At 40.4% G+C, this 144,179-nt stretch overlaps 2 protein-coding genes and 2 pseudogenes across 3 annotated transcripts; 1 reads left to right on the top strand and 3 right to left on the bottom strand.

Moving 5' to 3' along the window:
- Nucleotides 1-22,825: 22,825 nt before the first annotated feature.
- On the bottom strand, nucleotides 22,826-23,410 carry LOC149121518 (protein LSM12 pseudogene; annotated as a pseudogene). Its single transcript, XR_016222952.1, has one exon. The product of XR_016222952.1 is annotated as a protein LSM12 pseudogene (transcript).
- Nucleotides 23,411-30,753: 7,343 nt separating this feature from the next.
- Nucleotides 30,754-59,057, bottom strand: LOC138847819 (vomeronasal type-2 receptor 116-like). Its single transcript, XM_089315556.1, has 4 exons — nucleotides 58,898-59,057; nucleotides 53,971-54,134; nucleotides 34,584-34,707; nucleotides 30,754-31,637 (listed from the first exon to the last, which is right to left on the bottom strand). The coding sequence occupies exons 1-4, from the start codon at nucleotides 59,055-59,057 to the stop codon at nucleotides 30,754-30,756; spliced, it is 1,332 nt and encodes a 443-aa protein (XP_089171682.1).
- Nucleotides 59,056-115,083, top strand: LOC149121519 (vomeronasal type-2 receptor 116-like; annotated as a pseudogene).
- An 18,938-nt stretch (nucleotides 115,084-134,021) lies between these two features.
- LOC108176111 (vomeronasal type-2 receptor 116-like) lies at nucleotides 134,022-143,409 on the bottom strand. The gene is made up of 4 exons (XM_070067750.2): nucleotides 142,798-143,409; nucleotides 138,882-139,109; nucleotides 137,561-137,684; nucleotides 134,022-134,935 (listed from the first exon to the last, which is right to left on the bottom strand). Exons 1-4 carry the CDS (start codon nucleotides 143,407-143,409, stop codon nucleotides 134,022-134,024), a joined length of 1,878 nt encoding a protein of 625 aa, XP_069923851.2.
- Between the last annotated feature and the right edge of the window lie 770 nt (nucleotides 143,410-144,179).

Consider the following 144,179-nt stretch of genomic DNA (forward strand, 5'->3'; position numbering starts at 1 on the left):
AGTTGCCCCCCTTCCAGGCCAGCTCTCTGCTGTGGCCCGGGAGTGCAGTGGAGGATGGCCCAAGTGCTTGGGCCGTGCACCCCATTGGAGACCAGGATAAGCACCTGGCTCCTTCCTTCGGATCAGCGTTGTGCACCACCCGCGGCAGACATTGGAGGGTGCACCAATGGCAAAGGAAGACCTTTCTCTCTGTCTCTCTCTCTCTCTAACTGTCCACTCTACCTGTAAAAAAAATTAAAAAATAAATCAAATCATATTATTGACAATATGTTCCTCTTTCACACATTAAAAAAATTAAGTGGTTGCTACTGAGGACTCTTGCAGTACGAGTAATGCTATGTTATTAATATGGGTGTTGGTTGTAGTATGATAAGATGACAAAAAACTCTTTTATCTGTAGACTTATGTGCATTTCTTAGCATATAGACCATTTTAAAATTATTTTTAACATGTTGCATAGCAGAAAATATATTTAAAATGTTCCATAGCAGATAACAAATTCTCCACACATAGATAACAATTACAGATGTATCTATGCCCAGTCTGTTGTGAAAGAACCCACTTTCCATTATACCTGATCATGGCAATCTCAACATGAAAACATGGTCATGTGGTACTGCAATAAAAATACCTGAGAATGCCATCAGGTGTTCAATAAATGTCCTGTTCTGGGAGATGTTTACCTGCCATGGAAAAATCCTTGGTTGAGTTGCATCTCCTGGAGATCCCTTTTCTATTTGCTCTGAAAGCATCTTATGGAGGGCATGGGCCACTGCATACACAGCATTGTAGATGAAATAGCTGGAGTCAGATATGGTCAGCATGTCAATGCGTCCTGGGAAAAACTCAAAGGAAGCATTTGGTGGGCAGACTCCAATTGTTCCACAAAGTGACCCAGGAGGTAAGCAGTGAAAAGCATGAAGCCATAGTTGACTGAGGAAGAAATCTTCTGGGTAGTGGGAAGGGTCCACTGTCTTGACAAAATGGTTGAGGCCAGGGATTTCTTCCTTGTGGTGTGAAAATGAGAAGCCTCCATGAAAAGAGTGCAGCATGTGGTCTGTCTCCTTCACAACTATCTCCCACTTTGCAGCCATGATCCACACCTTCCCCAGGGTTAAATAGTATTTGCTTAGAAATTCCATGATATACACACTCCTTACATCACCATATAGAATGTGCACATTTGCTGATGAAATTCGAAGCCCTGCTAGGAAGGATATTTCAGTTTTTTCATATCTTGACTTAGTGTCTGGGAGCTTTATTATATTGGCCAAGCAGAGACCTTTCTTTACCATCTCAGTTTGAATATCCTGTAGGAACTTCTCTCCTTTCATATCATTAGATACAAAGATCACCACCCAAATCCAGCCAAAATGTAGTAGCAAGGAGAGCATTCCACAGGCCAGAGAGCTGTCACTAGTGGCCATCTGATAGAGTGATGGAAACTTGTCTCTCTCACTTAGCATGGGATCAAAAGGGCCATATGTGATCTGAATGGAAAGAAAACCGGTGTGATTTGACTTTTGTGGGTTTTGAGTTTTCTGTCTTGGGAAGTGATTTAAAAAAAGTCCTATGAAGAAATATCATGTGTAGGCATAAGAAAATTCTATCACCTGGGATCAGAGTAACTGTGCTTCAGTGCCTGTTGCTTTTAGGAGAAGAAATGTACATCTTCATTCATAGCATGAAAGATAATGTGTAAGATACCCACGTTCTTCATGTATATTTGGGAAGAAGAAGGCATGTATTTTGGATTCAGAATCACCAGGACATTGGTCTTTCCCACCTCTCACCTCATGAGACATGTGGAGAACAGCTCCCACTGCAACTGGTGTTGTGTGTTTCCTCAGAGACAAATATTTTGTGTGGGTTGATCTCCTGATACTTTGAATTTCATTTGTTTTCAAGCATATCCTAAATTGTCTTGAAAAATATATTCACCTATCATCTCTGAGTATACATAAAATTGCTTTTCAGACCACAATCCTCCTAAGCTATTGCAGTCTGAGCTTGATGGTAATGTGTGCAGATTGCTACCTCTTTGTAGTGGGTCTCCATTCAGAATCCTGGAAATGTGAATACAGGCCCTGGGAAGCAGCTTGATTGGTTATGTGATTGGTTTCCTAACACCTACTTGTAAGATTTGGATTGATTACTTTCACCATGGTCAGTGAGCACCAGCACTATGGTGGCTATTTTGTGATTATACTGTGAATGGGTGCACACTGTCTGCCTGTATTTGTTTCTTATTCTGTCAAACACTAAGATCTAAATCTCTTAGTTGCACATGGAAGTGAACTGGGAGTCCTGTGAAGGAATCTGTTGAATGTGAGGAAGTCAGGATTTGGCCTAGGGAGAGGGTAAAATCTCATCTAAGTGTAACTCAGCCCCAAACACTCCTTGATGATCTTTGGGACTGTCATGGACCTCAGTGGGTTCCAAATGGGAAGTCTGGGCCCAGGTCTTGATATACCCATGTCTAACATTGAGTCATCCTAGGATATCTCTGCGCTGTGGGTATTTCCTGTCAATAGTCAGCAGTCAACTTTCTCAGCAGGTGGGGATGGATACATTGGGCCTAGACAGTGATCTCTCTCACAATCTAAGGAATTCCCCAGAATCTGTTTCAAATTGTGGTGCTATATGTGCAGTTGTGTTCCACATGATCTTTGCTTCAAATTGGACATGTCTGGTGGGAGATGGCAGAATTCCTCACCAGAATTCACACCATATTTACCTGTGGGGTTTTGTACAGCTCCAACATTGTTCCAATTTCAGCTGAAAATGCTGACATGGTTCCAGCAATTATGGCAACCGTCTTGCCTTGTGTCTGGCAGGTGTAGTTAGGGATGAAATGAATGTTTCCAGTCAGCCAGTGCAGAGTGCTCCTCAGGGTGAACTGACCACTGGTAACAGAATTGTAGAGCTGGAAACCCAGGGTCAGGTTGGGGAGGAGCTGGGGGTCCTTATTGATCTCCTGGATAGCAAAGCAGAAGGCCAGCACGTATTGGTAGTTCTTCCACAGCCACCTAAAGATAGGAGCAACATCAGGGAGAAGGGTGAGACTATGGAATTCAGAGCAACAACACAGCCATGCCCTGAGGCAGCAATGGTCATACTCAGGCTTCCACTCAGTGGTGCCTCAGTTCTGGCACATGGAGGAGGTGTGAGTGAGGTTCCAAGGGCTCTAGAAGATTTTGGAATGACCCTCAGATTCCTCTGAAGCAAACTGTGTCCATGATCACACTCACCTTCCCTAGTCCTTCAGGAAAGCCTTGATGTGTCCCAACATGGGATTTCACTTCTACTTAGGGATGGAACCCAAGAGGAAGCATCTCTGTTTTCAGTACCCTCTGAAATAGTTGAACACCATCTGACTTGTCAGTCATTTTAGCGTTTGGAAGCATCTCTAATCTATTCACCATAGGGATTTTCATGAGCCCTTTCTGTAATTTTCTGTTATAATATACAAATACTAACAGAAGTATTTTCATTCAGTTATGTTTGCCTTGAAAATGAGCATTTCATTCAGAATTTCAAATTGCAGAATACTTACAATGTTTATTTTAATTCACTCTTTTCCTCATGCACGAAGTTCCATTTTATCTATTTCTCTATCTATATGCTACTGAAGTCTGTTTAGTTCTTAGATTTACTTATTTGAATGGCAAATTAATAGCATTAATTGAAATGTTTCTTGCTTTTAATCATTCTGCTTAAATGCAATTATTTATTTCATGAAGGGCTTTATTTTTCAGTGCTTGGTTACTTGTAGCTCTTGCTGTCAGTTGAAAGCTGAGAAGTTTGCTTCTTTTTCCCCCAAATACATGCCTGCCCGGTATTAAGTTCTGGACCGTGTACAAAGTTGATAAAAATCCTGCAGAGATCATAAGCACTAGTGCTAGATATGTGTATTCATGACTGACATCTCACTCAAAACCCAATTTTTTTCAGTGTTCTTAACTCATCTTTCAAGTGTATGCAATAAGCTGCAGTGATAATAAAATAGAGATCTCTCCAAACTATTTCTGTGATTCCTATAACCTTGAAACAAATTTAAAATATAAGAAATGTTTTTAATTAGATTCCACTTAGTGATCTCGATGATATTATTTCACAAAACATGGAACTTAAAGCAGTTTAGAATGGTGATTTGACACAGGATCCATGTTTTGAAATATGGCCTTGTTTCATAAAAAATGTGCAAAAGTACTTGTGTGTGAAATATTTTTTAAACTTGGAAGATTTTTAAAAATTTGATGATAAAGCAAGATTGATTTTAGAATAGGATGTCTAGAGGCAGAACAAGTCTATGATTGCTTCATTGATCAATTTTGCCAAATATTCAGTTTATAGATAACACCAATGGTAAAGTTTATATATCAGAAGATTGAAAAACATATATTCTTAGTAAATACATTTAAAGTAATTACATTTCATCTACAAAGATGCTGGACACTTGCTGGTGGGGGAACAAGCATTTTATAAACCTTTAACTTTATCATAATAAGAATTTTGTTTTGTAGTAGTAATATCCTTAATTAGCAGATGAAGAACATAAGGCTTGATGTCATCAACAGAGAGAAGGCACAGTCAGAACTTTATCTCCTGTCTGTAAACAGTTCTCATACTCCTTCCAGTATCTACAGTGACCATGTAAATGACCTTCCAAACTGGTACACTTTTAATAATAAGATAGGGTGATATTAATGAATACACAAGGATTATTGGCATAAATAGGCTGTAGGAAGCAAACCAGGATGTGTGATCATTCTAGATAAAATAAGTCTGTCTCACATGTAGACATCCACTGATTTCATGATGCATACTGCAACCATGCATAGCGTGTTTAGTTTGTCACATGAAAGGTACTTGGTAAATTATTTGATGAATAACCAATATTTTGTTCAGTATATCCTAACATTCATAAGGTTTAGGTTTTCCAAGTTGTGAGATATAAATCATATGAAATAAGTTATATAAAAAAGACTGAATAGAATTTTGATAAAAAAGAAAAACATGTATTCTTAATAGTTACATCAATAATTTACATCAATATTTTACATCAATAATAAGTAAGCACAAGTATCTTGATACCAAATGTAGACCTAGCTATTAAGATATTATGAGAAGGGGGCCGGCAGTGTGGCATACCCCATAAAGCTGCCGCCTGCAATGCTGGCATCCCATATGGTTGCCAGTTCAGGTCCTGGCTGCTCCACTTCCAATCCAGGTCTCTGTTATGGCCTGGGAAAGCAGTAGATAGCCCAAGTGCTTGGGCCTCTGCACCAGTGTAGGAGACTCCAAGGAGGCTGCTGGCTCCTGGCTTCAGATTGGCACAGCTCTGGCCATTGCAGCCAACTGGGGAATGAACCAATAGATGGAAGACCTCTCTCTGCCTCTCCTCTCTCTGTGTAACTCTGACTTTCAAATAAATAAATAAATCTTTAAAAAATAGTATGAGAAAAGTATGCTACAGGTTGATAAAAGCTACAAAATGGATAAAACATGGAAACATTGTGCAGTGAAAGGTGCCAGTCAATGGATGATAACAAATCAATTTCTATGCAGTCTCCACAACAGGCATCTATGCTTGTGGCATGGGCTCCTCCTGAGCAAAAGAGATTCTCAAAGTTCCCATACAGAATACCATAGATTAAAGAGTAAAGATTTATTTTCAGGAGCAGGTTCCCAAAAGACTTCTATTGAGTAGATTGCAAGTGTTGATGTATGGGAGGCAGTGTGTATGTCAGGTGGTGGATCTCAGACACAAACAGCTTCTCTACCAGGCACATTTGTTAGCAATGACACCTAGAGTGAGTGCCTTAGATCGAACACTGTCCTCAGGCCATTCTCTGTTCCATGGGTTTTGGATGGGGCAGGCAGGGGTGGGGATGGTGATATGGGCTGGAGTTCCATTTGTCTCATTAATTTCAAGATTCTAGGAGTCTGTTCAGGATATCAGATGAATACAAAATATATCCATCTCTCTCTCTCCTCCCATGAAGGAGTAGAGAAAAAAAATAAAATGGAAAGGGAAGGAACACCAGCCTTCATTGATCTGCATTCCTGAAACTTCTGTGTACATTTTTTAGAATTCTTAAGCAGATTAACCAATACAAACACGCACAAACTTGCAATCTGAACCACAGTTAACACATAACTCAATGTTGGACTTACCAGTTTACTGTCATTTTATCCTTTGGCCTGGATAAAAAAGATAACTGGACCATGTCTGATTCTGGTTCCAGGAAGTAAAGGGGGAAAAACCCACCCAGTACCAGGTCTCCATCTCTGTAGACACTTGACCTCATGGAATTATCACAGTTCCAGGGAGGTATGTCCTGTGAACTGTATAAAGGATTCAGGAGTAGGTTGAGAAAAATCACAGTAAAGAACATGTCAACTCAACCCAACATAAAGTTAAAGTCTCTGTTGATATTAGGAAAAAATTCTTTTGGATTATATCTTCTGTCTCAGCCCCCTGCAGGGAGAATAGATCTCTATGTAGGCACAGCTGGTCCCAGTATTGCTGTATGCCCTCAACCTATAAACAGTGTGTGCTAGTCTACTGAGTCACACAGGGACACAGCTAGAATCACAAGGAAGACATTTCAAAGGGAGTCACAGGGCTGAGGCCTTGCCTTAATGTTCCTAAGATCAGATGAGCTCTGACTTCTATATATTTTCATTGCTAAACTTCTGTCCCATCCCAGAACTCATGGCATCACCTGAGGCTATGCACCTGCCGCTCTCCTTTATGGGAAAAACAGCTTTGGAAAAACATGCTTTGGACTCTATTTTGTCCCTGGAGCATTGTGGGATATAGCTCTGTAAACCTGTGTGCATAGGGGCCAAGCATTGTTAGGTCAGTCGCCTGTTTTTGGGATTTGGTAATTGTAGAAAAATTAGTGTTGGAATTAAAAAAAAAACACAATCAGTTTCACTATTTCACATGATTCTTCATAGAGAAGACCAAAGGTCACATTCACCACTGATGACCCTACGTGTATCATAGAAAGTCTCTTCATGGCTGTGTCTAATGTCTCTCCCAGGCCTGCAGTATTCAAATGGAGAAATGGGCTTCATGATTTGCCATTGAGTATGCATATCCAGAGAAGGGCAGAAGTTCATCCCCACACCGACTCCTCCACAAAACTGATCCACTTACACATCTTCTTGTGTATTCTGCTTGAGTCCATAGTGCATCAAAATACAGTAATGATTCTCACCATATATGATTAAGCATTTCAGAATGTGTACAGGAAAATATGTAGCATCTATGTGTTTGTGTGTGTGCCTCTGTCTGCTTAATTTGCTTTTTTCTTCATGTTCCTATCATTCTCTCCACTGCTGATACCAACTTCCACGTCTAATAGACACTGGCTGAGGACATGTGTGAGAAACTTCATATTTTATGCATACATGTGAAGTGAGAATTAAATGCATATTTCAAAGTTTCACACTTCAACTCCTCTCACCTCCCTCTGTTTCTAATTCATCTCATGAAGCCACACTTTCTTGAATGCAGTAGGCCGTTCTATCATCTCTTCATTGGTGACCAAGGCTTGGTCATGTGCACTCTTTCAGGGAAACTCTCCAATTTTAGCCAACAACCCAAGACCCAGAGGAAAATCCACACACTGTGGATATCATCGTGTTCCAAATGGTGCCTTGGTCATGGAATGATATGTCATCCCAAGCACTGTTTGCAAATTGGATTTCCATTGGAAGTCACTGAAGCTGTAGGACAGGCATAATTGGAAAGAGAGAGCAGTGCAATGAGTGGTGAGAGGTGCATGTGTACTCAAAAGTCCTTATTTTTCCTCAACCTCCCTATTCTCAAGGTTTCTTTTTGGTTGAAGTGTAGTTTTTTTTGTTTGTTTGTTTTTTTTTTTTTTTGTATATTTGAGGCCACCATTTCATGAGTTTAAATTGTGAGAAATTGATTGTTCATGCACCCTTGCAACAAACTGGGAATTGTTTTAACTCAATCAAGAAAAGTGTATGGGCCAGCGCTGCGGCTCAATAGGCTAATCCTCTGCCTGCGGTGCCAGCACCCCGGGTTCTAGTCCCAGTCAGGGTGTGGGATTCTGTGCTGGTTGCTCCTCTTCCAGTCCAGCTCTCTGTTGTGGCCTGGGAGGGAAGTGGAGGATGGCCCAGGTCCTTGGGCCCTGCACCTGCATGGGAGACCAGGGAAAGCACCTGGCTCCTGGCTTCGGATCAGTGCAGTGCGCAGGCCTCAGCAGCCATTGCGGGGTGAACCAACGGAAAAGGAAGACCTTTCTCTCTGTCTCTCTTTCTCTCTCACTGTCTACTCTGCCTGTCCAAAGAAAAAAGTGTATGAAGTAATTTCAAGGGTGGTTAGGGTATGAGCTGTTGTAGAGTCCATTCCACAAAGCTTTGGTTGCAACTTTATGGAAGCTAATTTAGTACTTCAATAACATAAGCAAAACATGGATGGAGATATTAATATTAATTTGTGTAGCTCACACAAGTGTGAACATACAGGATTAGGTTTTTTAAAATAATTTCATTTTAGTTCAGAATTGAAATTCAAGATGTTTTTTGTTCAACAATTACAAATAAATCCAGGGATTTTTTTCAGATTTCACAATTTCTGTTTATAGACACCTTGTATTACCTCGTAGGCTCAAACTTACAAAAATGTAAAAATGCAATCTTATGTATACATATCATATTATATAGATTATTTTCTGTCTCTATCATTGGATTATTTATTGAGTGTGATTTTCTTTGATATTATGGGAATCTGGGTATGACCAGAAAGAAAACTTCCAAATCTTCTGACTATATTGAAATTATCTATACTGTGAATTAACCCTTTTCTTCTGGATCACATGATGCCTGATGTAGGATATATTAGGAATATATCATTGGAATCCTTTGACAAATTCACTTCTTTTCTAAGGACTAAATAAGAACACAGAGTATTTGAAATAATATTATTATAAGTGCAAATAGAAATTAGATAGTGAAATAAACTTTCTGAGGTTAAATTTTACATCTGGGTATTTGCATTTTCCTTAGACTTTAATTCATTTAATTAATTATATAATAATTATATAATAATATGTATATTATATATTATATTATAATGTATATATATTATATAGTATATATATATATTATATTAGTTATATAATATATATAATATATATTATATTAATTCAATAGAAGCATATATAATCTATAGAAGCATTGAGCTTCTATAGAATTTTCTGTAAGATATTATGATATAAATATATTTATTATTTATTATTTATACAATATATAAATACATAAATATTATTATATAATTATTATATATTATATTAATATCAATGTATTAATTAATACATTATATAATTAATGTAATATTAATATAATATATAATGATTATATGATTATATATTATTATATTATATAAATATGTAAATAATTATATAAATATATAAATATAATAATAAATTAATTATATATAAAGAAAATTAAATATATTTCTTAAATATATTCTACACATAAGCGATGGATTCAAATAATAAAGGTATAAATTTCATAAAAATCCATCTATAACTCCTGGAAAAAAAGGCATCCAGATATTGTAGTGATATTGCTTTCAAGATGAGCATGAGCATGTCTTCTACAAATATGCACAGACTACATGGTGATGTGAAGAGTCTTGTCATTGTACACATTGTGGAAAAGTGCTTCTGCACATTGGGAAGATGTAGATCGTGGCAGCACCGTGGGGCATTGTTGTGGGTGAGGCAGTCCCCATGCTGTTCTACATCATTGTGAGCACAGATAAGATCACATTTCACATGCCCAGTGCTTTAGGAAGAGTGACTCCCCACTCATAGCATGAAAGAAAAAATGCACCATCACCGAGGCTGTGTATGCTTTACAATTCCGACTGAGGAAGACATGAACATTGCATGTAGCATCATCAGGACAGTGGTCTTTCCCTTATTTTCTCCTCTTGTTTTTGGGGAGCACAACCCCCTCTCTCAGCAACTACTGTTATATGTTCACTCCGTGACTAATGTAAATCTTTACTGCATTAATGTCTTACAACTTTGGGGTTCATGTGTCACCACAGCATAACCTGAGTTACCTTTTGAAAAACAATCAATTTCTAGCCCAGAACCCTCCAAAGCTACTGTATTCTGTGTTTGGCAGTTATATCTCCTGACTGTGGCATGTTTGAAATGGTTCTTCCATTAAGAATCTCTGAGATGCTAATGCAGACCATTGGAGTCAGCAGAAATGGCCCATGTAGTTGGATTCCTAACACCTATATTGGAGACTTCTATTGAGTGCCTGGCTCTTGGTTTCTTACCAGAGCCAGATGGGCTTCTGCCATTGATATGTGCTTTTAGAAAACAGCAGATAGGAGCTCTCTGTCTTTCTCTCCCTGTTTCTCTGCCTCTCAAACAAAACAGTAAGAGGTTGTAATGGGAATGTTCACTGGGTGTGCTTTGATGAAATCTGCTTTTGTGGAAGAGATTGTGGCAGGCTTGGGCTTGAGCAGATGAGTGTGTGAATTCCAGTGTAACTGTAACTGAGACTTAAATGCTCTTTGGGGAATCTTCAGGACTAGCATGGCCCTCAGCTTCATCTGAAGTGGAAACCAGATGTCCAGGTCTTTACCTCTACACATCGAACAACCCTTGGTCCCTGGATGCCTTCTAAGAGAGTCTTGTCTTAGGACAAGACATTTTTGTGTGCTGTAAATATTGCTTATGAACCACAGTTCTGTGATTAGTCAATAGCCAATATTCACAGAAGGTGCAAATAGGTATATTATCCCCAGACAGGAATAAGAATGGGGTCTCTCAGGTTGCACTGCTTCCTACCTGTATTACTTCTCCCACTTGTCAATATTCTCAGAATCCAGCCAACTCTCTGGGATATGTTTTATGCCATGGTAGGATACCTATCCTTGGCTTCTACATTTCCCTTTCATCAGATGCAAGAGAATGGTGTGGGTGGAGCTTCACATATGGCTCTTTAGAATTAGGAATCCATTTGCCGTTGGGGTTTTTAGAGTTCCAACGTGTTCTGGTCTAGGCAGAAAATGCTGACAGGGTTCCAGCAACGACAGCAAGTGCTTTGTATTGTGTATGGCAGTTATAGTTAGGGGGAGTAAATGCTCTTTGTAAAGAAAATGCAAAACATTCCTAAGGATGAATTGGTCCATGACAAAGGTATTGAGATTTGGAATCACATGGATAGATTGGGGCGGTATTGGCGCTCCTTATTGATCTCCTGGATGGCAAAATAAAAGGCCAACATGTTTGGGCAGTTCTTCCCTAACCACCTAAATGAAGTAGCAGATTTAGAGAGAAGGGTGATAGCCTGTCTTTCAGTGCAGTTTCACAGCCAAACCCTGAGGTAGCCAAGTCTGGATTCAGGGTGTTAGTGATGCTTCAGGGTCCCTGGAGGATTGTGGAATGTCCCTCTGACTTCTCGGAGGCAAACTGTGTCCGTGCACCACTTCATCTTCATGAGCCCTTTGGGGAAGCTTTGGTAGACTCCCATGTGATAGGTCATTTTTGCATAAGAACAGAAACCAAGGTTCATCTCTGTTTCCTGTAAGTTCTGGAATAGTTTGAATAGAACCTTGTTTGCCACTTGTTCATATATGTGAGAGTATTATCATCTCTGACCATATTCACCAGTGTGCTTTTCCCAGCCTTTTTGATAATTTTCTACTCTTGTATATCAGCTCTTGTCAAACAGGTTTATTAAGTTAGATTTTCAGTGAAACAAATGCATCCAATTCAGGACTTCTGGTATCAGAGAATTTACAGTGTTTACTTTGCTTCTATTGATTTATTTCCTGGATACTGAATTTACCTTTGTCTTTTCACATTTGGCAATTGAACGTTCTCTGTATTTTCCCATATTCCCTGCCTGAAAATATGAGTTCTTGGAATTTAAGATGGGTTTATGTTATTGTGAATAAGAAAACAGATGTTCCGTTTTCTCACTATGAGTTGTTTTGCTCATCTTTCCTTGGAATTCTGGACTTTACCTTATTTCCTACATTTTATCCGAATTTGAATGTCAGGAAAATCATTACTTGTTAATTATATGGGAATAAATATATTTATCCAATCATTTCTTCAGTTGGAATACATTATTTTTTAGTTTTCATTGTTGAATTAACTAATAAAGTGCCATTTCAGTTTTGTTCCTTCATATGAAGTATTTTCACAGTTTCAAGTTTTCAGTGTTTCATTTTTAGTATAAAGGTACTTTTCTATTTTTCACACTGTGTTGTATGTATTATCTTTACACATGAATTTAAAATTTTCTCCTGTGGTCTAAAAGGTGTTGCTTTCCCATACACTCCTGACTAAAATTGGATTTCTGATCACAGAGAGTATTCACCTGTGGGACACTAATGGATCTGGCACAAAAATTACTTAGCGGATGTCTTCTATTGAGTCATTTTATGTATTTTTAGACAAGTTTAATTTAATAAATATAAATTTCCAAAGTACAACTTTTGGATTATAGTGGTTTTTCCACCATAACCACCCTCCCACTCACAAACCATCCCGTCTCCTACTCCCTCTCCCATCACATTCTTCATTAAGATTCATTTTATTTTATTTTATTGACAGGGAGAGTTAATGAGACAGAGGTCCTCGTTTTCCATTGGTTCACCCCCCAAACGGCTGATTCAGCTGGCGTGCTGCGCCAATCCGAAGCCAGGAGCCAGGTGCTTCCTGCAGGTTTCCCATGCGGGTGCAAGGCCCGAGCACTTGGGCCATCTTCCACTGCCTTCCTGGGCCACAGCAGACAGCTGGACTGGGAAAGAAGGAATCGGGACAGAACCGCTGCCCCAACCAGGACTAGACCCTGGGGTGCCAGTGCCACAGGTGGAGGATAAGCCCAGTGAGTCACTGCACTAGCCCAGATTCATTTTAAATTATCTTTATATACAGAAGATCAGCTTAGTATATACTAAATAAAGATTTCAACAGTTTGAACCCACACAGGCACACAAAATACAAAGTACTATTTTAGTACTAGTTTTACCATTAATTCTCATAGTACAACACATTAAGGACAGAAATTCTACATGGGGAGCAAGTGCACAGTGACTCCTGTTGTTGATTTAGCAATTGGCACTCTTATTTATGATGTGAGTGATCACCCAAGACTCTTGTCGTGAGGTGCCAAGGCAATGGAAGCCTCTTGAGTTCAAAAACCCTGACCTTGTTTAGACAAGGCCATAATCAAAGTGGAAGTTCTCTCCTCCCTTCAGAGAAAGGTACCTTCTTCTTTGATGGCTCGTTTTTTTCACTGGAATGTCACTCACAGAGATCTTTCATTTAGGTCATTTTTTGACAAGGTGTCTTGGCTTTCCATGCCTGAGAAACTCTCCTGGGCTTTTTAGCCAGATCTGAATGAGTTGAGGGCTGATTCTGAGGCCAGAGTGCTGTTTAGGGCATTTGCCATTCTATGAGTTTGCTGTGTATCCTGTTTCCCATGTTGGATCATATCTATTAAGTTCTGTACTATGACAAAGTTAGTAGAAAACTTGAAGACTGAAGAACATATACTTGTAAAATTCCCATCTTATTATAAGCAACTGGCAATATACTAATGCAAAAAGTCTGAGTAAATGTTATGAGAAAAGTGTATTTCACACTAATACAGGGCATAACCTGGGTAAAACATGAACATATTGGGCAGGGAAAGAAGCTCATCACAAAGGATGACAAAGTGAAATAGAGATTCTTGTCTTCCCATAAGAACTGAATGTCAGACATAAGATGGAACTGTGATAAGCAAGGCAGCAACATTGAATGAGGTAGTGCATGCATCAGAATAGATAGGCACCTCTCCAGACAGATCTGGACACTGGAAGTCATGGTCCTGTGTTCCAACAGTCTCTTCCAGGCCAAGGCCCCCAGAGCTGTATCAGGGGATGTGCTTATGGGGTAGGTACAAAAATCTTGGTGCCTATCCTCTGCCTCTGAAAGGCCTGGGAACAAATGGAAAAGTCTATGGAAAGCAAAACAAGGGTGAGAACTTCAGATTTCATGATCTTCTTTCCTTCTATACATTTCAGAATTGCCAATATGGACAGAACATGCACAGACACAAACATACACTGACATGCAGTCACAGTGGTACCTAACACATACACACAACCTTGAGCTTACAAGATTTCTGGCTGGAACGTAAGAGTCTGGTTGTGTCTCTTTCTGTAGACTTTCTCTGTGGACATTTATCTTCAGATAAGTTTGGCAGCTACTGACATATTTTTCCAGTGAAGTGTGCAAGGGAAGCAGAAGTAGGCAGAGAAAAATCAGAAATGATGGCATGTCAAAATCTCCCCAACATAGAGTCAGAGACCAGAGTCTCAGCTGAAATGGGGAGAACATGGGGTAGATGCTGCCTGCAGTCCACCCTCTACAGGGAGAACTGATCTCTGTGTAGGGGACAGCCAAATCCCAGGATTGCTGTGTCCTCAGCCTATAGAATATGCATGACAGTCTAGTGAACCAGCCAAAAACACAGCTAAAAGACAAAGAGAGACATTTCTAAGTCACAGTACTGAGACCTTGCCTTTTTGTCACTGTGGTCAGAACAGGTCTGACCTCTTGGTCATTTTATTGCTTTCTCCCTCTCTGTCCCAGGAACTCATGGAAGCACCCTGCCCTGATGCTCTGCACCTATCACCTACATTTTGTTGAAAAAACTGTTTGGAAAAAATATATATTTTGACTGGCTCTCCTCCCTGGCCTCTATAATTTCATCATGATTCAATAAGTGTTTAGGGACCACAGAACCCTCAGAAAGAAGCAAGCAGCTCTGCAAACTATGTGCACAGAGCTCCTAGGGCTGTTGCTTCAGTAGAATGTTCATGGTATTTGCACAGTTTGAAAGAATTGATAATGTAATCAACAAATACCCAATTATAGCATTCATCAAGAAGATGAAGTGAGAACATCAAGGTGCACCCCAGGAACTCTATCCACTATTGTCTCCTTTCACTTCCAGGTTTACAAAACCCTGCTGGATTTATAAATGGCAGAACACATTCCAGATAAAGGTGCACTTTCATCTTTCTCACCTACCCCTGCACAGAATTAATCCACTCACTCATTATCCTGATTCTTTATTGATGGTCATTATTCTTCACTGCAAAATTTAGCAGGTTATCTTAAATTTTAAGCAAACTAGAAATTTCTAATGTTTTAACTGGGACAAAGTGCATCTCCTTAATGTTTTGAATGCTCACTTGAGTGTCATTTTTAAGAATAGCTGTAGTTTTTCTGATTATTGTAGTAGCTGTGTAAATGTGAAGAGTTTGGGATGAGTATACTCATCGGCAAAGCGCTTAAACTGCTTGAGTATTTTTTCACCATTTACTACTATTAACAACATCATAACCAAGTTTCAGAAAACATGTATTTTTAAAAATTGATATAAATAATTAAATGAATATGAAATAGATGTTTAAGAAAATAGTCATTAAAAAGCAACATAAGGAAAAAGTCATATGTTAAACATACTTTACTGGCTATAGCTTTGTAAGTTATATGTGCCCAGAAATTTAACTCCACATATTTACATTTAAGTATTTTGTTATTTGTATAGTAGGGTCTTCCTTCTTCAGTATCTCCACTATTTTCAAAAACTTTTCCTTTGATTGTCACTTATTTTGGGGAGTGTCTTTTTTCCCTAAGTTTCAGAAAGTTGACTAAACATGAGTAAATAAAGGCTAAAAATTTTTACTAAAATAAACATATATATTCACTACAGTTTCCTAAGAACCACTCTGCACTCAGAAGAGCTGAAGGTACCTACCCAAACATATATTTTTACAAGAATGCTCAGAACAATCTGTTCATAACACTGAAAGTGTGGAGACAACAGAAATAGACATTTGTGAATGAATAAATTGAGTGTGGGAAATCCGTAAGAATGAATGTTATACAGCTATAAAAATAACGAAGGATACCTGCTATAAATTGGATGAATTGAAAATGCAATGCCATCTAAAAGAATTTAGATCTAAGAGGTCATATGTTATCTCATTCCATTGCTAGGAACTGTCCAGAATAGGTAAACCCATAGCAACTAAAAGAGATGAACGGTTGCATGAACCACATTCATGGAAGCTTCCAAGAGGCTGCTTGGTGGAGAAATGCTTTGAAAATGGGTGATGTAAAGGGCTTCAATCTACACAGACATGAAAATTGCAAAAACTTGTGAAAATATTTTATGCAAAATCATTGTAGAATGTGATTGTGGAAGTATTATAATACCACTTTCTTGTACAATACTTCATTGATTCATATTGGGTATATGAATTTCAGCAAAATAGAAACATCATTCTTTTTTTGTTAATAAACTTCATACTTTATTGATATTTCCTCAGTTCTAACCAAGTATCATGTTCTTTTTCTTTTTTTTTTTTTGGTGATTATTGGGTTTTTTTTTTTTAACTTTTACTCAATGCATATAGATTTCCAAAGTACAGCTTATGGATTACATTGGCTTCCCCCGCCAATGACTTCCCTCCCACCCGCAATCCTCCCCTTTCCTGCTCTTTCTCCCCTTCCATTCATATCAAAATTCATTTTCAATTTTCTATATATACAGAAGATGAGTTCAGTATACATTAAGTAAAGATTTCAACAGTTTGCACCCACACAGAAACATAAAGTGAAAAATACTGTTTGAGTACTCGTTATAGCATTAAATCTCAATGTACAGCACACTAAGGACAGAGATCCTACATGAGGAGTAAGTGCACAGTGACTCCTGTTGTTGACTTCACAAATTGACACTCTTGTTTATGGCCTCAGTAATCACCCTAGGCTCTTGTCATGAGCTGCCAACGCTATGGAAGCCCCCTGAGTTCACTGACTCTGATCACATTTAGAGAAGGCCATGGTCAAAGTGGAAGTTCTCTCCTCCCTTCAGAGAAAGGTACCTCCTTCTTTGATGACCTGTTCTTTCCACTGGGATCTCACTCACAGAGATCTTTCATTTCGGTCCTTTTTTTCCAGAGTGTCTTGGCTTTCCATGCCTGAAATACTCTCATGGGCCTTTCAGCTGGATCCGCAAGCCGTAAGGGCTGATTCTGATGCCAGAGTGCTGTTTAGGACATCTGCCATTCTATGGGTCTGCTGTGTATCTCACTTCCCATGTTGGATTGTTCTCTCCCTTTTTTATTCTATCAGTTAGTATTAGCAGGCACCAGACTTGTTTATGTGATCCCTTTGACTCTTAGTCCTTTCATTATGATCAATTGTGAACTGAAATTGATCACTTGGACTAGTGAGATGGCATTGGTACATGCCACCTTGATGGGATTGAATTGGAATCCCCTGGTATGTTTCTAACTACCATTTGGGGCAAGTCAGCTTGAGCATATCCCAAATTGTACATCTATTCCCTCTCTTATTCCCACTCTTATATTTCACAGGGATCACATTTCAGTTAAATTTCAACACTTAAGAATAATTGTGTATTAATTGCAGAATTAAACCAGTCATATTAAGTAGAACAGACAAAAAATACTAAGAAGGATAACTTATTAAGTTGTTCATTAACAGTCAGAGCTATGCTGACTAAGTCACCGTTTCTCATAGTGTCCATTTCACAACAGGTTTCCTTTTTGGTGTTCAGTCAGTTGCCACGGATCAGGGAGAACATATGATATTTGTCCCTTTGGGACTGGCTTATTTCACTCAGCATGATGATTTCCAGATTCCTCCATTTTGTTGCAAATTACTGGATTTCATTGTTTTTTTTTTTTACTGCAGAATAGTATTCTAACTAGTACATATCCCATAATTTCTTTATCCAGTCTACCATTGATGGGCATTTAGGTTGGTTCCAGGTCTTGTCTATTGTGAATTGTGCTGCAATAAACATTAGGGTGCAGACCGCTTTTTTGTTTGTCAATTTAAATTCCTTTGGGTAAATTCCAAGGAGTGGGATGGCTAGGTAGAACAGTAGGGTAATCTTCAGGTTTTTGAGGAATCTCCAGACTGACTTCCAAAGTGACTTGACCAGTTTGCATTCCCACCAACAGTGGGTTAGTGGCCCTTTTTCCCCACATCCTCGCCAGCATCTGTTGTTGGTAGATTTCTGTATGTGAGCCATTCTCACCGGGGTGAGGTGAAACCTCATTGTGGTTTTGATTTGCATTTCCCTGATTGCTAGTGACCTTGAACATTTTTTCATGTGCCTGTTGGCCATTTGGATTTCCTCTTTTGAAAAATGTCTATTGAGGTCCTTGGCCCATCTCTTAAGTGGGTTGTTTGTTTTGATGTTGTGGAATTTCGCGATTTCTTTGTAGATTCTGGTTATTAACCCTTTATCTGTTGCATAGTTTGCAAATAGTTTTTCCCATTCCGTCAGTTGTCTCTTCACTCTCCTGACTGTTTCTTTTGCAATACAGAAACTTCTCAATTTGATGCAATCCCAATAGTTGATTTTGGCTTTGACTGCCTGTGCCTCCCGGGTTTTTCCAGAAACTCTTTGCCTGTGCCAATATCTTGAAGGATTTCTCCAATGTTCTCTAATAATTTGATGGTGTCAGGCTGTAGATTTAGGTCTTAATCCATGTTGAGTGGCTTTTTGTGTAAGGTGTAAGGTAGGGGTCTTGCTTCATGCTTCTGCACGTGGAAATCCAGTTTTCCCAGCACCATTTATTGAAAAGACTGTCCTTGCTCCAGGAATTGGTTTTAGATCCTTGATCAAATATGAGTTGGCTGTAGGTGTTTGGGATGATTTCTGGTGTTTCAATTCTGTTCCATTGGTCTATCCATCTGTTTCTGTACCAGTACCATGCTGTTTTGATTACAACTGCCCTATAGTATGTCCTGAAATCTGGTATTGTGATGCCTCCGGCTTCCTTTTAGTTGTACAAGATTGCTTTAGGTATTCTAGGTCTCATGTGTCTCCATATGAATTTCAGCATCATTTTTTCTAGATCTGAGAAGAATGTCTTTAGTATCTTGATTGGGATTGCATTGAATCTATAGATAGAATCATCATTCTTTCCTGTGTGAAACTGGAATAAGAACTCTAAGCAATGGCCAAACAGAAAGTGGTTAAATGATAGGGGACACAATTATAGAATCATTCCTATGTAACCATGAAAACTACCTAGATATGTGATAAAGATACCATTTCAAAATACTTAGGCTGTAATTATTTAATAAGAGGTTCATGAACAATACAGTGTCCAAAGAGAAGACTGCTCAAGGACAAGTTGATTCTTCTATTTGGGAAAGAAATTCTACTTAAATTTTGTTTTAACTTTTATTTAATGAATATAAATTTCCAAAGTACAGCTTATGGATTACAATGGCTTCCCCCCCATAACTCCCCTCCCACCCACAACCCTTCCCTTTCCCGCTCCCTCTCCTCTTCCATCCATATCAAGATTTATTTTCAATTCACTTTATATACAGAAGATCAGTTTAGCATATATTAAGTAAAGATTTCAACAGTTTGTACCCACATAGAAACACAAAGTGAAAAATATTGTTTGAGTACTAGTTATAGCATTGAATTGCAATTACAGCACATTAAGGACAGAGATCCTACATGAGGAGTAAGTGCACAGTGACTCCTGTTGTTGACTTAACAAATTGACACTCTTGTTTATGGCATCAGTAATCACCCTAGGCTCTTGTCATGAGTTGCCAAGGCTATGGAAGCCTTTTGAGTCACCGACTCTTATCATATTTAGACAAGGTCATAGTCAAAGTGGAAGTTCTCTCCTCCCTTCAGAGAAAGGTACCTCCTTCTTTGATGACCTGTTCTCTTTTTTTGACAGAGTGGACAGGGAGAGAGAGAGACAGAAAGAAAGGTCTTCCTTTGCCGTTGGTTCACCCTCCAATGACCGCCACGGCTGGTGTGCTGTGGCCGGTGCACCGTGCTAATCCGAAGGCAGGAGCCAGGTGCTTCTGGTCTCCCAAGGGGTGCAGGGCCCAAGCACTTGGGCCATCCTCCACTGCACTCCCGGGCCACAGCAGAGAGCTGGCCGGAAGAGGGGCAATGGGGACAGAATCCAGCATACCAGCTTGGGACTAGCACCTGGATGCTGGTGCTGCTAGGTTGAGGATTAGCCTGTTGAGCCTCATCACTGGCCAACCTGTTTTTTCCACTGGGATCTCACTCGTGGAGTTCTTTCATTTAGGTCATTTTTTTTTTTTTGCCATAGTGTCTTGGCTTTACATGCCTAAAATACTCTCATGGGCTTTTCAGCAGGATCCGCATGCCGTAAGGGCTGATTCTGAGGCCAGAGTGCTGTTTCTACTTCTGCCACTCTATGAGTCTGCTGTGTATCTCGCTTCCCATGTTGGATCGTCCTCTCCCTTTTTTATTCTATCAGTTAGTATTCGCAGACACTAGTCTTGTTTATGTGATCCCTTTGGCTCTTAGTCCTATCATTATGGTCAATTGTGAACAGAAATTCATCTCTGGGTCTAGTGAGGTGGCATTGGTACATGCCACCTTGATGGGATTGAATTGGAATCCCCTGGTATGTTTCTAACTCTACCGGTTGGGGCAAGTCAGCTTGAGCATGTCCCAAATTGCACATCTCTTCCCTCTCTTATTCCTGCTCTTATATTTAACAGTGATCACTTTTCACTTAAGTTTAAACACTTAAGAATAACTGTGTATTGATTACATTATTCAACCAAAAGTATTAAGTAGAACAAACCAAAAATATACTAAGAGGGATAAAGTATTACGTTGTTCATTAACAGTCAGGGCAAAGACTGATTAAGTCACCCATTCTCATAGTGTTCATTTCACTTTAACAGGTTTCCTTTTTCGTGCTCAGTTAGTTGTCACCTATCAGGGAGAACATATGGTATTTGTCCCTTTGGGACTGGCTTATTTCACTCAGCATAATGTTTTACAAATTCCTAACAGGGATCACTTTTCAGTTAAAATTTAAACACCGAAGAATAATTGTGTGTTAATTACAGAGTTCACCAATAGTGCTTGAACCAAAAAATACTAAAATGGATAATGTATTACATTGTACATCAACAGTCGGGAATATGGCTGATCAAGTCACCATTTCTCACAGAGTCCATTTCACTTCAACATGTTTCCTGTTTGGTGCTCAGTTAGTTGTCACCGATCAGGGAGAACATATGATATTTGTCCCTCTGCTTCTGGCTTAATTTACTGAGCATAATGTTTTCCATATTCCTCCATTTTGTTGCAAATGACCGGATTTCATTGTTTTTGACTGCTGTGTAGTATTCTATGGAGTACGTGTCCCATTATTTCTTTATCCATTTTACTGTTGATGGGCATTTAGGCTGATTCCAGGTCTTAGCTATTGTGAATTGAGCTGCAATAAACATTAAGGTGCAGACGGCTTTTTTGTTTGCCAATTTGATTTCCTTTGGTTAAATTTCAAGGTGTGGAAAGGCTGGGTTGTATGCTAGGGTTTTATTCATGTTTCTGAAGAATCCCCTGTGTGACTTGCATAGTGGCTTGACCAGTTTGCATTCCCACCAACAGTGGGTTAGTGTCCCTTTTTCCCCACATCCTCGCCTGCATGTGTTGTTGGTAGATTTCTGTATGTGATCCATTCTAACCGGAGTGTTGTGAAATCTCATTGTGGTTTTGTTTTGCTTTTCCCTGTTTGCTAGTGATCTTGAACATTTTTTCATGTGCCTGCTGGCCATTTGGATTTCCTCTTTTGAAAAATGTCTGTTGAGGTCCTTGGCCCATCTCTCAAGTGACCTGTAGTAGCACCTTGACAGTAGGGACTCCATTTTGTAGTACTTGAGACTCCATTCTGGGAAAGCACCCCCCCCCCCACTGTGAGACTCTGGTCTGAAACTATGATCTCAAATATTCAGACAATAGCAGTACACTACGTCACCCCTGGCAGAGCACAAAAACCCCCTAGCATGATTGCTCAAGCTTGAAAGTAGAAAGGTTGCACCTGGGTTAATGATAAATATGTGATTTGTCTATGCCTTACCTATAATTTGGATTAATGTCAAGATCATAATTGATAATTGTACGATTGTAACTGGTATTGTCAAGATTATAATGGACATTAATTTCACTTAGGACTTTTGTTATGTTGACCCCAGTAACTATGTACTCTCTTTTGATTTTTTTTTTTTGACAGGCAGAGTGGACAGTGAGAGAGAGAGAGACAGAGAGAAAGGTCTTCCTTTGCCATTGGTTCACCCTCCAATGGCCACCGCGGCCAGCGCGCTGTGGCCAGCGCACCGCGCTGATCCGACGGCAGGAGCCAGGTGCTTTTCCTGGTCTCCCATGGGGTGCAGGGCCCAAGCACTTGGGCCATCCTCCACTGCACTCCCTGGCCACAGCAGAGAGCTGGCCTGGAAGAGGGGTAACCAGGACAGAATCTGGCGCCCCAACTGGGACTAGAACCCGGTGTGCCGGCGCCGCAAGGCGGAGGATTAGCCTAGTGAGCCACGGCGCCGGCCTTCTCTTTTGATTTTTAGCAAACGTGCATCCCCCCTCCTGATTCTGTGGTTTTTGCCTTTATAAACCCTATGCTTTAGTTCCTCGGGGCTCCTCTGTTCTTGCACATTCAGAGAGCCCCAGCATGCTGGATTAATAAACCCTTAACCCTTTGCTTATTGCATGAGAGAGTCTCTTGGAGTCATTCTTGGGGGTGGAAGACATTTTTTTTAAACTCTAACAGACCCTCTGTTAACAAGAGCCAACAGGAAATACAGGATCCCTTCCCTCCCGGCCTGCCTTGGCCGAAGCCACCACCCTGCGGGGCTGGATGCTGGAAGAGTCCTGAGTGTGTGTGGACTCAGGACACGGCAGCCTCCTTCTGTGGTTGCTGGGCTTGTGAACACTGCAGGATCTTTTGGCTTTCCACGTCTCTAAAATGCTTTTCAACTATTTTGCGTACATGGCTCAGTGCAGTCCCCTCTTTGCCTTTACAGTTTTCCACTTGATATGGGGGTGTAATAACAACTTCTTCCATAACTACAATGTTTTTTTCTTGCCATTTACAGTCGTTAATGGTCTTGTGGATGGTCTGGAAGAGCTGCTGGCCCTCTAGGGAGACACCAGCACTGATTGCATAGGCCTGGCTCAGCTTCTCTTCCTTCTCCATCCGCGCTTTGCTGGCAAGCTTACTGACATTGAGTGAAGCTAAGGGAGGAGGGGTTTCTGTGCAGTCGTTCATAATTTCCACTTCTGAAACATACTGTAAGTTTATGAGCAAGATGTCTGTGTGGTTGGGCTTTCCGCTGGAAGAGGGACATTTTAAAGCCAGCATTTTGGACTGGTAGTCGAAGGCTACCACCTAGCCCTGCAACCGCTGCTCCTGGCACATCTGGCACGACACCTGGCTCCCATCGCTGAAGTACTCGCCCCAAGGAGCCACCATCTTGGGAGAGCAGCCGCAGCCAGCCTGAAGTAAGCATTCTAAACATTAAGGAAATGTATTTCCCCTGTTGAATCATAGAAACTTTGGATTTGTTTAAAATCTATTAAGAAAACCTGCTTATCTAAAGAATATTTAGATGTCAATTTATAGAAAGAGGGACTGCAATACTCAGGTAAGTTTAATTGGAGAGAAAGAATACCCTTGGACCTGGGATGCAGTCAGGTCCTCACACATCCTGGGGAAGAAAAGTCAGAATCATGCACAAGGATGATTCAAATCCTGGCATCAGGTGAGACAAGTCACAGATGTCCATCTCCACACATCCTTTATAATCTATTTCCCAGTCACAGGTACAGAGCATCAGGGCAGGGTGCTTTCTTGATTTCCTGGGATGGAAAGGGATAAAGCAATAAAATGACCAGAGGTCTCACCTTTCCTGACAACAGAGACACAAAGGCGAGTTCTTGGCAAAGTGACTGACTTAGAAATGTCTCAATTTGGCTACTAGCTGTGTCTTTGAATCACTTGACTGTCACACACATTAAATAGGCTGAGGACACAGCTATCCTGGGACTTGGTTGTGCCCTACACAGAGACCAGTTCTCCCTGCAGAGGGCTGACCCTGCAGACAGTATCTACCCCATATTCTCCCTATTTCAACTGACACTCTGGTCTCTGACTTAACGCTGGAGATATCTTGACATGTCATCATCTCTGATTTAGCTAAAGCAATCTTGTACAATAAAAACAAAGCCGGAGGCATCACAATACCAGATTTCAGGACATACTACAGGGCAGTTGTAATCAAAACAGCATGGTACTGGTACAGAAACAGATGGATAGACCAATGGAACAGAATTGAAACACCAGAAATCAACCCAAACATCTACAACCAACTTATATTTGATCAAGGATCTAAAACTAATTCCTGGAGCAAGGACAGTCTATTCAATAAATGGTGCTGGGAAAATTGGATTTCCATATGCAGAAGCATGAAGCAAGACCCCTACCTTACACCTTACACAAAAATCCACTCAACATGGATTAAAGACCTAAATCTACGACCTGACACCATCAAGTTACTAGAGAACATTGGAGAAACCCTTCAAGATATTGGCACAGGCAAAGAGTTTCTGGAAAAACCCGGGAGGCACAGGCAGTCAAAGCCAAAATCAACTATTGGGATTGCATCAAATTGAGAAGTTTCTGTACTGCAAAAGAAACAGTCAGGAGAGTGAAGAGACAACCGACAGAATGGGAAAAAATATTTGCAAACTATGCAACAGATAAAGGGTTAATAACCAGAATCTACAAAGAGATCAAGAAACTCCACAAAAACAAAACCAACAACCCACTTAAGAGATGGGCCAAGGACCTCAATAGACATTTTTCAAAAGAGGAAATCCAAATGGCCAGCAGGCACATGAAAAAATGTTCAAGATCACTAGCAATCAGGGAAATGCAAATCAAAACCACAATGAGGTTTCACCTCACCCCGGTTAGAATGGCTCACATGATTTTTCTCTACCTACAGCTGTACCACTTGCACAATTCAGTGGATCTGAAGGTCAGCAGCTGCCAAAATTCTCTGAAGATAAATGTCTACAAAGATGGCCTGCAGAAAGAGGCAGAACTCGACACTTATATTCAAGCCAGAAAATACAGTGTCAGCATTTTGGCAAATTGAAGATCGTGTGTATGTGTTAGGTATCATTGTGACTGCATGTGAGTATATTTTTGTGCCTGTGTGTTCTGTCCCTATTGGTATTTCTGAAAAATGTATTGGAGGAAGGCAGACCAATGAAATCAGAGGTCCTCACCCTTGTGCTTCCATAGAATTTTTCATTTGCTCTCCAGCCTTTTAGAAGCAGAGGGCAGGGCCGGCGCCGCGGCTCACTGGGCTAATCCTCCGCCTAGCGGCGCCGGCACACCGGGTTCTAGTCCCGGTTGGGGCGCCGGATTCTGTCCCGGTTGCCCCTCTTCCAGGCCAGCTATCTGCTGTGGCCAGGGAGTGCAGTGGAGGATGGCCCAAGTGCTTGGGCCCTGCACCCCATGGGAGACCAGGAAAAGCACCAGGCTCCTGGCTCCTGCCATCGGATCAGCGCAGTGCGCCGGCCGCAGCGCGCCGGCCGCGGCGGCCATTGGAGGGTGAACCAACGGCAAAGGAAGACCTTTCTCTCTGTCTCTCTCTCTCACTGTCCACTCTGCCTGTCAAAAATAAAAAAAAAAAAGAAGCAGAGGGCAGGTATCAAGATTTTTGTGTCCACCCCATGAGCACATCCCTTTGATCCAACTCTTGGGGTCTTGGCATTGGTGAGACTGTTGGGACCCAGAACCACTACTGCCACTGTCCAGATCTGCCTGGAGAGGTGCCTATCTACTCTGATATATGCACTACCTCATTAAATGTTGTTGCCTTTCTCATCATTGTTCCATCTAATGCCTGAAAATCTAGAACCTCTGTTTCACTTTGTTACCCCTTGGAATGAGCTTCTTTCACTGCCCAATATTTCCCTGTTTACCAAGGTTGTAGCTTGTATCATTGTGTTGATGTTTTCCTCATAACACTTAGGCCTACTTTTTGTATTAGTATATTTCTGTTTGCTCTTATTAAGGCATGAATTTAATGAGTGTATGTTCTTCAGTCTTCAGGTTTTCTACTAACTTTATGCATGGTATAGAATAGCTGACAACTTCCCATTTGGGGAAAGCAGATTAAGTTATTCAATATTCAGCTGATAGCAAAAGCTAAAAGTAACCCTGGGGTGAACAAATATATCCTTCATAATAAAAAAGTGTATCATTAAGGTAAAATGATTAAAGAAAAATTTAATTCATCACTCCTATCATTAAAATAAATATAATGACACATTGGAAGACTCCATAGCATAATTATTTTTTTTTTGACAGGCAGAGTTAGACAGTCTTTTTCCACTGGTTCATCCCCCAAGCGGCCGCAATGGTCAGCACGTTGTGGCCAGTGTGCTGCACCAATCAGAAGCCAGGAGCCAGGTGCTTCACCCTGGTCTCCCACATGGTTGCAGGGCCCAAGGACCTGGGCCATCCTCCACTGCACTCCTGGGCCACAGCAGAGAGCTGGACTGGAAAAGGAGCAACTGGGAGAGAATCCGGCACCCCAACCGGGACTAGAACCTGGGGTGCTGGCACCGCAGGCAGAGGATTAGCCTAGTGAGCCGTGGCACCAGCCCATAGTATAATTTTGGTACCACATTTATTTAGTGTCCAAAAAGTAATTGCTCCTTGTGAACAGAACACCAATTTTGGTTCAGGTGTGTATGGGAAAGCAATATTTGTTTAGAACACAGAAAAAAATTTTAATAGATATGTAATGATACTATGTGCAACATAATATGACAAAATAGGAAAGTATCTTTATGCTAAAAAGGAAACACTGTCATCTTCATACTGTAAAAATTTTCATATGACGGAGCAAAAGTGCTATGGCACTTTTTTATTTAATTCAACACTGAAAACTAAGAATCAATGTGCTCCAACTGAAAAATGATTGGATAAATATATTTCTTACTGCATAGTGAACAAGTAACCGTTTACTTGACATTCAAATTATGGATGAAATGTAGGAAATTAGAAAAGTCCAGATTTCCAAGAAAAGGGGAGCAAAGAAATTCATAGAGAGAAAACAGAACATCTGTTCTCTTCTTCACAATAACATAAACACATTTTAAATTGCAAAAGTTCATATTTTTGCCTAAGAAATATGGCAATCTATAGTGAAGGTTCCTTTGTAAAATGTGAAAAGACATAGATAAATTCAGTACCCAGGAAATCAATAAATGAAGATGAAGTGAACATTGTGAATTATCTGACTGCTTGAAGCCCTGAATTGGATGCATTAATTTCACTGAAAATCTAAATTTGGGGCTGGCACTGTGGCATAGCGGGTAAAGCCAATGCCTGCAGTGCTGGCATCCCAAAAGATTGCTGGTTCAAGTCCCAGTTGCTCCACTTCTGATCCAGCTCTCTGCTATGGCCTGGCAAAGCAATAGAAGAAGGTCCAAGTCCTTGGGCCCCTGCACCTGCATGGGAGATCTGGAAGAAGCTCCTGACTACTGGCTTCTGATAGGTGTAGCTCTGGCTGTTGTGGCTAATAGAGGAGTGGACCAGTGGATTGAAGACCTTTCTCTCTCTCTCTCTCTCTCTCTCTGTCCTTCATTCTCTGTGTAACTCTTTCAAATTAATAAATAGGTCTTAAAAAAAGAAAATCTAACTTAAGAATCCTAATTTGACAAGAGTTGATTTATTTGAGTATAAAATCTTCAAAGAGCCTACAAAAAAGAACATAATTAGCTAGTTTTAGAAAATATTTCCTTTTTAAAAAATTAATATAAAATAAATAAATGAATTATGAAATGGATATTTAAGAAATATTCATTAAAAAGCAAGCCATTAAGAAATGTCATGAAGAAGTCATATGATAGAAAATACTACTATACTGACTATACTTTTATAAGTTATATTAGTCTAAAATTTTAACACTCAACATATTTATATCTAAGTGTTTCATATATTTGGATAATAGAAAGTTTTGTTTCTTCAGTATCTTCATTACTTTCTAAAACTTTTCACTTGTAAGTCAATTATTTTGGGGTGTGTGTTTTTAATTGCTTTCAGTTTTAGATACTTGTCTAAAACATGAATAAATAAAAACTAAAAGTTTTTACTGAAATAAACATATATATTCACTGCATTTTTCTCAGAACCATTGGAAATACCCTGTGCACTCAGAAGAGCTGAAGGTGCGTACCAAATATATATATTTTACAAGAATGCTCAGAACAATCTGTTCATAACATGAAAGTTTGCAGACAATCCAAATCATCATCTTTGAATGATTGAATACGTTGAATGTGGAAAAGCCATAAGATTGAATCTTATACAGCTATAAAAATAATGAAGGGTACCTGCTATAATTGGGTGAATCAAAAATGTAATGCCATGTGAAAGAAGCTAGATCTAAGAGGTCTCATATTATCTCACTCCATTGCCAGCAACTGTCCAGAGTAGGTAAACACATAGCAAATAAAGGAGATGAATGGTTGCATAAACAACATTCATGGAAACTTGCAAGTGGCTGCTTAATGCAGAAAGGCTTTGATTACAGGGTGATGCAAAAGGCTCAATCTACAGACATGATTATTGCTCAAACTTTTGAACATACTTTATAGAAAATCAATGTAGAATTTGAATGTGAAAGTACTGTAATACCACATCCTTGTCAAATACTACAGTGGTTCTTATTGGGTATGTGAATTTCACCTCAATAATAGCATCATTGTCTCCTGGAATAAGAACTCTAAGCAAATGACAAAATGATAGCAGTCAAATGGTAGATGAGACAGTTATAGAATCACTCCTATGTAATTGTAAAAAGCACCTCCAGATGTGATAAAAATAAAAATGCCATTTCCAAATAGCTAGAAAATAATTAGTTACTAAGATGTTTGTGAACAATACAGTGTTCAAAGAGAAAAATGCGCATGGACTAGTTGACTCTAGTATTTGGAAAGAAATTCCACTTCAATTATAACCACAAAATGACAAATTCTCCATGACATTTAGAGAAACAATATAAAGCAGGTATAACTGAGACATGTTTTCAAATATGAACATAAAAAACTTAATATTTTATCCCTTTTAGTTTTTTTGTTCTACTTAATGCTATTGGTTGAACTCTTTAATTAACACAAAATTATTCTTAGGTGTTTAAATTTAACTGAAAAGTGATCCCTGTGAAATATAAGAGTGGGAATAAGAGAGGCAGGAGATGTACAATTGGGACATGCTCAAGCTGACTTGCCCTAAATGGTAGAGTTAGATATGTGCCAGGGAATTCCAATTCAATCCCATCAAGGTGGCATGTACCAATGCCATCTCACTAGTCCAAGTGGTCAGTTTCCGTTCACAATGGATCAAATTGAAAGGATTAAGAGTCAAAGGGATCACATAAACAAGACTAGTGTCTGCTAATATTCACTGATATAATCAAAAAGAGAGAGAACGATCCAATATGGGAACCAGGATACACAGCAGACTCATAGAATGGCAGATGTCCTAAACAGCACTCTGGCCTCAGAATCAGCCCTTAAGGCATTTGGTTCTGGCTGAAGAGCCCATGAGAGCATTTTAGGCATGGAAAGCCAAGACACTCTGGCAAAAAAATGACCTAAATGAAAGATCTCTGTGAATGAGATCTCAGTGGAAAGAATGGGCCATCAAAGAAGGAGGTACCTTTCTCTGAATGGAGGAGAGAACTTCCACTTTGACTATGATCTTGTCTAAATAAGATTGAATTGGCGAACTCAAAAGGCTTCCATAGCCTTGGCAGCTCATGACAAGTGCCTAGGGTGAATACTGACGCCATAAATAAGAGTGTGAATTGTTAACACAACAACAAGTCACTGTGCACTGACTCCTCATGTAGGATCTCTGTCCTTAATGTGTTGTTCAATGTGAATTAATGTTATAACTGGTACTCAAACAGTACTTTATACTTTGTGTTTCTGTGTGGGTGCAAACTGTTGCAATCTTTACTTATTATATACTAAACTGATCTTCTGTATATAAAGATAACTGAAAATGAATCTTGATGTGAATGGAATGGGAGAGGGTGCTGGAGATTGGAGGGTTGCAGATGTGAAGGAAGTTATTGGGGGAAAAGCCACTGTAATCCAAAAGCTGTACTTTGGAAATTTCTATTAATTAAAGAAAAGTTAAAACAACAAATAAGAACATATATGGTATCTAAAGTAATAAACAAAGATGAAATTAATTACTCTGCATATTTTCAGGGATAGCCCTATCATATGAAATGTAATTGCTATTTATATGTTGATGCTCAGCTTTGTTTCGGTTTTAAACAGTGATTCCTTTTAGTTTATAAGAAAATATTTCTAGCCTGCTTTGCATTTTTGAGAGGCAGAGAGAGAAGCAGAGAGAAAGAGAGAGATGGTTGAGAGTCCAACCTTTCACTACTTCACGTCTCATTTCCCATAGTGGTGTATCTTGGATTGAGTCCAGAAGCCAGGAGCCAGGGAAAAAAATTGACAGGGACACAAAGTGTTTAATATCCTAGCAATCTGATATCAGGGGTCAGAACCAAATTGCAAACCTAGCTACTGTCATGTGGGGCAAGATTAATTAATTGCTAGGCCAAATACCTAAACAAAAATGTTTTTTTTAGTTTTGCTTATTTTCTAATGTTGGAAATTTACTACCAATTTGGTTTTTGTTTACAAAATTTGAAAATGTAGAGAAACTAGTGAGAAAAATATTTTAGGGTCTCCTACAACTGCATTGATTCCTTAAGCTTTCAAAGAATTTTTATCAGGTTTTATGAGAATAACATAGCACTTGGGGGCAAAGATGCAGCCCAGGAGCCCTGCACTGGAGGCCAAGATGGAGAAGACTTCCACGGCCACCATGACCTTCCCCTTGGTGCTGTGGCAGACAGGCAGGAAGGTCACCCAGACACTGCAGAACACCAGCATGCTGAACGTCAGAAACTTGGCTTCATTGAATGTGTCAGGCAGGTTCCTGGCTAGGAAAGCCACAGTGAAGCTCGCCAGGGCCAAGGAACCCAGGTATCCCAGGACACAGTAGAAGGCAGTGACCGAGCCCTTATTGCACACCAGGATGATGTAGTCGTGCTCAGAATGTTTATCTACCTCAATAAAGGGAGGAGAGGTTCCCAACCAGATGCCACAGAGAACCAGTTGGATCATGGAGCAGATGGGAATGATGAAGTTAGAAGTGCCTGATACCAATAACCACCTTATCGTTCTTCCAGGTTTCAGAGCTTTGAAGGCCAGAATCACAGTGATGGTCTTGGCCAGCACGGTGGAAACAGCCACTGTGAACACAAGGCAAAATGCTATTTGCTGGAGGAGGCAGGTGGCTGTGTTGGGACGGCCAAGGAAGAGTAAGGAGCAGAGGAAGCACAGGAGGAGGGCGATGAGCAGGATGTAGCTGAGGGTCCTGTTATTGGCCTTGACGATGGGAGTGTCTCGGTGCTTCACAAAGACCCAGAGGACGGCAGCTGTTAGGACAGAGAAACACAGAGCCATGCAGGCCAGGGCCATCCTCAGGAATTCCTCAAAGGCTAAGAAGGTCACCAGCTTGGGGAGGCAGCGGTTTCTCTCCATGTTTGGGTACTCGTGATCTGCACATGGGATGCACTGCTCTGCATCTGTGGGAAAAAGGAACTCTGTGTTTCCATTTCACAATTTGCTCCTTTTTTCCTGTTAGGGAAAAAGCTCACCTTCGCAATTTCATGGTGAGTTCAGCCTGGGGTGATGTATACCAAGAAACACTAAAGTATTTCTGCGCACCTAATCAAGGCAGAATGCTCATCTGCAGGTGGAGGAAACACATTCAAACTAGCTCATTAGCACATGGGGCTCTGTGTTCTCATCCTATCTGTCAGAGATTTTTTTCAGTGTTTAATTTCTAAACAATGAGGAATTTTCTATATTTCATATGGGCTTGGATTCTTCCCAGCCCTCCTCTCTACAGTCCTCAGTGTCATTTCTGGAGAAATCCTTTATTCACGTGGGTTAGAATATTTATCTGGGATCATCAGGTTTAAGGATTTTCTTCCTTATCCTCAAATGTAAATGACCTATATAAACGGTCTTTCATTCCTGGGACCTCCATTCCTAATTTCCTACATGGATTCATCTTGTCCATGTTTCCATATAAATGTTGTGATACTGAGGTTGAATAGATGGGAACTGTAGCTGATTGTCATTCTGTGGTTCTATGGAAATAAGTGGTATTTTCATCATGTTACTCAAAGACAACTAGGCATTCTTGTTAACTTAAAATTATGGCTTGTTCACCATTATAGCTCATGTGAACAGCATATTGGACACCACATTGTCTCACTTGAAATAATGCACTTCTATGGCTACAGCATTAAAAAAGTCATTAAGAACAGGTCAGTTGGAAAATATGTATCTCTTTCAATCAAATTTCAATTGTACAAACCAAAATAGGGTCAGTGTTGTGGCACGGTAGGTAAAGCCACCAACTGCAATGCCAGATCCCTTATGGACATTGTTTTGTGTTTAAGTTGATGAATTTCCAATCCAGCTCCCTGCTAATCACCTAGAAAGAGCAGCAGAAAATTCCACAAGCACTTGTGACCCCAACACCCATGTGGGAGACCCAAAAGGAAGCTCCTGGCTCCCAGTACCTGCTGGCCCATCCCAGGCCATTGTTCCATCTGAGGAGTGAACAATTAGATTCTCTCTCTCTCTCTCTCTCTCTCTCTCATTCACTGATTCTCTGATTTTCAAATAAAATAAATCTTTTTTAAAAAGAAAGAAAATGGTGGGCCGGCGCCGTGGCTCACTAGGCTAACCCTCCACCTAACGGCACTGGCACACCGGGTTCTAGTCCCAGTCAGGGCGCCAGATTCTGTCCTGGTTGCCCCTCTTCCAGGCCAGCTCTCTGCTATGGCCCGGGAGTGCAGTGGAGGATGGCCCAGGTGCTTGGGCCCTGCATCTGCATGGGAGACCAGGAGAAGCACCTGGCTCCTACCTTTGGATCAGCGTGGTGTGCCGGCCACAGTGTGCCAGCTGCGGTGGCCATTGGAGGGTGAACCAATGGCAAAAGGAAGACCTTTCTCTCTGTCTCTCTCTCACTGTCCACTTTGCCTGAAAAAAAAGAAAGAAAGAAAGAAAGAAAGAAAGAAAGAAAGAAAGAAAGAAAGAAAGAAAGAAAGAAAGAAAGAAAATGATATTAGTTGGGCTACACTTGCAGTAAGAGTCCTACCCTGTTTTTATCCTTGGTACTCATGCAAGAGTACAAGCTTCAGGGAGTGGAGTTGTGATGTAGTGGTTAAAGCCACTGCCTGCAATGATGGCATCTGAACAGGTGCCTGTTCATGTCTTGACTGCTGCACTTCTAAATGATCTCCATGCCAATGTGCCTAGGAAACCAGCAGAGGAAGGCCCAAATGCTTGGGCCTCTGCAAGACCTGGAAGAAGCTCCTGGTTTCTGACTTTGGCCTGGCCCAGTCTAGGCCATTGGAGCTATCTGGGGAGTGAATCTACCTGATGGAAGATCCTCACTGTATCCTCTCTCCCTCTCTGTTATGCTCTCCCCCTCTCTTCAACTCTGACTTTCAAACAAATAAATAATTTTGTAAAAAAATAGAATATAAACATTTGCAAAAATTTAGAGGAATTTTCTCCTCCAATTCTTTTCAATGTGTTCCCTTTCCTTTTCATAGAATCTGTAGGTACATCTGGCAACTATCTTGGAGATACACCAGGAATATATAGGCAAGTGTATATTGTACAATGGGTCAGTGCATGATACTTTAGTTTTCTTTCTTTCACTAAATTACTGAATGTTGAATATTTTCACTGAAACTTGAAGTCATTTTTCTGTTTTCTTCGTACTGGAAATTCTGCATAGAATGTTTGAAGATACTGAAATCAAAATATTTCTAGAGCTAAGATGATGTGAATTGAAACATCATTTTGGAAGAATTCAAATTATTATAAACATATTTATTATACATTGAACAGTGGAACTATTTACCAATGAGTCTTAGTACATTTTTACATTTCTCAAACATTTGGCTTTGATATATAATTTGATATTTGTGTCTATATTTCAGCTTATTTTTCTCATCTTCTTGCATATCCATAAAGGACAAGTGGTGTCATTCATTCTGTGTACTGAACAGCATGCACCATGTCAAAGATGTAGCACAGAAAGTAATACAATATTCCCATCACAATTCATGTGGATTAGCTCCCTGTTTTTCAGTTGTCTATGAAAAAGTTTTGAATTCAAGACTTCTAGATAACCATACAGAGCCTTAACAAATACAAATACAAATATTATATTTCTTGTTTAGATCTCAGATTGAGAGAATCTCATTCAGTGCTGGATCGAAAAAAAGGATACCAGATCGAATCAGTGTCACAGTTGAGCTTGAGACAATTAGCACATCCAGAAAACAGCTTACACATAATGAGATGGCAATACTGAGCATAGAGCAAGGGTATGGAAATAATGAGTGAAGACTCTTATTTCATCGCAAATATTCTTGGTTTCCTTTTTTATCAAGAAATAGTTAAGATGGTAGAGTTCTCAAGGTAAGTTATATGTATTCTACCTGTATGATTGGAAATGTCTCTCTCTGGACAAACAACGCAAGTATAGCAGCAGACATGTTTTCCTTCCTGTGGTATTTTCCTGAATCCTGGACCACACCTCTGGCTACACAAAGACTGAGGAGTCTGATGGGGAAAGAGAAGTGATGGTCATTGCTTTGCATGACATTAGGCACTGTGATAGGATGTCTCTAATTGCCTTTTCACCCCAAGGTCATAACTATGTCTTCCTCAGGCTGTATCTTATTGATTTTATTTAGACATCCAATTGGAGTTTCTAAAATGCTCATTCCAGGTTTGTCAAGTGCCTACCAAATATTATGAGGCCACCTGATGGGTTTAATTTTGCTCATCATTGGATCTATGCTTCTGGGCATTTGTTTCTTTATTGAATTGCTTCCTCTGAAATCTTTTCAGTTTAGCTTTTTATGTGGTAATTCTTCTAGAATGTGTATGTCTGAGACTATTTTACATGCCTCTTTCTTTGATTGAGTAGAAGATTTTACATGCCAGAAAAATATCCAAAAAGCCTGATGACTAGATACACTTCTGATAGTAACTACTAAGAAAAAGACAAGCCTGCAAAGAAAAGGAGAACAAATGTAATAACCCATTGATTGTGCATCTATCTACTTCTGGACTTCTATACCCAGGGAGGGCATCAATTCCTGATACTGCCAATGCATTTGTTATATAACACACAATAGTTATAAAAATTACCCGCAAAACTGTCTGGGGTATTTCAACAGCACAATGATGATAAACTTTTGGATCACAGCTGTGAGGTGGTATTCAGAAAAAAAAAAAACTGAACTGATTAGCAACCACAATGACAAAGGAAAATTGGAAATTTTTCTACAAATGCTCAATTCATAATTTACTTGTGTTCATACTGCATCAAAACATAATAATGACTCACCAAATGATGAAAATATCACTATCTTTATAAATATACATGTAATACATGAAGTTTTTCACATTATATAAATACAAAGTTGAAATAAAATTTTAGAATTTGTAGTGACATACATTTAGTAATTTTATGTCTAAGTATTGATCTCTATCTCTATTTCTTAACATTCTTTCTAGTCACTCAACCTAGGAATGCATTAACATGCCCAGAGAAAAACAATAATATCTAATCCAAACGTGCACTTCTAATACACACTGGCTCATATATGTGTAAGGAACACCATATCTTTTGAAGCCAATATGTGAATTGAGAATTGAATGCTTATGTAAAGTCTCACACATAATATCCTCCCATACTTTCATCAAACCCTCTGTATGTATCCAATATTTCCATGGATCCACACCTCCTTGAATGCAACTGGCCATTCTATCATCTCTTCATTGAGGACCAAGTCTTCACCACGTGCACACTCAGGGGAAAACTCCCCGATTTTAATCAGAAAACAAAATCCAGCAGGAAAATTCACAATGTTGTGGATATCGTAGTGTGCCATATGGTGTCTTGTTTCATGGAAGGAAACATCCTCCCCAGCACTGTTGGTAAATTGGATTTTCCTCAGGAGTGGATGAAGCTGGAGGGGAGGCACAATTGGAAAGAGGGAGAACATTCAGATTAGAGGTGGGAGGTGCACACAACTTAGAAATCCTTCTTTTCCCTCCTGTCTATCCTCAGGGTTTCTCTTGGGCAGAGGCTGTTTTTTCTGACTGATCAAAATATCATGGGTTTGGGGCTGGTGCCATGGCCCACTTGATTAATCCTCCGCCTGTGGTGTCAGCATCCAATATGGGCACCAGGTTCTAGTGCTAGTTGCTCCTCTTCCAGTCCAGCTCTCTGCTGTGGCCCGGGAAGGCAGTGGAGGAGGCCCGAGTGCTTGGGCTTCTGCATCCTCATGGGAGACCAGGAAGAATCACCTGGCTCCTGGCTTTGGATCTGTGCAGTGCCAGTTTAGTGGCATTTTGGGGAGTGAACCAATGGAAGGAAGAGCTTTCTCTCTGTCTCTCTCACTGTCTATAACTCTACCTGTGAAATACATTAAAAAATCATGGGTTCAAGTGTGGAGAATTCTGCTTCCCCCTATTAAAGTGATGGGGAGTATCTGATTCTAAACAGAGAAATCACAGGATGAGTCCCACAGGATTGCTGACCATGAAACATTGGTTATTGGTTTAGGAAAGCTCATCTTAGTTCTTCCACATGAGAATAGCATGACTTTTTTTTATAGCATGACTTTATATGCAAAATATCTTGATTATTGTGAGTGCACTTGTGTGCACTTTTAAAATTTTGACCCTGCCTCCCCACCAAAAAGTGAAATTCTCTCTTTAGCAAAAAAAAAAAAAAAAAATAGATTCACATTCACATTACGCATAGTGAAATATACCAGTTCCTTAAATAGAATATATAAATGTTTTGGTGATGGGTACTACATAATATAGAATAGAAGAAAAAAAACAAAATATAATAAAATGAAACTGACATCTCAGGCTTTGATTTGTGTTTATTGCCCTTGTGTAAATTCCTTGGAGGAGTTATCTTTCTACTTTTCATTTGAGGAACATTATGATTAGTGAGGCATTAACTCTGTGATTTAAAGTAAATTGAAATTATGTTGTTGCAAAAATTAAAAGGAAAAAAGGAATGGAAGAAGGGGGGACTGAGAAGGGAAAGGAAGAAAGGATGGTTATCTTCTTAAAATTGTATCAATGAAATACATGAAATCTGTTCTTTTATATCAGTAAATTTTGTTTTAATTTAACAGCATTTGGGCTGATCTTGTGGTGCAGCAGGTCAAGCCACTTTCCACAATTCCCAGCACCCCTGTGAGTGCCGATGGAAACCCCAACTGCTCTACTCCTGATTCAGCTTTCTGCTAATGTGCCTGGGAAAGCAGCACTTGAGGTTCCAAGTGCTTGGGCCCCTGCACTCATGTAGGAGAGCAATTGATGCTCCTGCATCCTGGCTTGACCTGGCCTAATCCTGGTACATGCAGCCATTGTGGAGTGAATCAGGAGATGCTAGATCTGTCTCCTCTTTTCTCTGCCTCTCTCTTTCTCATAGTAATTCTGATTTTGAAATAATTTTTTAAAAGTTTAAGAAAACTGAAAATAATATCAGTGGAATCAAATTCAATGAATTAGAAATCCAAGCATAATTTTTCTAAATAAACATTTCCCCAAATCTGCTTGTACATCTCTGGTTGCCGCTGGTAGTTCTTAACTTACAAAAATGTGTATGCTGTGTATGTGTAGTTTATTTGTATAACATTTTTTACCTCAGTAGAGTTTATTGTTCCATGGCTTTTCTTTCTCTCTTTGCACTTTGACTATTTTTTGTTGAGAATACAGCTACCTTTTGAGATTATAGGGAATATTTTATAACCAAATAGATTTTTAGCTGCTGTGGAATACACGATAGTCCATATTTCCTAGCTTTGCAATCCTTCCAAACAAAAGAGTAGTTTTAATCATTTCCTTCTTCCAAGTCTTTGTAATGACCTTTATTAAGGTATTTTATAGCATTTCATTCTACATTAAATAACATTATTCTTCTATGATCTGTCATTATTGAGTCTGAATTGAAAATATTACATGGAGCTAAATTGATTCCCAAGAAAAAGACAGTTCTTCAACAAGTGGTGTTGGGAAATTTGGATTTCCACATCTAGAGATATGAAATCAGACTGCTACCTTACACCCTATACAAATATCAATTTAAAATTTATCAAGGATTTAAGCTTTAAACCAAAACCATCAAATTACAAGAGGAAAACATTGGGGAAACACGGCAAGATATTTACCTAGGCAACAATTTCTTGGATAAGATCCAAGAAATAAAGGCAATAAAGGCAACAATATACATTAAGCTAAGTAACTTCTGCTCAGCAAAAGACACACTCATCCAAGTGAAGACACTACTTACAGAATGGGGGAAAATATTTGCAAAACATGGATCCAATAAAGTATTAATCTCCAGATTGTATAAGGAGTTCAAAAAACTTAACAGCAACATACCCAACAATCTAGTTAAGAAGTGAACTAAAGATATGAACAGGTATTTTTCAAAGGATGAAATACAAATGGTCAAGAGAAACATGAAAAGATGCTCAGGACCAGTAACCATCAGGGAAGTGCCAATAAAAACTAAAGTGAGATTTCAATTGCCCCAAATTTGAATGAATATTATCCAAAATTTGAAAAATAAATTCTGCTGAGGGTCTGGAAAAAAATACCCCAATACATTTTATGGGAATGATTGTAAGCTGGTACAACCATAATGGAAGACAGGAGAGGAATTTTTCAGAAAACCAATACTAGTTCTACCACATGGCCCAGTAGTCTCACACCTGAGAATGTATTCAAAGGAAATGACATCAACACATGAAAGAGTCGCCTGCACTCAGAATTCTATAGCAGCTTAATGTGCAATACCTTAGAAGTGCAACCATCTAGATGTCCATCAACTGATGACTGGGTGAAGGAATTGTGATATATATTTGAATATTACTCAGACATGATTAAGAATGAAATCTTGACATTTAAAACTGGAGGTCATTACAGTAAATTATATAAGCCTGAACTACAAAAATATCATGTTTCTCTTATTTGTGCTAGCTAATATATAGAGTATAAAATTCTGTGGTGTCAGATCATTGGCTATGTAATTTTAATATTGCTTCACTGGGTCATATCTTGTTAATGACAATATGCTCCTCTTTCACATGTGAAAAAAGAAATTGAGTGGGGGGATACAGAGCTCATTTGGGTACTAGAAATACTATGTTGTATATTTGGGTGTTGGTTATCAGTGTGATCAGATGACCAAAACTATTTATCTGTAGACTTAAGTGCATTTCTAAGTATGTATACTGTTTTTAAATATTTTCAACAAGTTCCATAGCAGGAAATGTTTTTTAAGTGTTCGATAGCAGATAAAAATTCCTCCACACACAGATAACAATTAAAGGTGTATCTATGCCTGGTGTGGTGTGAAAGAGCCCACTAATCATCCTGCCTGATCATGCCAATCTCAGCATGAAAACACGGTCATGTGGTACTACAATAAAAATACCCGAGAATGCCATCAGAAGTGCAATGCATATCCTGTTTTGAGAGATGTGTACCTGCCATGGAAGAATACTAGGTTGAGCTGCAACTCCTGTAGATCCTTTTTCTATTTGCTCTGAAAGCATCTTATGGAGGGCATGGGCCACTGCATACACAGCATTGTAGATGAAATAGCTGGAGTCAGATATGGTCAGCATGTCAATGCGTCCTGGGAAAAACTCAAAGGAAGCATTTGGTGGGCAGACTCCAATTGTTCCACAAAGTGACCCAGGAGGTAAGCAGTGAAAAGCATGAAGCCATAGTTGACTGAGGAAGAAATCTTCTGGGTAGTGGGAGGGGTCCACTGTCTTGACAAAATGGTTGAGGCCAGGGATTTCTTCCTTGTGGTGTGAAAATGAGAAGCCTCCATGAAAAGAGTGCAGCATGTGGTCTGTCTCCTTCACAACTATCTCCCACTTTGTAGCCATGATCCACACCTTCCCCAGGGTTAAATAGTATTTGCTTAGAATTTCCACGGTATAGAGGCCCCTCACATCACCATATAGAATATGCACATTTGCTGATGCAATTCGGATCCCCTCTAGGAAAGAGATTTCAGTTTCTTCATACCTTGACTTAGTGTCAGGGAGCTTTACTGAATAGGCCAAGCAGACACCTTTCTTTACCATCTCAGCTTCAATATCCTGGAGGAACTGCTCTCCTTTCATGTCATTAGATACAAAGATCGCCACCCAAATCCAGCCAAAATGTAGTAGCAAGGAGAGCATTCCATAGGCCAGAGAGCTGTCACTAGTGGCCATCTGATAGAGTGATGGAAACTTGTCTCTCTCACTTAGCATGGGATCAAAAGGACCGTATGTGATCTGAATGGAAAGAAAATCATGATGATCTGAGGTTTGTGGGTAGAGAAGACCACATTCTATCATCTGAGTTCAGAGAAATCCATGCTTCAATGCTTATTGCTTTCAGGATGAGAATGGATATCCTCATTCACAGCATGCAAAAATGTGTAAGATACCTGTAAATCTTCATATTCATTTGAGGGAAGAAGAGTGCATGGATTTTGGACCAGGACATTGGTCCTTCGCACTTCTCACCCCATGTCGTATGTGGAAAATTTCCCCCTGAAACTGGTGTTATATGTTACCTCTGAGACAATTTTTACTGTGTTGATTTCTTGATAGTTTGAATTTCATTAATTTTGCTTGCATAACCTAAATTGCCTTGAAGAATACACTCACCTATGATCTCAGAGTTTTGTTAAAATTGCTTTTCACAAAGAATTTTTCTATACCGTTCCTGTCTGTGCTTGCTGGTGATGTGTGTAGATTGCTACTTGTTTGAAGTGGGTCTCCTTTAAAAGTCCTGGGAATGTGAATGCAGATCCTTGGTAGAAGATTAATTGGCTTATGTAATTGGGTTCCTGACACCTACTTGGGAGATTTGAATTGAGTCCCAGGCCCCTCGGTTTTCGAAGGACAATCAGCACCAGCACCATAGTCAGTATTTGGTGATTAAACTAGTGAAGGGGTGTACACTGTCTACCTACGTCTTTGTTTCTCCGTCCATGAAACTCACACTAAGATTGAAATGTCTGAGTAGAACATGGAAAGTGAACTGGAGGCCCTGTGAAGGAATCTGCTGAATGTGAGGAAGGAAGGACTGAGCGTAGGGAGAGAGTGAAATATCTAAATCTAGCTCAGCCCCAAACACTCTTTGATAATCTTTGGAACTGCCATTGTCCTAAGTGGGTTCCAAATGGACAGTACTGTCCTAGGTCTTTATATATGCATATCTAACATGCAGTCATCCTAGGATATCTCTTTGCTGTATGTATTTTCTCTGAAAGTCAACAATCAACATTCCCAGCAGGTGGGGATGGATACATTGCCCCTAGATGTGGATCTGGGCTGAGGCTCTCACCTTCCACTGCTCCTTCCCTTTCTCACAATCCAAGGAATTCCCCAAAGTCTGTTTCAACTAATACTGGATTATGTCACTTGGCTTCCACAGGACCTTGCCTTAGATGTCACAGGTCTGGTGGGAGATGGAAGCATTTCTCACCAGATTTCACAACCCATTTACCTGTGGGGTTTTGTATAGCTCCAACATTGTCCCAATTTCAGCCAAAAATGCTGATGTGGTTCCAGCAATTATGGCAACCGTCTTGCCTTGTGTCTGGCAGGTGTAGTTAGGGATGAGATGGTGCTTTCCAGTCAGCCAGTGCAGAGTGCTCCTCAGGGTGAACTGGCCACTGGTAACAGAATTGTAGAGTTGGAAACCCAGGGTCAGGTTGGGGAGGAGCTGGGGGTCCTTATTGATCTCCTGGATAGCAAAGCGGAAGGCCAGCACATATTGGTAGTTCTTCCACAGCCACCTAAAGAGAGGAGCAACATCAGGGAGATGGGTGAGACCAAGGAATTCAGAGCAACACCACAGCCATGCCGTGAAGCAGCAGTGGTCAGACTCAGACTGTTACTGAGTGGTGTCTCAGCTCTGGCAACTGGAGGAGATGTGAGTGAGGTTCCAAGGGCTCTAGGAAATTGTGGGATTCCCCTTTGGACTCCTCTGAAGAAAATTTTGTAATGATCACATTCACCTACTCAATCCCTTGAAAAAAAGCCTTGATGTGTCCCAACATGGGATTTCACTTCTACTTAGGGGTGGAACCCAAGAGGCAAACATCTCTATTTTCAGTACCTTCTGAAATAGTTGAATACCATCTGGCTTATCAGTCATTTTATCATTTGGGAACATCTCTAATCTATTCACCAAAGCCATTTTCATGAGCCCTTTCTGTAATTTCCCTGTATCATCATTCACAGAAGCAATTTTGTTCAAATATATTTGCCTTGAAAAAGAACATTTTTTTCAGAATGTGAAATTTCAGAATATTTACAATGTTCACCTTAGTTTTATACACTGTTTTCCACATCACTGAATTCTATTTTATCATTTCATTTTTTTATTCTTTAACATTTTCTGCATGACTTATGCAGAATTATAATTTGTTGGTATTAGTAATGGCTCTCAAATGTTACCTGAACAAGAGTGTAGATGTTTTGTTTTCACACAGTGGATAGCTTTTTGACTCTTCTTTGAAATTTTTCCTTACTTCTATATTTCAAATGTAATTTGAGTGTCAATAAAATACATATTTGTCAATAGATTATGTGGGATTAAATAAATTTATGCGATTATCTGCTGTTTAGGTGCATTGATTCATGTGTTTGAATGTTGAAATTGTTAGATTGTCATTTCAAGATGATTTACATTCATGCACTATGTCTGCATATTTTGCAAATGGCAGTGTTTGATTTTAGGGCAAGTGCATTTTTCTCAAGTTTCACACAATTTTGTATTATTCTTACAGAATTTGAAACTTTGCTTTTTTACCTAAAAATAGTCAAATTTTGTTCCATTCAGTAAATGGTTGATTTCAAAAGCTTTTTATATAGAAACAGTGTTTACTTATAATACACTAAGTAGAACCATCAAAAAATATGCTACTGAAAACTGTTCCATACTTAGTTTAACTTATCTGAATGAAAAATAAGAACATTACATTTTGAAACATTTTGAAGTGTTTCTTACTTTTATCATTTTGCTTAATTGCAACTAATTCCCCTATAAGGTGATTTTTATTCACTCATAGCACTTGCTGTCAGCTGCAAGCTGATGAGTTTACTTCTTCTTTCCCCATATAGAAGGCTGCCGGGTCTTAAGTTAAGTCCCTGCACATTAATTTCAAGACTCTTGGAGGCTGATCAGGAGGTGAGATCAATAGAGTGAATACAAAATGTCTGTTTCTCACTCTCTGCAGTAGTGGAGAGCAAGCAGAAAATGGAAAGGGAAGGTTGCAAAAAGCAAAAGAAGGGAAGGAACTCAGCTTTCATTGATTCATTGATTTGCATTCCTGCCGCTTCTGTATATGATTTTTTTTTCAAAATTCTTAAGTGCAATCAACCACTCACAGATAGAAGGAAACACTCTCTCACAGTCTGAACCACAGTTGACACATAAATCAATGTTGGACTTACCTGTTTGTCTCCATTTTATCCATTGGCCTGGATAAAAAAGATAACCGGATCATGTTTGATTCTGGTTTCAGAAAGTAAAGGGGGGAAAACCCACCCAGTACCAGGACTCCATCTCTGTAGACACTTGGTCTCATGGAATTATAACAGTTCCTGGGAGGTATGTCCTGTGAACTGTATGAGGAATTCAGGAGTATGTTGAGAAAAATCACAGAAAACAACATGTCAAGTGAACCAAACATAAAGTTAAAGGCTGAAGTCTTTGCTCATATTAAGAGAAAATTGTTTTGATTATGTCTGTTGCCTCAACCCCTGTAGGGAGACCAGATTTTTATGTAGGGCACAACTGATGCAAGTATTTCTGTATGCCCTCAAGCTGTAGACAATATGTGCTAACTACTGAGTCACACAGGGACACAACCAGAATCACAAGGAAGAAATATCAAAAGAGTCTCAGGGCTGAGGCCTTGCCATAATGTCCCTTTGATAAGAAGAGCTCTGGCTTTTATATATTTTATTGCTTCATTTCTGTCCCATGCAGGAACTCATGGCATCACCCTGCCCTGAGGCTATGCACCTGCCACTCTCCATTATGGGGAAAAACAGCTTTGGAAAACATGCTTTGGACTCTCATTGCTCCCTAGGGCATTGCTGGGACAGAGCTCTGCAAACCTGTGTGCACAGGGGCCAAGAGTTGTTAGGCCACTCAATTGTTTTGAGGCATTTGGCAACTGTAGAAAGAATTAACATTGGAATTAAAAAAAACACACTCAGTTTCATCATTCCACATGACCATTCATCAAGAAGGTGAAAGGTCACATTTGCCACTGATGACCATATGTGCACCCCAAAAGTCTCTTCATGGCTCTGCCTAATATCTCTCAGCGCATAGTACTTTAACAGAGAAACGGGCTTCATGAATTGCTAATAAGTCAACACACCCAGAGAAGGGCAGTAGGTCATCCCTGAACTTACCATTATACATCATCTTGTGTAAACTAATTGTGTTCATAGTGCATCAAAATACAGTAAAGGTTCATACTTCATCTCTTCTCACCTCCCTCTGTTTCTGGTTCTTCTTACGGAACGACACCTCCTTAAATGCAGTAGGCCATTCTATCATCTCTGCACTGATGAACAAGCTTTGGTCATATGCACTCTTGCAGAGAAACTCCAGTTTTAGCCAACTACCCAAGACCCAGAGGAAAATCCACACACTCTGGATATCATGGTTTGCCACAAGGTGTCTTGATCATGGAAGGATATATCATCCCAAACACTATTTGTAAATTGGATTTTCCTTGGAAGTGCTGAAGCTGTAGGACAGTCATAACTGGAAAGAGAGAGAGAACTCAATGAGATGTGGGGGATGCAAGTGTACTCAGCAGTCCTTATTTTCCCTCAATCTCCCTATCGTCAAGGTTTCTTTTTGGTAGAAGCTGAGTTTTTGTGTTTGTAGTATGGTAGCCACTGTGACATGAGCTCAAATGATGAAAAACATTTGTCCATGCACCCTTACAACAAATTGGTGATTGATTTAACTCGATCAATAAATGTAGTTGCAAGAGTGGCAATGGTTGGATGCATTTTTATGGAAGCTAATCGTAGTTCTTCAATAACATAAGCAAAACATGGATGGATAGGTTACTGTGATTTTTGTGTAGGTTTTTTAAAAATTGTTTTTAAGTTGAATAAATGAAATTCAAGGTTAATTTTTGATTCAACAAATACAAGTCAATCCACAGATTATCAGAGTTCACAATTTCTGTTTAAAGACAACTTGTGTTATCTGGTAGGTCAAAACTTACAAAAATGTATACAGTTTATAAATGCAATTGTATGTATATTTACTTATATTATTTTACATCTCTACCCTTGGACTATTTAATGAGAGTGTGATTTTCTTTGATATGAGAATCTGGGTATGACCAAAAATAAAACTTCCAAATCTTCTGACTATATTTAAATTATTTACAGTTTGATCTAACTCTTGCTTTCTGGGTCATATGATTTCTAATTTAGGATATATGAGGAATATATCTTTGGAATCCCTTGAAAAATTCACTTGTTTTCTAAGGACTGTCTATAAGTAGGGACACAGATATTTTCAAGTCCTATTACTATAAATAAAAATAGAAAAAAATTAGAGGGTGAAATAAATTTCTGAGGTTAATTTTTACATATGGTCATTTGCCTTTTTCCTAGACTTTAATTTTTCCAACTAGCTTAATTAATGAGTTTGTGCTATGTACATGCATATAGGAGTCCTAAATATATTGTACATGTTAGTGATGTATTCAGATAATAAAGGGATAAAATCCAGACAAATACATCTATAATGTGTGAAGAAAAGGCTTCCCCAGTAACTAGTGTTATTGTTTTCAAGAGGAGCATCAGTTTCCTCTGCAAATGTGCGCTTATTACATGTTGATGTAGAGTCTTGTCAATGTACAGATTGTGGAAAAATGCTTCTTCACAGGGGTACGGTGTGGATCATGGCAACAACATGGAACATTGTTGTGGATGAGGCCATCCCCATGCTGCAGTCCTTTGTTCTGAGTACAGATAAGATCACATTTCACATGCCCCTTGCTTTAAGGAGAGTTACTCCTTGCTAAGAGCATGGAAGAAAACATGCAAGATTCCCACAGGCTGTATAAGTTTTGCGATTCCAACTGAGAAGGCATGAACTTTGCACATAGCATCATCAGGACAGTGGTCTTTCCCTCATCTTTTCTCCATGTCTCTGGGAGCACAACCCCCCCCCTCTTTTTTTTGACAGGAAGAGTGGACAGTAAAGGAGAGAGAGAGAGACAGAGAGAAAGGTCTTCCTTTGCCGTTGGTTCACCCTCCAATGGCCACCACAGCCGGTGCATCGTGCTGATCTGAAGCTAGGAGCCAGGTGCTTCTCCTGGTCTCCCATGCAGGTGCAGGGCCCAAGGACTTGGGCCATCCTCCACTGCACTCCCTGGCCACAGCAGAGAGCTGGCCTGGAAGAGGGCCAACCAGGACAGAATCCGGCACCCCGATCAGGACTAGAACCCAGTGTGCCAGTGCCACAGGCAGAGGATTAGCCTATTGAGCCACAGCACTGGACACAACCCCCTCTCTTAAGAAACCACTGTTATATGTTCACTCTGAAACTAATGTAAATCTTTACTGCTTTGATCTCTCACAATTTTGGGGTTCATATTTTACCATAGGATAACCTGAGTTACCTTGGAAATACAATCAATTTCCAGCCCAGAATCCTCCAAAGCTACTGTGTTCTATGTTTGGCAGTGATATGTGTGAAAGAATCTGGGATGAGTGTACTCACTAGCAAAGCCCTTAGATCACTTGAGTATTTTATCATCATTCAGTATTATTAAAGAACGTAATTACCTATTCTTAAAAAATATTTCTTTTTTAAAAATTAATATAAAATAAATGAATTATGAAATGGATACTTAAGAAAATATTCATTAAAAAGCAAACCATTAAGAAATGTCATCATGAAGTCATATCACATGAAATACTACTATACTGGCTTTACCGGTATAAGTTATATTTGCCTAGAATTTCAACACTGAACATATTTATATCTAAGTATTTTGTATATTTGAGTAGTAGATGATGCATTGCAGATGGAAGGCTCCAAATGGTGGAATAGGGAAGGAGCTCACAGACAGTTTGGGAAAAGATAGTTTAATCAAAGTGGAGATACTGTAGTCTCAGGGAAGAGTTAGGGAATAAACTGAGAGGAAACTCTTCTGGAATTAGTGGGACATGGTGGACCTACATGGAGGGCACAGGCGCCCAGGGCTTGGGACCCCAGCCACCTCATCTATGCACCAGCACTGGAAAGGGAGGTGAGGCAAAACCACAGTAGCCTGAGACACTGGTGGAAAAGTGGCAGGGAGAGCCTAGAGGGACTGAGGCTTGAAGCCCCATGGAAGAAAGTGCACTGCCTAACTAGAGGAGAGAAAAAAATAAAAGGGACTGGTACAGACACTATTCTTTCTCTCCACTCACCTTACAGAGCCATGTGAGAGAATAGAGCAGGTGCCATTTTGGACATACGTAACAGCTGTGACAGCTCAGGGCCACGCCCCTCTCAGCCAAATAGAAAAACTTGACTCTGGTTGGGAGTAATAACAGGAGACTAAGACCTAGTGACTATATGGAGCTTATTAATTGCAACTGTGAAAGAAATAAACTGAGTGTTTGTGGGAGAAATCATGGTGTGGCTGAGACTTGAGTAGTCTCATTGGGAGATGCCACAAACTTGGGCAACTTTGGCTATGTGGTGAGAGACATTGCAGGGGAATCTGAGCTTACACTGAGGACTGCACAGATCCTGTGTGTGGTCCTTGGGACAGAGCAGACAAATATTATACCCACTGGGGCTAGCGCCTAGGCACTGATTGCCATCAAGGAGAAGAACTCAGCTGAGTGGAATTATTTCCCTTTTGAATAAAAAAAGGGAGAGAAGATTTACCACGCCAAACCTGGGTGTGTCACCTTTGATACACCCTTAACCCTGCAGAACTGAACAGAGCTCTCTGGCCACACCCAACACAAGCCTCTAGAGACTCACCAAAAACAGATAGTACACTTAATCGAGTCATTGTATAACCACAAAAGCCACAAGAGTGAGGAAAAAAAGAAGAAACCAAAGATATCTCCACAATGCCAAAAAACAAATTCTGAAATCAAGGAAACAAGAACAAGGAAAACATCATGACATTCCTAAATGAACAAGATTATGAAGACGATGAGGTAGAAGAAATGCAAGATATGAAGTTTAAAAAATTTATAATAGAACATCTTGAAGTTATCAAAAACAAATGCATGAACTACAGAAGTCCATACTGTAAGTACAGTATTTCACTAAAATGGCCTTCTAATAGTTTCTCTCTCCATGCTTCAGGAACTCCTAGAATCCGAATGTTGGGTTTTTTAATAGTATCCTGTAGATTCCCAACAATATTTTTTAGATTTCTAATTACTCTTCTTGTCTTTGGTTTGGCTGTATACTTTCCTGTGCTCTGTCTTCTAAGTCTGATATTCTCTCTTCTATCTCACTGATTCTGTTTTTAATGCTCTCCAATGTGTTTGTCATTTGTTCTATTGAATTCTTCATTTCATTTTGATGTCTCTTCAATATCTCAATTTCATGTTCTATTAAATTCCTCATTTCATTTTGATTCGTCCTTAAGATTTCATTTTCAGGAGAGAGATTTTTCTGTACTTCCAGAATGGATTTCGGTAGTTCATGCATTTGTTTTTGATAACTTCTAGATGTTCTTATCATAAATTTTTTGAAATTCGTATCTTGCATTTCTTCTATCTCATCGTCTTCATAATCTTGTATTGGAGTTTCATGTCCATTTGGGAGCATCATAATGTCTTCCTTGTTCTTGTTTCCTCTGTTTCTGCATTTGTTTTTTGGCATTGTATAAATATTCTTTGGTTTCTTCTTTTTTTCCCTTGCCGTGGTGGCTTTTCTGGTTATACTATGACTCTAGATTAAGTGGACTGTCTGCTTTTGGTGAATATCTAGAGGCTTGTGGTAGGTGTGGCCAGAGAGCTCTGTTCAGTTCTTCAGGGTTAAAGGTGTGCCAAATGTGACACACCCATGTTTGGCGTGGTAAAACCTCTCTCTCTGTCTCTCTCTCTGTCTCTCTCTGTCTCTCTCTGTCTCTCTCTCTCTTTATTTTCAGAAGGGAAATAATTCTGCTCAGCTTAGCTCTTCTCCTTGATGACAATCAATACTTGAGCGCTAGCTCCAGCGGGTATAATATTTATCTGCTCTGTCCCAAAAACCTCACAAAGGATCTGTGCAGTCCTCTGTGTAATCAGATTCCCCTGCAATGTCTCCCATCGGGTTGCCGAGGTTACTGGGTTTTTGGCTTCTCCCACTGAGAGTACTCACATCTCAGGCACACTGTGAATTCTCCCACACACCCTCAGTTTTGTTTTTTTTTTTCACAGTCCCAGTTCATAAGCTCCACATAGTCACTGGATCTTAGTCTCCTGTCATTTCTCCCCACCAGAGTCAGGTTTTTCTGCTTGGCTGAGGGTGGGCACAGCCCTGAGCTGGCACAGCTTTTATGTATGTCCAAAATGGTGCCAGCTGTATTTTTCCCTGCCTTTTTAAGGTAAGTGGAGAGAATCGTGTCTGTACTTGTCCCTTTTATTTACTTATTTTCTCTCCTCTAGTTAGGCTGGTGAACTTTCCCCCATGGGGCTTCAAGCCTCCTCCCCTCTAGGCACTTCCTGCTGCTTTTCTGCCAGTGTCTCAGGCTACTGTGGTTTTGCCTCACCTCCCTTTCCAGTGCTGGTGCATAGATGAGGTGGCTGGGGTCCCAAGCCCTGGGCGCCTGTGCCCTCCATGTAGGTCCACCGTGTCCCACTAGTTCTGGAAGAGTTTTCTCTCAGTTTTTTTCCCTAACTGAGTTTTCTCTCAGTTTTTTCCCTGAGACTATAGTATCTCCACTTTTATTAAACTATCTTTTCCGGGACTATCAGTGTGCTTCCTCCCTATTCCACCATCTTAGAGTTTTCTGAAAAGCTTTCCTCGTAATACTCCTTTTGCTGTATCCCATAAATTTTGATAGGTTGTGTTGTCATTTTCATTTGTTTTTAGAGATTTTTTGATTTCTTCTACGGCACACTGGTCATTCAGAATCATGTTGTTCATTCTCCATGTTTGCATATAATACAGAGGTTCTTGAGTTGTTGATTTTGAGCTTCATTGCATTGTGGTCTGAGAAGATGCATGGTATAATTTCACTTTTTTGAATATGCTGAGGCTACCTTTATGACTTAGCAGATGGTCTATCATAGAGAGAGTTCTGTGCACCAGGCAGAAATATGCACACTCTGTATCTGTGGGTTAGAAGGCTCTGTAGATATCTACTAGGTCTATTTGGTGTATAGTGTCAATTATCTCTGTTGTTTTCTTGTTGGTTTTCTGTCTGGTTGATCTGTCCATTGCTAAAAGTGGGGTATTGAAGTCCCCTGTTATTATTGTATTTGAGTCTATATCTCCCTTTGAATCCCTTAATAATTCTTTCAAATAGCCAGACACCCTGCTCAGAGTGTGCATCTAACTCAATAAATGGAGGAGAGGTTCGCAACCCGATGCCACATAGAGCCAGTTGGATCAAGGAGCAGATGGGAATAATGAAGTTAAAAGCTGATACCAGCAATCACCTCATTGTTCTCCCAGGTTTTCAGAAGGCCAGAATCAGAGATGGTGTTGACCAGCATGGTGGAAATGGTTACTGTTTTGAGAAGCACAGAGCCATGCAGGCCAGAGACATCCCCAGGTATTCCTCAAAGGCTAAGAAAATCACCAGCCTGGGGAGGCAGTGACTTCTCGCCTGGTTTGAGTACTCGTGATCTGCACATGGATGCACTGTTCTGCATCTGTAGGGGCAAAAGACTCCATGTTTCCTTGTTTGAAATTCTTCATATTTCCCTGTTGAGCAAAATTGTGGCCATCTTGGGTGTGAAACAACAGATGGATTCTTTCTCCTCCTCTCTCTGTCTCTCCATCTCTCTCTGTAACTCTGCCTTTCAAATAAATAAATCTTAAAATTTAGAGGGAAACACAAGAGACTCAAATAGCTAAAGAAATACTGAACAATAGAAATTAAGCTGAAGACCCCACAATACCACATTTCAAGATATACTACAGAGAAACTAAAATCAAAACAGCCTAATATTGTCATATAAATATGTATGTAGATCAATGGAACAGAACGGAAACCCCAGAAATTAATCTGTATAAACACAATGAACTAATCTTTGACAAACAAGCTAAAAATCAATCTCTGGAGAAAGGACATTGGTGTTTAGAAAATTCTCTCTCTCTCTCTCTCTTCCCTTCCTCTCTCCCTCCCTCACTCAATGGGAGTTAGATGTTCTGGAGTTCTATGGCACAGTCAGGTAGCTACAGGTAATGTCAACGCTGTGTACATTTCACTATAAAAAGAAAAACATCCATTAGCTGCATTTATTTTATTCACTCAACTGCTATAGGAGCAAATATGCTCAATCTAAGAGTATGATGACTTCTACAAACTTTCATTTTCTATAGACATCAATGTAGAATATGTGTAAGTAAGACTACATTATGTATAGTCAAGAAGTGAAATTAAAGTTTGATATTTATTTCAGAGGTTCACAATTTCGTCTCAGAAGGATATCAGGTCCATCTGTGTGTAACCCTATTGAAATGGAACCACACCTCCTTGAAGTCAGTAGGCCATTATATCATTTCTTCATTGAGGACCAAGCATTGTTCATGTGCACTCTTCTAGGAAAACTCTGCAATTTTAACCATCAACCCAAGACCCACAGGAAAATTCACAATGTTATGGATATCATTGTGCACTGTATGGTGTCTTGATTCGTGGAAGGATATATCATGTGAAGAACTATTGGTAAACTGTATTTTCTGGGCTGGTGCTGTGGCACAGCAGGTTAACACCTTGGCCTGAAGTACCAGCATTCCATATGGCTGCCAGTTTGAGACCTTGCTGCTCCACTTACTATCCAGCTCTCTGCTTTGGCCTGAGAAAGCAGTGGAAGATGGCCCAATTCTTTGGACCCCTGCACCCACACGGGAGACCCAAAATAAGCTCCTGGATCCTTGATTTGGATTGGCATAGCTCTGGCTGTTGTGGCCAATTGGGGAGTGAATTATCAAATGGAAGACCTCTCTCTCTCTCTCTCTCTCTCTCTCTCTGCCTCTCCTCTCTCTGTGAAACTCTGACTTTCAAATAAACAAATAAATCTTTAAAACAAACTGGATGTTCCTCAGGAATTTATGAAGCTGGAGGAAAGTTAATTATTATTTTCTATATCTACATATTTACCTTTTCCTAGATATTAGGTTTATTTAATTTTTTCAACAAATTAAATTAATTTATTTATCCAGGGAACATTCAAACAAGAGCTCATAAACATGTGCACTCTTGGAGGAAAACTCTGCAATTTTAACCATCAACCCAAGACCCACAGGAAAATTCACAATGTTGTGGATATCATAGTGTGTCATATGGTGTCTTGATTCATGGAGATACATCATCCCCAGCACTATTGATAAACTTGATTTTCTTCCAGATTGGATGAAGCTGGAGGAAAGGTGTAATTATTAACTTCTAAATATACATATTTAGCTTTCCTAGATATCAGGTTTATTTAATTTATTCAACAAATTTGATTAATTCATTTATGCCTGGTGCATTCAAACAAGGGCTAATAAACATATTCTGTATACAGGGAATGGATCCAGAGAAGCTAGGATGAAAAATCTATCTGTACCTCAGGAGGAATATCTTATGCTTAGGTGCATCCTGAGTGGTCTCATATTCAACAATGGACCCACAGTTCCTGCTGCCTGATAGTTGCAGATTTTGTAATAGCAGTTATGCTAATGCAAGTTCATTTCTCAGAGTCATTTTATTTTTTTTTTATTTTTTTATTTTTTATTTTTTATTTTTTTGACAGGCAGAGTGGACAGTGAGAGAGAGAGAGACAGAGAGAAAGGTCTTCCTTTGCCATTGGTTCACCCTCCAATGGCCGCCACGGCCGGCGCGCTGCGGCCGGCGCACCGCACCGATCCGATGACAGGAGCCAGGAGCCAGGTTCTTTTCCTGGTCTCCCATGGGGTGCAGGGCCCAAGCACCTGGGCCATCCTCCACTGCACTCCCGGGCCACAGCAGAGGGCTGGCCTGGAAGAGGGGCAACCGGGACAGAATCCGGCGCCCCGACCGGGACTAGAACCCGGTGTGCCGGCGCCGCTAGGCGGAGGATTAGCCTAGTGAGCCGCGGCGCCGGCCCTCTCAGAGTCATTTTAAAATATGACTTAGAACCCATTTCACTTTTCACCAAAACTGTCTCAAGGAGGATTGCTCTACAACATTCTAGATTAAATAGCAGCTGTCAGATGTAGTCATTCTGTCCATATATTCTGATTTTGAGAAAATTCCAAAAACAGATATAGATGTGATTTTTTAAATATTACCATGTTTTCTCATGATTTGAGTTAGAATATATTATAGTTTTCATGCTACATTATGATTTATCTTTTCCAAAATAATACCTAATTTAAGGGAACAAATTTGAGATTTTCAACAGTAGAATTATCCCCAACAAGATGGCAATTACAGGCTTTCCAATAGCCCATGTCAAGGAGCTCATCTTCCATTCTGACAGATCTTACTGATCAAGTAAAGAAAACAGCATCATATGTTGACCATAATAAAGCACCTATGTATATCATCAGGTGTTCAAAGCCATGCTTTTTGAGGAGACTTACTTGCCTAGGAAGGAGCAGGGTCTGGTTGGCAGCCTGTAAAGATGTCTTTTCCATTTTCTCCAGAAGGATTTCATGGAGGGCATGTGCTAATGAATGCACAGCATTGTAGATGAGGTAGCTGGTGTCAGATATGGTCATTATATCAACATTTCCTGGCAGAAACTCTAAGAAAATATTGAGAGGGCAGACTCCAATTTTTCCACAAAAGGACCCAACAGGTAAACAGCCAAAAATGTGAAACCACAGTTTATTGAAGTAAAAGTCTTCTTGGTACCTGAAGGGGGTCACTGTCTTGAGAAAGTGTTTGAGGCCAGGGATTTCCCTTCTGTGGTGTGAAAATTAGAAGCCTCCATGGAAAGAGTGTAGCATGTGGTTCGTCTCATACACGACAATATCTGTCTTTGATACCATAATCCACACCTTCCCCAGGGTTAGAAAGAAATCTCTCATTATGTCCACAGTCATGAGACTCTTGACATCACCATAGAGCATGTGTATCTTTGCAGATGAAAAGGTAATCCTAGTCATAATATTATATCAGTGGTACATACATACTCTTTTTTTTTTTGACAGGCAGAGTGGACAGTGAGAGAGAGAGACAGAAAGGTCTTCCTTTGCTGTTGGTTCACCCTCCAATGGCCGTCATGGCCGGCGTGCTGCAGCTGGTGCACCGTGCTGATCCAATGGCAGGAGCCAGGTACTTATCCTGGTCTCCCATGGGGTGCAGGGCCCAAGTACTTGGGCCATCCTCCACTGCACTCCTGGGCCACAGCAGAGAGCTGGCCTGGAAGAGGGGCAACCAGGACAGAATCCGGTGTCCCGACCGGGACTAGAACCAGTTGTGCCGGCACCGCAAGGCGGAGGATTATCCTAGTGAGCCACGGCGCCGGCCACATACAAACTCTTACTAGCAGTGAGACCTGTGTGATTTCTGGAGCAGAGTTCCAACCTCCAGTAAATCCCACCTTCCGTGAAATTTAATATTTGAGAGAGAAATATATCTTTACTGCATGGATCTCTTGATAATTTGGAACTTATTTATTACCAGGGCATAACTTAGGTTGTTTTAAAGAAGACAATCCTTTACCATCTCTGATTTTCTTCAAAATGAATTTTCAAGCACAAAATTCATATCAGCTAATGTACTTGACAGTAATGACATCATTGCTGCTAGTGTGAAGAGCAGTCCTCTGTGAATAATAATCCTTGAGATGAGGAGCCAACATTTAGGATACTAGATCATATGCTAATGTCCCACAGGGAGGTTTCTAGGTCTGGTCCTGGGCTCTGGTTCCTGATTCTACCTTCCTGCTAATGCACACCTTGGAGGCAGCAGGTGATGGCTCCAGTAGTTAGGCACCTGCCACCCATTTGGATCTGAATTGAGTTCCTGGCTCCCATCTTTTGGGCTGATTCAAATTTGAAGAGATGCTCTCTCCATCCCCATTTCCCTCCCTCTGTCCCTCCCTCTCCTTCTTGTTCCATACAAATATTATAGTTTAATTTTTAACCTCTGAGACAGGGAAAGTTTTCTGTGCTGTGGGTATTTCCAGTAAGGCACAAGGCTGTGAGTAGTCAGCTGTCACTACTCCCAGTAAGTGGAAAGATGGCTGCATAGCTCTACACAGGAATTTGGTGGAGGCTCTAAGCTTCCACTGCTCCTTCCCTTTCTTCCTTCTCCTTCCCCCGTTAATAGTCTCACAACACGGGAAAACCCCTGGGATCTGTTCTGTATCACTGTGCGACTGTGAGGTCAATATCCACATTCCACTAGCACCAGAAGTGGGAAAGGCTCCAACATTTCTTTCCAGAATTCATGGCCTATTCATCTGGGGGATCTTGTAGAGCTCCAAAAAGGTTCTTTGCTCTCATTGAAATATGTAGACTTGGTCCCTGCAATTATGGCAACTGAATAGTTCTGTGTCTGGCAGGTGTAGTAAGGGATAAAATGATACTCTCTGGTCAGCCAGTGCAGAATGCTCCACAGGGTAGACTGATCACTGTCAAAGGAATTGTAGAGATAGAAACCCAAGGACAGATTGGGGAGTAGCTGAGATTCCTTTTTGATCTCCTATATGGCAAAATGGAAGGCCAGCACATATTGGTAGTTCTTCCACAGCCACCTAAAGAGAGGGGCAGCATCAGGGAGAAGGGTCAGACCATGGAATTCAGAACAACTCCTCAGTCAGACTCAGGCTGCCACTTAGTGATGTGCCAGCCCTGGCACAGGGAACCAGGGTAGGTAACATTAACAGGGACATGGAAGATCTGGGGATGTCTCTTTGACTCCTATGAAGCAAAGTGTTTCCAAACCACTGTGAGGGATGTTCAGGGCTTTGTAACTGAGGTGAAGTAGAATACCCCTGTTTCCTGGACAGATATTTGAAGGTCCTACAAATAGTAGGGTGCATCTCTATGTATGGACCAGACAGCAATATGTTGCCCTCTAGTGGTGTGAGAAAGTTGTGCACACACTCAGCCTCCTGGACTTTTCTGGGAAGTGCTTGGTGTATCCAGTATGCAATCCAGTTTCTGCTCAGAGGCAGACACATTCAGGCACTTCTGTTTCCCATAAGGTTTTGAATATTTTAAATAACCACCCGACCTGCCAGTTTTTCCAGCTTTGGGATGCATTTGTCTCTTTATCCATATTCACCAGAGGAAATTTTTGGGCCCTTTGTATATTTTCCACTCTAATATGTCAACCCTTATGAAAGCAGCTTTGTTAAAATATATTTTCTTTGAAAGATGAGCATTTACTTCAGGACTTATGTCTTATTGTGATAGAATCCAAGCTAGTCCGTCAAGTGTCTTTATTTTCAGTGTTGGTAATGAATTATCCTCTCTTCATTTACATTTTACACCTGAATATTTTCTGCTGTTTATAAGTAGCTTAGCCATCTAAATTAGTTCTTGGAATTTAAAAATAACTCCCACTGCCAGCACCGTGGCTCACTAGGCTAATCCTCTGCCTGTGGTGCCGGCACATTGGGTTCTAGTCCTGGTTGGGGCGCCAGATTCTGTCCCAGTTGCCCCTCTTCCAGTCTAGCTCTCTGTTGTGGCCCAGGAAGGCAGTGGAGGATGGCCCCAGTGCTTGGGCTCTGAACCCGCATGGGAGACCAGAAGAAAGCACCTGGCTCCTGGCTTCAGATCAGCACAATGCGCCTGCCATAGCAGCCATTTGGGGGTTGAACCAATGGAAGGAAGATCTTTCTCTCTGTCTCTCTCTCTCACTGTCTAACTCTGCCTGACCAAAAAATAAAATAAAATAAAATAACTCCCACATATCATTTTTATATGGGAATTAGTGTTATTTTCTCATTGTTTTTTTTTTTTCTTCTTCCATTGGCATATTCTCTTCTTTTCTGACTACTCAAGTTTCCTCCATAATTTGAACATAAAAATGCTTCCTTGTTAATAAATTATGATAGACTAACAATCTTAGTCCATTAAATGACTTAGTTTTTTTTTCCCATGATTCTTTTGTTCTAATTAATTACATAAAATTTTATTTTGTGTTAAATCTTTAAATAATTTTGAAATATTCTTAATGAGATATCAAGACAGAAATGAAAACTGGTGCCCATTTTAGATTACCCAGGTCTAGGCATCGAAGATTCTAGGATGTGACAAGCACATGATGGCTGGCCCCTTATGCACAGAATGAGGGTGGAGAGAGATACTTCCCTAGCTGCAGGACAGAAGGCAGAGTGCACCTCCAGCTTTGGTACCTGGGCTAAAGGCTCTCACTCTGAAGGTAGGGATTCCTTCATCTTCAGATCACATTCCACCTCCACATCTGTCACTCAATGCAAACAGTCAGTAGCTGTCAGTTAACCAAGAAATTCACACACATGAACGACCTCCCCAAAAAATGTCTCATTCAAGTTTTGGCTAGAAATGGAGTCACTAAAAGAGATTAGGACATCAAAATGAAACAGTGAGAAGGGATAGGTTATGTGAAGGCACTGGTTAGGCAAATTGCAAGGCTGCAATTCTGCCCCCAAAGTGAGGAGACCCACCATGAGCTCCCTCTTATGCAAGGTGACCTGCTGAGGGGACAGGTATTAAATTCCAAAAGAAACTCACAAGGACAGACTGACTCCAATTAAACAACTTGCGTGTTCCTCACCATGTTCTGAACACATGAGCCTGTGGATCTCTTGAATGTCTGAGAAGCATGCCGCACTGTTGTGACCAACAAGGTGTTAAACCCCCTTGTTAAGCAGCAAAGTAGCAAGCCAGTTACTAGAAGCATGCACAAACCAGATGTGCAAATCCCAGAATTAATGCAGTTTCTGTATTGTTCCTGGAAAAGAACCATCAGCATCCTAGAGAAAAAAAAAACATTGACTCCTTAGGAAACATGATTTCTTTTCCTTTTTATTTTGATGATCAGGAATACCAATGCTTCCTCTCTGGTAGAACTGAATTATTGATTGATGGTGGGACAGAGTCCATTTAGAGTGGTGGTTCTCAGGGTCTCACGGTTTCTAGTTCAGGCACATCTCAACTATGCCCTTGTTGACTGTGATATCCAGCTTGAGCCTCTTGGGAACTAACCATGACCTTATGCCTGGTTATCAGTGTCTCAGGACAACTTGAACCATCTCCATGGACTCCAGCAGGACTCAACTGTGGGTCCCAATAGTCTCACCCATTCCAATACCCCAAAGATTGGATCAGAGGGACGTGTCCAGATTGGTAGGTATAACTATGTTGACACCTCTCTTCTGTTCTGAGGGACCAGGGAGCAAACAGAAAAAAGGAAGTGACTGCTGTGGAAAGGAAAATAATTGAAGAGAACTCAACTTTCATTGGACTGCATTTCTGTCACTTCTCTGTATACTTCTCAAAATTGCCAATAAGGATAGGACACACACGGGCACAAGCATGTACTCACACTCAGTCACAACCTTGAACTTACCGAGATGCTGACACTTTATCCATGGCTTGATTATAAAAGATAATTGGATCATCTCACATTCTGGTTCCATGTAGTAAAGTGGGAGGAATCCACCTAGCTCCAAGTCTCCATCTCTGTGGACATCTATCTTCAGATAAACTTGGCAGCTGCTGACCGACATGTTCAATCAAGTGTGTAAAGGGTGTGGGAGTAGGAAGAGAAAAATCAGAAATGGTGACATCCAGTATCTCCTCAGCATAGAGTCAGAGACCAGAGTCTTAGCTGAAATGGGAAGAACATGGGCAGATACTGCCTGCAGGGTCAGCCCTCTGCAGGCAGAACTTGTCTCTGTGTAGGGCACAGCCAAGTCTTGGGATTGCTGTGTCCTCAGCCTATATAATGTGCATGACAGTCTGATGATCCAGACAAGGACATGGCTAGAAGCCAAAGGGAGATATTTCTAAGTCAGTCATAGTACAGAGACCTAGATTTTGTGTCACTGTGGTCAGAGCAGATCATGCCTCTGAGTCTTTTTATTCTTTTATCTGTGTCCATTCTGGAAACACAAGGAAGCATTCTGCAAGGAAGCTCTGCACCTATCACCCTCCATTCCATGGAAAAATCACTTTGGAAAACAACACGATTATTCTTAGTCATTTAACTTAAAAGTGATCCCTGTTAAATATAAGAATGGGAATAAGGGAGTGTGAAGATGTATAGCTCTGCACATGCTCATTTGGACTTACACCTCATAGTGGAGCTAGAAACGTGCCAGGGGATTCCAATTCAATCCCATTAAGGTGGCAAGTACCAATGCCATCTTACTTGTCAAAGTGATCAGTTTAAGTTCATAATTGATCAAAAAGATGGGATTAAGTGTCAAAGGGACCAAATAAATAAGACCAGTGTCTGCAAATAATAAATTGATAGAATTAAAAAGGAGGGAACAATGCAACATGGGAAGTGGGAAACAGAGCAAACTCTTAGAATGGCAGATGTCCTTAAACAGCACTCTGGCCTCAGAATCGACCCTTAGGGCATTCAGTTCTGGCTAAAAAGCCCACGAGAGTATTTGAGGCATGGAAAGCCAAGACACTCTGTCAAAAAAGATGACCTAAATGAAAGATCTCTGTGAGTGAGATCCCAGTGGAAAGAACAGGTCATCACAGAATGCAGTACCTTTCTCTGAAGGGAGGAGAGAAATTCCACTTTGATTATGGCCTTGTCTAAACAAGATCGGAGTTGGTGAACTCAAGAGGCTTCCATAGCCTTGGCAGTTCATAACAAGAACTTTGGGTGATTATTGATATCATAAATAAGAGTGTCAATTGTTAAATCAACAGTGGGGGTCACTGTGCATCTGCTCCCCATGTAGGACCTCTGTCCTTAATGTGTTGTACTATGTGAATTAATGGTAAAACTACTACCCAAACTGTACTCTATACTTTGTGTGTCTTTGTGGGTGCAGTCTGTTGAAATCTTCACTTAGTATATACTAAATTAATCTTCTGTATATAAAGATAATTAAAAATGAATCATGATGAAAAATGGGATGGGAGAGGGTGTGGGAGATGGCAGGGCTGCAGGCGGGAGGAAGGTTATGGGGGGGAAAAGCAGCTATAATTCAAAAGTTGCACTTTGGAAATTTATATTTATTAAATAAAAGTTAAAAAAAAAGAAAACACGTCTTTGACTGTCCCTCCAACCTGTCCTCTATGATTTCATCATGGTCGATCAGGGCTTTTGGGACCACCCCAGGTTTACACAGCAGACCTGTAAACCTGTGTGTACAAGGGACCAAGAGTGGTTATTTCGATAGTTTGCTTGGGAGGATTTGGCATCTTTAGAAAGAGTTGGTGTTCAGATAAACAAAACAGCAAGTTGCATCAATCCACGTGTTTCTCTAGAAAGAAGTGAAGGGCTGGTGTCACTCATTGATGGCTCTGTGTACACCCCAGCCATTGTCTTCATTACTGCATCTTAATATCTCTCTCAGACCTACAGAACTCTGCTAGGAACATGAGTTTCTAATTGCTAAATGAATAGGTACATCCAGAGAACTGTAGGAGCTCATCTCCCCGCATCTACCACTCCAAACAATTAATCCACTTCCCCAACATACTTCTCAAATTCAGTATTCTGCACCAGCAACCTTGAATCAACATCCCATGGCAAATGGCAAGTCACAGGAACTGTGATAAGTGACATATCCTGTGACAAGTGACAGGAACTGTATTCTTTATTAAACATTGATTTCCTGGTCATAGCTATGTTTCCTCACATTTCATATAAAGCATCTCAGTAGAATTTTCTTAAATACTTTTAATTTTTTTTTTTAAATTTATTAGACAGGTAGAGTTACAGACCCTGAGAGAGAGAGACAGAGAGAAAGGTTCTCCTTCTGTTGGTTCACTCCCCAAATGGCCACCATGGATGGCACTGCACTGATCCAAAGCCAGAAGCCAGGTGCTTCTTCGTGATCTCCCATGTGGGTGCAGGAGCCCAAGCACTTGGGCCATCCTCCACTGCCCTCCCGGGCCACAGCAGAGAGCTAGACTGGAAGAGGAGCAACCAGGACTAGAACCTGGTGCCCATATGGGATGCTGGTGCTGCAGGTGGAGGATTAGCCATGTGAGCCACGGCGCCGGCCCCCTTAAATACTTTTATATGATTATTTAAAATGTAACAATTTATGGTTCCATGAGAATGACTTGCAACTTCATACATTGAGGATTGGCTCCATCCAACTATTTATCTTGTCCATTACCTCACATCCTTTTCATTTTTATGTGTGACCACACTTAAAGGGTGGTGTCCAAGCACTTTGCGATAGATAATATGGTCTCAGAATGTTTCCTATGGTATGTCAAATATATGTAAACCTATAGAAAGTGAAGGAAAGGGGCCGGCCCTGTGGTGTACAGGGTAAAGCCAACACTTGCAGTGCTGGCATCCCACATGGGGGCTGGTCGGCATCCTATCTGCTCCACTTCTGATCCAGCTCTCTGCTATGGCCTGGGAAAGCAGTAGAAGATGTACCAAGTGCTTGGGCCCCTGCACCCATGTGGAAGACCTGGAAGAAGCTCCTGACTCCTGGCTTGGGATCGGCCAGTTTCAGCCATGGCAGCCATTTGGGGAGTGAACCAACAGAGGGAAGACCTCTATCTCTTTCTCTGCCTCTGCCTCTCTGTCAGGCTGCCTTTCAAATAAATAAATACAAATTTAAAAAATTTTAAAAAGGAAACTGAAGGATATGGATGGTTGCCTGCCCTGTGGTCTGGGGACTTGCTGTTGACTGCTTAGTGAAGAGACTGTCTATGGGATAGGGAAGTGGTTTTGAATCTACATAGAAATGTTGTTTTCACAAATCTGTAAACACACTGTATACAATGTGAGTGTACAGTATGAGTATGGATGTGCTTCAGTTCCACTGAGATTTTCAGTTTAAAGTGATTCACATTGACTATGCGAATTATATGTCAATAGAAACAGCATTCTCTCCAAGTGGAATTATAGAAAAAACTCTAAGCAAGGTCAAAAATAAACAGCAGTCAATGGATAGATTTAGTCCTATGTATTTAATTACAGAATCATTTGTATGTATTCATGAAAACTATATATAAGTGTGATAATGATACCATCTTATTTTTATTTTTTGAGGATGATTATAGATAAGTTTGTTAGTTAAATACTGATTCTACAGCTATTTCACCTGAAGATTGTGTTAGCAGCTTTGTGGGTTCAGGAAATCCTAGGAAGGTGACCTTCAGGAAGAAAGCATTGTAAATTATGATTAAAACAGATTCTTGACATAAGCATATTCTCTGTTACAGTATGTAGGAATTTGGGGTAGGGGCTGGGTGTTAGAGTAGAAAATAGTAACCCACAGTCATCTACTGTGTTGTTGATAAGAACAAGCACCAAGAAGTCTTTGAAGTACCATCATGCATAATTGGAAAATTATTATTATTCAAGAGATTGTGTACAATACAGTATCCATTTCAGGATAATAGCTTCATAAATTGACTCTGGTACTAGGAAGGAAACCCCACTTAAATTATGAAATAGCAAACTCAAATGACCCAGAGGAAACTGAACACAAAGCATATGTAGTTTAGATATATCAAGTATGAGTGATTGTAGTGTAGGTAAATTGATTAAGAAAATAGATATTAATTCAATATTCCAAATTTCAGGGTTAGTTGTTCAATATAAAATGACGTTATTGTTTGTATCCTTGCTAGGCAGCTGAAGATAGCTTCACATAATTACTCTTCTTTTATTTCAAACATTCCCTAGTCATGTTTATTTCCTAATAAGTCTATGAAGAGAGAGAAAAATCTCAGAGCCAGCATCATGGCTCACTTGGTTAATCCTCCGCCTGTGACACCGGCATCCCATATGGATGCCGGGTTCTAGTCCCGGTTGCTCCTCTTCCAGTCTAGCTCTCTGTTGTGGCCCAGGAGGGCAGTGGAGGAAGGCCCAAGTGTTTGGGATCCTCCACCGTCATGGGAGATCAGGAAGAAGCACCTGGCTCCTGGCATCAGTTCGGCACAGTGCTGGCCGTAGCGACCATTTAGAGGAGTGAGCCAACAGAAGGAAGATCTTTCTCTCAGTCTCTCTTTCTCTCACTGTCTGTGACTCTACCAGTCAAATAAAATAAATAAAGAAAATAAAATAAAGAAATCACCTATTAAAAGAAAGTGAGAGAAAAATCTCCCACTTAGCTGGGGCTGGGCTTGGGACAGAACCAGGTGCCAAGAAATAAATCCAAGTCTTGCACATAGATGACAGGAAACCAATGCTTGAACTGTCACCACTGCCTCCCAGTGTCTGAATCTGAGAAGTTGGGGTCAGGAGCTGGAGCCAGGGATTGAACTCAGAAACTCCATTGAGGACATGGTCATAATCACTGGGCTAAAATGCCTGCTATCCATTTTGTTATAAAACAGAGAAATCAGTTGGGGTGCTAGGTTTCCATAGCATTTGCCACTTATAGAACCAGAGTTCTGAGATGAGTAGCTCTGAGAGATCATGCGACAGCAGAAACTTCTGTGTGGGATATCACTAAAGATGTAAGCACAGTCACAGTGAGCATGGCTGTAGCCAGAACAAGTGAATCCATTGCTCTCTCCCAGAGATAAGGAAGGATATGTACCTTGATCTAATCAATTCCTCTTCTTCACCATACAGTCATCAAGTACTGATTTTAAAATGATGTCAGGGGGTGCCTCTGCGGTGCAGTGGTTTAATGCCCTGGCCTGAAGCACTGGCATCCCATATGGGTGCCAGTTTGAGACCCAGCTGCTCCACTTCTGATCCAGCTCTCTGCCATGGTTTGGGAAATAAGTAGAAGATGGCCTAAATCCTTGGGCCCCTGCACCCATTTGGGAGACCCAGAAGAAGCCCCTGGTTTCTGGCTTCAGATCATCACAGCTCCGTCCATTGCAGCTATCTGGGGAGTGAGCCATTGGATGAAAGACCTCTCTCTCTCTCTCTCTCTCTCTCTCTCTCTCTCTCTCTCTCTTTCTCTCTGACTCAGACTTTCAAATAAATAAATAAGTCTTAAAAATGATGTCAGCCATTGTCATAGACAAAGATTTCTTGTAAAAGACCCTAGAGGCATAGGCAATAAAAGCCAAAATCGACAAATGGGATTACATCAGATCAAGAAGCTTCTGCACTGTGAAAGAAGCAATCAGCAAAATGAAAAGACAACTGACAGAATGGGAGAAATTATTTGCAAACTATGCAACTGATAAAGGATTAATAACCAGAATGCATAAAGAGCTCAAGAAATTTAACAACAACAAAACAAACAACCCAGTTTAGAAGTGGCAAAGGACTCGAGACATTTTTCAAAAGATGAAATCAAATGGCCAACTGACACATGAAAAAAAATGCTCAGGATCACTAGCCATCAGGGAAATGAAAACCAAAACCACAGTGAGGGTTCATCTCACCCCAGTTAGGATGGCTTTCATACAGAAATCAACAAAAAACAGATGCTGGTAAGATGTGTGGAAAAAGGTACCCTAATCCACTGTTTGTGGGAATGTGAGCTGGTAAAGCTGCTATATAAGAGAGTGTGGAGCACCAGTTTATATCAGTAACATTGTGGAAAAAAATGAATGTCCTGCTGTGGACTATTAGATAAAATGAATATGGTAGACAGAAAGACAAATACCACAAATTCTCCCTTAAATGTGGGAGCTAATTTTAAAATAATCACAATATGAAATTGAATAAAGCACTTGGAGATGTGATGCCATTGAACAGCCCTTTTCTCAATTGTTGAGGAACGGTTTGTTTTTTCATACTACTTGTTGAACTCTTACTTAGTATAGAATTAACCTTATGTGTATAAAGTTAATTGAAAATATATCTTAGTAAAAATAAGAATGGGAATTGGGTAGGAGGGAGGAAGAAGTGTAGGAGTGTGGGTGGAAGGGCAGGTAGGGTGGGAAAAATCACAATGTTCCTAACGTTATATTTCTGCAATGCATGAAGTTTTGACACCTTAATTAAAAAGGTTCTGGGGAAATAAAAGAAAATTCATTTTGGCTGTGAAAAAAATAGAAATTTTAGGAGAGAAATATGTCTGTGTGTACCATTTGGGCTGCAAATACAGTGTTTTTGCAATACTTTGTTTTAAATCTTTGTTGAACGAATTATTAAGAACTATACAGTACTCTAGCATTAATATTCTATGGCAATTTTAAAATTTTCAGTACATGAGGGAAGTTGAACATCTTTTCATTGGATTATTGTTTATAGCCCCTGCCTATTTTCTTACAGTACTATGGTCTTTTTGCTTGGTGCTTGTTGAACCCTTTATTTAGTGGAGCATTAAGCCTTTGAGTCAAATGCAAACTAAAACTATGTTATCTAAAAAATAACAATAAAATATTAGGTTGAACAAAAACAATGAAAGAGAATAAAATTGTAAAACAAAATGATAAAAATCATCAGTAAGATGGAGTTTGAAAAAGGAATTAATAAAGCCTGCTGCAATGTGGATGGGTTTGAAGCCAGACTCTTATGCCACATATTGACTGCTGCCACTTGTCAGAATTATTCAAAAAGGTAAACTCTTAGAAACTGAAGGAGATGATTGCTTCCATGATATGAGTTTGAAAGTGATTTCTTACTGCATAATACAATTTTTACGGTGATGAAAATCACTTCACTCCACATAGAGAAGACTATTGCACGAATGTGTGAACATACTGTGCACAATCTGCATGTTCAATATGAATGTGCATGCACTTAAATGCTTTTGACTTGTCCAGTTTAAAATTCGTTTATCTTTGCTATGAGAATTTCACATTAATCCAGCCTTGTGTCCCATGTGCAACTGGAAAAAGAAAACTTAAAACAAAGACAAAACAAAAGCCAATACATTGACAGAAGAATGTACAGTTACTAAGTCAGTGCCATGTGTAAATGAATATCCCATATATGTGTGATAAAAGCACCATTTCAAAAATCTCAGCAATGAGCATTTATTAAGATATTTTTGGGCAACACAATATCTCAACCACAGCCACAAAACACGTGTCCTCACACGGGGAAAACCTCAGTGCTGCCACCGCCACTGGTCATGGGCAGATCCCAACCCCACAAAACCCTTGTGGGAACATGGCAGCGGAACTTTTAAAGGGGACCCCCAGGAGGGTGAGCAGCCCGCAGTGGCAGAGAGCGGGGATGGGGGCCGTACTGGGGCCATGGGGGCGAGGCACAATATCTCTACAGAAGAACACTGTATGACCAAGTGCCTCCTGTGTCTGGAAAATAAATCTCATTTAAATGACAATGTCAACAAAGAAATGATAAGCACTCAATAGCCAGAGAAAACAGAATGTAAAGCATGTATAATTAGATGTCTTAGCAAATATGAATGCTTACATTGTCTGTATATTGATAAATAAATAGAAAGTAATTCAGTCTTTACCATTTCAGGGCTAGCCTTTTAAAATAAAGTAGCATTGTTGTTGGAGCCCTGATGGGCATTTACACCATAATTTATTTTCACTCAGTATAAAATTTTTCTCTAAATTCCATAACAAACTCTGAGATGGAGAGAAACAGAAGGTTAGTGACAGATAGAGACCTCCCATTCAATGCCTCACACCTCTACACCCCCAATGCCTGTGCCTGGGCTGAGGCTACAACCAATAACAGGGAGTCAAACCCTAAATTTTCACAAGGGTGGTCAGGATCAAGTTAATGTGAACATTCACCACTTCCTTCCAGGGTCCCAGGAGTCAGAAGTCCAGGTCAGGAGTCAAAGCCAGAGCCAAAAATAGATGCCATGCATGCATTCAGATTGCTAGGCTAAATGTCCAATCCACAAGTAGATTTTAAAGGAAATAGCAATTTTAGTCCTTCATATTTCTGGAATGATATTTCAGAGTAGATTGTTGGGTCTAAACTCCAAATATTTGATAGCAAAACAAGTGGAAAATTTTAGAATCCTTTACAACTTGCTTTTTTTCTTTAAGTCTTTCAAATTGTTCTCAGGTCTTAAAAGAATAACATAGCATTTGGGGACAAATATGCAGCCTAGGAGCCCTGCACTGGATGCCAAGATGGAGAAGACCTCCACGGCCACCATGACCTTCTGCTTCGTGCTGTGGTAGACAGGCAGGAAAGTCACCCAGACACTGCAGAACACCAGCATGCTGAATTTCAGGAACTTGGCTTCATTGAACGTGTCTGGCAGATTCCTGGCTAGGAAAGCCACAGTGAAGCTGGTCAGGGCCAGCTCCCATGAATTACCACAGACTAGACCACTCTAGACCCATAGATACTGATGACATTGGTTATAGCTGAAGAGATCACTTAGAGGTTTCAATTCTGGGATCACTGAGAAGCAAAACCCAAGTAACCACACAACTGACCTCCTACATTGCATCTAAACAAAAAAGTTTTCGAACTGAAATTACTCCACAAAGAAAGAGGAACTGTTCCACCACATTTACAGATGTCAGTGTAGGAACACAGTAAAGATGCCTAGAAGCATGACAGCTCCAAAAGGATGAAACAGTTCTCCATTAATAGATACTGAATTGAAGGAGATAAATGAACAAATAAAAATAAATCCAAAATAATGATCCTTAGGAATCTCAATGAGATATCAGGGAACACAGATGGTCAATTCAAAACAATTAAGGAAACAATATATGATATTAAACATGTCATAAGCAAACAGAAGAAATCATTAGAAAGAATTAAACAGAAATTTTGGAGTTGAGAAATTACACCAATGAAATAAAAATACAATGAACAAAAATAAAATTGGACAAGTAGGAAAAACAATTGCTGACCTTGAGATCAAGATTTTTGCCATCATCCTATCAGGCAAAAATAAAGAGAGAGAAGTTAAAAAAAAAAAAAAAAAGATAGCCTAGGGAATGTATGGGATATCATTAAGTAAACAAATGTTTGTGTTACAGGAATAATCATAGGAATAGCCATTGAGAACTTCTTAAATGAAATAATTGAGATATTATTTGAAATACACACACACACACACACACATATATATAAGAAATAATTATTGAAAATTTCCCCAGTCTTGTATTTTATATGAGCAACCACATACAGGAAGTTCAAAGGACCTCAACAACTTTCAACGAATGAAGACTTTCTACAAGGAATGTTGTAGCCAAATTGTCAAAAGTTAAATGACAGAGGCCGGCACCACGGCTCAACAGGCTAATCCTCCACATAGCAGGGCCGGCACACCAGGTTCAAGTCCCAGTCAGGGTGCCAGATTCTGTCCCGGTTGCCCCTCTTCCAGGCAAGCTCTCTGCTATGGCCCGGGAGAGCAGTGGAGGATGGCCCAAGTGCTTGGGCCCTGCACCCGCATGGGAGACCAGGAGAAGCACCTGGCTCCTGCCTTTGGATCAGTGTGGTGCGCCGGCCGCAGTGCGCCGGCCACGGTGGCCATTGGAGGGTGAACCAACGGCAAAGGAAGACCTTTCTCTCTGTCTCTTTCTTTCACTGTCCACTCTGCCTGTCGAAAAAAAAAAGTTAAATGACAAAATCCCAAAGACAGTGAAACACAGACATCAAGTTTCACTTAGATTAGTAGCAGACTTCTCAGCAAAAACCTCTTGACCAGAAGAGAATAGGATGATATGTTCAGGTCTTGAGAAACAAAATTTCAACCAAAAATGCTTTATCCAGTGAGCTACCTTTTAAAAGTGAATCAGAAATAAAATCATTCCCAAACAAGCTAAACTGAGAACATTCATCATTACCAGACAAAGAATCCTGAAGGGAGACCTACATTAGAATTAAAGGATCAGGGCCGATGCTGTGGCCCAGTGGGTTATTGCCTTGGGTTGAAGAGCCGGCATGCCATATGGGCACTGGTTCTGGAGTAGGCTGCTGCTCTTCTGATCCAGCTCTCTGCTATGGCCTGGAATAGCAATGGAGAATGGCCGAAGTCCTTGGGCCTATGCACCCATGTGGGAGACCTGGAGGAATCTCCTGGCTTCTGGCTTTGGATAGGTGCAGCTCCAGACATTGCAGCCATCGGGGAGTGAACCAGCAGATGGAGGACCTCTCTCTATGTCTCTGCTTCTCTCTGTAACTCTGTGTTTCAAATAAGTAAAATAAATCTTTAAAAAAGACTCAAGAATCTAATCACTAGATGCTTACAAAAAGAATTAAAAGATCATAACAATCATCATGAAAACACAATGACAATACAAAATTCAGTAACATTGCAAATTCATAAAAGAGAAAGATAAGAAAATCCACCATTATGACAGAAAGCTACCAAAACACAAAGATGAATGAAAAGAAAGGCAGAATGAAACATAGATTATGTAAGACAAGAAGTAAGCCATCAACAAAATTGCAGTAGTGAGTTCTCATCTCTCACATTAGCCTTGAAGGTAAATGGAATATATTACCCAGTCAAAAGATATAGCCTAACTGAATGAATAAGAAACTATACTGAACTCTACATTGCCCATAATAAATTCACCTCACAAGTAAAGATACACATAAACTGAAAGTAAAGGGATGCGAAAGATACAATGTTTCACTCTTTCAAAGACCACCAGGGCTTAATCAGAGAGACCTTGTCCATCAAGCAGGCACAAAAATGTTGGTGTCTCTCCTAGGTCTCTGAAGGAGTAGGGAAGCAAGTAGAAGCAGAAAGATAGTGGAAGAAAAAACAACCATTCTGTGCAGAATTCTCAGAAATCTCATTAGTGATTGGACACAGGGAGGCACAAGCATACACTCACATGTAGTCATAACAACACATAAGACTTACACACAGACTTAAGCTTACCAAGATGCCACCACATTATACCCAGGCTTGAGTAAAAAGGATAACCGAATCATGTCTCTTTCTGGTTCCATGTACAGGGAAAAAACATTCCCAGCACTAGGTCTCCATTTCAGGACACTTGGCTTCAGATACTCATGGCAGTTCTCAACAATCCTGTCCTGTGAATTAGATAAAGCCATGTCACTGTCTCCCCAAACTATAGTGAGAGCCCTGAGTCTCAGCTGAGAGGAGGAGACACAGAGCTGGATCAGGTCTGAGGGCTCATCAATCAGCAGTGACAGTGGAGCTCTGTGTAGAGCACAGCTGACTCCAGGTATTGACGTGTGCCCTCTGCCTGTAGCAACCTGTGTGCCAGTCTGGTAAGCTAGACCAGAGCACAGCTAAAAGCAGAATGCAGAGTTCAAAGCAAGTCACAGTGCTGAGACCTGGCTCTGAGTGTCCTGTAATCAGAGCTGCTCTGGGTTCCCTGTATTTTCAATGCTTCCCATTTGTCTCATCCAGAAACTCAGGGGATCCACCTGCTGGAGGCTCTGCACCTGTTGTCCTGCATTATGGGGGAAAACCATTTGGAAAAACATGTTTTGCACTTGTCTACCTCCTTTGCCTCTAGGGTTGCATCATAGTCCAACAAGGCTTTGGCAATCATAGCATCCTGGTACAGCAGCTCTGTTCAATAGTATGCACAGTGGCCAAGGGTTTTGTGAATAGACATCTGTGAGGAATTTGGCAGGGTTAGAAAAAGTTGGTGTTGGAATAACCAAAACACCCAGCTGCATCTTCCCACATGATGCTGTAGACATTAGGCGAAGGGCTGACATCAGTCACAGATGACTTCTGACACCACAGGAATGCTCATCATTATCGTGCCTAATGTCACTCCCAGGGCCACGGTATCCTGCTGCCAAAAAAGGGCTTCCTTATTAATAAATGAATAAGCCACATTCCACAGAGAGGAAGTAGTTCATCTCCCAATCTTACTCCTCTCCCACAGCTGAGCTCCTACCCATCAGCCTGATTCCCTCCACAAAGAGAACACTAGAATCACCAAGCTCTCAACATGTTGTTTCAATGTGACAACTGAAAGAAACTGTGTTGGTTTTCAACCACTTATTTTCTGTGTTCCATATTTATTTCCCCCCCTTTTCAGAGAAAATTTTACATGTGTATTTTCATTTTGAAATTCATAATTTTAAATTATGTAGATGTATGTCTACCAGAGAATGATTTGATACCTGTACACAATGTTGAGTGGTATAATACAACTGTTTTGTGTCTCAGCTTTATTTCATTGCCTTATTTTTTCTTGTGCTGACCACACTTAAAGGTCTATTGTGTCAGCACTTTCAAGTATACAACATGTTGTTCACTGTGTTATCTCATGATATGTGACAGTTCACTTGAAATGCTTGGTCTTGCCTAATTTTGACTGCTGTGATCAACGTGTTCATAGTTTCCCACCTCCTAGTGTTTCAATCACAAAGCTCTATTTAATTTTTTGAACTTTTATTTAGTAAATATAAATTTCCAAAGTACAGTTTATGGATTACAATGGCTTTTCCCCCCATAACTTCCCTCCCACCTACAACCCTCCCATCTCCTGCTCCCTCTCCCATTCCATTCACAAGTTTCATTTTCAATTATCTTTATATATAGAAGATCAATTTAGCATATATTAAGTAGAGATTTCATCAGTTTGCACCCACACAGAACATAAAGTGTAAAATACTGTTTCAGTACTAGTTATAGCATTAATTCACATTGCACAATACATTAAGGACAGAAATCCCATATGAGGAGTAAGTACACGGTGATTCTTGTTGACTTAACAATTTGACACACTTGTTTATGGCGTCAGAAATTTTCCTAGGCTCTAGTCATGAGTTTCCAAGGCTATGGAAGCCTCTTGAGTTCTCTGACTTTGATCTTATTCCAACAGGGTCATAGTCAAAGTGGAAGTTCTCTCCTCCCTTCAGAGAAAGGTACCTCCTTCTTTGATGACCTGTTCTTTCCACTGGGATCTCACTTGCAGAGATCTTTCATTTAGGTCCTCTTTTTTTTCCAGAGTGTCTTGGCTTTCCATGCCTAAAATACTCTCATGGGCTCTTCAGGCAGCTCCAAATGCCTTAAGGGCTGATTCTGAGGCCAGAGTGCTGTTTAGGACATCTGCCATTCTATGAGTCTGCTGTGTATCCCACTTCGCATGTTGGATAATTCTCTCCCTTTTTTATTCTATCAGTTAGTATTCACAGACACTAGTCTTGTTTATGTGATCCCTTTGACTCTTAGACCTATCAGTATGATCAATTGTGACCTGGAATTGATCACTTGGGCTAGTGAGATGGCATTGGCACAAGCCACCTTGATGGGATTGTATTGGAATCCCCGGCACGTTTCTAACTCCACCATTTGGGGCAAGTCCAATTGAGCCTGTCACAATTTCAAAAAATATTTGTTTATTTGCTGGTTTGCTCCCCAGATGGCCACAACATCTGGAGCTGTGCTGATCTGATGCCAAGCACCAGGAGCTTCTTCCAGATTTCTTCTGGATCCCCAACATGGCTGCAGAAGTCCAAGGACTTGGCCATCTTCTACTGCTTTCCCATACCACAGCAGAGAGCGTGATTGGAAGTGGAGAAGCCAGGAGTTGAACCCATGACCATATGGGATGCTGGCACTGCAGTTGGGAGCTTTATGAGCTATTCCACAGTGACAGCCCCAAAAGCTCTCTTTCTGAAGTTGACTTTGGACACCAGTCCTAGGAATGAGGAAAGGATACATTCTTTTTTTGCACATGATGTATGCCATGCATCTGAATGACCTCGACACTCATCCACGTTGTCAAATAATAAGATTTTCCTTATTGTTAAGACTGAATAATATTGCATTTTATATACAGACCACATCGTCTTCATACATTTATCTATTGATGGACACTTAGGTTGATTCCACACTTGGAATTTTTGAATAATGTTGCAATGAACATGGGAGTGCAGATGTCTCTTTCACATGCAAATTCCACATCCTTCAGATATATAATTACAGGTAGCACTGGGACTGCTGGGTAATATGAAGGTGCTATTTTTCATCATACAATTTTCATTATATTAATACTAATTTACCTTTCTATCTTCATCCTTGTTAACATTTATTTCTTCTATGTTTTTTAAAGATTTATTTTATTTATTTGAAAGTCAAAGTTACAGAAAGAGAGGAAGGGGAAAGAACAAGGAGACAGACAGAGAGAGAGAGAGAGAGAGATCTTCCATCCACTGGTTCACTCCTCCTAATGGCTACAACAGCTAGTGCTGGACCAAGTTAAAGCCAAGAGCCAGGAGCTTCTTCCAGTTCTCCCATGTGTGTTCAGGGGCTCGAGAACTTGGAACATCTTCTATGGTTTCCCAGGTCATTAGCAGGCAGGTGTATTAGCAGTGGAGTAGTCAGGTCTGAAACTATCACCTGTATGGGATACCAGCATCACAGGCAGTGGCTTTACCTGCTATGCTAAATTGCCTGCCCCCTTTTATGTTTTTTTTTTTTTAATAACTCTTCTAACATGTGTGTGGTGATATCTCTTTATAGCATCAGTTTGTAACTCTCTGGTAATTAGTGGTGATGAGCATTTATTCATTTTTTATTTAATGAATGCATTTTTCCTAGATACTACTTTCCCCCTTACCCCCCTCGCAAATCCCACCTCACCTCCCTCTCCCTCTCCCATCTCTGTCTTTATTATGGTGTATTTTTAGCATGACTTTATATACAGAGGACCAACACCATGCTAAGCATAGACTTCAACAATTTGCACCCATGCACATACACAACATATAGAGTACTGTTTCGGGAGAAAATGTGCAGTTGGTTCTCATATTAAAATTCATTAGGGACAGAGGTCCTTCGTGGGGAGCAAGTCCACAGTGACTACTATTTTTCCTTTAAAAAGTAACGCTCTTTTTTTGACATCAGTGATTGATCATCTGAGGCTCTTGCCATGGGCTGCCAAGGCTATGGAAACCTTTCGTGACCATAGACCCCATCAGTATTTTGGCACAGTCATAAGCAAAGTGGATGTTCTCTCCTCCCTTCAGAGAAGAGTGTATCCTTCTTTGATGACCCTTTCTTTCCTCTGAGGTATCACGGAGATCCTCCATGTATGATATTGGTTGTCACTGTTTTGGCTTTCCAGATCATTTATTAATTTATCTGTTCATTGTGGGTCTTCTTTTTGAGAAATCTCTATTCAAGTCCTTTGCAAACATTCAGTTGGGTTATTTTTTTCTTACTATTAACTTTTTGAGTGCCCTTTATGTTTTAACTATAATCTTTTATCTGATTTACACTTTCTTTTTTATATTTAAATTTTGGAAAATTTTAATTATTATTACTTTTTAAAACAGCACAGTGAAATTTATTGTTGCAGCCAGCAAAACATCCCTTTTTAAAATTCCACACAGCAATGCAAGTTAAAAAACTTCACTCATCAAATAAATGATATTTTAGACAAGGACTTGCTAAAGAAACCTCATCACAACAACTTTTTAGGGCATGATCACTTTAAATCCATGGGAGCAACAGTCATTCCATCTCTCTTTATTTCAGCAAGAAATCAGTGTCTGCCTGTTACATCAAAAGAAAAAAAATCATGATTTGTTTTCTAAATGTATCACCTGAGTCAAGGAAACATGTTATGACTTCTTGTTGTAGAAAAAATAGCTTGCAGCTTATAGGAGGCACTTGGTTGATGTTCATTAATTAGTTTTTTAAAAAGATTTATTTATTTGAAAGACAGAGTTACAGAGAGATATAGATCCAGAGAGAGAAAGAGAGAGAGAGAGAGGTCTTCCATCTGCTGGTTCACTCCCCAAATGACTGCAAATGCTAGAGCTGAGCTGATCTGAAGCAAGGATCTTCTTCCAGGTCTCCCACGTGTGTACAGAGGCTAAGGGAGTTGAGCCAACTTCCACTGCTTGCCCAGGCCATAGCAGAGAGCTGGATCAAAAGTGGAGCAGGGGGAATCAAACTGGCATCCATATGGGATGAAGGCACTGCAGGCAGCAGCTTTACCTGCTATGCCACAGCTCTGGCCCCCCATTAATAAGTTTTTAACAGATTCAATGTGCTTTGTAGATACAATTCTAAAAACAAACTGATATTCCCTTTCTTCCTTCCTTAATTTCTCCTCCTCTCTCCTACCCACCTTCTTTCTCCCTCCCTCTTTCTTTAGTTTTTGAGATAACATATTTACATTACTGTAAAAAGGCTTAATACTTTGCCAAATAAGATGGCGGAATAGTGAGGGCGCACTGACAGTCCGAGAAAAGATAGTATAATAAAAGTGGAGTTACGGTAGCCTCAGGAAAAGGATCAGGAAAAAACTCTTCCGGATCTAGTGGCTGTGACTCGGAGGACCTAAGGGGAGAGCAAGGTCACCCACCTCGTGGAAGCTGAGTCGCGGGAACTGCCAGGGCCGCCTAACCCGCCGGAACCTCCAGAGCCACAGAGTCTGCACACAAGCACTGGAAGGGGAGGTGAGACAAAAACCTCTCGGTAACCTGAGACATTGGTGGGGAAAGGCAGAAAAAGCCTACAGAGAATGAGGCCTGAAACCCCATTGGGGAAAGTTCACCAGGCTAGCTGGAGGAGAGAAAAAAATGAATAAATAAGGGGAACCTGCACGGACATTTAGCCTCTCTCTCCACTCACCTTACAAAGCCAAGCAAGACAAAGGGCAGGCGCCATTTTACATAAGTAAAGTGGTGCGTACCATTTTGCATATGTAAAGCGGGTGCCCCTCATTAGCCAAGCAGAAAAACCTGACTCTGGTAAGCAAAGGAATACCCACAGGGGCCATATTTCATACATCAACTACTCTCAATTCCATTCAGCTCTGTGGAATTACTTCCCAACTGAGTCAAAAAAAAAAAAAAAAAGGAGAGAGTGAGAGCGAGAAAGAGAACAATCAGGGTGAATCACCTTTGGCACACCCTTAACCCTGTAGAACCAGAACTCTCTGGCCACACCCATCACAGCCTCTAAGGATCCATCAAAAGCAGACAGTCCTCTTAATCTAGAGTCACAGTATAATGAGAAAAAAAAAAGAATATCTCCAATATGTCAAACAACAAACGCAAAAACCGAGGTAACAAGAACAAGGAAGACACTATGACGCCCCCAAATGAAAGAGACACCCCAATTCAAGATTATGAAGATGATGAGATAGAAGAAATGCAAGAAGCAGATCTCAAAAAATTGATAAGAACATTAAGAAGTTCTCAAAAACAAATTCTCAAACTACAGAAATCCTTAATGGACAAGATAGAAAATCTCTCTCATGAAAAAAATATTTAGGAGGAAATAAAATGAAATGAAACAACTAGCAGAACATGAAACTATGATAGTGATGAGAAATCATAATGAAATGAAGAATTCAATAGATCAAATGATAAACACATTAGAGCGCCTTAAAAACAGAATGGGTGAAGCAGAAGAGAGTATCGGACTTAGAAGACAGAGCACAGGAAAAGATACAGTCAGACCAAAGAAAAGAAGAGGAAATTAGAAATCTAAAAAATATTGTCAGGAATCTTCAGGATACTATTAAAAAAACCAACATTCGGGTTCTAGGAGTTCCTGAAGGCATGGAGAGGGAGAAAGGATTAGAAGGCCTTTTTAGTGAGATACTAGCAGAAAATTTCCCAGGTTTGGAGAAGGACAGAGACAAACCTAGTACAGGAAGCTCATAGAACCCCTAATAAACATGACCAAAAGAGATCCTCACCACGACATGTTGTAATTAAACTCGCTGCAGTGAAACATAAAAAAAAAAAGATCCTAAAATGTGCAAGAGAGAAATGTCAGATTACTCTCAGAGGATCTCCAATCAGACTCACAGCTGACTTCTCATCAGAAACCCTACAAGTTAGGAGGGAATGGTGAGATATAGCCCAGGTACTAAGAGAGAAAAATTGCCAGCCCAGAATATTATATCCTGCAAAGCTCTCATTTGTGAATGAAGGTGAAATAAAGACCTTTCAGAGCAAACAGAAATTGAAAGAATTTGTCACCACTCGTCCAGCCCTTCAAAAGATGCTTAAAGATGTGTTACACACAGAAACACAGAAACATCAATATGAAAGAAAGTAAATGAAGGAAACCTCACGCCTAAAGATCACAGGAAGTTCAAAACATATATCAGAAAATATCTTTGGCAAATGGCAGAGCAAAGTTACTACTTATCAGTAGTCATATTGAACATTAAAGGCCTGAACTGTCTAGTTAAAAGACACCGATTGGCTGATTGGGTAAAGGAACAAAACCCATCTATTTGCTGCTTACAAGAAACACATCTTTCCAATAAAGATGCATACAGAGTGAAAGTGAAAGGCTGGAAAAAGATATACCATGCCAACAGAAATGAAAAAAGAGTGGGCATAGCCATCTTAATATCGGACAACATAAACTTTACCACAAAAACTGTTAGGAGAGACAAAGAGGGGCAGTATATAATGATCAAGGGATCAATTCAACAGGAAGATATAACGATTATCAATGTATATGCACCTAATTACATGGCACCGCTTTATTTAAAAGATTTGTTAAGGGACTTAAAGGGAGACTTAGACCCCAATACAATAGTACTGGGGGATTTCAGTACTCCACTCTCAGAAATAGACAGATCAACAGGACAGAAGATCAACAAGGAAACAGCACATTTAATTGACACTATTGCCCAAATGGATCTAACAGATATCTACAGAACTTTTCATCCTACACAGAAAGCATTTACATTCTTCTCAGCAGTACGTGGAACCTTCTCTAGGATTGACCACATACTAGGCCATAAAGCAAGTCTCAGCAAATTCAAAAGAATTAGAATCATACCATGCAGCTTCTCACACTATAAAGGAATGACGTTGGAAATTAGCAACTCAGGAATCCCTAGAGCATATGCAAACACATGGAGATTGAACAACATGCTCCTGAATAAACAATGGGTCATAGAAGAAATTAAAAAGAGAAATCAAAAACTTTCTGGAAGTAAATGAAGACAACAACACAACGTATCAAAACTTATAGGATACAGCAAAAGCAGTGTTAAGAGAAATGTTTATATCAATAGGTGCCTACATCAAGAAATTGGAAAGGCACCAAATAGATGACTTTCACTGTATCTCAAGGATCTAGAAAATCTGCAGCAAACCAGACCCAAATCTAGTAGGAGAAGAGAAATAATTAAAATCAGAGAACAAATCAACAGGATTGAATCAAGAAAAACATTACAAAAAATCAGTCAAAGGAGGAGCTGGTTTTTTGAAAAAAAGAACAAAATTGACACCCCATTGGCCCAACTAACTGAAAAAAGAAAAGAAAAGACCCAAATCAATAAAATCAGAGATAAAGGAAATGTAACAACTGACACCACAGAAATAAAAAGAATCATCAGAATTTTCTATAAAGACCTGTATGCCGACAAACAGGGAAACCTATCAGAAATGGATAGATTCCTGGACACATGCAACCTACCTAAAATGAACCAGGAAGACATAGAAAACCTAAACAGACCCATAACTGAGACAGAAATTGAAACAGTAATAAAGGCCCTCCCAACAAAGAAAAGCCCAGGACCAGATGGATTCACTGCTGAATTCTACCAGACATTTAAAGAAGAACTAACTCCAATTCTTTTCAAACTATTCAGAACAATCAAAAAGAGGGAATCCTCCCAAATTCTTTCTATGAAGCCAGCATCACCTTAATCCCTAAGCCAGAAAAATATGCAGCATTGAAAGAGAATTACAGACCAATATACCTGATGAACATAGAAGCAAAAATCCTCAATAAAATACTGGCCAATAGAATACAACAACACATCAGAAAAATCATCCACCCAGACCAAGTGGGATTTATCCCTGGTATGCAGGGATGGTTCAACATTCGCAAAACAATCAATGTGATACACCACATTAACAGACTGCAGAAGAAAAACCATATGATTATCTAAATAGACGCCAAGAAAGCATTTGATAAAATACAACACCCTTTCATGATGAAAACTCTAAGCAAATTGGGTATGGAAGGAATTTGAAAGCATTTCCACTAAGATCTGGTACCAGACAGGGATGCCCACTCTCACCACTGCTATTCAATATAGTTCTGGAAGTTCTAGCTAGAGCTATTAGGCAAGAAAAAAAATGAAAGGGATACAAATTGGGAAGGAAGAAGTCAAATTATCCCTCTTTGCAGATGATATGATTCTTTATTTAGGGGATCCAAAGAACTCTACTAAGAGACTATTGTAACTCATAGAAGAGTTTGGCAAAGTAGCAGGATATAAAATCAATGCAGAAAAATCAACAGCCTTTGTATACACAAGCAATGCCATGGCTGAGAAAGAACTGCTAAGATCAATCCCATTCACAATAGCTACAATAACCATCAAATACCTTGGAATAAATTTAACCAAGGATGTCAATGATCTCTATGATGAGAATTACAAAATCTTAAAGAAAGAAATAGAAGAGTATTCCAAAATATGGAGATTTAACAATTGACACTCTTTTTTATGACAGTAATCACCCAAGGTCAGTAATCACCCAAGGCTCTTGTCATGAGCTTCCAAGGATATGGAAGCCTCTTGAGTTCACAAACTCCTACTTTATTTAGACAAGGCCATAATCAAAATGGAAGTTCTCTACTCCCTTCAGAGAAAAATACCTCCTTCTTTGATGGTCCATTCTATAAAGCGATAAATTTCATACAAATCCATCTATAAGCCAGGGTAAAAAAGGCAACCAGAATTGTAATAATATTGCTTTCAAGGTGAGCATGAGCATGTCATCTACAAATGTGCACCTACTACATGGTGATATGAAGAATCTAGTCATTGTTCACATTGCAAAAAAAAAATGCTTCTTCACATGGGAAAGGTGTGGATCATGGCAGAAACGTGGGGCATTTTTGTGGATGAGGCTGTCCCTACACTGATCTATGTCATTCTGAGCACAGATAAGATCACATTTTACATGCCCAGTACTTTAAGGACAGTGATTCCCCATTCACAGCATGAAAGAAAAAAATGCACCACTACAGGCTGTGGATGCTTTGCATTTCCAACTGAGAAGGCATGAACTTTGGATGTAGCATCAGGAAGAAAGTAGACAGTGGATTTCCCTCATCTTCTCCCCATGCCACTGGGGGAGCACAACCCCCTCTCTCAGCAACCACTGTTATGTGTTCACACTGAGACTAATGACAATCTTTACTGCATTGATCTCTTACAACTTTGCATGTGTCACCACAGTATAACCTGAGTTACCTTAGAAATGCAATCAATCCAGCCCAGAATCTTCCAAAGCTACTGTGTTCTGTGTTTTGCAGTGATATGTCCTGGCTGTTGCTTGTTTGAAATCGTCCCTTCATTGAGAATATCTGAGATGCTAATGCAGACCATGGGAAGCATCAGAAATGGCTCATGTAATTGGATTTCTAACACCTAGATTGGAGACTTCTATTGAGTTCCTGGCTCTTGGTTTCTTCCCAGGACCAGGTGGGCTTCTGCTATTGAGGTGTGCTTTTAGTGAGAAAACAGCAAATAGGAGCTCTCTCTCTTTCTGTACCTGTTTCTCTGCCTCTCAAACAGAACAGTCAGAGGTTGTGAGAATGTTTTCTGGGTGCGCTTTGACAAAATCTGCTTTTGTGGAAGAGATTGTGGCAGGCTTGGGCTTGGGCAGGTGAGTGTGTGAATTCCAGTGCAATTGTAACTGAGCCTTAAACATTCCTTGGGGAATCTTCAGGACTAGCATGGCCCTCAGCTTCATCTGAAGTGGAAACCAGATGTCCAGGTATTCACATCTACACATCTAACCACCTTTGGTCCCTGGATGCCTTCTAAGAGAGCCTTGTCTTAGGACAGAATATTTCTGCATGCTATAAATATCTTATGTGTCAAAGAGCTGTGATTAGTCAAAAGTCAATATTCACAGAAGATGGCAAATGGATATATTATCCTCAGACAGCAATCAGAGTGGGCTCCCTCAGGTTGCACTGCTTCACACCTTCATTAGTTCTTCCACTTTTTAATATTCTCAGAATCCAGCCGACTCCCTGGGACTCCTGCAGGACAGCCGCCTCCCCTCAACACACTCCGTGTTCCCCTAGGTGCAGAAGCTGCACAGGAAGGGCAGCCGTGTCCATGCCATGATGAAGCAGTACTCCATGGAGCCCTGAGGGTATGTCCTGGGGTCCACATGACTTATTGTGCTCCAGGGACCAGGGAACGTCCCTTGGTGATCTTGTTGAGGGTTTCAGGAAAGTGACATTTTTGGGTGTCCATGGAGAGCTGGATTTGGGGGCTGAGTTTCAGGTAGGGACACAGCCACCTGTACCCTGTCAGCTGCTTTCTGACAAGCCCTAACTCCTGGCTTCTGCCCCATCTAGGGCTGAAGAGTGCCAGCACCCAGATGATCTTGGTAGTCTTTGAAGTGGAACAGAGCTGCAATTCCACCTGGGAGCTGAGAGCCTGGTGCTGGGCCTTACAGAGAGCCCTGCAGCTCACGTTGGGCCACGTGGTGGTGGTAGTGGTCCCTGAGCACATCCTGAGGCAGTAGAGGGCTCTGGTTCCCTGCCCAGGCCCCTGCATCCCGCTCAAAGTGCTGACCCCACCTGGAAGATCAACCTTGAAGATGGGTCTGTGGCTTACCTGGGAGCAGCTGATGTGTGTGCCACAGACAGACAGGGTGGCTGGTATTCTCCAAGGCCCCCAGCCACCATCAGCATGCCCAGCCAATGCAATGCCAGGAGCTGCTCCTCTCACTGTCCCAGCCCCCTCTTCCTCACACCTCACTAAAGAGCTGCCACAACTCTGGGCTACTCCCACATGTCTAAGCCTCAACTGGAGAGGCATCCTCTGCAGCTGAGTTCCAGTTGAGTCACCATGGCCTGGGACCCCTGGCCTGCTCTGCCCTCAGACCTCTGCCTCTGTCTCCCTCTCCCAGCTCAGGGCCCAGAACTTGCATCAAGGCCCACCCTAGGCCAGGCTGCAAGGTGCAGAGATGTCTCTTCCAGCACTGATGCACTGGGGGCCCTCAGGCCCCACACAAACTGCAGACAAGCTGACAGCAAGACCATGGACACCTGCCCCTTCTGGGATTCCCCCATTCCTGACCTCAACCCCTTCTCTGTGAGGGGGACACTGTGGGTGTTTGGTGCTGTGCAGAAATGCCATGTGCTCTCTCCAGACTGTCACCAGCTGGAGATGCTTGGCAGAGAAGTGGAGCTCTGTATTTGGTGTACTTGGAGGAAGGGGATTTTGCCAGAGTCCCTAGAGCTGTGCTGTGGAAGATGGTGTTTGTATCTCTTGTGATTTCTATAAATAAACTTAGGTATTCAAATTTTATATGGATATGCACTGGGTTCATGATATACATCCTAGATTTGAATTCAGAAGAAGAAGTTTAGTCAAATCTTTACAATTTGATATCCTATGTTTGTAATGATGCTACTTGGCTTCTTTTGGTTGAACAAAATACAAAAATGAGTTCTGTGTTTGTTGTATTTATTTTCTTTCACAAGCACACATTTCAAAAGGCACATTATAGGCTGGAAGATGCCACCTTTGTTCAAGGCCACAGTGAACAGACAGGGAGGGTCGTTCTCAAGACAGTGATGTCCACTTCCAAGAGTCAGAAGCTCAGAACCAGAGTTGTGGTGCAAGAGGTTAAGTCCATGGCTGTAGCACAGGCATTCAATATAAGCACTGGTTTGAGTCCCGGCTGTTCCATTTCTAATCCAGGTCCCTGCTAATGTGCCTCGGAAAACAGCAAAGGATGGCCCAAGTCCTTGGGCCACTGCACCCATGAAGGAGAGCTAGATGGATTTCCTGTCTCTTGGCTTCAGCCTGGGCCATCCCTATCCATTTCAGCCATTTGGGGAGGGAAACAGCAGATGAGAGATCTCTTTTTCTCCATCTCTCTATTTCTCTCTGTAATTCTGATGTCAAATAAATATACAAATATTAGATTTATGTATTTATTTGAGAGGTTGCATACAGAGAGTGTGGCAGACAGAGAGAATTTTCAACCCACTGGCTCACTTTCCAAATGGCCACAACAGATGGAGCTGGGCTGATCTGATACCAAGAGCCAGCAGCTTCTTTCTGGTCTCCTACATGGGTGCAGGGGCTGAATTACTTGGGCCAACTTCAGCCGCTTTTCCAGACCATAGCAAAGAGCTGGATCCTAAGAGGAGCAGCTGGACTCGAACCGGCCCCCATATGGGATGCCGACCTTGCAGGTGGAGGCTTAACCCACTACCCCACAGTGCCAGCCCCAAGACATAAATCTTGAAAGAGAGAGAGAGAGAGAGAGAGAGAGAGAGAGAGAGAGAAAAGCTCACACCCTCCCTACCACACTCTTGCATACACACTCAGAAACATAATCTCAAAAGCATGTCCACAACTCCTACATAAGTTCAATTAAGGTGATCTTCATATCCCTCAGTATTTCTCAATGCCATGAGTCTTTTCCAGTCTTTTCTGGGCTGGGAGTTGTGCAACATGCTTGATATGCACACTCCAATACTGGAGTAACTGAGTTCAAGTTCAGGCTCTACTCCATGTCTTTGTACCTTGGGAAGCAACAGGTGATAGCTCAAGTAGGTGGGTCCTGGCCACCTACAAGGTTACTGGGATTGAATTCCCAATACTTGGTCTGGCCTATCCCTACCCCATGATTGCATGCATTTGGGGATGAAACAGCAATTGGGATCTTGCTCTCTCTCAAATAAATAAAGTAAATCTTTTTCACCCAAAACACTCTTTCCTTTAAGGACATCCCAAGGTGGTCTGTTTGGACAATTAGGTGGAGTTCTAATCAGAAACTCACATAAGGTGATGAATTTATCTCTACTTCTCTGAGGAGTTCATACAAATTATGAGTAACATTCTTTGTAATATTCTTTTCAAAAATCAAATTTAACAGTGTAAACATTCATAAACAATTATTTCAGGGAATGAATGATATAGTATAGCAAAATGTGAATATCACTACTATGAAATATTTTCTGGATAAAAGCAAATCTCTTCCAACTCACCAGGAAGCAGTGAGATTAGTGGGTCAAGTGGTCAGCATATTCCTTCTAGAGCTGGTGTTAGGGCGTAGCAGTTTAAGCCTCTGCCTGAGATGCCGGCATCGCATATGGGCACTGATACAAGAATCGGCTGCTCACCTTCTTCCCCAGTTCCCTGCTAATGCACCTGGGAAGGCAGCAGAAGACAGCCTCAATGCTTGGGCCCCTCACCCATGTGGGAAACCCAGGTGAAGCTCTTAGCTCCTGGCTTCAGCCTGGCCCAGCCCCAGCTGTAGTGGCCATTTCGGGAGTAAACCAATGATTTGAAGACCTCTCTCTCTGTATCTCTTTATCTCTCTCTGTATCTCTCTCTGTGTCTCTCTGTCTCTCTCTCTCTGTGTCTCTCTGTCTCTCTCTCTCCCTCCCTCCATCCTCCTCCTTTTCTTCTCTCTTTAACTCTAACTTTCAAAGAAATAAAAAAAAATATTTTTAAGGAAACCAAGAAAAAAGTGTCCCTCTTTCTGTATTATCAATTCACTCACAAGAATCACCAGCTAGGACATCCAGTCCTGCAAATAAGAAAATCATCAAGAGAAACTACTGCATGTGATTTAAACGTGACTCCTGCTTTCCACAAAATGTGGGAACAAAGCAGAACCTAGATGTACTGAGAATGAAGCTGCATAAAAATGAAGTCTGGGTCCAAAAATGTATAGTCATGTGAAACTGGAAACCAGCATGGGCCATGACCAAATATGATGGGGGTGCACTTTTCCATAAGTGTGCAGGCATTGTTGGTTCCTTCTTCCTCCTAAGCATCAGGCTCGTATACTAAGAGATACTGAGAACAGCCACATATCAGAGAAATTGATGATGGAAATGTGGCATCACATACACAGACACTGGGTCAAAAGAAGTATTCCTGGGGCCAGCACTGTGGCATAGTGGGCTAATCCTCCACCTGTGGTGCCAGCATCCCACATTGATGCCAGTTTGTGTCCTGGCTGCTCCACTTCCAATTCAGGTTTCTGCTCATGGCCTGGGAAAGCAGTGGAAGATGGTCCTAGTGCTTGGGCTCCTGCACCTGATTGGGAGGCCTGGAAGAATCATCTGGCTTCGGATTGGTTCAGCTCTGGCTGTTGTGGCCATTTGGGGAATGAACCAGCAGATAAAAGTCCTTTGAATCTCTCTCTCTCTCTCTCTGCAATTCTACCTCTCAGATACATAAATCTTAAAAGAAAAAGAGTAGGATTCCTTTTATTTAGAATGAAAAGACAAGGTCAGCAATGTGGCCCTGTGCACTAAGCTGCCACTGTGACACTGACTGCCACTTTCTATGGCTGGCTCAAGTCCCAGTAGCTGGTTCAAGTCCCAGTTACTCTACTTTCCATCTAGCTTTCTGCTAATGACCCTGGGAAAGCAGCGGGTAATGGCCCAATTACCTGAGCCTGTGCCTTCTCTGTGGGAGATCAGGATGGAGATTCAGGCTTCCGACATCAGCCTGGCCCAGCCCTGGCCATTGAGGCCATTGGAGGAGTGAACCAGCAGATGGAAAATTTTGCTTGCTCTCTCTGTCTCTCCCTGTAAATCTGAATTTCAATTAACAAGTAAATAAATAAATCTTTTAAAGACATCATATCTGTAACTTCCTCAAACCCCCACCCACCCATCTTATAGGGGTTGAATAATATGATGTTTCCTTTTCTTGAGACTTAACAAATTCATTCAGGAAGGAAGGATTAACTTTGTGGATATTATGTTTTTATAACCATGATGAAATTTTAATTGCAAAAATGTAGATGTGGAGGGTTTATACTTTATTTTTATTTTCTGAAGATGTATTACTAACTCATTTTTCAAAAGATTTTTATTTATTTGAAAGTCAGAGTTACACATAGAGAAGAGGCAGAGAGAGAGAGAGAGAGAGAGAGAGAGAATCTTCCCTAGGTTCACTCCCTAGATGGCTGCAATGGTCAGAACTGTGCTGATCCAAAACCAGGTGCCAAGAGCTTCCTTCTGGTCTCCTATGTGGGTTTAGGGACCCAAGGACTTGGATCATCTTCTACCACTTTCCCAGGCCATACAAGAGAACTGGATTTGAAGTGGAGCAGCCAGGACTCGAACTGGAGCCAATATAGGATGCTGGCACTTTAAGCCAGGACGTTAACATGCTGTGCCACAGCGCTGGCCCCGCTACTCATTATTTTTTGAAAATTTATTTGAAAGAGAAATGGTGAGAGGGAGAATTGGGGAGACAGGGAGAGAGATGGCTACAATAGGCAGACCAGGGTCTGGACCAGCTCAGAACCCAATGCCCTGCAGACAGCTGTGGCATGGACCTAAACATTCAGCTACAACTTTCATCTCCCAAGGTCACATCAGCAAGAAGCTGGAAATGGGAGAAGAGCTAGGACTAGACCCCAAGCCTTCTATATTGGATACAGACATTCAAAGTGGCTGATTTTCTTTTCTTTTTTTTAAGATTTATTTATTTTATTTAGAGGCAGAGTAACAGAGAAGCAGAGAGAGAGAGGAATTCCCTCCATTGGTCCACTTCCCAAATGGCTGCAATGGCAGGTGCTGGGCTCATCTGAAGCCAGGGGCCACAAGTTTCTTCCAGGTCTCCCACATGGGTCTGTGGCCCAAGGACTTGGGCCATCCTCCACTGCTTTCCCAGGCCATAGCAGAGAGTTGGATAAGAAGAGGAGTAGCCAATTCACAATAGCTAAGACATGGAGTCAATCAAAATGCCCATCAACATGAGACTGAATAAAGAAATTATAGTATATGTACTCTATAGAATACTATTCAGCAATAAAAAAAATGAAATCCAGTCATTTGCAACAAAATGGCGGGATCTGGAAAACATCATGCTGAATGAAATAAGCCAGTCCCAAAGGGACAAATATCATATGTTCTCCCTGATTGGTGACAACTAACTGAGCTCCTAAAAGGAAACCTGTTGAAGTGAAATGGACACTATGAGAAACAATGACTTGATCAGCCCTTGTCCTGACTGTCAAGCAAAAATTTGCTATTTCATTCCTTTTAATATTTTTTTTTGTTCTACTTAATACCATTGGTTGAATGATAGAGTTAGAAACACGCCAGGGGATTCCAATTCAATCCCATCAAGGTGGCATATACCAATGCCATCTCACCATTCAAAGTCTAAATCCAGGGTGTGTTTCACACATACAGAAGGACTCCATAAGAAACTTTAGTTCATCATACACACCAGGTATGTACACAGGTTTCACAAGAGTTAGAGGCCCCAGATAAACCTGACAATCCCAAACTGTCCAAATTCACCTTCAATAATTGCAAGATGTGTAAGGACTCACAGTGCTGCTATTTTGATTTTTTTCACAGTGTTCTATTATTTACAATTGGATTTTAGGTATTTACAATGGTGTCACCCAAAATTCTCATCCCATTGACAGTGAGGACACTGGAAATCACTGACACCCCAAATTCATCACTACCACTATTTATCTCTCCAGCACCTGTGGCAGATCTGAGAGCACCACACATCTGCAGTGTCCCCCGCGCATACTCGGGGGTGATGTCAGGGATGGGTGAATCCAGAAGGGGCAGGTGTCCATGGCCTTGATGTAAGCATCTCTGCAGTTTGTGTGGATCCTGAGGGCTCCTGGTGCATCAGTGTTGGAAGAGATGTCTGTGCGCCTTGCAGCCTGGCCTGGGGCCGGCCTTGATGCAAGCTCTGGGCCCTGTGCTGGGAGAGGGAGGCAGAGGTCTGAGGACAGAGCAGGCCAGGGGTTCCAGGCCATGGAGACTCAACTGGAACTCAGCTGGCAGAGGATGCCTCTCTGGGTGAGGCTTGGGCATATGGGAGTAGCCCAGAGTGGCAGCAGCTCTGTAGCGAGGGGTGAGGAAGAGGGGGCTGGGGCAATGAGAGGAGCAGCTCCTGGCGCTGCATTGCCTGGGCATGCCAATGGTGGCTGGGGGCTGTGGGGAGCAACAGCCTTCCTGTGTGCCTGTGGGACACACACAGCGACTGCTCCCTGGGGAACGGCAGATCTGTCTTCCATGCTGATCTCCCAGGTGGGGTCAGCACCTGTGAGCAGGAGCCAGTGGCCCTGGGCAGGGAACCAGAGCCCCTCTGCTGCTGTCAGGACGTTCTCAGGGACCACCACGACCACCACATGGCCCAGTGTGAGCTGCAGGGCTGTCTGTGGGGCCAGCACCAGGCCCTCAGCTCCCAGGCGAAGCTGCAGCTCTGTTCCCGCTTCCAAGACCACCATGATCATCTGGGTGCTGGCCCTCTGCAGGAGCTGGGGGGAAAAGCCAGCAGTTAGGGCTTGTTGGGGAACAGCAATCAGGGCACAGGGCAGGGGACAGCCCTACCTTCAACCCCAGCTTCCCAATCTAGCTCTGCATGTCCATCCAGAAATGTCACTCTCATGAAACCCTTAGGAAGCTAACCAATGGACATTCCCTGGGTCCTGGAGCCCAAGCAGTTGCGTGGGACCCCAAAACTTACCTTCGGGATTCCTTAGGACACCACTTCATCCTGCCATGGCACAGCCATACCAGTGCAGCTTCTGCAGCTGTGGGAACACAGGAAAAGAAATCATGATTTTTTTTTTCTTTTTCTGTAACAGGCAGACAGTGATTTCTTGCTGTAATCAAGAGAGATGGAATGGCTGCTGCACCCATGGACTTAAAGTAGAAAAAAAAAAAAAAAAACAGAACTAAATGCTTCCAAAAGACTTGAATAAATATTTCTGAAAAGAAGTTTCACAGTGAACAGGTATATGAATAAATGCTCATCATCACTAATCATCAGAGAGTTGCAAACTGATGCTATAAAGAGATATCACCACACACATGTTAGAAGAGTTATTAGAAAAAAACATAAAAAGGGGGCTGGCAATGTAGCATAGCAGGTAAAGCTACTGCCTGTGACACTGGTATTCCATATAGGTGATAGTTTCAGATCTGACTGCTCCACTGCTAATACACCTGCCTGCTAATGACCTGGGAAACCACAGAAGATGTTCCAAGTGCTTGAGCCCCTGAACACACATGGGAGAATTGAAAGAAGCTCCTGGCTCTTGGCTTTGGCTTGGTCCAGCCCTAGCTGTTGTGGCCATTAGGAGGAGTGAACCAGTGGATGGAAGATCTCTCTCTCTTAATCTCTCTCTCTCTCTCTCTCTCTCTCTCTCTCTCTCTCTCTTCCCCCCCTCCTCTCTCCTCTCTGTTTCTTTCTGTTTGTTCCTCCTCCCCAGTATAAATTTGACTTTCAAATAAATAAAATAAAAAGTTAAAAAACACAGAAGAAATAAATGTTACCAAGGATGAAGGTAGAAAGGTAAATTAGTATAAATATAATGAAAATTGTATGATGAGAAATAGAACCTTCATATTACCCAGCAGTCCCAGTGCTACCTGTAATTATATATCTAAAGGATTTGGAATTTGCATGTGAAAGAGACATCTGCACTCCCATGTTCATTGCAACAGTATGCAAAAGTTCCAAGTGTGGAATCAACCTAAGTGTCCATCAACAGATAAATGTATAAAGACAATGTGGTCTGTACATACAATGCAATATTATCCAATCCTAACAATAAGGAAAATCTTATTACTTGACAACATGGATGAGTCTTCAGGATATTTGGATGCATGAAATACATCAAACACACACAAAAAATAAATACATCCCCTCCTCACCACTAGGTCTGGTGTCCAAAGTCAACTTCAGAAAGATAGCTTTTGGGGCTGTCGCTGTGGCATAGCTGGTAAAGCTGCCGCCTGTAGTGCAAGCATCCCATATGGATGCCGGTTAGAGTCCTGGCTCGCCACTTCCAATCAAGCTCTCTGCTATGGCCTGAGAAAGCAGTAGAAGATGTCCCAAGTCCTTGGGCCCCTGCACCCACCTGGGAGATCTAGAAGAATCTCCTGGCTTCTGGCTCCTGGCTTCTGATCGGAACAGCTCTAACCGTTGTGGACATATGGGGAGTGAACCAGCTGATGGAAGACCTCTCTCTCTGTCTGCCTTTCTTTCTCTCTGTGTAACTCTGACTTTAATATAAATAAATATTTTTTGAAAAAAATAAATAGAGCTTTGTGATTAAAACACTAGGAAGTGGGAAACTCAGAACCTGTTAATCACAGCAGTCAAAATTAGGCAAGACCAAGGAGTTCAAGTGAACTGTCACAAATCATGAGATAACTCAGTGAACAACATGTTGTATACTTAAGAAAGTGTTGACATAGTAGACTTTTAAGTGTGGTCAACACAAGAAAAAATAAGGCAATGAAGTAAAGCTGAAACACAAAACAGTTGTATTATACCACTCAACATTGTGTACAGGTATCAAATCATTCTCTAGTAGACATACATCTACATAATTTAAAGTTATGAATTTCAAAATGAAAATACACATGTAGGACATTCTATTGTCTCTGAAAAGTGGGAGAAAATAGATATGACAACAGAAAATAAGTGATTGAGAACCAACACAGTTTCTTTCTGTTGTCATATTGAAATCACTGATGCTGAGAGCTTAGTGACTCAAGCATTCTCTATGTGGAGGGCATCAGGATGATGGGTGGGGAGCTCAGCTGTGGGGGAGGAGTAGGTGTGGAGGACAGAGTACTTCCTCTCTCTAGAATATGGCTTATTAACTTATTAATTTTTTAATTTTTTTTGACAGGCAGAGTGGACAGTGAGAGAGAGAGACAGAGAGAAAGGTCTTCCTTTGCCGTTGGTTCACCCTCCAATGGCCACCGCAGCCGGCGTGCTGTGGCCGGTGCACCACGCTGATCCGATGGCAGGAGCCAGGTACTTATCCTGGTCTCCCATGGGGTGCAGGGCCCAAGCATTTGGGCCATCCTCCACTGCACTCCCTGGCCACAGCAGAGAGCTGGCCTGTAAGAGGGGCAACAGGGACAGAATCCGGCATCCTGACTGGGACTACAACCCTGTGTGCCAGCGCCACAAGGTGGAGGATTAGCCTAGTGAGCCACGAGCGCAGGGCTTATTCACTTATTAATAAGGAAGCCCATTTTTTTGGCAGCAGGATACCGTGGCCCTGGGAGTGACATTAGGCACGATAATGATGAACATTCCTGTGGTGTCCGAAGTCATCTGTGACTGATGTCAGCCCTTCACTTAATGTCTACAGCATCATGTGGGAAGATGCAGCTGGGTGTTTTGGTTATTCCAACACCAACTTTTTCTAACCCTGCCAAATTCCTCAAAGCTGTCTATTCACAAAACCCTTGGCCACTGTGCATACTATTTAACAGAGCTTCTGTACCAAGATGCTATGATTGCCAAAGCCTTGTTGGACTATGATGTAACCCTAAAGGCAAAGGAGGTAGACAAGTGCAAAACATGTTTTTCCAAAGGGTTTTCCCCCATAATGGAGGACAACAGGTGCAGAGCCTCCGGCAGGTGGATCCCCTGAGTTTCTGGATGAGACAAATGGGAAGCATTGAAAATACAGGGAACCCAGAGCAGCTCTGATTACAGGACACTCAGAGCCAGGTCTCAGCACTGTGACTTGCTTTGAACTCTGCATTCTGCTTCTAGCTGTGCTCTGGTCTAGCTCACCAGACTGGCACACAGGTTGCTACAGGCAGAGGGCACACGTCAATACCTGGAGTCAGCTGTGCTCTACACAGAGCTCCACTGTCACTGCTGATTGATGAGCCCTCAGACCTGATCCAGCTCTGTGTCTCCTCCTCTCAGCTGAGACTTAAGGCTCTCACTATAGTTTGGGGAGACAGTGACATGTCATTGCCTCTGATTTTTCTCTACCTACTCCTGCAGGCTTTATATAATTCACAGGACAGAATTGTTGAGAACTGCCATGAGTATCTGAAGCCAAGTGTCTTCAGAGATGGAGACCTAGTGCTGGGAGTGTTTTTTCCCCTGTACTACATGGACCCAGAAAGAGACATGATCCGGTTATCCTTTTTACTCAAGCCTGAGTATAACATGGTGGCATCTTGGTAAGTTCAAGGTGTGTGTATATGTGTTTTTTAAGTTTTATTTAAGGTACACATATTTCATTGCTTTCATATATACAGAATCAGGAATAATAATCCTTCCCTCCCTCCTCTGCCCTCACCCTTCTTCCTTTCCTATTCCTACTCCTAATTTTACAAATCTATTTTCAATTTACTTTTCCCTTATAAGATTAACCCTACAGTAAGCAAATAAGATGAGGGAAAAAACACTGTTCCTCAACAGTAATCCAAGGGCTGTAAATAGCCATCAAATTTCAAAATGTCAATTTCAATCTAATCCACTATATTTTAGATATTCTCTAGCTGTTATGTGTTGTTATGCCTGCATTTGAGTATATGTTCATGTCTGCGTGTGTTCAACACCTCTTGCGAGTTCTGATAATTCTTCTAAGAATGGCAGAAACACAGTTCCATGAAAGCTAAGGTCCTCTCCTTTCTTTAACATTTCACTACCTTTCATTTCCATTTGCTTTCTGACTCCTTCAGAGACATAGGAGAGGCATCACAATTTTTGTGCCTACTCCATTGGCCAGGTCTCTGTAATTAAGCCCTGGGGTTCTGTTCTTGGAGTCAGTGAGATGGTTGGGACCTCAGGTCCCCTATTGCTAGCACCTGTGAAGAAAGCACACAGGAGTCCTAAGACTATGTCCTGAGGTCAATGTTGGGAGGGCCTTAGTCTAGGTAGCCACTGCCGACAAGGACAATACTCATTTTGCTTGTGACTTGAAGCCATGAGGCAGACCCGGTACCCTCACAGATCAATAATTAAATCCTACTACACTGGAGGCATTTGAACCCTGATCCTGAACATCAGAAGCAAGGGAAATAATTTCCCATACATAGTTAATGGCTTCTTCTCAAAATCTGATATTTTCTTCTCCAGAAACAATGCAGAAACTGTGTGAATTCTGAGCTTTGCATTAGTGGTGTGTCTGGTAACTCAGTCACTGCATTGGTGCTTAAGGAGGGGTTTAATAAAAGGCCTGTGTCTACACACCTTGTTGGTGCCAGCAGAGGAGTTTGCTTCTCAATTGCCCCAGAGATCCACATGCTCATGTGATAGGAGAGTTTTGCAGTGTGCAATTTGTTTAAATGATGTGAGTCTGTCCTTGTCAGTTCTTTCTCGTGTATAGCACCTACTACCTCCGCAGGTAGTGTTGTGCTAGTGAGAAAGTGGGGGTGCTGATCTTTGGGTCAGAATCACACCTTGTAATTACTTCTAACATGTACTGTTAAATACTTCCATTCTTTTTCAGTGTTTCACTTTGAGTTTCCTTACCTCTTTGTATTTTCTTCATTGCTAGTCCAAATGTGAAATGGCACATGTGATGGAAAATGTTTCATGCTTGTGGATTCTCTGCTTAGGTGGCAGCTGATTTCTGTTTGCATTCTGCCAGTGGTGGGGCTCTGTGTAGGGAAAGTAAGGACCTGCCTTGTTCATGAGTCCCAGAGGAGAGTTCTGTTTATGCCACAAGTTTAGAGGCCAAACTCTGTACTCTGCCTTATGTCCTCCAGCCCAAAACATGTCTGGCCACCCTCCCTGTGTGCTGAAGAGTGCCAACCATCATGTGCTTGTTGTGTCCTAGAATGTTCTAGGCCTCAACGAAGGTAAGCCCTGTTATAGGCAGACAGACTCAGTTTCTCCTCAATTATGCTTCCATACCTAACAATATATCATGAATGTATTTCCCTATAACTGATGGATAGTGTTACTGTTTCCATGCCAACCAAGTTTTATTTTATGTTAATAATGCACACCTGTTTACTCAATGTGCATATTTAGGAAATCATTAATTGTGTGTGATTTTGAGTAATATATAATGATCATTTTTAGTTAATAAAGCTTGCATATTTTTTCTTACTTAGTTAATTGGGCTAATTAATAGGACACGAGATATGCCGTTTCATAAAACTTTCAGTGCTTAATGCTAAATACTTGCTTGTTAACTAGGAGACGTTCATCTCCCCTTCAACATCTAAATACCTGTTTTCAGTGCATCCCCATCCCTCTGACCTTCCCTCCTGCACTGGATAACACTAATCCATCCTTGGTCTCTGTGGAGCTGTCTATTCTGGACATTTTCTGTAAACTGATTCATGTCTTTGTGATCTTTTTGACTGGGTTTTTGGCTGCATATTATTTTCACATTTTATCCATGGAAGAGCTTATAGCAGTGCATAGTATACTGTTATCATCATAATATCATAATATCTAAGTCTGCTTTTGAAATGAAGATCTTTCTGGTGGCTCATAGCAGGCAAGGAGTATTATTTGTTCCTCAATGTTCTGGGTATTATTTGTACCATTGGCATTTTCTATAATTTAAACAATCAGAAAAAAATTCCCAAGTGGAGCAACCATAAATATTCTTTTGCCTGCAGAAATTAGTTTCCAGATTTAATCTTACTTTATCATTGGTTCTTAAAAGTTGTCCTTTGTTTCTAAAATGTTTGATAAACATGCACTGTTATTCACTTTAGTTGCACCAAATGAATATTCTAAAACATGTATATGTCATAAACTGACACTATACTATATTGCATTCGTTATTATGTGAAATGGTTGCATCAAGATTTGTAAGTGGAATCAGAAGAAAATAATTCCTTTAAGAGATAGTAATGCCTCCAATTTGAGTTTTTCTTCTTAAAATCCCTGTTCTATTCTCAGTCTTTTGTGCTTTCATATGAACTTTAAGACTGTTTTTCTTTTCTTTTTTTTTTCCTTTATTTGAAAGTCAGAGTTATACAGAAAGAGGAGAGGCATAGAGAGAGAGAGAGAGGTCTTCCATCCGATGGTTCACTTCCCAGATGGCCGCAATGGCAGGAGCTGCGCCGATCCAAAGCCGGGAGCCAGGAGCTTCCTCCAGGTCTCCCACATGGGTGCAGGAGCCCAAGGACCTGAGCCATCTTGCACTGCTTTCTTAGACCACAACAGAGAGCTGGATTGGGAGAGAAGCATTCAGGACTAGAACCGGCGCCCATGTGGGATGCCAGCGCCTCAGTGCCAGCCCCTGTTTTTCTAAATCTATAAATAATGTCACTAGAATTTTTTCTCTTTGTTTCTTTTTTTTTCTTCCTTTCTTTCTTGTTCCTCTTTTACTTTTTTCAGTCACTAGAATTTTAATAGGGATTGCAATGAATCTTTAGATACCATTTTAACACAGCTAATTGTTCTAATCCATGAACAAGAGACATCCTTCCGTTTTTTTTTTTTTTTGTGTGTGTCTGTAATGATGCCTCTCATAAATGTTTAATAAATTTCACTATTATTTTCATTCTAGATAACTTTACCTTTTCAGGTTAATTTATTCCTAAATATTTAATTTTTGAAGCTACTGTGAATACGATTTCTTTCTTTTTAAAATTATTATTTATTATTTTTATTTATTTTCATTTTCTTTGAAAGGCAGAGAAACAGAGACAGGAGAGAAAGTGATATCTTCCATATACTGGTTTACTTCTCAAATGCCAGCAATAGCCGGGCTGGGCCAGGCCACAGAAGAAGTTCAGAAGTCAATCCAGGATGGCAGAGACCCAAGTATTTGAGCTGTCACTGCTGTGTCCCAGCGTGTGCATTAGCAGGTAGCTGGAATCAGAAGCAGACCATAGCTCAAACACTGGCACTCTGCTATGGGTTGCAGGAATCCCAAGCAGTGTTTTATTTTTTTTTTCTCCTAAGTGAAAACCATTATTTTATTTATTTTTTCCTGTTTTTTTTTTAACTTTTATTTAATGAATATAAATTTCCAAAGTACAGCTGATGGATTACAATGGCTTCCCCCCCATAACATCCCTCCCACCCGCAACCCTCCCCTTTCCCACTCCCTTTCCCCTTCCAATCATATCAAGATTCATTTTCAATTCTCTTTATACACAGAAGATCAGTTTAGCATACATTAAGTAAAGATTTCAACAGTTTGCTCCCACACAGAAACATAAAGTGAAAAGTACTGTTTGAGTACTAGTTGTAGTATTAAATCTCAGTGTACAGCACATTAAGGACAAAGATCCTACATGAGGAGTAAGTGCACAGTGACTCCTGTTGTTGACTTAAAAAATTGACACTCTTGTTTATGGCCTCAGTAATCACCCTAGGCTCTTGTCATGAGCTGCCAAGGCTATGGAAGCCCCCTGATTTCACTGACTGATCATATTTAGACAAGGCCATGGTCAAAGTGGAAGTTCTCTCCTCCCTTCAGAGAAAGGTACCTCCTTCTTTGATGACCCATTCTTTCCACTGGGATCTCACTTGCGGAGATCTTTCATTTAGGGTTTATTTTTTTGTTTTGTTTTGTTTTGTTTTTGTTTGTTTGTTTTTGTTTTTTTTTTTTTGCCAGAGTGTCTTGGCTTTCCATGCCTAAAATACTCTCATGGGCTTTTCAGCCAGATACGGATGCTTTAAGGGCTGATTCTGAGGCCAGAGTGCTGTTTAGGACATCTGCCATTCTATGGGTCTGCTGTGTATCTCACTTCCCATGTTGGATCATTCCCTCCCTTTTTTACTCTATCAGCTAGTATTTGCAGACACTATTCTTGTTTATATGATCCCTTTGGTTCTGAGTCCTATCATTATGGTCAATTGTGAACAGAAATTGATCACTGGGACTAGTGAGATGGCATATGCACATGCCACCTCGATGGGATTGAATTCGAATCCCCTGGTATGTTTGTAACTGTACCGTTTGAGGTAAGTCAGCTTGAGCATGTCCCGAATTGCACATCTCTTCCCTCTCTTATTTCCAGTCTTACATTTAACAGTGATCACTTTTCAGTTAAGTTTCAGCACTTAAGAATAATTGTGTATTGATTACAGTATTCAACCAAAAGTATTAAGTAGAACAAACAAACAAAAATACTAAGAGGGATAACATATCAAGTTGCTCATCCACAGTCAGGGTGAGGACTGATCAAGTCACCGTTTCTCAGAGTGTTCATTTCACTTTAACAGGTTTCCTTTTTGGTGCTCTGTTAGTTGTCACATGTATTCTTAGAGTTTATAGAAGGCATTAGACCTTCTGGTAAATGTTTTCCTAAGTTGTTATCTAACGGTTGAAATATTTTTTCAAAGAAACTTTTTATTTATGGATTACAAACTTTATGCATTTTATAAATTTCAACTTTAGGAATGTAGTGATTCTGCCCACCATACACCCCCTGCCACCCATACTCCCACCCCTCCACCTCTTCACTTCCCCATTCCCAGTTACATTCTCCACTAAGATCCATTTTCAATTAACTTTATACACAGAAGAGATTTATTTCTCGAATTCCATTTAATGAGATAATTATTGATATATTGAAATGTTGGTTTTTGTTTGTTGATTTTGTGCCTTGTGAATGTGCTGAATTGGTTTATCAATTCTAATAGATTATTGGTGGAGTAGTTTTTTTTTTTCTCGTGACATCTGCTAATATGGACATCTAACGTTTTTCTTTTCAATTCTGAAATTCTTTATTTCATTTTCATTCTCCTATTCTCTTTTTTTTACTTTTTAATTTTTTAATTTTTTTTTAACTTTTATTTAATGAATATAAATTTCCAAAGTACAGCTGATGGATTACAATGGCTTCCCCCCCATAACGTCCCTCCCACCCGCAACCCTCCCCTTTCCTACTCCCTTTCCCCTTCCAATCATATCAAGATTCATTTTTGATTCTCTTTATATACAGAAGATCAGTTTAGCATACATTGAGTAAAGATTTCAACAGTTTGCTCCCACACAGAAACATAAAGTGAAAAGTACTGTTTGAGTACTAGTTGTAGTATTAAATCTCAGTGTACAGCACATTAAGGACAAAGATCCTACATGAGGAGTAAGTGCACAGTGACTCCTGTTGTTGACTTAACAAATTGACACTCTTGTTTATGGCCTCAGTAATCACCCTAGGCTCTTGTCATGACCTGCCAAGGCTATGGAAGCCCTCTGAGTTCACTGACTCTGATCATATTTAGACAAGGCCATGGTCAAAGTGGAAGTTCTCTCCTCCCTTCAGAGAAAGGTACCTCCTTCTTTGATGACCCATTCTTTCCACTGGGATCTCATTCGTGGAGATCTTTCATTTACGTTCCCCCCCCCAGAGTGTCTTGGCTTTCCATGCCTAAAATACTCTCATGGGCATTTCAGCCGGTTCTGCATGCCTTAAGGGCTGATTCTGAGGCCAGAGTGCTGTTAGGACATTTGCCATTCTATGGGTCTGCTGTGTATCTCACTTCCCATGTTGGATCGTTCTCTCCCTTTTTTATTCTATCAGCTAGTATTTGCAGACACTATTCTTGTTTATGTGATCCCTTTGGTTCTGAGTCCTATCATTACAATAAATTGTGAACAGAAATTGATCACTGGGACTAGTGAGATGGCATATGTACATGCCACATTGATGGGATTGAATTCGAATCCCCTGGTATGTTTGTAACTCTATTGTTTGAGGTAAGTCAGCTTGAGCATGTCCCAAATTGCACATCTCTTCCCTCTCTCATTCCCACTCTTATATTTAACAGCGATCACTTTTCAGTTAAGTTTCAGCACTTAAGAATAATTGTGTATTGATTACAGTATTCAACCAAAAATATTAAGTAGAACAAACAAAAAAAATACTAAGAGGGATAACATATTAAGCTGCTCATCAACAGTCAGGGTGAGGACTGATCAAGTCACCATTTCTCATAGTGTTCATTTCACTTTAACAGGTTTCATTTTTGGTGCTCAGTTAGTTGTCACCTATCAAGGAGAACAAGTGGTATTTGTCCCTTTGGGATTGGCTTATTTCACCCAGACCAAGTGGGATTTATCCCTGGTATGCAGGGATGGTTTAATGTGTGTAAGACAATCAATGTGACACACCACATTAACAGACTGCAGAAGAAGAAAAACCATATGATTATCTCAGTAGATGCCGAGAAAGCATTTAATAAAATACAACACCCGTTGATGATGAAAACTCTAAGCAAACTGGGTATGGAAGGAGCATTCCTCAATACAATCAAAGCAATCTGTGAAAAACCCACAGCCAACATCCTATTGAATGGGGAAAAGTTGGAAGCATTGCCACTGAGATCTGGTACCAGACAGGGATGTCCACTCTCACCACTGCTATTCAATATAGTTCTGGAGGTTCTAGCAAGAGCTAAGGCAAGAAAAAGAAATTAAAGGGATACAAATTGGGAAGGAAGAACTCAAAATATCCCTCTTTGCAGATGACATGATCCTTTATTTAGGGTTCCCAAAGAACTCTACTAAGAGATTATTGGAACTCATAGAAGATTTTGGCAAAGTAGCAGGGTATAAAATCAATGCACAAAAATCAACAGCCTTTGTATACACAGACAATGCCATGGCTGAGGAAGAACTTCTAAGATCAATCCCATTCACAATAGCTACAAAAACAATCAAATACCTTGGAATAAACTTAACCAAGGACGTTAAAGATCTCTACGATGAAAATTACAAAACCTTAAAGAAAGAAATAGAAGAGGATACCAAGAAATGGAAAAATCTTCCATGCTCATGGATTGGAAGAATCAATATCATCAAAATGTCCATTCTCCCAAAAGCAATTTATAAATTCAATGCAATACCAATCAAACTACCAAAGACCTTCTTCTCAGATCTGGAAAAAATGGTGCTGAAATTTATATGGAGGCACAAGAGACCTCGAATAGCTAAAGCAATCTTGTACAACAAAAACAAAGCCGGAGGCATCACAATACCAGATTTCAGGACATACTACAGGGCAGTTGTAATCAAAACAGCATGGTACTGGTACAGAAACAGATGGATAGAACAATGGAACAGAATTGAAACACCAGAAATCAACCCAAACATCTACAGCCAACTTATATTTGATCAAGGATCTAAAACAAATTCCTGGAGCAAGGACAGTCTATTCAATAAATGGTGCTGGGAAAACTGGATTTCCACGTGCAGAAGCATGAAGCAAGACCCCTACCTTACACCTTACACAAAAATCCACTCAACATGGATTAAAGACTTTAATCTATGACCTGACACCATCAAGTTACTAGAGAACATTGGAGAAACCCTTCAAGATATTGGCACAGGCAAAGAATTTCTGGAAAAGACCCGGGAGGCACAGGCAGTCAACGCCAAAATCAACTATTGGGATTGCATCAAATTGAGAAGTTTCTGTACTGCAAAAGAAACAGTCAGGAGAGTGAAGAGACAACTGACAGAATGGGAAAAAATATTTGCAAACTATGCAACAGATAAAGGGTTAATAAACAGAATCTACAAAGAGATCAAGAAACTCCACAAAAACTAAACCAACAACCCACTTAAGAGATGGGCCAAGGACCTCAATAGACATTTTTCAAAAGAGGAAATCCAAATGGCCAACAGGCACATGAAAAAATGTTCAAGGTCATTAGCAATCAGGGAATGCAAATCAAAAGCACAATGAGGTTTCACCTCACCCCAGTTATAATGGCTCACATACAGAAATCTACCAACAATAGATGCTGGCGAGGATGTGGGGAAAAAGGGAAACTAACCCACTGTTGGTGGAAATGCAAACTGGAGAAGCCACTATGTAAGTCAGACAGGGGATTCCTCAAAAACCTGAAGATAACCCTACCGTTCGACCCAGCCATCCCACTCCTTGGAATTTACCCAAAGGAATTTAAATTGGCAAACAAAAAAGAGGTCTGCAGCCTAATGTTTATTGCAGCTCAATTCACAATAGCTAAGACCTGGAACCAACCTAAATGCCCATCAACGGTAGACTGGATAAAGAAATTATGGGATATGTGCTCTGCAGAATACTATACCGCAGTAAGAAACAACGAAATCCAGCCATTTGCAACAAAATGGAGGAATCTGGAACACATCATGCTGAGTGAAATAAGCCAGTCCCAAAGGGACAAATACCATATGTTCTCCCTGATCGGTGACAACTGACTGAACACCAAAAAGGAAACCTGTTGAAGTGAAATGGACACTATGGGAAATGGTGACTTGATCAGCATTGCCCTGACTGTTAATGAACAACTTAATACATTATCCCTCTTAGTAGTTTTTTTTTTTGTCTGCTCTACTTAATATGACTGGTTTAATTCTGTAATTAATACACAGTTATTCTTAAGTGTTGAAAATTAACTGAAATGTGATCCCTGTTAAACATAAGAGTGGGAATAAGAGAGGGAAGAGATGTATAATTTGGGACATGCTCAAGCTGACTTGCCCCAAATGGTAGAGTTAGAAACATACCAGGGGATTCCAATTCAATCCCATCAAGGTGGCATGTACCAATGCCATCTCACTAGTCCAAGTGATCAATTTCAGTTCACAATTGATCATAATGAAAGGACTAAGAGTCAAAGGGAGCACATAAATAAGTCTATACCTGCTAACACTAACCGATAGAATAAATAAAGGGGAGAGTGATCCAACATGGGAAGGGAGATACTCAGCAGACTCATAGAATGGCAGATGTCCTAAATAGCACTCTGGCCTCAGAATCAGCCCTAAAGGCATTCCGATCTGGCTGAAAAGCCCATGAGAGTATTTCAGGCATGGAAAGCCAAGACATTCTGGCAAAAGATCTCTGTGAGTGAGATCCCAGTGGAAAGAACAGGTCTTCAAAGAAGGAGGTACCTTTCTCTGAAGGGAGGAGAGAACCTCCACTTTGACTATGGCCTTTTCTAAACAAAATAAGAATCGGAGAACTCAGAGGGCTTCCATAGCCTTGGAAACTCATGACTGGAGCATAGGGAGATTACTGATGCCATAGACAGGAGTGTCAATTGGTAAAGTCAACAACAGGAGTCACTGTGCACTTACTCCTCATGTAGGATCTCTGTCCTTAATGTGCTGTGCATTGAGATTTAATGCTATAACGAGTACTCAAACAATATATTTCACTTTGTGCTTCTATGGGGGTGCAAACTGTTGAAATCTTTACATAATGCATACTAAACTGATCCTCTGCAAAAAAAAAAAAAAGAAGAAGAAGAAATTATCAACTCCCAACTTGACTCTCACTGGGATTAAACATGACAATAGGTCTGATTTGATTTCATCATCATTTAAAAAAATCATCTATTATTTTTCACTTTATGTTTCTGTGTGGGAGCAAACTGTTGAAATCCTTACTTAATGTATACTAAGCTGATCTTCTGTATATTAAGATAATCAAAAATGAATCTTGATGTGAATGAACGGGGAGAGGGAGTGGGAAAGGGGAGGGTTGTGGGTGGGAGGGACGGTATGTGGGGAAAGCCATTGTAATCCATAAATCGTACTTTGGAAATTTATATTCATTAAATAAAAGTTAAAAAAGTGAAATTATATATTAGTATTAATCCCCACATTGAAACATAAGAATCAATGCAAACCTCCAGTCGCATATACGTTATTAAGAAGTGAGATTTTTCATATGAATGAAATTATGGATGAAATGTATAAATTAGAGAAAGTTCAGAGCAATTTTCAGGAATTCATATTTTTTCACAAAAAAAGGAAAAGAATGTTCAATGTGAAATGTTAAGAAAGTTCAGTGAAGAGGAGAAAGGACAACAAAGTGATATAATTTGAGTTCTTATTACTTAGAAGCCCTAAATCTATTATTTTTACTTGTTGAATTATAAATATAAATAATCACTATATTTAGTGATTATAAAGTGAGTTGAAAGTTTGTTGTTTAAAAGTACAAAAGAAAGAAATAAAGGAAGAGGCAGGAAGGGAAGTGTCATATTCTTAGAATTGTTTCTTTGAAATACACAAAATCAGTTCTCTTCATATTAATAATAAAACAGGAAAAAGAAGAAATCCCAAATCAAATGCTTATTTTCAAAATAAATATAATTTTAAAATATTAATTTATTTATTTGAAAACCAGAGTTACACAGAGAGAAAAGGAGAGGCAGAGAGAGAGTGAGAGAGGTCTTCCAGCTGCTGGTTCACTCCTCAACTGGCTGCAAAGGCCAGAGCTGTGCTCAGCTGAATTCAGGAGACAGGAGATTCCTCTGGGTCTCCCACATGGGTGCCAGGGCCCAAGGACTTGGGTCATCCTCCACTGCCTTTGCAGGCCATAGCAGAGAGCTGGGTTGGAAGAGGAGCAGCTGGGACTTGAACTGGCACCCATATGGAATGTCAGCACTATAGGCAGCGGCTCCACTCACTACACCACAGTGCCGGCCTCCAAAGTAAATATATTTTTTTTATTTTTTATTTTTATTTTTTAAAATTTTTTTTTGACAGGCAGAGTGGACAGTGAGTATGAGAGACAGAGAGAAAGGTCTTCCTTTGCCATTGGTTCACCCTCCAAAGGCCGCCGCAGCCTGTGTGCTGCGGCCGGTGCACTGCGCTGATCTGATGGCAGGAGCCAGGTACTTATCCTGGTCTCCCATGGGGTGCAGGGCCCAAGTACTTGGGCCATCCTCCACTGCACTCCCTGGCCACAGCTGAGAGCTGGCCTGGAAGAGGGGCAACCGGGATAGAATTCGGTGCCCCGACCGGGACTAGAACCTGGTGTGCTGGTGCCGCAAGGGGGAGGATTAGCCTAGTGAGCCGCGGTGCCGGCTTCAAAGTAAATATAATTTAATGACGCTTCTTTTACAAGATTTGATACATCAGAGCAGAAAATTGCAGAAATGGAACATGAAAATTTAATTCAGGTGAATGCGTTTAGAGGGGATAATATTTAAACAATTGGCAAATCAGTTGCATTTAAACTCTTTCAGAACTAACAGAAAACAAAAATTGCATCTTGATTTCTGTCTCTGAGTAAGATTCAGATTCCATATTGAGGTACATCAAGGCTTGTCTAAAAAGTTCATGAAGAGAAGTGTTTGCATAGGCAGTTTGCTTCTTTCCCACATCTGCACTGAAGAACTCACTCCTTTCCATGAATCTGACCCTCTTCATAGGTGGTTGTGGAAGAACTACCAACATGTCCTGGCCTTTCACTTTGCCATCCAGGAGATCAATAAGAATCCCTGCTTATTACCAAACATGTCCCTAGGTTACCAATTCTACAATGGTTTTCCCAGTGATCAGTTCACCTTGTGGAGCACTCTGCACTGGCTCTCAGGACAGGGTATATTTGTCCCTAACTACAACTGCAAAAAACAAGACAAATCAGTCGCCATCATTGCAGGAACCACAGCAACATTTTCTGCTGAAATTGGAACCCTTTTGGAGCTCTACAAAACCCCACAGGTATGTGTGTTCTGAATTTCAGAGAAGAATGTTTAAGTTTTTCCTAACACCATTCTCTCATCTGTGTTGAAAAGGCAATGTAGAAACCAAGAATAAGAGAGGGAAGAGATGTGCAATTTGGGACATGCTCAAGCTGACTTACCTCAAACGGTAGAGTTAGAAACATACCAGGGGATTCCAATTCAATCCCATCAAGGTGGCATGTACCAATGCCATCTCACTAGTCCCAGTGATCAATTTCTGTTCACAATTGATCATAATGATAGGACTAAGAACCAAAGGGATCACATTAACAAGACTAGTGTCTGAAAATACTAGCTGATAGAATAAAAAAGGGAGAGAATGATCCAACATGGGAAGTGAGATACACAGCAGACCCATAGAATGGCAGATGTCCTAAACAGCACTCTGGCCTCAGAATCAGCCCTTAAGGCATGCAGAACTGGCTGAAATGCCCATGAGAGTATTTTAGGCATGGAAAGCCAAGACACTCTGGGGGAGGGGGGGAACGTAAATGAAAGATCTCCGCAAGTGAGATCCCAGTGGAAAGAATGGGTCATCAAAGAAGGAGGTACCTTTCTCTGAAGGGAGGAGAGAACTTCCACTTTGACCATGGCCTTGTCTAAATATGATCAGTCAGTGAAATCAGGGGGCTTCCATAGCCTTGGCAGCTCATGACAAGAGCCTAGGGTGATTACTGAGGCCATAAACAAGAGTGTCAATTTGTTAAGTCAACAACAGGAGTCACTGTGCACTTACTCCTCATGTAGGATCTTTGCCTTAGTGTGCTGTACATTGAGATTTAATGCTATAACTAGTACTCAAACAGTATTTTTCACTTTATGTTTCTGTGTGGGAGCAAACTGTTGAAATCTTTACTTAATATATGCTAAGCTGATTTTCTGTATATAAAGAGAATCGAAGATGAACCTTGATGTGAATGAAAGGGGAGAGGGAGTGGGAAAGGGGAGGGTTGCGGGTGGGAGGGACGTTATGGGGGGGAAGCCATTGTAATCCATAAGCTGTACTTTGGAAATTTATATTCATTAAATAAAAGTTAAAAAAAAGAAATCCAATACTAAAACCAAAAAAAAAGAAGCCAAGAATATGTATCCCACCATGATTTTAAGTGGGAAAACCCTGGCCTGTGGAATTATTAACAGAAGGAAGGAGGTAGGAAGAAAGGGAAGGGGCAGTGAATGCTGAGGGTCTCCACTCAGATTCCTACCTAGGGCCAATATATCCATCCCTACCATTGGATTTATTGACTTCATTGTATTCACAGCTCAGTATTTCAAAGGAAATTTTCACGTCACCAAGAAGTGTACTGTCCAAGGTGGCATCCACAGGTGATAATGTAGATGTGGGTATTTAAAAACCTGGACATTTGCTTTTCCTTTGGGACATCACAGAGGACCATGCCTTCCCTAAGTTTGCTAAGAGTGTTCGAGGCTCAGTTCCAGTGAAATGGGTGTTCCTGGACTCCATCATCCAAACCTCCCTCACTCACCTGCACTGAAAGATTCCTTCAGAAGAATCTCACTGAGTGTTCTATTTACAATTCCTGACATCACAGATGGTTTTTCCTAACATTTTGGTTTGAGAGGCAGAAAGAGACATAACAGAGGTCTTCCATTCATTGGTACACTCACTAATGTGCTGGGAGTCTGGCAATTGTAGGCCCCGGGTATAGGAATTCTGTTCAGGTCTTCCATGAGGGTTAACTATTTCAATTAATCAAGACATTACAGCTGCCTCCCAGGATCTGCATTAGCAAATCAGTGATTTATGTAAGACCCAGTACACACCATCAGCAATACAGGCCCATTACTGCCAAAAAAAAAAAAAAAAGACTTCAGTCACATAAGAGGATTCTAAGCTGGAAAAAATATTTCACCAAAAATCAGAGTGAGTAATTGTGATTTTCATGACAAGTTATGTGATGTTGTGAAAAGAAATGAAATCCAGTGTATCAGGAGATCCATACAAACTTTGTCATGGTTTACATGCCACATGGGTTCTATCCCACATTTGGGTGAGAGAGAGCAGGATATTATCTTGGTGGTATTGCATTCAGAATTGATGCCTTCCCAGTTTGCACTGCAGGACATGAAGAGAAAATAGGGATATGACATATTTTCATGCTATCACCTTTCTTCCAAAGGCTAAGGGCATGAGAAGCATGGTGTTCTCTGTGTGCAGAATAACAGAATTCAGCTATCTCTAGAGCAATCTTTCTTTTTACCCAGTAACATTCTCCTCAAAGGCCTCCCTTGGAGAGAATATCTCAGCCTTACCCCAACAAAGATAATTCACAGTCATGACTACTTTGGCTTTCAGATCACCTATGGCCCTTTTGATCCTCTGCTAAGTGATAAAGACCAGTTTCCCTCACTCTATCAGATGGCCACCAGTGACAGCACTGTGGTCCATGGAATGATCTCCTTGTTGCTGCATTTTGGCTGGACTTGGGTGGCGCTCTTTGTATCTGATGATATGAAAGGAGAGCAGTTCCTTCGGTACTTTGAGGCAGAGATGGTAAAGAAAGGTCTCTGTGTGGCCTTCACACAAAAGCTCCCTGCCACTAAGAGACTGTATGCCTCCACTGATATCACTTTCATGACTGGGATCAGCCTTTCTTCTGCAAATGTGCACATACTCTATGGTGAAGTAAGGAGCCTCATCAATGTGGACTTTGAAGGAGGATACTTTTTAACCGTGGGCAAGGTGTGGATCATGGTAGCAAAGTGGAACATCATTGTGCATGAGACATAGCGTGTACTGCACTCTTTCCATGGAGGCTTCTCATTTTCACCACACAAGGGGGAAATCCCAGGCCTCAAACATTTTCTCAAGACAGTGGACCCTTCCCACTACCCAGAAGATTTTTACTTCACTAAACTCTGGTTTCACATTTTCACCTGCCTACCTTCTGGGTCGCTATGTGGAGAAATAGGAGACTGCCCACCAAACACTTCCTTAGAGTTTTCCCCAGGAGACACCGACATAATGACTCTTATCTGACTCTAGCTATTTCATCTACAATGCTGTGTATGCAGTGGCCCATGCCCTCCATAAGATGTTTCTAGAGAAAGTAGAAATGGGATCTCCAGGAGATGCAGCTCAACCTAAGCTTCTCCCTTGGCAGGTAAACCTCCTCCAGAACAGGACAGGCATGAAGCCCTAATATATTTGCACTTTTTTTTTACTGAAGTAGAACTCCATGGTTTTTGTCATATACTGCCAGATAAGGTTTAAAAAGTTAATCAAATTCTCAACTAAGTTTCTATAGGAGAGCTGAGTGGAGAGAAACCCACATGGTATCAATTTTAAGCATTAGTGAGATATAAAATTCTAAGTATAGATAATTTAACACATATAACTCATGTGTTTGTCTTATTTTGGATCTACAAGGACTGCTAGAAATCTTCAATTTTAGAAAAATGTATATCTTTAAAAAACTAGACTTATGTCAAATTTTAAAAGCATTAATATTCTGACTTTTAAGTTTACTTTGTTGAACCCTAGAAGAAGCTCAGGTAAGAACACAACTGGTTACCATCATTAAAATTATCCTTTAGCACACCCATCCATGACAGACCCATGTTTAAGTGCAAAGCTTACCTTCCCTAAAGCCCCAACTAAACCTCCTTCCTGGTCATGGATACAGCAGAGTGCATGCCTAAGCCAGCTAATATAATTTACTGTTTGTATTAAATCACTTCCCATCATTTCTTCAGGCAATGATTGAATAGTTCCCCTCACATGAACCCATGACATGGTGACCACCCAAACCCAACTAAGTCTCTCCTAAGAAGAATCCCTGAGGATTATGAGCCTGAGAAGTGACTGCTTAGTGCATGTACACCACTCAATAACCTGTAACTTGAATTCCATTTCTTGGATTTCTTCAATCTCATTGTCTTCACAATCTAGTATTGAAGTGTTGTGTACTTTTGTGGCCATCATAGTGTCTTCCTTATTCTGTTTCTTGAACTGGTGCATTTGTTGATCATCATTTGTGGAGATACTAGTTGGTTTCTGTGATTTATCACTGTGGTGGCTTTCATCTTTGGACTATGTGTGGATTAATGGAATGTCTGCTTTCAGGGCATCCCTAGAGCTTTGTGGTAGATATGTCCAGGAAGCTCTTTTCAGTGCTCCAGGGTGAGGTTTGTATCTGAGGTGACACACCCAGGTTTGGCATAGTAAATCTCTATCTCTTTCTCTTTTTTTTTTTTTTTTTGATCAGATAGGTTTGTTTATGTCTGTTGGTGTAGACTCAGCTGAGCTCCTCTACTCAAAGGAGACCAGTTACTGGGTGCTAGCTCCAGTGTGTATATTATTTGTTTGCTCTGCCATAAGGACCACACAGAGGATCTGTGCAGTCCACAGTGTAAGCTCAGATTCTCCAGCAATGTCCCTGGCCAGCTCACCAGGGAGCCCTGATCATATGGCACCTCCAGCAGTGAGTGCCCAAAGTCTCAGCCACAGGCTGAGTCCTCTTATATGTTTGTCTTGTTTTGGATCAACAGGGACTGCTGGAAATCTTCAGTTTTAGAAAAATGTGTATCTAAAAAAAATAGGCTTATGTCAAATTTTAAAAGCATTAATAATGTGACTTTTAAGATTACTTTGTTGAACTCTAGAAGAAGCTCAGGTAAGAACACAACACAATCCTGCACACAAGCCTCCCACAGTCACAAGCACTCAGCCCCCTGTCCTCACCAGACTCAGGAGTCTCTGCTTGGCTGTTTGCTGGTGCAGCTGTTATGTATGTCCAAGGTTATGCCTGTTCTCTATCAGCTTGTTACAGGACACAGTTGCAGGGTAATTGGAGAGAGAGAAAACATGCCCCCTACTTTGTTTATTTTCCTGTAGTTTGTCAGGTACACTATCCCCCATGGGACTCCAAGCTGGATTCCCTCTAAGCTCTTCCTGCAGCTTTTCACCAGTGGCTTGGTCTCCAGCGGATTGGTCTCACCTCACTCTCCAACACTGGTGCAGAGGCTCTCAGCTGCTGGGGTCCTGAGTTGTGCATGTCCTTACCCTCCACATAGGTCCACTGTGTCCCTCCAATTTGTGTAGAATTTCCTCTGCTGTTTTCTTCCTAACACTTCCCTGAGCCTGCAGTCCTTCTACTTTTTCTTAAACTATGTTCTCCTAGACTACAGCAGCCATCACCCTCCCTTCTCCACCATTTTAATCCCATCTCTAGCACCTAAACTTGAATGCTGTACATCTTACAATTATGTTTGTCCTCTAGCTTCACCCACTCCTGAAGAAAATCCAGTTTAGGAACAGTGCTGGAAGTGACATATCTTTCCATGAAACAAGGCACGATGTGGTACAATATGATATCCAGAATATTGTGAATTTTCCTGTGGGTCTTGGGTTGATGGTCAACATTGGAAAGTTTTTCTCTAAGAGTTCACGTGATCCAGCCTTGGTCATCAATGAAGAGATGATAGAATGGCCTATTGCGTTTAAAGAGGTATGGATCCCTTTCAATACCACAGGCCTACATAGAGGTCTGAGTAGAATCTTGGGAGTAGATTAATTATGAAGCCTTTATGTAAGCATCAGAGTCTCAGTTCACATCATGGTTTCCAAATACATGGTAATACTTATATATGTAGCTAATCCTTACATGTTCTTATATATACATATATATATATATAATCCTTATTATATATATATTATAATCCTTATAATATATATATTACAATCCTTATAATATATACATAATCCTTACATATTATATATATATAGGTAATCCTATATATATATATATATATAAATATATGTAGGTTATCCTGTATATAGGTAATATATATTATTGTATTCTTATATATATAGAGAGGTAATCCTTATATAGTCTTAGGTAATGCATGTTGAATGAATGTGCAACTTGGAATAATCTACTGATTTATTTTGAATTTTTTAAAAATTTTATTTATTTGAGAGGTAGAGTTATAGACAGTGAGAGGGAGAGACAGAGAGAAATGTCTTCCGTCCAGTGGTTCACTCCCCAAATGGCTGCAATGGCCGTGCTGTGCTGATCTGAAGCCAGGAGCCAGGTGCTTCCATCCAGTCTCCCATATGGGTAAAGGGGTCCAAGGACTTGGGCCATCTTCTACTGCTTTCCCAGGCCACATCAGAGAGCTGTATTGGAAGAAGAACAGCCAGGACTAGAACTAGTGACCATAGGGGATGCCGGTACCAAAGGTGGAGGATTAACCTAATGTGCCACAGCACCAGCCCCTGATTTATTTTTTGAATTTGAACACATATATTTTGTAGATGTTTAGTGAATAGAATGAAGGCTATAAATGAAAAGAAATAGAGAGATTAGTGTATAGACACATAAATCCTAAATATATCTATATATTCTGAAGACCTTAATCTCATATGGTGAGGGTCTTTATGTTGTGATGCATGATGAACACAGTGGATTATGGGTTGACTTATCATTCGCCTCTTTGTAGATAGCATTTCCTTTTTTCATTTCACATGCTACTCAGTCTTCCACAATTTATTCTACATAACATCTTGAGATATTGACAATAATTTGTCATGTTTCCAAAATATGATATTTTCTGCATGACCAAATATAACAACAATGCATTGCACCCAAGTGATGTGTTTATCTCTAAAATTAATGGCCTGCCTGAATGGAAAATATCAGAAATGTACTAAACACAATTATTGTTTCGTAACACATTCTAAACATTTCTATGTTGACCTGAATTTTTCATAGTTACTCTCAGTGGTGTGCCTCCGTATCATGTCTTTTGTTTCTTTTATCTGTGATATAAAATATTCTAATCAACTAAGTATGAGTTCATGGTCAATTTTTTCTCAGACATTCTAGTTTTCAGAATCATTGCCACATAGAAACCCACATTAAACATATTTTGGATATAGTAGTTCAATAAGAGATAAATGGCAGAGGATGTTAGCGGGTGATGTGTGAAATAAAAGTGATTAACTGCATTTGTAATATTTGCTACATGTTGATAAAGTACAATATGACCACAGAAGCTCCACATTAGCTGCCTAGGTAATGATGACTTGGCAGGCATAAGAGGAGACACAGTGGTGACCTTCAACTGAAGGTCACATTTTCTGTTGTGAGGGGTTAAGCATTGAAATTCTATCAATGTGGCCAATAATCAAGATGAATGTTTCTACTTTTTCCTTTCAGACTCCTCAATCTGTGTGTAGCCAGAGCTGTGGCCCAGGATTCAGGAAAGTGCCACAGGAAGGAAGACCTGTCTGCTGCTATACTTGCACTTTTTGCACAGACAGAGACATTTCCAATCAGACAGGTAGAAACCGTATCCATTTCTACTGATATTTCTACTGTCATAATTATACTACTCAGCCAAAAAAAGGAATGAAATCAGGCCGGTGCCGCGGCTCACTAGGCTAATCCTCCACCTAGCAGCGCCGGCACACTGGGTTCTAGTCCCGGTTGGGGCACCGGATTCTGTCCCGGTTGCCCCTCTTCCAGGCCAGCTCTCTGCTGTGGCCAGGGAGTGCAGTGGAGGATGGCCCAGGTGCTTGGGCCCTGCACCCCATGGGAGACCAGGAAAAGCACCTGGCTCCTGGCTCCTGCCATCGGATCAGCGCGGTGCGCCGGCCGCAGTGCGCTGGCTGCAGTGGCCATTGGAGGGTGAACCAATGGCAAAGGAAGACCTTTCTCTCTGTCTCTCTCACTGTCCACTCTGCCTGTCAAAAAAAAAAAAAAAAAAGGAATGAAATCCTGCCATTTGCAACAACAGTGATGCAACTGGAAGCCATTATGCTCAGTGAAATAATCCAGTCCCCAAAAGATAAATATCATCATATGTTTTCTCTGATATTTAGTAGTTAATATAGACTACAAAAAAGCATTGCTTAAGAATGAAACTGACATATTAGGATTTCATTATGTTTTTAGCTCTTTTTTATACCCCTGTGGAACAGTGTGCTGTTTCTACATTTTACTTCTTGAATATTATGGCTAATGGTGCATTAAGTCTGTGGTTATAAAGCAACTGAATTTGTATTATTGTAAAAATTAAAACAAGAAAGGAAGGAAGGAAGGAGGAGTATTCTGGGAGGGAAGGAAGGAGGGAAGTATGGTTACCATCTTAGAGTCGTTTCTATAAAATATATGAAATCTGTTCTCTTTACATTGATAAAAATTTAAAATAAGAATAAATAACCCAAAGTGAATTGTGATTGGGAATGTGATGGGAGAGAGAGTGGGAGGTGGGGGATGGGAGGGTTGCAGGTGAGAGGGAGTAGTTATAGGGGGAAAAAGCCACTGTAATCCAAAAGTTGTACTTTGGAAATTTATATTTATTAATTAAAAGTTAAAAAAAAAACAAAAACAAAACAAAAAATGAAAAAACCAACAATATTTGTAATGAGATTGTAGTGAACCATTGCTATGAATACAAACATTCACTTGTTATCTCCATACATCCATTTTATGATTGCTATGTCTACCACATTATGTGTAGACCGGTTTTTGGTGGCGCTCATCCTTTTGGGCTTAATTGTGCTATTGATTTGACAAGACATCTTATTTTACCCTCCAATTCTGAGAGAGGCAGTCCTAATCTGAGCTCTTCCAATGGGCTGTGCTTAAATCTAGACAATACATGTAAAAAGCATCACCATCAAGCTTAGTTATGCTTCCTTAGATGAGCAAATCCATGTATTTTCATGCATAAATGCAATGTACAGGGACGGTGCAAGTTGATACAGAAATGTTTTATTACTCTTGAACCATATTTAGCATTATGCAGTGTGAAATATGAAGACAATATATAATCATAAAGGATGCAGATTGGCATCATTAAAAAGGGTCTTTGCACAAGATAAACATTTAAGGAATTACCTATGAAAGCCAAATATATCAAATTATGTAAAGTAGACATACACTAATTAGAAAATGCTTCCATTATTCAAAATACTGAGCAGATAATACTTTTTAAAAGATTTATTTTATTTATTTGAAAGACAGAGTTACAGGGTCAAGTAGAGACAGAGAAAGAAGTCTTACATCTGCTGGTTCACTCCCCAGATGGCTGCAATGGCCAGAGCTGCACTGACCTGAAGCCAGGGGCCAGGAGTTTCTACCAGGTCTCCCATGGCAGGTGTGGGGCCCAAGGACTTGGGTCATCTTCTACTGCTACCCCAGACCATAGCAGAGAGCTGGATCAAGGGGCAGCTGGGACTGGAACCGGCACCTGTATGGGGTGCTGGCCAGGGCATTAACTTGCTGAGCCACATCACCGGCCCAAAAATAGTTTTTATTGCTCAAAAATAATAATTCAATGACCATTAATGCAGCAGTAGAAAGCACTTAATTTTTCACACTTCAGAGAAAGAATAGACTTATCAGGTATAAAGATTATAACAAATAATTTATCAGAGTGATGTGCAACACCCACTAAGTATATGAAACAAGAAACAAAAATAAATTACCATCATATGGGAATTCGTAGCTCATCACATAGGTGCTTGTGTGTGTCCAGATTGTCTCTGAGACAAAAGCTAGGAGCACCTACTGATTCTAGGAAGAGAGCATTCTCCCTGGATTGGGAATGCAGAGTTACCCTAGTGCATCTTGGTATATGATAGAGCAGTTTGTTCTCAAAGTGGCAGTGCAAAAGTGACGCCTTTCCTGGACAGAAAAAGGCAGCAATTAAGTATCAATCCTGAGTCTCTCTTTTTCCTCAGATGCAGAGCAGTGCACCCCATGTGCAGATCACGAGTAACCAAAAATGGAGAGAAACCACTGCCTCCCCAAGCTGGTGACCTTCTTAGCCTTTGAGGAATCCCTGGGGATGGCTCTGGCCTGCATGGCTCTGTGCTTCTCAGTACTCACAGCTGTGGTCCTTTGGGTCTTTGTGAAGCACCGAGACACTCCCATCATCAAGGCCAATAAGAGGACCCTCAGCTACATCCTGCTCATTGCCCTCCTCCTGTGCTTCCTCTGCTCCTTACTCTTCCTTGGCCGTCCCAACACAGCCACCTGCCTCCTGCAACAAATAGCATTTGGACTTGTGTTCACAGTGGCTGTTTCCACTGTGCTGGCCAAGACCATCACTGTGATTCTGGCCTTCAAGTTTACAAAACCTGGAAGAACTATCAGGCAACTGCTGGTATCAGAAGCTTCTAACTCCCTCATTCCCATCTGCTTCCTGATCCAACTGGCTGTCTGTGGCATCTGGCTGGGAATCTCTCCTCCCTTCACTGAGTTAGATGCACACTCTGAGCATGGCCACATCATCCTGGTGTGCAACAAGGGCTCAGTCACTGCCTTCTACTGTGTCCTGGGCTACCTGGGCTCCTTGGCCCTGGCGAGCTTCACCTTGGCTTTCCTAGCCAGGAACCTGCCTGACACATTCAATGAAGCCAAGTTCCTGACCTTCAGCATGCTGGTGTTCTGCAGTGTCTGGGTGACCTTCCTGCCTGTCTACCACAGCACCAAGGGGAAGGTCATGGTGGCTGTGGAGGTCTTCTCCATCTTTGCCTCCAGTGCAGGGCTCCTGGGCTGCATCTTCCTCCCCAAGTGCTACATTATTCTCATAAGGCCTGAAAAGAATTCTTTGAAAGACTTAAAGAAAAGAGCAAGTTCTAAGGGATTCTGAAGATTTCCACTTGCTTTGCTGTCACATATTCAGAGTTTAGGACCGATAATCCAGACTGAAGTGGCATTTAAGATATATGAAGGAAATGAAATTGATTTTTCCTTTAAATACAACTGGTGGGTTGTGTGTTTAGCCTAGTGATCTGAGAGAATGGCATCAGTTTCTGGCTCTGGTTTTTGCTCCTGACCTGGGCTACTGATTCCTAGGGCCCTGGAGGAAGTGGTGAATCTTCATGTAACTTTGTCCTGGCCATCCATGTAAAATTCTTGGGTCTGACTCCCTGTTGTTGGTTGTAGCCTCGATCCAGGAAAAAGCACTGGGGTTGAGGAGGTGTGAGGCATTGAATAGGATTTCTCTTTGTCTCTATCACTAACCTTCTTTTTCTCTCCCTCTCAGAGTTAGTAATGGAGTTTAGGGAAAAATTTTAAATTGAGTAAAGTAAATCATGGTGTAAATCAAACCTTGGATGTGCATCAAGGCTATAACAGCAATGTTATTTTATATTAAATTGCTATTCCTAAAATCCTGGAGACTGAATTAATTTCTATTTATCAATGTGCAGACAATGTAAGTGTTCTTATTTGCTAAGACATCTAATTAACATGCTTCACGTTCTGTTTGCCCTGGCTATTGATTGTTTAACATATATTTCTTGGCATTGTGATTTAACTGTGTTTTTTTTTTCCCAGAAACAGGAGGAGCATGGTCAAGCAGTGTTCCTTGTGGGGATGCCACGTTGTCCAAAAAATCTTAATAAATAACGATTGTTGAGTGGATTTTTGTGTAAGGTGTAGGTTGGGGAACTTGCTTCATGCTTCTGCACGTGGAAATCCAGTTTTCCCAGCACCATTTATTGAATAGACTGTCCTTACTCCAGGGATTGGTTTTGGATCCTTGATCAAATATAAGTTGATTGTAGATGTTTGGATTGATTTCTGGTGTTTCTATTCTGTTCCATTGGTCTATCCATCTGTTTCTATACCAGTACCATGCTGTTTTGATTACAACTGCCCTGTAGTATGTCCTGAAATCTGGTATTGTGATGCCTCTGGATTTGTTTTTATTGTACAAGATTTCTTTAGCTATTCGAGGTCTCCTGTGTCTCCATATGAATTTCAGCATCATTTTTTCCAGATATGTGAAGAATGTCTTTGGTATTTTTATTGGTATCACATTGAATCTATAAATTGCTTTTGGGAGAATGGACATTTTGATGATATCGATTCTTTCAATCCATGAGCAAGAAATACTTTTCAATGTTTTGTTAGCCTCCTCTATTTCTTTCCTTAAGATTTTGTAATTCTCATCGTAGAGATCTTTAACATCCTTGGTTAAGTTTATTCCAAGGTATTTGTGGTTTTTGTGCCTATTTTGAGTGGGATTAAAGATCTAAATCTACGACCTAAGACCATCGAATTATTAGAGAACATTAGAGAAACCCTGCAAGATATAGGTACCGGAAAAGACTTCTTGGAAAAGACCCTGGAATCACAGGCAGTCAAAGCCAAAATTAACATTTGGGATTACATCAAATTGAGAAGTTTCTGTACTGCAAAAGAAAGAGTCAGGAAAGTGAAGAGGCAACCGACAGAATGGGAAAAGATATTTGCAAACTATGCAACAGATAAAGGGTTAATAACCAGAATCTACAAAGAGATCAAAACAAACAACCTACTTAAGAGATGGGACAAGGACCTCAATAGACATTTTTCAAAAGAGGAAATCTAAATGGCAACAAACACAAGAAAAAATGTTCAAGATCACTAGCAATCAGGGAAAGGCAAATCAAAACCACAATGAGGCTTCACCTTACCCTGGTTAGAATGGCTCACATTCAGAAATCTACCAACAACAGATGCTGGCGAGGATGTGGAGAAAAAAGGACACTAACCCACTGTTGGTGAGAATGCAAACTGGTCAAGCCACTATGCAAGTTAGTCTGGAGATTCCTCAGAAACCTGAATATAACCCTACCGTTCGACCCAGCCATCCCACTCCTTGGAATTTACCCAAAGGAAATTAAATTGGAAAAAACAAGACTGTCTGCACATTAATGTTTATTGCAGATCAACTCATAATAGCTAAGACCTGGAATAAACCCCAAAGCTCATCAACAGTAGACTGGATAAAGATATTATGAGACATGTACTCTATAGAATACTATACAGCAGTAATAAAAATGAAATCCTGTCATTTGAAACAAAATGGAGGAATCTGGAAATCATCATGCTGAATGAATTAAGCAAGACCCAAATGTACAAATATCATATGTTCTCCTTGATCGGTGACAACTAACCAACCACCAAAAAGGAAACTTGTTGAAGTGAAATGGACACTATGAGAAACAGTGACTTGATCAGCCCTTATCCTGACTGTTGATGTAGTATTTAATACTTTATCCCTTTTCAAACTTTTTTGTTCTACTTAATACTATTGGTTGAACTCTGTAATTAACACACAGTTATTCTTAGGTGTTGAAATTTAACTGAAAAGTGATCTCTGTTAAATGTAAGAGTGGGAATAAGAGAGGGAGGAGATGTACAATTTGGGACATGCTCAAGCTGACTTTCCCCAAATGGTGGAGTTAGAAACGTGCCAGGGGATTCTAATACAATCCCATCAATGTGGCTTGTGCCAATGTCATCTCACTAGCCCAAGTGATCAATTCCAGTTCACAATTGATGATAATGATAGGTCTAAGAGTCAAAGGGATCACACAAACAAGACTAGTGTCTGCGAATACTAACTGATAGAATAAAAAAGGGAGAGAATTATCCAACATGGGAAGCAGGACACACAGCAGACTCATAGAATGGCAGATGTCCTAAACAGCACTCTGGCCTCAGAATCAGCCCTTAAGGCATTGGGATCTGGCTGAAGAGCCCAGGAGAGTATTTTAGGCATGGAAAGCCAAGACACTCTGGCAAAAAAAAAATCCTTAAATGAAAGATCTCTGTGAGTGATATCCCAGTGGAAAGGACGGGCCATCGAAGAAGGAGGTACCTTTCTCTGAAGGGAGGAGAGAACTTCCACTTTGACTATGACCTTGTTGAAATAAGATCGAAGTCGGTGAACTCAAAAGACTTCCATACCTTGGCAACTCATGATTAGAGCCTAGGGAGATTACTGACGCCTTAAACAAGAGTGTCAATTTGTTAAGTCAACAACAGGAGTCACTGTGCACTTACCCCTCTTGTAGGATCTCTGTCCTTAATGTATTGTGCAATGTGAATTAATGCTGTAACTAGTACTCAAACAGTATTTTACACTTTATGTTCTGTCTGGGTGCAAACTGATGAAATCTTTACTTAATATATACTAAATTGATCTTCTGTACATAAAGATAATTGAAAATGAATCTTGATGTGAATGGAATTGGAGAGGGAGCGGGAGATGGGAGGGTTGCAGGAGGGAGGGAAGCTATGGGGGGGGGAAGCCATTGTAATCCATAAACTGTACTTTGGAAATTTGTATTTACTAAATACATGTAAAAAAAAAGAACAACGATCCTACATGGGCAGTAAGTGCACAGTGACCCCTGTTGTTGATTTAACAATTGACACTCTTGTTTATGGCATCAGTAATCACCCTAGGCTCTTGTCATGAGTTGCTGATGCTATTGAAACCTCTTGAGTTCACAAACTCCTATCTTATTAGGAGAAGGCCATAGTCAAAGTGAAAGTTCTCTCCTCCCTTCAGAGAAAGGTACCTCCTTCCGTAATGGCCCATTCTTTCTGATGGGATCTCACACACAGAGATCTTACATTTAGGTTATTTTTTTGGCACTCTGTCTTGGCTTTCCATACCTAAGAAACTCTCAAGGGCTTTTTAGCCAGAGCCAAATGTCTTAAGGGTTGATTATGAGGACAGAGTGCTGTTTAGAACAGCTGCCATTCTATAAGTCTGCTGTGTATCCTGCTACCCATGTCAGACCATTATCTCCTTTTTAATTCTTCAGTTATTATTAGCATACACTAGTATTGTTTATGCTTTGCTTTTGACACTTAATACTATCATTATGATCACTTATAACATTAAACTGAACACTTTGACTAATGAGATGGCATTGGTACATGCCACCTTGATGGATTGAATTGGAATCCCTGGCACATTTCTAGATCAACCATTAGGGCAAGTCCGAATGAGCAGGTGCCAAAGTGTATATCTCCTCCCACTCTTAGATTTAACAGAGATCACTTTTTCATATATTTAAATGCCTAAGAAGAATTGTGTGTTAATTAAAGTGTTCAACCAATGATATTAAGTAGAACAACAACAACAACAACAAAACACTAAAAGGAATAAAATAGTAAGTTGTTCCTCAACAGTTAGGACAAGGGCTGATCATGTCATTGTTTTTCATAGTGCCCATTTCGCTTCAACAGGTTTCCTTTTAAGTGCTCATTTAGTTGTCACTGATCAGGGAGAACATATGATATTTGTCCCTTTCAGACTGGCTTATTTCACTCAGCATGTTTTCCAGATCCTTCAATTTGTTGCAAATGACCATATTTCATCTTTTTTTACTGCTGCATAATATTCTATAGAGTGCATATCCCAGAATTTCTTTATCTAGTGTTTTGTTGCTGGGCATTTAGGTTGATTCCATGTCTTAGATATTGTGAATTGAGCTGCAATAAACATTGAGGTGCAGACAGCTCTTTTATTTGACAATTTCATTTCCTTTGGGTAAATTCCAAGGAGTGGGATGGGTGGGTATGTGGTAAGGCTATGTTCAGGTTTCTGAGGAATCTCCAAACTGTCTTCCATAGTGGCTTTACCAGTATACATTCACACCAGCAATGGATTAGTGTGCCTTTTTCCCCACATCTTTGCCAGCATCTGTTGTTATTTGACTTCTGTATGTAAGCCATTCTATCTGGGGTGAGGTGAAAACTCATTGTGGTTTTGATTTGCATTTCCCTGATGGCTAGAGATCTGTTGGCTATTTGGATTATTATTATTATTATGTTATAATAATTATTATAATACCATTATAATTATATTAATTATATTAGTATTATTATAATGTAATTAAAATAATATTTCTTATTATTATCTGTTGGCTATATGGATTTTCTTTTTTTTATTATTATTATTTGACAGATAGTGAGAGAGAGAGAAGGGGAGAAGGATCTTCCTTTCATTGGTTCACCTGTCAAATGCCTATTATGACCGGAACTATGCTGATCCAAAGCTAGTAGCCAGGTGCTTCTTCCTGTCCTCCCATGCAGGTGCAAGGGCCCAACCACTTGGGTCATCCTCCACTGACTTCCCGTACTACAGCAGAGAGATTGGCTGGAAGAGGAGCAACAGGGACTAGAGCCTGATTCCCTTATATGATTCCAGCACTGCATGCAGAGGATTAAATAAGTGATCCATGGCACTGGCCCGTGGATTTCCACTTTTGAAAAATATCTATTTAGGTCCTTGGCCCATCTCTTAAGTGGGTTGTTTGGTTTGTAGTTGTGGAGTTTCTTGATCTCTTTGTAGATTCTGGTTTTTAATCCTTTATCAGTTCTATAATTTGCAAATACTTTTTCCCATTCTTTCAGTTGCACTTCACTTTCCTGTTTCTTTTGCAGTACAGAAACTTCTCAATTTGATGTAATCCCAACTGTTAATTCATTCTTTGACTGCCTGTGACTCTGAGGTCTTTTCCAAGAAGTCTTTGCCTGTGCCTATATCTTGCAGGGTTTCTCCAATGTTCTCTAATAATTTGATGTTATCTGGTTGTATACTGAGGTCTTTAATCCATGTTGAGTGGATTTTTATGTAAGGTATAAGGTAGGGGTCTTGTTTCATGCTTCTGCATGTGGAAATGCAGTTTTCCCAGCACCATTTGTTGAATAGGTGTCCTTGCTCCAGGAATTGGCTTTAGATCTTTTTTCAAATATAAGTTGACTGTAGATGTTTGGATTGATTTCTGGTGTTTCTATTCTGTTCCATTGGTCTATCCATCTGTTTCTATACCAGTACCATGCTGTTTTGATTACAACTGCCCTGTAATATGTCCTGAAATCTGGTATTGTGATGCCTCTGGATTTGTTTTTATTGTACAAGATTTCTTTATCTATTCGAGGTCTCCTGTGTCTCCATATGAATTTCAGCATCATTTTTTCCTGATCTGTGAAGAATGTCTTTGGTATTTTTATTGGTATCACATTGAATCTATAAATTACTTTTCGGAGAATGGACATTTTGATGATATTGATTCTTTCAATCCATGAGCATGAAAGATTTTTCCATATTTTGGTATCCTCTTCTATTTCTTTCTTTAAGGTTTTGTAATTTTCATCGTAGAGATCTTTAACGTCCTTGGTTAAGTTTATTCCAAGGTATTTGATGGTTTTTGTAGCTATTGTGAATGGGATTGATCTTAGCAGTTCTTTCTCAGCCATGACATTGCCTGTGTATACAAAGGCTGTTGATTTTTGTGCATTGATTTTATACCCTGCTACTTTGCCAAACTCTTCTATGAGTTCCAATAGTCTCTTAGTAGAGTTCTTTGGATCCCCTAAGTAAATAATCATATTGTCTGCAAAGAGGGATAATTTGACTTCTTCCTTCCCAATTTGTATCCCTTTAATTTCTTTGTCTTGCCTGATGGCTCTGACTAAAACTTCCAGTACTATGTTGAATAGCAGTGGTGAGAGTGGGCCTTCCCATCTGTTGCCAGATCTCAGTGGAAATGCTTCCAACTCTTCCCCATTCAATAGGATGCAGAGTGAAATAAGCCAGTCTGAAAGGGACAAATATAATATGTTCTCCCTGATCAGTGACAACTAACTGATCACTTAAAAGGAAACCTGTTGAAGCAAAATGGACACTAAAAGGAACAATGACTTGTTCAGCCCTTGTCCTGGCTGTCAAGGAACAACTTACTATTTTATTCCTTTTAGTATTTTTTTTGTTCTACTTAATACCATTGGTTGAACTCTTTAGTTAACACACAATTATTTTTAGGCATTTAGATTTATGAAAAATGATCCCTGTTAAATGTAAGAGTGGGAATAAGAGAGGGAGGAGATGTACAATTTGGCACCTGCTCATTCGGACTTACCCTTAATGGTAGAGCTAGAAACGTCCCAGGGGATTTCAATTCAATCCCATCAAGGTAGAATGTACCAATGCCATCTTACTTGTTAAAGTGATTAATTTAAGTTCATAAACTATCAAAAGTTGGAGTTACATAGAGAGAAAAGGAGAGGCAAAGAGAATCTTCCATCTGCTGGTTCACTCCCCAGATGGCTGCAATGGCTGGAGCTATGCTGATCTGAAGCCAGGATCCAGGATCCAGAAGCTTCTTCCGAGTCTCCCATATGGGTGCAGGGGCCCAAGGACTTGGGCCATCTTTTACTGGTTTTCCAGGCCATGTCAGAAGCTGGATCAGAAGTGGAGCAGCTGGGTTTTGAATCGGTGCCAATATGGGATGCCAGCACTGAAGGCTAGGATATTAACCCATTTTGCTGCAGCGCTGGCCCTGATTATCTGTTTAGAGCTACTTTCCACTGACATGGGGTGATGAGGTACACTCTGCCTGCATGGAGTGATGTCTCAAGCCACTTCACTTCTCCTCAGTGGAGAGCCCAGTATATCCTTGTGGCAGCATTTGTTTGACCACCTGGTTGCTGAAGGCCTGGTTAATTCCATTATCACCTCCTGTAAACACTTAAACAGACACGGTAATATAAAAGACAGGGTGAGAAAAGCAACTAATGATCCTAAGAGTGGCATTAAACAAGTAATGAGAGGATCTCATATAAAAGAGTAAATGAGAGTGGTCTCTAGACCCTTGTGAGGACTGTTTGACAGATGTGGTTTAAAGCTGATCCCAGCCAAGTCCAGGAGAAAAGCCACTCATCATTTTTTTTTTCGGATAGAGGGGTTTGTCTGTAGAGAAATTCTGAACAATTATGCAACATTAATTGGGCTAGAGCACCATAAATACACACAGGTTGGGAGTAGAGGCATTGATGTTAGAGTAGAGGCTATAATTACAAAGGAACAAGGCCCCAGATGAGCTAGATAGGGTCTAGAAAAAAAGACATAGTCATTATTGGAGAACCTAAGAAAGGTGCTTTCAAAGCCACAAATAAGTCCCCCAATTGGGAGGAAAATATAAACTGACAGAAGGGGCCAGATAATAATCTGTTGGGCTTTAATGCCTTGTCAGTTATGTGGCCCAGGCCTATCTATCTCTGCCCAATGGGCACATCCCAAGGGAGGCGTGAACCTCCTTGGGGAAAACACCATGTTGATTTCTATTACCTACCTGGCATGGGAGGAGAGCTGGCCAGGCAAAGGCAGTTGGCAACTCTAACAGGAAATTTACATTTCTGTCTGCACTATTACTGGCTGTACTTGGCCAACCCCTCAGCAGCAGTGGTTACTTTGGAAGCTGGGCTGAGTGAAGGGATTTTCAGCTTAGAGCTAGAAAGATATGTGACTCTGACCTGGGTGTCTTTCAACTCCAGGACAGTTCCATTTCCGATGATCCACCTCTTTGCTGGCAGAGCTGCCAAGGCTCTTCATAAGCTGACTTTCTGCTGAAGCCCTAGCTTTCCACATTGAAAGCCACTGCAATGGACTGGCCTGTTGGGTCTCTTTGAGGGCAGATCACTGAAGAGAGCCGCTGTTAATAGGCCTGCCACCTATCTTTACATTGTGTCTGATACCTAGCTTTCTTCTGATCCTTGTTTTTTTTTTTTTTTAAACAGACCAGAGGATGCAAGTCAAGGGAGTGCTCAAGTCCCATCCCTAGTCTCCAGTGGCCTAAACTGGAAGTCTATAGTCACTGGCATGTTCTAGTAGTGTTTTTCTGAGGTAGAGAATGCCCATGAGGAAAGCTATGTCATCACTTTAAAACTTTCACTCCCTTTGTTTGGTCTGAAGGGGAGGTTTTGTCTGTTTACTGTGCCCATGGCAAAGTAAATCTAGCTATGAAATCATAATTTAAGCTGTCCCTTTGCTATACTATTATTACAGAAAATGTTAGCCATCCCTTTTACAAGAACTAAATAAAAAATTTTGAATCTTGGAGAATCTTTTAGCATAGAGTCAGTTTCCACCTTGAAGAGAATAGAAAAATGAGGGAAAAAGCCAGGCTTAGAATAGAGAAATGTGGAAGGAAGTCTCAGATTGCTTACTGACAGTACCCATATCAAAGGAAAACTTGGCAAGCAATTTCAACCATTAGGAAACATTTACCAGAAGGTTCACTGCCTTCTATAAATTTTAAAAATGCATGTATTTGGAAACATCTCTTAAATATCTAACATGGAACACATAGCACAAATTTATTTTTAGGTGTTGAAATTTAACTGAAAAGTGATCCCTGTTAAATATAAGAGTGGGAATAAGAGAGGAAAGAGATGTACAATTTGGGACATGCTCAAGCTGACTTGCCCCAAATGGTGGAGTTAGAAACGTGCCGGGGATTCCAATACAATCCCATCAAGGTTGCATATACCAATGCCATCTCACTAGTCCAAGTGATCAATTTCAGTTCACAATTGATCATAATGATAGGTCTAAGAGTCAAAAGGATCACACAAACAAGACTAGTGTCTGTGAATACTAACTGATAGAATAAAAAAGGGAGAGAATTATCCAACATGGGAAGGGGGATACACAGCAGACGCATAGAATGGCAGATGTCCTAAACAGCACTCTGGCCTCAGAATCAGCCCTTAAGGCATTGGGATCTGGCTGAAGAGCCCAGGAGAGTATTTTAGGCATGGAAAGCCAAGACACTCTGGCAAAAAAAATCCTTAAATGAAAGATCTCTGTGAGTGATATCCCAGTGGAAAGGACGGGCCATCGAAGAAGGAGGTACCTTTCTCTGAAGGGAGGAGAGAACTTCCACTTTGACTATGACCCTGTTGGAATAAGATCGAAGTCAGACAACACAAGAGGCTTCCATAGCCTTGGAAACTCATGACTAGAGCCTAGGAAAATTTCTGACGCCATAAACAAGTGTGTCAAATTGTTAAGTCAACAAGAATCACCATGTACTTACTCCTCATGTGGGATTTCTGTCCTTAATGTATTGTGCAATGTGAATTAATGCTATAACTAGTACTGAAACAGTATTTTACACTTTATGTTCTGTCTGGGTGCAAACTGATGAAATCTTTACTTAATATATACTAAATTGATCTTCTCTACATAAAGATAATGGAAAATGAATCTTGATGTGAATGGGATTGGAGAGGGAGCAGGAGATGGGAGTGTTGAAGGTGGGAGGGAAGCTATGGGGGGGGAAAGCCATTGTAATCCATAAACTGTACTTTGGAAAATTATATTTACTAAATAAAAGTTTAAAAAAAGAATTAAAACGGTGAGAATGTTTGAACATGGGAAGCAGTTCACACAGCAGTCTTATAGAATGACAAATCTCCTAAGCAGTAAACAGTGTCTATAAGTTCAGGCATAGCCCTATCATAAAATGACATTGCTATTTACAACTTGATTTAAAACTTGGTCTCCTGTGTTTCAGTTTTAAATATTACTCTTATTTCATATTAAAATACTTCTAGAATGCATTGTATTTTTTTGAGAGGCAGAGAGAGAAAAACAGAGAGAAAGAGAGAGATGGTTGGAGAACAACATTTCACTGATTCACCTCTCAGTGCCTGCAGTGGCTGAGCCTGGACGGAGGCCAGAGCCAAGAGCCAGAAAAAATGTAAACTGACAGGGGCCCAATAGCTCTGAGTTGTCACCACTGACTCAAAGGGTTTATTTTCCTGGGAATCTGGAGTGGGGTGAGGGGTCATAGCCCAGTTACAGACACAACTACTGTCATGTGGGACATGGTCATCTTAATAGCTGGGCTAACTTCCTAACCAACAATGGTTTATAGTTTTGCTTATTTGATACGGTTGAAATGCTGCTGCCCTTTGTTTTTTGATTAAAGTAGGAAAATGTGAAGAAACTTATGAAAAAACTTTCAGGATCCGCTAGAACTGTGTTGGTTCTTTAAACATTTCAAAGTATTTTTATCAGGTTTTATGAGAATAATATAACACTTGGGGGCAAAGATGCAGCTCAGGAGCCCTGTACTGGAGGCCAAGATGGAGACCTCCATGGCCACCATGGCTTTCCCCTTTGTAGACAGACAGGTAGGTCACCCAGACACTGCAGAACACCAGCATGAAAAAAAAGGCCAGCACTGTGGCTCAATAGGCTAATCCTCCACCTGTGGTGCCAGCACCCTGGGTTCTCGTCCTGGTCAGGGCGCCGGATTCTGTCCCGGTTGCTCCTCTTCCAGTCCAGCTCTCTGCTGTGGCCCAGGAAGCAGTGGAGGATGGCCCAAGTCCTTGGGCTCTGCACCCACATGGGAGACCAGGAGAAGCACCTGGCTTCTGGCTTCGGATGAGCGTGGTGCACTGGCTGCAGTGTGCCAGCCACAGATGCCATTGGAGGGGGGGAACCAAAGGAAAAAGGAAGACCTTTCTCTCTGTCTCTCTCTCACTGTCCACTCTGCTTGTCAGAAAAAAAGAACACCAGCATGCTGAACTTGGCTTCATTGAATGTGTCAGCCAGATTCCTGGCTAGGAAAGCCATAGTTAAGCTGGCCAGGGCAAAGGAGAACAAATAGCCCAGGACACAATAGAAGGCAGGGAAGGAAAATTTCTTGCATGCCAGGATAATAAGACCATGCTAAGAGAGTGCATCTAACTTAATAAAGGGAGGAGAGATTCCCAACCAGATGCCACAAAGAGCCAGTTGGAACAAGGAGTAGATGGGTATGATGAAGTCAGAAGTGCTTGATACCAGAAATTGATGGTTCTTCCAGGTTTCAGTGCTTTGAAGGTCAGAATCACTGTGATGATCTTGGCTTGCATGGTGGAAACAGCCACTGTGAACCTAAGGCCAAATGTAATTTGCTATAGAATGCAGGTGGCTGTGTTGGGATGGCCAATGAAGAGTAAGGAACAGAGGAAGCACAGGAGGAGAGCGATGAGCAGGATGTAGCTGAGGGTCCTATTATTGGCCTTGACGATGGGAGTGTCTTGGTGCTTCACAAAGATCCAGAGGACCACAGCTGTAAGGATAGAAAAGCACAGAGCCATGCAGGCCAGAGCCATCCCCAGGGATTCTTCAAAGGCTAAGAATGTCACCAGTTTAGGGAGGCAGCGACTTCTTTCCTGGTTTGGGTACTCGTGATCTGCACATGGGATGCACTGCTCTGCATCTGTGTGGAAAAGGAAGACTCTGTGTTTCCATTTCACAATTTGCTCTTTCTTCCTTGTTAAGGAAACATTCCTTTGCAATGTTGTGGTGAGTCCTGCCTGCTCTGATGTATACCAAGAAACAATAGAGGAGGTTTCAGCAGTCCTGTTCCAGGTATGATGTTTATCACCATTTGGCAGAAACTCATTCAAACAACCTCCTTAGCATATAGGGCTATGTGGACTCATCTTGTCACCCAGAGATATTTCTTTCAGTGCTTTAATTTCTATAAAATGATGAATTTCCTGTATTTCATATGGGCATGGAGTCTTCCAAACCCTCTTCTCTACTGTCCCCAGGGTCTTTCTCAGGAGAAGCCTTGTAATCACATGGGTTAGAATATTTATCTGGGGTCATCAGGTTTAAGGTTTTTCTTACTTATACTCAAATGGAGAAGACCTATTTAAAAGATTAAGAACAGGCTAGCTGGTGAATTTGTCTCTCTTTCAATCATATGTCAATGTAAAAAACAAAAATATCTTCAGTATTGTGGCATGGCAGGTAAAGCCACCACCTGCAATACCAGCAACACATTTGGACATTGTTTTGTGTTCTAGTAGATCCATATCAATCCAGCTCCCTGCTAATGAAATGAAAAAAGCAGCAGAAGATGGCCCAAGTGCTTGGGTCCCCTGAACCCAAGTGAACCTGGCTGCTGGCATCTGCCATGCTGAACCTGGGCAATTGTGTCTGTCTGGAGCATGAATAAGTAGATGGACTCTCTCTCTCTCTCTCTCTCTCTCTCTCTCTCTCTCTCTCTCTCTTTCTGTAACTCTTTCAAATAAAATAAATACTTTTTTAAAAAAGAAAGGAAATGATATTACTTGGGCCATACTTGCAGTAAGGGTGCTACTCAGGTTTTAAGTTAGTAATCATGCACAACAGTTAAACAAATCACCCATATAATTGTCTAGGGTATTTCAACACAGCTATGAGGTACAATTCAGAAGAAAAACTGAACTGGTTGGAAAGCACAATGAAAATATAGAGAATGGGAATTTTTTCTACAAATAGGTGATGGATAAGTCCACTCATAATTTACTTGTGTGCATACAGCATCAAAACATGACTCTCACCAAGTAATTAAAATATCACTATGCTTATAAATATATATATATATATACACATAATACATGAAAACTGAACTGATTCACAGCACAATGACAAAGGAAAATGGGAATAGTTTCTACAAATAGTCAACTCATAATTTACTTGTGTTCATACTGCATCAAAACATAATAATGACTCTCACCAAGTGATTAAAATATCACTATGCTTATAAATATATATAAATACATGAAATTTTTTCAAGTTATATAAATAATAAAGTTGAAATAAAATTTTAGAATCTGTGTATACATGCATTTAGTAATTTATTTCTGTATATTGATCTCTGTCTCCATTCCTTAACCTTGCTCATTCTAGTCACTCAACCTCGGGATGCATAAATATGCCAAAAGTAAAAAACAACAATATCTAATACACATGTGCACTTCTAATACACACTGGTTTTCTAATACACACTGGTTCTTATATGTTTAAGGAACACCATAACTTTGGAAGCCAAGATGTGAAATGAGAGTTGAATGCTTATTTAAATTCTCACACATAATCTCCTCTCAGATTCTATTCAGAACCTCCATATGTATCCAATATTCCCATGGATCCACACCTCCTTAAATGCAACAGGCCATTCTATCATGTCTTCATTGAGGACCAACTCTTGGCCGTGTGCACTCTCAGAGGAAAACTCCCCAATTTTAATCAGCAAACGAAATCCAGCGGGAAAATTTACAATATTGTGGATATCACAGTGTGACATACGATGTCTTGTTTCATGGAAGGAAACATCCTCCCCAGCACTGTTGGTAAATTGGATTTTCCTCAGAAGTGGATGAAGCTGGAAGGGAGGCACAATTGGAAAGAGGGAGAACATTCAGATGAGAGGTGGGAGGTGCACATGAGAAATCCTGCTTTCCCCTCCTCTCTATCCTCAGAGAGTCTATTTGGTAAAGGCTGAGTTTTGTCTGAATGGTCACCATATTGTGGGTTCAAGTGTAGGGAATTCTGCCTCTCCCCAATTAAAATGATGGGGAGATCTTTTCATGTGTCTCTTGGCCATTTATTTTTCATCTGTTTAAAAATGCTTGTTCATATCCTTAGTTCATTTCTTTTTTTAAGATTTATTTATTTATTTGAAAGTCAGAGTTACACAGAGAGAGGAGATGCAGAGAGAGAGAGAGAGAGAGAGAGAGAGAGGTCTTTGATCTGATGGTTCACTCCCCAGTTGGCCACAATGGCTGAGCTGTGCAGTTCTGAAGCAAGGATACAGGAGCCAGGAGCTTCTTCCAAGTTTCCCACATGGGTGCTGGGGTCCAAGAACTTGGGTCATCTTCTATTGCTTTCCCAGGCCATAACAGAGATCTGGATCTGAAGTGGAGCAGCAGGGTCTGAAACCGGTGCCCATATGGGATGCTGGTGCTTCAGGCCAGGGCATTAATCTGCTGCACCACAGCACTGTCCCCAGTTCATTTCTTAATTGGAATGCTGATTATGTGGTTGTTAAGTTTCTTGAATTCCTTATACGATCTTGGTATTAATAGTTTATTGAATGCATATTTTACAAATATTTTCTCCCATTCTGTTAGCTGTATCTTCACTTTGATGAATATATCTTTTGCTGAGCAAAAGTTACCTAGCTTGATTTAATCCCATGTGTCTATTGTTGCCATTATTGCCTGTACTTTTGGGGTCTTTTTTTTTTTTTTTTGACAGGCAGAGTTAGACAGTGAGAGAGAGAGACAGAGAGAAAGGTCTTCCTTCATTTGGTTCACCCCCCAAAATGGCCACTATGGGGATCCAAAGCCAGGAGCCAGGTGCTTCCTCCTGGTCTCCCATGTGGGTTCAGGGCCCAGCACTTGGGCCATCCTCTAGTGCCCTCCTGGGCCACAGCAGAGAGCTGGTTGGAAGATGAGCAACTGGGACAGAACCAGCACCCCAACCGGGACTAGAACCTGGAGTACCAGTGCCACAAGCGAAGGTTTAGCCTAGTGAGCCATGGTGCCGGCCAGTTTTGGGGTCTTATCCAAGAAATCATTGCCTAGGCACATGTCCTGCAGTGTTTCCCCAGTGTTGGCCTCTTGTAATTTGATGGTTTCAGGTTTTTGGCTAAGATCCTTGATAAATGATGAGTTGATATTTGTATAGGTTGTAAGGTAGCAGTCCAATTTCAAATCTCTGCATGTGGAAATCCAAATGTGTGCATTTATTGAAGAGACTCCTTCTCTAGGGAGTGAGTTTAGCTCCATGTAACATTTTCAATTCAGACTATATAATGCCAGATCATAGAAGAATACTGTTTCTCACTGTAGGATGAAATGCTATAAAATATCTTAATACAGCAGCTCATTACTAGGACTAGGAAGAAGGTAATGATCAAAACCACACTTTGCTTTGAAAGTATTGCAAAGCCAGGAAATATGGACTATGGTGTATCCCACAGGAGCTATCTCCTCTATAATGCTATACACTGTAGCCCATGCTCTCTGTGAGACCCAGATGGGGAAAATAGAAGTGGGGTCAATGTTATATCATAAAATGACTCTGACACAGGAAGTGATGTCATATAGAAAGCCTGCCACAAAGAGTAAGGAAGGGTTGTGAGCCTATTATTATTTACAAGATCACTAAGCATGCACATAAGCACAGGGTACACCCATTGGATTATATATGGATTTTTCTTGATTTTAACTCTAGCTTACATAAATCTAATACCCATTGTAGAACATAATTAGGAATTTCTCCATTTATGTACAGGAAAATATACTGATCAAATTATTTGAGTAAATCAAATAAATTTAATGTCTCACAGAAGAAATATATATAATCTGTATATACATATATGTAAATGGACATCAGCATGTTTACTTGATTATGTAATTTCTGTGTTTAAGTACAATAATAGTTGACGCACCAGTTGTGATTTGGTAGCCTCATAACTAGAAAAGTAAGTATATAGGCCAAGAATGTTTCCAAAGATTATTGTTATTTATGAAGTCCTTGGTTCAAATTAGTGAAGACAAGATGATAGTTGTTTAAAGAATTGGCCATCCCACAAAGGTGTCAGGAGACTCAGAAAGTCAGGGCTAATACATACTGTCCAGATCCTAACTACCATCAGGACATTCATAATTATCTTTTTTGGTTGTAAAATATTTCCCCTATCATCTCAAAAGGTACCGGTATTATCAAGAAAAAAGAGTCAAAGTGCAGAGAGACAAATAAAACTCATGCATATTACTGTTAAACTCTACTGAGATGAAAATGCTATACAAATAGACCTGCACATACACAGCATAAATGATTTTATTTGTTTAGAACTACCAGGTACAGCCAGGGATGTACAAGCAGATTTTGTAAAATGTTTATTAAGAAAAATTATGCTTAAATTTCTGATTCATAACACCAAAATCAACTGATAGTTCATTCAATTTTGTTAAACTTTTAAAAAGTATGAAAATCAGAGTTACTGTGAGAGAGGGAGATACAGAGAGGGAAAGAAGAGACAGATCTTGCATCTGCTGATTCACTCCACAATGGCTGCAAGGACTTGGACTAGGCCAAGCCAACCCAGGATGCAGCAGCTTCAACTGTGTCTCCCATGTGACTACAGGGTCCCAAGCACTTGGATGCTAATCATCAGGGAAGTGCCAATAAAAACTACAGTGAGATTTCACTCCATCCCACTTAGAATGTGAAAAATGTGGATAATTACAAAGTCTGGTGAGGATCTGGAAAAGAAGTCCCTAAATATATTGTTGATGGGAAAGATTGTAAGCTTATACAACCATAATGGAAGATAGCAGAATGAGTCTTCAGAAATGCAATACTAGTTGTATCATATGGTCTAGCTGTCCACACCTGGGAATGCATTCAAAGGAAATGAAATCAGCACATGAAGGAATAACCTATACTCCCATGTTTATAGCAGCTCAATGCACATTAGCTAGGATGTGGAATCATCTAGATGTCCATCAACTGATGACTGTATGAAGGAAATGTGACATATATACACACACACACACACACATATATACACATATACATACATAAAATATATATGTACATGTATATATATATATATATAATGGAATATTACTCAGCCATGAGAAAGAATGTATACATGGCATTTAAAACTGGAGGTCATTACAGTAAATTATATAAGCCAGACCTAAAATAATATTGAGTTTTCTCTTACTTCTGCTAGTTAATATACAGAGTATAAAATTGTGTGGTTGTCAGATCACTGGCTATTTAATAGTAACATAGTTTCACTGAATCATATCATGTTAATGACAATATGCTCCTCTTTCACATGTTAAAAAAATTGAGTTGGGATACAGAGCTCCTTTGGGATACTAGCAATGCTATGTGCTGAATTTGGGTGTTGATTATGAGTGTGATGCAATGATGAAAACTCATTTATCTGTAGACGTTCGTGCATTTCTTAGTATGTATACAGTTTTTAAATATTTTCAACATGTTCCATAGCAGAAATGTTTTTTAAATGCTCAATAGCAGATCATAAATCCTCCACACACAGATAACAACTACAGATATATCTATGCCCAGTGAGGTATGAAAGAGAGCCCACTTTCCATCATGCCTGATCACTTGGAACTGCAATAAAAATACCTGAGGATGCCAACAGGTGTTCAATGCGTGTTCTGTTCTGGGAGATGTTTACCTACCATGGGAGAATCCTAGGTTGAGCTGCATCTCTTAGAGATCCCTTTTCTATTTGCTCTATTTACTTCAGTGGATCTTGTGGGGTGTGTGAATTTCAAAAATAGCATCATTGTCTCCTGGAATAAAAACTCTAAGCAATAGATCAGACAATTATGGCATCACTCCTATGTAATCCTGAAAACTACCTACATAAGTGATAAATATACCATTTCCAATTAGCCAGACAGTAATTATTTACTAAGAGATTTATGAACAATACAGCATCCAAAGAAAAGAATGTTCAAGGATTAGTTGACTTTTATATTTAGGAAATTAATTCCACTTAAATTATAAGCACAAAATGACAAATTCCCCATGACCTTCAGAGAAGCAACATAAAGAATGTATAACTGAAATGTGTTGTCAAATATGAACATATATAGCATCTAAATTGATAAACAAAAAGGAAGTTAGTTAGTGTGCACATTTTTAGGGATAACCCTATCATATAAAATGTGATTGCTGTTTATAAGTTGATGGCCAGTTCTGTTTCAGTACTAAAACAGTGATTCCTTTTATGTTATATGAAAATATTTCTATCCTGAATTGTGTTTTTTGAGTGGCAGAAAGAGAAACAGAGAGAAGGAGAGAGATTGTTGAGAGAACAACCTTTCACTGCTTCACCTCTCAATGCCCACAGTGGCTGAGCCTGGATGAGGCCAGAGCCAGAAGCCAAGAAAAAAATTGCCTGACAGGAACTGAATAACTCTGAGTTGTCACCACTCACTCAAAAGGTTTATTTTCCTGGGAATCTCAGCTACTGTCATGTGACACAAACCCATCTTAATTGCTAGGACAAATGTCTAACCAATGATGGTTTTTAGCTTTGCTTATTTTCCAGTGTTGGAATGCCACTATCCTTTGGTTTCTGTTTACAAAATTTGAAAATGTGAAGAAACTCAAGAAAAAATGCTTTAGGATCCTGCATAACTGTGTTGGTTCTTTAAAGCTTTCAAAGAATTTTTATCAGATTTTATGAGTATAATGTAGCACTTGGGAAAAAAGATGCAGCCTAGGAGCCCTACACTGGAGGCCAAGATGGAGAAGACCTCCACAGCCACCATGACCTTCCCCTTGGTGCTGTGGTAGACAGGCAGGAAGGTCACCCAGACACTGCAGAACACCAGCATGCTGAACGTCAGGAACTTGGCTTCATTGAAGGTGTCAGGCAGATTCCTGGCTAGAAAAGCCACAGTGAAGCTCACCAGGGCCAAGGAGCCCAGGTAGCCCAGGACACAGTAGAAGGCAGTGACTGAGCCCTTGTTGCAAACCAGGATGATGTGGCCATGCTCAGAGTGTGCATCTAACTCAATAAAGGGAGGATAGGTTCCCAACCAGATGCCACAGAGAGCCAGTTGGATCAGGAAGCAGATGGGAATGAGGGAGTTAGAAGCTCCTGATACCACCAGTCGCCTCATTGTTCTTCCAGGTTTCAGTGCTTTGAAGGCCAAAATCACAGTGATGGTCTTGGCCAGCACAGTAGAAACAGCCACTGTGAACAAAAGACCAAATGCTATTTGCTGGAGGAGGCAGGTGGCTGTGTTTGGACGGCCAATGAAGAGTAAGGAACAGAGGAAGCACAGGAGGAGGGTGATGAGCAGGATGTAGCTGAGGGTCCTATTATTGGCCTTGACGATGGGAGTGTCTCGGTGCTTCACAAAGACCCAGAGGACTGCAGCTGTGAGGACAGAGAAGCACAGAGCCACACAGGCCAGAGCCATCCCCAGGGATTCCTCAAAGGCTAAGAATGTCACCAGCTTGGGGAGGCAGTGGTTTCTTTCCATGTTTGGGTACTCATCATCTGCACACGGGATACACTGCTCTGCATCTGTGGGAAAAAGGAAGACTCTGTTTCCATTTCATAATTTTCTCCTCTATCCCTGTTAGGAAATATGGTCACCTTTGCAATGTCACATTGAGTCCAGCCTGTAGTGATGGATACCAAGAAACACTAGAGAAAATTCCTGCATTCCTAATCCAGTGAGAATGCCCATTTCCATTTGGCAGAAATTCATTCAAACAAGCACCTAGGCACATGGGGCTCTGTGAACTCATCTTATCGCTCAGAGATTTTATTTTAGTGTTTTAATTTCTATAAAATGATGAATTTCCTGTATTTCATATGGGCATGGATTCTTCCAAGCCCTCTTCACTACAGCCCCCAGTTACTTTCTCAGAAGAATCCTTTTATTCACATGGATTATAGTATTTATCTGGGGTCATCAGTGTTAAGGTTTTTCTCACTTATTCTCAAATGGAGATGACTTATATAAATCATGTGTCATTCCTGAGACCTCCGTACATTTTTCTCTACTCTAATTCCTACATGGACTCATCTTGTCAGTATTTCCATATATCTGTTGTGATACTGTGCTTGAATAAAAGAGAACTGTAGCTGTTTATCTTTCTGAGGTTATAAGAAAGTAAGTAGTATTTTCATCATGTTACCGAAACACAACTAGGTACTCTTGTTAACCTGAAAGCATGACTTTTTCACCATTTTATCTCACGTGAACACCAAATTGTACACCACATTGTCTCACTTGAAATAATGTACTTCTGCTGCTACAGCATGAGAAAAGTCATTAAGAATAGGCCAGTTGGTGAATATGTCTCTCTTTCAAATGTCAAACAAACAAAAATAGGGTCATTGTTGTGGCATAGTAGGTAAAGCCACCACCTACAATGCCAGCATCCCATATGGATATTGTTTTGTGTCCCAGTTGATCAGTTTCCAATCCAGGTCCCTGCTAATTGCCTAGGAAGAATAGCAGAAGATGGCCCAAGTACTTGGGACCCCCACACCCATGTGGGAGACCCAAAGGAAGCTCTTGGCTCCTGGCTTCTGCCTGGCCCAGCCTGAGCCAATGTTTCCATCTGGGGCCTGACAATTAGATTGAAATTTTCTCTCTCTCTCTCTCTCTCTCTCTCTCTCTCTCTCTCTTTCTCTTTCTCATTCTCTGAATCTCTGATTTTCAAATAAAATAGATAAATCTTTTTTTAAAAAATAAAAAAAATGTTATTAGTAGGGCTACACTTGCAGTAAGAGTCCTACTTTGCTTTTATCCTTGGTGCTCATGCAAAAATACAAGCTTCTGGGACAAGACTTGTGATGTAGTGGTTAAAGTCACTGTTTGCGATGATGGCATCTCATACAGGCACCTGTTCATGTCCTGGCTGCTTCACTTCCAAACCATCTCCATGCCAATGTGCCTAGGAAACCAGCAGAGGAAGGCTCAAATGTTTGGGCCTCTGCAAGACCTGGAAGAAGCTCCTGGTTTCTTTCTTTGGCCTGGCCCATAACCAGCTATTGCAGCTATCTGGAAAGTGAATCTACCCGATGGAAGATTTTCTCTGTATCTTCTCTCCCTCTCTATTACACTCTCCCTCTATCTGTAACTCTAATATTGAAACAAATAAATAAATATATTTTGTAAAAAGAGGGAATATGAACATTTGCAAAAATTTAGAGGAATTCTCTCTTTCAATTCTTTTCAATGTATACTGTTTACTTTTAATAGAATGTAGGTGCTTCTGGCACCTGTCTCAGAGATACCCCAGGAATACATAGGCAAGGGTATATTGTACAATGGGTTAATGCATGATACTTTAGTTTTCTTTCTTTCACTAACTTTCTGCATGTTGAGTGTTTTCACAGAAACTTGAAGTCATTTTTCTGTTATCTTCTTTATACTTGAAACTATATATAGCTTGTTTGAAGATACTGAAATCAAAATATTTCTCGAGCAAAGATTATGTGAATTAAAACATCCTTTGGAAGAATTCAAATTATTAATACCATATTTATTCTACATTGAACAGTGGAACTATTTACCAATGAGACTTTTACATTTCTCAAAACATTTGGCTTTGATATTTTATTTGATGCTTAACATTCCTTAAATGTTTTTTGAGTTAGCAAGTTGCATCATTTTTAGGATGCTGTGTCTCTATATTGAATCTTGTTTTTCCTCTTCTACTGGTTTGTACATAAAGGAAAAGTGGTTGCATTCATTATGTGTACTGCACACCATGCATTTTGTCAAAGAGGCAGCACAGAAAGTAATACAGTATTCCCATCACAATTCATGTGAAGTAGCTACCTGCTTATCAGTTGTTTATTAAAAAGTTTTGATTTCAAGCCTTCTAGATATCCTTAAAAACACAAATATTGTATTTCTTGTTTAGACCTTAGATCTCAATTTGAGAGTCTTGTCCATCATTGGATGGGAAAGAAGGATGACAGATAGAATTATTGTCAGCATTGAGCTTGAGAGGATAAGCACCACTAGACAACAGCTTACACTTAATGAGATGGCAATAGTGAGCATACAACAAGGGAATGGAAATAATGAGTGAAGACTATTATCTCATCGCAAATATTCTTGGTTTACTTTTTATAAGAAGCAGTTCAGAACCTGGGGTTCTCACAGGTAAGTTATATGTTTTCTACCTGTATGATTGGAAATGTCTCTTTCTGGACAAACAACGCAAGTATAGCAGCAGACATGTTTTCCTTCCTGTGGTATTTTCCTGAATCCTGGACCACACCTCTGGCTACACAAAGACTGAGGAGTCTGATGGGGAAAGAGAAGTGATGGTTATTGCTTTGCATGACATTAAGCACTGTGATAGGATGTCTCTAACTGCCTTTTCATCCCAAGGTCATCATTATGTCCTCCCCAGTCTGTATTTGTTGATTTTATTCATACATCCCATTGGAGTTTCTAAGATGCTCATTCCAGGTTTGTCAATTGACTGCCAAATATTATGAGGGCACCTGATGGGTTTAATTTTGCTCATCACTGGATCTATGCTTCTGGGCATTTGTCTCTTTATTGAATTGCTTCCTCTGAAATCTTTTCAGTTCAGTTTTTATGTGGTAATCATTCTCAGAATGTGTATGTCTGAGACTATTTTACATGTCTCTTTCCTTTATTGAGTAGATTTTACATGCAAGAAAAAAATATCCAAAAAATATGATGACTAAGTACACTTCTATTAGTAGCTACTCAGAAAAAAGACAAGCCTACAAGTAAAAGATGAGCAAATGTTACAAACCATGGATTGTGCATTGATCTACTTCTAAATGTCTAGACCCAGGGAGAGCATCAATTCCTGATTCTACCAATGCATTTGTGGCATAACATACAATAGTCATAAAAATCAGCCACAAAATTGCCTGGGGTGTATCAACAGCACAATGATGATAAATTTTTTATCACAGCTGTGTGGTGATATTCAGAAGAAAAACTGAACTGATTCACAAGCACAATGACAAAGGAAAATGGGAATAGTTTCTACAAATAGTCAACTCATAATTTACTTGTGTTCATACTGCATCAAAACATAATAATGACTCTCACCAAGTGATTAAAATATCACTATGCTTATAAATATATATATATATAATACATGAAATTTTTTCAAGTTATATAAATAAAAAAAGTTGAAATAAAATTTTAGAATCTGTGTATACATGCATTTAGTAATTTATTTCTGTATATTGATCTCTGTCTCCATTCCTTAACCTTGCTCATTCTAGTCACTCAACCTCGGGATGCATAAATATGCCAAAAGTAAAAAACAACAATATCTAATACACATGTGCACTTCTAATACACACTGGTTCTTATATGTGTAAGGAACACCATAACTTTGGAAGCCAAGATGTGAAATGAGAGTTGAATGCTTATTTAAATTCTCACACATAATCTCCTCTCAGATTCTATTCAGAACCTCCATATGTATCCAATATTCCCATGGATCCACACCTCCTTAAATGCAACAGGCCATTCTATCATGTCTTCATTGAGGACCAACTCTTGGCCTTGTGCACTCTCAGAGGAAAACTCCCCAATTTTAATCAGCAAATGAAATCCAGCGGGAAAATTCACAATGTTGTGGATATCATAGTGTGCCATACGGTGTCTCATTTCATGGAAGGAAACATCCTCCCCAGCACTGTTGGTAAATTGGATTTTCCTCAGAAGTGGATGAAGCTGGAAGGGAGGCACAATTGGAAAGAGGGAGAACATTCAGATGAGAGGTGGGAGGTGCACATGAGAAATCCTGCTTTCCCCTCCTCTCTATCCTCAGAGAGTCTATTTGGTAAAGGCTGAGTTTTGTCTGAATGGTCACCATATTGTGGGTTCAAGTGTGGGGAATTCTGCCTCTCCCCAATTAAAATGATGGGGAGCATTTGAATACAAACAGAGAAATCACAGAATGTGTCCCACAAGGTGGCTGACCATGAAGGATTAGTCAGAGATTTAGGAAAGCTCATCTTAGTTCTTCCACATGAGAACAACACGGCTTTGTATGTGAGATATCTTGATCATTGTGATGGTTCCACAGGGGAGTGCAACTGTGTGCACTTTTAAAAGTTTAATCCTACCCCCCCAAAATTATGAAATTCTCTCTTTTTTAAAAAAAATAGATTCAGCTGGATACCATTATGCATAACAAAATATAGCCATTCCATAAAGAAAATATCAAATAATTTTTTTTGGTGACAGGTACCATTTATAGAATGGAAGAAAAACCCACAATATATAAAAATGAAACTGTCTTCTCTGGATTTGGTTTGTGTTTATCACCCTTGTGTAAATTCCTGTGGAGTAGTAGTCTTTCTACTTTTCACTTGTGGAACTTATGATTAGTAGTGTATTAACCCTGCAACTTAAAGTAAATGGAAATGATGTTATTGCAAAAATTAAAAGGAAAATAAGAAAGGAAGTAGTGGGGATTGAGAAAGGAAAAAAAAGGATGGTTATCTTCTTAGAATTGTATCAATGAAATACATAAAATATGTTCTTTTATATTAGAAAAAATTTCTTCGTTTAACAAATTTGTGCTGTCTTGTGGTGCAGCAGGTGAAGCCACTTTCCACTGTGCCCAGAACCCCTGTGAGTGCCAGTTTAAATCCCAGCTTTTCTACTACTGATTCAGCTTCCTGCTAATGTGCAGTTGAATTTAATTAAATGAATTAAAAATTGAAGCATAATTTTTCTTAATAAACATTTTCCCAAATCAGCTTGTACATCCCTGGCTGCCCTTGGTAATTCTAAACTTATAAAATTATGTATGATGTATATGTGTAATTTATTATAAAATATTTTCACCTTAGTAAAGTTTAATAATAATGTGCCATGACTTTTTTTTTGACAGGCAGAGTTAGACAGTGAGAGAGAGAGACAGAGAAAGGTCTACCTTTTATATTGGTTCACCCCCCAAATGGCTGCTATGGCTGGTGTGCTGCGCTGATCTGAAGCCAGGAGCCAGGTGCTTCCTCCTGGTCTCCCATGTGGGTGCTGGGCCAAAGCAATTGGGCCATCCTCCATTGCCATCCCAGGCCACAGCAGAGAGCTGGACTGGAAGATGAGCAACTGGGACAGAACTGGTGCCCCAACCGGGACTAGAACCTGGAGTACCAGTGCTGCAGGCAGAGGATTAGCCTAGTGAGCCGTGGTGTCATGACTTTTATTTCTCTCTCTGCACTTTGACTCATTTTTATTGCATATAATGCTACCTTTTGAGATGATAGGGGATATTTTAAAGTCAGAAAGATTTTTAGCTGCTGTGGGATACAACATAGTCCATATTTCCTAGCTTTGCAATCATTCCAAAGAAAAGAGTAGTTTTTGATCATTATCTTCTTTCCAGTCTTTGTAATGAGCTGTATTAAGATACTTTATAGGCCGGCGCCGCAGCTCACTTGGCTAATCCTCCACCTTGCGGCGCCGACACACCGGGTTCTAGTCCTGGTCGGGGCGCCAGATTCTGTCCCGGTTGCCCTTCTTCCAGGCCAGCTCTCTGCTGTGGCCAGGGAGTGCAGTGGAGGATGGCCCAAGTACTTGGGCCCTGCACCCCATGGGAGACCAGGATAAGTACCTGGCTCCTGCCATCGGATCAGCACGGTGCCGCAGCCTGCTGGCCGTGGCGCGCCGGCCGCGGCGGCCATTGGAGGGTGAACTAATGGCAAAGAAAGACGTTTCTCTCTGTCTCTCTCTCTCACTGTCCACTCTGCCTGTCAAAAAAAAGATACTTTATAGCATTTCATCCTACAGTGAGAAACATTGTTCTTCTATGATCTGTCATTATAGAGTCTGAGTTGAAAATGTTGCATGGAACTAAACTCACTCCCTAGAAATAGACAGTCTCTTCAACAAGTAGTGTTGGGAAATTTGGATTTCTATTTGCAGAGATTTGAATTCAGACTGTTACCTTACACCCTATAAAAATATCAACTCATATTTTATCAAGGATCTAAGCCTAAATCCAAAACCATCAAATTATAAGAGGCAAATACTGGGGAAACACTGCAGGACATTTACCTAGGAAACAATTTCTTGGATAAGATACAAGAAATAAAGGCAATAAAGGCAACAAAATACATTAAGCTAAGTAACTCAGCAAAAGATACACTCATCCAAGTGAAGACACTACTTACAGAATGGGGGAAAATATTTGCAAAACATGGATCCAATAAAGTATTAATCTCCAGATTGTATAAGGAGTTCAAGAAACTTAACAACAACATAACCAAAAATCCAGTTAAGAAATGACCTAAGGATAATAACAGGCATTTTTCAAAGGATGAAATACAAATGGCCAAGAGAAATATGAAAAGATGATCAGGACTGCTAACCATTAGGGAAGTGCCAATAACAACTACAGTGAGATTTCACTCCACTCCGCCAAGAATGAGTATTATCCAAAATTTGAAAAATAACAAATTCTGATGAGGATCTGAAAAAAAAATACGCCAATACATTTGATGGGAATGATTGTAAGCTGGCACAACCATAATGGAAGATAGTAGAGAAATTCCTCAAAAAAACAATACTAGTTCTACCACATGGCCCAGTTCTCTCACTCTAGTGAATGCATCCAAAGGAAACAAAATAAGCACATGAAAAAGTCACTTGCACTCCCAGTTCTATAGCAGCTCAATGCACAATACCTAAGATGTGGAATCATCTAAATGTTCATCAACTGATGACTGGGTGATGGAATTCTGATATCTATATATATATATTTGTGATATATATATATATATTTGAATATTACTTATCCATGAGAAAAATGAAATCTTGACATTTAAAACTGGAGGACATTACAGTAAATTACATAAGCCAGGCCTACAAAAACATCTTGTTTTCTCTTATTTGTGCTAGTTAATATATAGAGTATAAAATGGTGTGGTTGTCTGATCACTGTCTATGTAATCTTAATATTGTTTCCCTGTAGCATACCATGTTATTGACAATATGCTCCTCTATCACATGTAAAAAAAGAAATTGAGTAGGGGATATAGAGCTCTATTTAGGTATTAGTAATGCTATGTTCTATTTTTTGGCATTGGTTATCAGTGTGATCAGATGTCCAAAACTATTTATCTGTAGACTTATGTGCATTTCATAGTATTTATACTGTTTTTAAATATTTTCAACATGTTCCATAGCAGAAATTGTTTTTTAAAATGTTCAATAGCAGATAACAAATCCTCCACACTCAGATAACTATTACAGATGTATCTAAACACAGTGAAGTATGAAAGAGCCCACTTTTCATCATACCTGATCATGCCATTCTCAACATGAAAACACGGTCATATGGTAATGCAATAAAAATACCTGAGAATGCTATCAGGTGTTCAGTGCATGTCCTGTTCTGGGAGATGTTTACCTGCCATGGAAGAATCCTAGGTTGAGCTGCATCTCCTGGAGATCCCTTTTCTATTTGCTCTGAAAGCATCTTATGGAGGGCATGGGCCACTGCATACACAGCATTGTAGATGAAATAGCTGGAGTCAGATATGGTCAGCATGTCAATGTGTCCTGGGAAAAACTCAAAGGAAGCATTTGGTGGGCAGACTCCAATTGTTCCACAAAGTGACCCAGGAGGTAAGCAGTGAAAAGCATGAAGCCATAGTTGACTGAGGAAGAAATCTTCTGGGTAGTGGGAAGGGTCCACTGTCTTGACAAAGTGGTTGAGGCCAGGAATTACTCCCTTGTGGTGTGAAAATGAGAAGCCTCCATGAAAAGAGTGCAGCATGTGGTCTGTCTCATGCACAACAATCTCCCACTTTGCAGCCATGATCCACACCTTCCCCAGGGTTAAATAGTATTTGCTTAGAAATTCCATGGTATAGAGGCTCCTCACATCACCATATAGAATATGCACATTTGCTGATGCAATTCGGATCCCCTCAAGGAAAGAGATTTCACTTTCTTCATACCTTGACTTAGCGTCAGGGAGCTTTACTGAATAGGCCAAGCAGACACCTTTCTTTACCATCTCAGCTTCAATATCCTGTAGGAACTTCTCTCCTTTAATATCATTAGATACAAAGATCGCCACCCAAATCCAGCCAAAATGTAGTAGCAAGGAGAGCATTCCACAGGCCAGAGAGCTGTCACTAGTGGCCATCTGATAGAGCGATGGAAACTTGTCTCTCTCACTTAGCATGGGATCAAAAGGACCGTATGTGATCTGAATGGAAAGAAAACCATGATGATCTGAGGTTTGTGGGTAGAGAAGACCACGTTCTATCATCTGGGTTCAGAGAAATCCATGCTTCAATGCTTATTGCTTTCAGGATTAGAATGGATATCCTCACTCACAGCATGCAAAAATGTGTAAGATACCTGTAAATCTTCATATTCATTTGAGGGAAGAAGAGTGCATGGATTTTGGACCAGGACATTGGTTTTTCCCACTTTTCACCCCATGTTACATCTGGAGATAGCCCCCATTGAAACTGGTGTTAATGTTTCCTCTGAGCCAAACAACCTTTTACTGTGTTGATTTCTTGATAGCTTGAATTTCATTAATTTTTCTGTCATAACCTAAATTGCCTTGAAGAAAACACTCACCTACCATCTCTGAGTTTTCTTAAACTTGCTTTTCAGACCAGAATCCTCCTATGCTACTCTACTGTGAGTTTGCTGGTAATGTGTGTAGATTGCCACCTGTTTGAAGTGGGTTTCCTTTAAGAATCCTAAGAATGTGAATGCAGACCCTTGGAGGTCGCTTGAATGGATTATGTAATTGGGTTCCTGACACCT

The sequence above is a fragment of the Oryctolagus cuniculus genome, chromosome 16 (genome assembly GCF_051225735.1).
Source record: "Oryctolagus cuniculus isolate XC-2025 breed Fujian yellow rabbit chromosome 16, ASM5122573v1, whole genome shotgun sequence".
Lineage (NCBI taxonomy): Eukaryota > Metazoa > Chordata > Mammalia > Lagomorpha > Leporidae > Oryctolagus > Oryctolagus cuniculus.

Coding starts and splice junctions, on each gene's coding strand:
- LOC138847819 (XM_089315556.1), bottom strand. CDS start 59,057: ATGTCGGTCAGCAGCTGCCAAGTTTATCTGAAGATAGATGTCCACAGA. Junction 54,135..58,897: donor GATAAAGTGTCAGCATCTCG/GTAAGTTCAAGG, acceptor ATATTTTCTTAG/AGTTTCTGCCAGGAAATGTT. Junction 31,638..34,583: donor AGACATTTCCAATCATACAG/GTAGAATACATA, acceptor TTTTTCCCACAG/ATGCAGAGCAGTGCATCCCA.
- LOC108176111 (XM_070067750.2), bottom strand. CDS start 143,409: ATGGTAAAGAAAGGTGTCTGCTTGGCCTATTCAGTAAAGCTCCCTGAC. Junction 139,110..142,797: donor CTAGGATTCTTCCATGGCAG/GTAAACATCTCC, acceptor CCTCCCTTCCAG/CTTCATCCACTTCTGAGGAA. Junction 134,936..137,560: donor AGACATTTCCAATCATACAG/GTAGAAAACATA, acceptor TTTTTCCCACAG/ATGCAGAGCAGTGTATCCCG.